Here is a 111,132-nt window from a genome sequence, read left to right as displayed (position 1 = left end):
GATTCATCTATTTTAGTGTCACTCTAGCCTCATCAGTTGTACATGGTGCCATAAGAGTCATATTCATCTCTGTCGACACCTTTGAGTCTACATGTTTCAAACACTCCTCCAAATCCTCCTTCCTTGGATTAGATTATTGATACACATTCTGAAAATATCTCTTAAAAGCTCTATAAATTTCCTTTTCCTTTTCCATTTTGGTTCCAATCTCATCTTGTACTTTCTTGATCCTATTTTGCTTTTACCTATGAGTAGCACATGCATGAAAATATCTTGAATTTTTATCTCCATGTTGATACCAATGTACGTTTGCCCTTTGTCTCCACAACTTACTCTCTTTTGCCAGTAATTCACCAACCTCCTTCTATAGAATTTTTTCTTCATTCACATTATGTTGTCCTTCATCATTCTATAATTCTTTTAGCACTGTAGTCTTCTCTCTTATCTTCTTTTCATCCTCTAAGACTTTAAATATGCACCACTTTGACAGCACTACCTAACTTCTTTTTAAACAGTTTTGAATCTCCTTCAAATTGATGCACTGCCCCTTATCTTTGCCCCACTATTCTTAAACCTTCTGCTTGCACACCTCTTCACTTCCTCAAGCCATTTCATATCTAAATATGCTTTGACTCGCATTACTTCCTCTATTACATTCTTGCTAGAAACTAATCAATAGTGGCCTATGATCTGAAGTCCTTGCTGCCATCACCTCTACATTTATCTTTTTTGAACATGTTGATCCATTCTACATTTGCAACCCCTCCATCTAGCCTCTCCTTAATGAAAGTTGAATCCCTTTTTATCTCACTTCACTATCCACAGTTGCACTAATATGGTGTCTAGAATATGAACAAATATTCACTCCTATATTAGACTTCGATAACAATGTTAATCCCCCACTCCTTCCCATTGAGTCCATTGCTAAACACCCGTGAAATTTCAATTTTCTTTTCATCCATTCCTACATCTTTGTCAATAATTTAGTTTTCGTAAGGAAAACTACATTGGGTCTCTTTTCCTCAAGCCCTCGACAGTTCCAACTTAATGTTTTCATGGCTCTTGGCGATGCTGCAAAGCAGCCACCACCAAGTCAACATTACTATCTTGATGTACCTCCACCAACCCCTTCTTATGTCTCTTTCCAGATTCCTCCCTATTCTCACCACTATCTTCATCCTCTAGTCCCCTTTTCTCACATAGTTGTATATCACTAGAGTCAGCCAACCCCCCATTACCCCTGGCCCTTCTCTTCCAATTTGCTTTTCTTTTCTAATTAGTACTTCTTTCTAGTTCTATACCTATTTGACTCATTGTTTCCTTCCCCACCACCTCATGCACCATACTGGAACTCTTGCCTGGTACTTGTTCCTCAACAAATTCTTTTTTCTTATCACTTGCATGAGCAGTTTTTGAATAACTGATACTTCCACATACAAAATTCGATAAAGCCACTGTCCCTAAACTTTCAATACCCACCTAATTATCAGCTTTTAACATCCTCTCCCCACTACCATCACCCCCTTTCATCCAACTCCCTCCTCCTCCTCCAATTTTCAGAATTTTCACCTGGATTAAACTTTGGAACTTGCTCAGATTTCCACAGTCATCTCCTCCCAAAATTAGGCTCAGCTCTCAACCACAAGCCATACTGCTAGTCATTATCAAGGTATCTTCCCAGACTTTGTTCCTTAAACTGGCAACCATCATTTTTATGTACAAGTGTTCCACACCCAAAACATAGCTTTGGTAATTTCTCATATTTAAAATGAATCCAAACTTTTTCATCTTTATCCCTTATTGTTCTTCCCCTTGCCACTACCTTCAATAAATCTAACTCTACTTTGACTCTAAGAAACTGTCCCCACTCTAAATCATTGTTATCCACATCCATCTCCACCACTTTTTCCACAGAATTCCCTATCCTCTCTGCATAATATTTATTCATAAGTGTTAATGGTAGATTATGAAATTGTACCCAAAACTCCTCTGTCAAACAACATCTTGCTTGGTTGTGTAAAACCATCGAACTCTTTTAATACAAGCAAATAATTTTCAAATAACCATGGCCTTCCTACCATAATCCTCATCTTATCAGCATGATTTGCAAAAGTAATCGTAAACATATTAACACCGCATTGCTTGAACACTGCAGGCTTTACTAATCCTCCATATTTTTGACATAGTTGCTACTATCACCTCTCTGTCAATTCCTCTTTCCATCCACAATTTTCCTATCAGACTACGATAACCAACCTCATTTACACCGTACTCTCCCTCTCCTTCCAGTTCCAAAACAGCAAACTCATCTTCATTAAGTTTCATCCCTCTTCATTTATCTTCCAATTCTTCCATCTCAATTCCACTCTATTTTTCTACAGAAATTTCCACAAAATTCTCACTCGAAAACTCTACCTCTACTTCCCAAGGGAACAGATTAGAGACTCTACGGCCTCCCACTGACTTAGCACTGCCTAAACTCGCAGGGCTTTTGACCTTAATATGATCTTTATTTAATTTAGTTAAAAAGAGCCTTTCATCCTTTAAGATTATATTATAAGGATGTTAATCATTATAAATATAAAAAGATTATATAAAAATAAGTAGATTTATGTGATGTGTTAAATTTATCTTAAGATAAAAATAATTTGACAATTTAATATATTATATCAAATTATTATAATCTAACCTATCATATTAAATTACGTTACTTTGTATTTTTCTCTTTACTAAACTATATATAAATCAGACGATTATTGGGTTAATTCCTGATGATAAATGCACAGATCAGGATAAGGTTGATATCTAAAAACTATTATATTATATAAAGAATCTTACAACTTTGTCAAATAAATTGACCTAATGAATTACGTACGTCCATATCTCGTCATGATCTGCATGGGTTGCGTGACCGTGTCCTTCCTCCGACCACCTGTCTCTGATCCTTCTCCCATCCAAACCGTCTCTCTGATTTTTAATTAATAATTATAATCGATTGCTACCATTCACCGGCCAACACCTCCAGTACTTCTATCTGTTCTGCACGTAGTACTGCTGCGTCTCCTCTTTCGCTTTAATTGCCATCATTGCTGGCTAACTCGTATCCAACTTTGCCACCTTCTTTGACTAGTTCAAAGTCCGGTACGTGTACGTATTATTTATAATAAATTATGCCTTTACACGGCCTACCGGTGCAGTACTGTTTAGGCCAGGGGTGAAGCATTTTCTTTCCTTCGTGCATGGTTGTTTAATTTCGTTGTAATTAATTATGAAAGACACTAATGGTGCTAACATGCAACGTGTAGTCTACGTATCATGTTAACTCTGGCAATACACCTTTATCATTGTCAACACAGAGAGAGAGAGATCATAAGACAAGAAGCGCCATGAGATAAAAATGCAACAAACAGAATAATTTCTTTTATTAATAAAACTTTATTTTACAGAGAATTTTACCAATTCAAACAGACCTCTGGCCCACCAAGCTGATAAACTTTTCCCATGCTCATCCATCATCTTTCAAGGCCACAACAATTGCACCGGCAACATCGACAACATATACAGATGAAGCCCATTCTGTTCTCAGCTTGCCCAACACATAGGTTTATCAGTAACCATTCTTTTGGTTTACACGAATTTTCGTAAGACTCTTGATCATTAATAAAGTTTAACTTGTTAAAAAAATAGTTTTACCTCTGGTAATTCTCTCAAAACAGCAGCTCTGCTGCAGCTTTAGCTTTAAGCAATCTAGATGGACAAGATGGAGATGCCCCTAAGCAAGAAACTTGAATGAATCTCATGATACCACCATGTTCTTTGGCAATCTGCACAAGTTACTAAAACAGAGAAAGAAAAAGATGGAAAATCTATGTCCCACAGAAAAAAGAAATATCATCAAACACCCAATATGCAAAAATTCTCTTACAAATCCACCATTCAGGTACAGATAGAAATAAGCATCATCATGCCTATTCTTTTTTCCTAAAGGTGGGGTCCTGCATGCCCCCAGCAGTGGAGGGATTTTTGGCTGATAATTTAACTGGTAATGCAACCTTTGACCCGGTTTCTGAATTTAATTTCCAGTTTCTACTAATTGCATCACTTTTAGAGCATATTAAGGCACTAATCCAGACCCTGTCACTAATAATTAGTCCCTATGAAGCTGCGCAAACATAAATGACACTCAACTTACTCGTAATTTATCCTGAAATTCTTGCGAATAGGTGTTGACATGTTAAAGAATCAAAGAAGCCAACATCACAAACTAGGGGTGTAGAACTTGGCCCGATTTTTTTTCCAGTCTGGAACCCAGAAATTTGGGCGGTTATCCGCCCAAATTGGACTCGGGCAAATAAGATGAGATGAAACTAAATCAGGTTATGTAACCGGATCTTATTAAAAAAAAAACACACAAAATTTTAATTTTTTTAAATTTCAAAATAAAAATAATATAAAAAATGATATTCTAAAGATATTATTTTAGTTTATATGGAACACATAAGGATCGATCGAACTTAAGTTTTGATATATCATTCCATAATTATATTATTCTAATTATAAAATTAAGAATTATTTTAAGCTTTTTTCTTCTCTTTTGGATTTAAAAGCAAAAAAGAAAAAGAAATGATGCATTTTTTCATTGTGCATGGAATGCGAACGACAAGATCAACATTAATATAAAAATCATGTATGCATGGTACATACTTACTACAATAATATTAATGGATGGAGAAGTTCAACATTAATGACATCTTGATATTATTGTGATGTATTATTATTTATTTTGTTTTTTGTAAATTGATGTGCATTGTGATGTAAAAAATAATGTAATATGTAGTATGCATGTATTGTGTGTTGATGTATTATTATTTATTTTGTATAAAACAAATAAAAAAACGTAAAGGCCTATAAAATAAACCTTTTGAATTGTTAAAAAGATTAAAAAAACCTTTTAAAAAGTGTATTAATTTTTTTTAAAGAAAATGGTATTAAACATGATATCCGAATTTAAAAAAAAAAAAAGTACTATAAAAACATTTTCAAAAGTTTTAAAATGTCTTTTTAAAAAAAAATAAAAAAAGATAATAAATCCGGATAACTATCCAGTTTTTAAAATCCGGATCAGATCCAGTTCTACCCCAACCACAGTACACAGATGGACTTGACTTGTTTGGCATGTACTCGTTGATCACACTTTGTTAATCCCTTTCGATGCAAAGTCCCAAAACTTTCATAAGATTAACATGTTACAGTTTTGCAATTAGTGTAACCTCATTCTTTAACTCCTGAAACTTGTGTTGAAGCTTTGAAAGTTTTTTCACTGCTATTTTCTATTTGTTAATTTGGCCACAAGCAGATCAGACAAAACCCAAAAAACCATCAGATCACAAAGCAAGTCAGATCACTAAAACAAAACAAAAAATATCAGATCACAAAGAAATCAGACAAAAACATTAAAAAAGAAAAAAGAAGAAAACATAGAGACGAGATATAAGAGAGGGTTCACATGATCTGAACCATTCATTTTGATCTTTGCCATCATTGCGAAGTGGTCACACCGACTCACTTCGTCCTTGCGCGGGCCTTACGTTGCCACATTACCATTAATTTCAAAAGATATCAACACACCATGAGAAACAAGTGTAGTTTTTGTGTTGGCAGCCATATGCCTGCTGTCATTATTGGAAGAAACCCTTCCACTGCTCTGAAAAATAATTATAAGGTCATGTTTGGTTCTAAGAAATGCATAGAATATTTGAGAATTTTGATTTTTTAAAAAAAGAAAATATGCATAGAATATTTTCGATTGATAACTAACTAACTCACTCGGACACGACCGTCAGGGCCGGCTCAATGGTAAGATCATTTAAGTCATTGCTTAAAACTTCATCCTATGTAATGCTCTTAAAAATAAAAATTAAGTTTTTTTTTAATTTTTTTTAGAAATAAAAATAAAAACCATTTCGTTAAATAAAATTTTAAATAATTTTTATAATTTTTAATATGTGCAAGGCCCATAATACTAAATTTAATTTTAATATACAATGATTTTTTTTAATAAGTACTACAATGAATTATTTATATTTTAAATAATTTTTTAAAATCTTGTTAAATTGAGACACAAAATCTATATTAAAGTCTCATTTTAAATTATTATAAATCTAAATTCACAAAAATTATATTTAAAAATTTTAAATAAAATCTTATTTTATTGTAAAGTTTAAAAATATTTTATATAATAATTTATATTTTATTATAATATAATTACAAATAATTCACTTAAATCTCAATCTATATTGAACCGCCCCTGACCACCACAACACCTCATCCATCCCGAGATAAGTCCATAACCTTTCATATCAAGCCGACAAAATATTCAAATTCTCTTCTGGAACACCCTCAATAACTATTTACCTTCTTTAAGTTGGAAAATCAACTTCTTTCTTCAACAGTTCGAGAGGACAGCATGAATAATGTTAATGTATTTGTCACTAAATGGGAGCTTTTCATATTAATTGGATGATCTCATCAACAGACCGACAGGACAGCTTTTCATATTAATTGGAGAACATAGATGCAAGTTGATGAGACTTGATTAAACTCGGAGCTGGGGACAGTACCGATATTGTAAATTGTAAACTCGGTATGTTAAAAAGGTGCGAGCTTTTCATCGATACACATTTCAATGCCCATCGATACACATTTCAATGCCCATCGGTCGATACACATTTCAATGCCCATAGATACACATAAATAATATTAGATTGGCCAGCAGTCCCAAGCAGTAGCACTATTAAAGTATTAATTATCTAATTAGTTAGGTCCATTTGGACAAGGTATTTTATTCTCTTCAAAGTCATCTATACATTTGAAAGAGTATAGTGACTTGGATTAGGCAGTATGTCTTGAAACAAAAAGATATGTTATTGTTTATTGTGTATTTTTTGAAAATTTTTTGATCAGTTGAAAGTCTAAGAAGTAACATATTGTATCTCAGTCATCTGATGAAGTAGAATACCAAGCGTTAGCACACACGAGTCGTGAGATAGTATGGTTGATCACATTGTTGAAGGACTTTAATATCATTCATACACAACCTGCACTTCTCTATTGTGATATTCTTTAGTGTGATAGTCAGTTAGCTATTCATCTCATCAGAAATCTCATTTTTCATAAAAGAACAAAACATATAAAGTTGGATTGTCATATTGTGCTAGAAAAGTTTTAACGGGAGTCGTTACACTTGTCCATGTATTTTCAAAGTATCAATTAGCAGATATTTTTACTAAGATATTATCAGCACATGTGTTACACTTTCTAATGTCCAGGATGGGCATTCTAAACATACATATCTTGAGGAGAGTCGAGAGAATTGAATTGACAAGAGAAGAGCACTGAGCTCCCCTACAACCTCAGAACAGAGTAACAGCCGGCCTGGTTTATTCTGGAAGGCAAGAGGACAACCTGCCATTACACGGCTACTGTGCAAGAATAAAATTAGTTAGAATCTTTTTGTTTTGGAAAATGATTTACCTACAACACCTTATACAACACATTGTACAACAATGTGTTGTATAAGGGGTATTATGGTAAAATCACCTTATAAAAATAAGGTGATTTTACCATAATACCCCTTATACAACACATTGTTGTACAATGTGTTGTATAAGGTGTTGTAAGTGTATCAGCACTCTTTTGTTTTTACATAGCCTTGTACTGTAGTTGATTAGATGAGCTGGCAGATACGTGTCATTCCTTTATTCTTTTTGTTTTTGTTTTTATATGAATGAGAATTGAAATTATCTTCCTTTAATCTCTTTCGATCCTGCTTCTTGAATTTTGTCTTAGCAAATTGTGGACCCTTCATATAATATAGAATCTGCAATTTTTCCAAATGATTAGATGCTCACTTCTTTTTGCAATACTGGGCCACGTTGGAAATATATATATATATATATATATATATATGTGCATCGATCCTTTACACTGACAAGGTAGAAAATGCGTTGCTGTTTATTAATAGTACTGTTAATTTCTGTCTGCATGAGGATATGTCATGATATCCAAGAACAAGTAGAATTACATACTAACAAATTAAGGCTTACAAAATGCACCACTAATTCTAACACAAGGGGGATCCGGAGGCAAGCTAGCTGCAGGCTCTTTTGGCAATTATATATTCTCTCGCTTCTTCATTAATGAAATCATCCCATATAAGTTTAGAAGGTGATCGATCGATCTGCTTTCGATATTGATTAATGGAGCTCTTCAAATATCTGCAGTACTGCATGACATCCGTCTGAACGTTCAGAAACTTTTCCAAATTGGAAAGCCGTACGTCTAGAGCTTGTGATGCACAAACTTTATTAATGTTCGTCGATCGTACAAATGCTGTCATCTTACGTCTTGCTTACTATATACTTATCTTTTGGTGTGTATAGTGAAATGAGATTAGATAACTCAACTCATCTCAGCTCATCTTAACTCATCTTACGTTTGTATTCACAACTCATCTCAGCTCATCTTAACTCATCTCATTATTATTCATTACTATTCAGCAACTTTAACTCACAAATCTTATTACTATTCATAACTCATCTCATTATTATTCACAATCCATCTCAACTCATCTCAAGTCATTTTCGAATCCAAACGTCTCAGTGCTCAACAAAGTTAAATTTTAGTCAAAGAATAGCTAAAGTGCAAACTAAAGTGCAACAATGGGCTCAATAAATGAATAGTAATTTTAACTTCAGATTATATCACTAGTCAAATTTGTTGAGCTAAAGGGATTGGTCAAATATTATTTTTCGATTAAAATATTATGTTTCCATTGCTTACTTCTCTCCCGCGCAAGTAAAAATGCATTATTTTCCACTGCTTGCTTCTCCCCCCAGGCCACCATGATAACTTTTTGAATATGAACTTTCAATATAATTTCTCTATATATATGTTGTATTAAAATTTTAACTACGATTCCCATTTTTGCAATACTTGCTAGCTCAACGAACACAATAGAATATACGCTAGAGGTAAAATTCCTATTAATTTTCCAAGTAAAAAAACTTAATAACTAAAATAAATAAAGAATATACACTAGAATTAAAATAAGAAAAATTTACAAGAATGAATTACAATTATAATTAAAATAAATAAACAGATCAAAATCAATATTTTAATAAAATAGTAAAGATTTGTTGAGCTTGTTATTTGATGTTGTTGAAAAGTGACTAGCTAAATTTTTAAAAGTTAAATTTTTTAGTCAAATTTTGGCCAAAATTTGTTAAGCCCATTACTAATGCTTTTAGATGGTTTTATATGAAAGTTGAATAAAATATTGTTATAAGATTATTTTTTAATATTATTATTATTTTATAATTTGAAAAAATTTAATTGTTTATTATATTTTGTGTGAGAATTTGTGAAAATTATAATGATAAAATGAGATGAAGATGAAACATTTTCACTATCCAAACAGGGCCTATATATCATACTTGATAAAGATCATGTTATTCTTCTTTATAATTCATTGTAAGCTAAAATAATAATAATAAAAAAAAATATATATATATATATATAGCCGTCGAGTAGACTCTATAAAAAATATATATTATTGATCAGTATTTAATTAATTAATACTCTTCTAATTTCAAACGAGTAATGCTACGGATCAGTCCCTATTCACGGCTTATTCGTCGCATACCTTACGCGTCACGATTTAACCACCGTTTTTTTTTTCTTTTTTCTGAAAACCCGTTTCTCTCTTACTCGTTTCCCCATCTCCTTCCCGTTTCTCTCTTCTCAGTCGTGTCCCCGTCGTAGCCCAGATCCGCCGTTGCCACCGATTCAGCCTCCCACCGCAGCCATCGACCACCACTGAGCACGTCCTCCTCCCCCAGCCTGATGCTCGTAGCATCTCTGCACTCACGCCCGTAGCCCAACCCCATGCACCCACGTCGCGACTCACATTCCACCAGTTACAGTTGCGTGTCGCTGCCTGCGAGCACGCCAGATGTCCACCCCTAGGCCATACCCTTCTTCTCCAACCCACACTGACTACCCACACCGATTATTTCTCTCTCCCTCACATATCCTTTCTCCCTCACAACCAAATCTGCACCATCGGCTGCCATCTCGACAGTCGATGGCATGTCAACAGTCGCCACCACCTCAACAGTCGATGCTCGAGAATAGGCGAGGGGGGAGGCCTTAGGCAGCACGGGTTTGGAAAGATAAAGTAAAAATAAAATTTGGAATGAGAGGAAGTGAGTTTTATTGGAGATATTTTTTATTACTTTATTATGATGTGTTTTGAATGATGGCAAACAGCTGATGCAATACTTTTTCCAGCCAATTAATTAGTACATGAACATCTTTGTCAAATAAATCGACCTAATGAATTACGTACGTCCATAGCTGCGAAAAGTTGGAGGCAGTAAACACAACATTAATTAATTGGATGAATAAAGTCCATGCAGCTAGCCGCCTCTCTCGTCATGATCTGCATAGGTTGCGTCGTGTCCTTCCTCCAATCACCTGTCTCTGATCCTTCTCCCATCCAAATCGCCTCTCGTTACCATTCAGTGCATTCACCGCCCAACTCCTCCAGTACTTCTGTTCTCCAAGTAGCACTGCTGCGTCTCCTCTTCCGGTTCCGCTGGCTAAGCTGTGTGAATGCATGCTAGCTAACTCGTATCCAACTTTGCCACTTTCTTTATGACCAGAAGTGCTAAACTCGCACAGGGCTCCTAACAGTGATTTTTATTTATTTATTATTAAAAAAATAATTTTTAAATAATGAAAAAGACACAAATATATGACAATAATATCACTTCTTAAAAAATGTAAAATATTTCTAACTTTTTAGTTTCTTTTAATTTTCTAGTTGAATTTCATATTTATAATTAATGCCAATAGGCCGCCCCTGAAGGGGCTTGGCCCTTCAAAATTTTTAAAATTTAATAAAATTTAAAAGATATTTCTATAAAAAATATTATATAAAAATTAATATTTAATCTTTCAAAATTATTTTTTTATAGAGCACTCTCATTGGATTAGCTAAAAGTTAAATCCAATGAGTATTTGGTTATTAAAGAGTAAAATATGCTCATATTGGAATAATCAAATTCCAAATAGAATTTGACTACAATGACTTTCAAAATTTTTTTCAAATTTAAAGATTATTGTACATACATCAAATATATATTTTATTAATTATTTCTCTCTTTCTTTCTATCACATATTTTATCACAATTAATATATTAATTTGACTTAGTGATATATTAATTTAATAAAAACATGATTATTAATTAACATATAATAAGTAAAATAGTAAAATATGATTAAATTAAATAAATTAATAATTAAATAAATTAAATATTTTTAAAATTATTAGTTATTAATGAATAAATATATAATTTAATGTGAAGATTTAATGTGAATAATTAAAACTAAATTCATCTTATATTATTTTATTATTATATAATAAAAAATAACTATTCTAATATAGAGATTTATGTAAATAAAATAATTAAAAATTAAATTTTTCATATATTCATCAAAATTATCCTTTAATTTTGACTAATCTAATGAGATTCCTCTTAACCTCACAAACCAGATTTTCTAATTCCGTCCGCTGCCTGTGAAACTTTTTTTTTAAATCGCCGCCCACACAAGAAACGATATTATCAACCACGTCACTATAAATAATTAAGAATCATGTGAGTAGTGATTAAGACAGACACAATATGAGATGATCGAGTTATAATAATATAAGGAAAAAGTCGTTTTTCTATGGTCCTTTTTTTTTTCTCTTTTTCCCTGACGTTAACGCTGGGAAAAGGAGAAGTCCGACCGCTCAGCTTTCAAGTATATGTTTAAATGTTGTATTGAATTGAATTAAAATGAGATAATAAAATATTATTTTTAATATTATTATTATTTTAAAATTTTAAAAAATTAAATTATTTATTATATTTTATAAAATAAATTAAGATGAGTTGAAGAAGTAAACGTAGAGAGAAAGTACGCTCCTAATTAGTAATTGGAATTACTGCCGTACGTCCGATTGTTCTTTTCACGTTCACAAAAACCAAATCCTTCAAATTCCGATGGTAACAGATCGTTAAAAGAATACTAATACCCCACCATACCACCATACACCTTAGCTTTGAATGTTATATATAATATGTATATGGCCAATGCGCAGGGGATCGCGCTGTACCATCCCGCTCCATCTTTTTTTTAGTTTTTTATTTTTTATGTAATGATTAGAGTATTGGTAATGGATTTGGCAATGTCCAAATTTAAATTTTAAAGTTCATTGAGATAAAATCTCTATATTGAAATAGTCAAAACTATATTTTTCTAATTTATGCTACAATAAATCTCCTCTCGTTATTGTTGGCGAGCTCATGTAGAATGTTCAAATAAATATTTTATGAGTATCCATTCAACTTCCCCTCTTTTTTTTTTCTCGTGTTTTTCATTTTCCTCGTATTTCTCTCGTCTCTTGTCTCTCGTCTCTAGGCTCTCGTCTTTCCCTCTCTCTCACCATTTCTTTTTCTGAAACCCTTCTCCCATTTCTCTCCCTCGCTCTGTCGCTCGTCTCTCTCTCTTCTCTCTGTCTACCATTTTTATTTTTTGAAACTCCTCTCCCTTGCTCATCTCTCCCTCTTCTCTCTTTCTCAATTGATTTTATCTCTGTTCCTGGGTCGATCTTCTACGGTTGTGCAATTTCCTCTCTCTCTATAGGCTTGGCTCAACAACGCAAAACTCTCTCTCGGTTTGGGTTGGTAAAACTACCGAAACTTTATTTGGGTAATTTTTGTATTGAGTATTTTGAGTATGAATTTATGAATTTCTGAAATGTGTATGAATTTGTTTGGGTAAGCTGGTTATTATCGTTGCTGATTTTTCTACAGTTTGTGTTATTGATTTTTCTGAAGTTTGTGTTGCTAATTTTTCTTCAGTTGTTTATTATCGCGTCCAGCCAAACCTCCTATCAGAGTCTTAGAGTTGAGCCCTCATATATATTTTTTTTGTTTTCTATTTTCAGTAACTACAATCATTTGTTTCTGATTTGTTATTTTTGGATTTGTTTGCTTTTCGTGTATAGCTATTTTCTCGTGTCTCACTCTGTTTAGTAGTCATTTTGGTGGTCGAAAAGCTCATTCGGTCTCTTGGTTTTCTTTACTTTGCACAGCTTTGGTTTCATAGGATAAATCCAAACTGACAGGATCTTTGACTACATGTGCTCCATTGCCTATTTGAAGGCAAATGGTTTCTGGTGGATAAGGGATTATGCAAATTGAGTTATTGTTTTCCAGTATAGTATTATATTATTATATTATTATTTTGATTAATCTAATGACTAGTCCAATGTGAATTCTCCTAACTAAAGATAAATGTTATAGCTAAAACTTGAAATTCTAGTTAAAATTTAGACTTGACATTGTCAATGCTCTTAAAAAAATATTATTTAATAATATTGTAATTTTAAAAAAATATATTTAAAAAATAATGCGAAAAAAATAAAGAAAATACTTTTAAAAATATTTTAAAAAAAAACAAATTTACAATATTATTAAATAATATTTTTTTAATCACTACATAAAAAAAAATTTAAAAAAATTAGAGCCAGATGTTTGAACGGAATCCCCAATAAATTCCTATAATTTTTTTATATATATATATATATATATAACACGAATAAATGTTATTAAATATTGAATTTTCTTTTATTGTATTAAATTACTTTGTTTGGCAAAAAAATTGACGTGCCAGGCTGCCAGCCTCCAATACAAAGGTTGGCACACATCACGAGCTGTGGTACAGTACTATGATGCAATGAATAGAAAACAAGTATTTTTTTTCATATATTTTTTTAATTATTATAAATATTTAAAAAAATAAAAAATTTATAATAATTTTAAAAAATATTTTCTTAATCATTAAAAAAAAAAATATCATTCAGATACAAATTAAGACCTAAAGCATTTTTCAGAAAACAAACGAAAGTACTTTCCGAATTTTAACGGAAACAAAACAGGGGGAATGTGTACGTCTTCTACATGCGGTTAGAAAAATAATATTTACAATAAAAAATACTTGGAAACAAGTTCGCATTGCAGTTAGAGAAATGATTAAGACAGTTGTATTATGCTTAAATATTGCGCGATTATTTTTTTTAAAAATAAATAGGTATGAGACTCATGTGAATTAAATAATAGATCTTATTTTTTTATAAAATAATTATATAATATTTATATACTTCATGATTATATTTAAAATTATTCGATTGGCAAGTAAGTTCATTAACCCCAGGCAGTAGCACTATTAAAGTATTAATTATCTGATTAATTAGGTCGATTTGGAAAATTAATATGCATATACAAATCCAGATGGGAAATAAATAAATAACTTAATTTAAAGATAAATTCTATTTATAGTCTTGAGTGAGAGATTGTATGTATAATCCTATTGATGAATAAAGATAAAAAGAAAAAAATTATTTTAAAAAATATATTATTATAATTTAAATTTTTTTAAAACATAATTATATGGACTTGTATGAATTGTTTTCATTTGAAAACTATATGTAAATTAACTCAAATTTAAATAGATTATTGCGTCCATTAATTCCTTAAATATATGTATATATTATTATATCTATTTATTGTTGAAGAAAAACACAACTCCGGAATCTCACGCATCCTTCAAACTTGAGATCGTGATATATGATTGAATTATTCGTATTCCGGTTTCTGGATGCAAAATGTTTGATGATTGATTCATGCCCACGGAACCATAAAAATGAGAGGTAAAAGCAGGTATTATTTATTTTCCGTTCATACTTTTCATTTATTAAAAAAAAAAAAAAAAAAAAAAAAGAGAGAGTAATTGTAGCATAACAGAACCACCTCTGGCATCTAATCGTGATCCAATTCAAATTTTGGTTCTGTCAAATCGTGTTAACGGGTCGTGTTCGTATCGTATTAATATATGTATATTATACTATATAAGTCAATCCAAACCCGACCCGTTAAGCTTATCGTGTCAAAATTTCAAACCCTAACACGACCCAATAACATAACGGGTCGTGTTGTGTCAACCCGTTTTGACCTATTTATGTAAATGGATTGAAACAAATCTAAAATTAACTTCTTTAATCTAGTTAAGTTTAACATAATTTTATATAAATGCTAAAATCATAATATCTATAAAAAAAATATAAAACTAACTACAAGTCTAAAATTACAATCTAAACAATAAAAATATCGAAATTAAAATCCTAACAATTTTATTTTTTAGATATACGGGTATAATTGTAGTTTTAACTTTCTTAACGGGTCATAACGGGTTGACCCATTATCAACCCGTTAAGCTATCGTGTCTTAACGGGTCAACCTGTTTTGACCCGAACCCATTAAAGGTAAACCCTAACCTACTTTTATCGTGTCGTGTTCGTCTTGAGTTAATGGGTCGTGTCACATATTGACACCCCTACTCTCACCTGATCATGCATGTCTACTATTACCATAATATATATTTTTTTGAAGTAAAAAGTATTATAGATATAAATAAATTATATTAAAATAAATTTATAAACTAACGCTACTTCGTATGATTAATTAAATTTATTTTATAAAAATAATTTTATAATTTAACGTATCATATCAAGTCATATTAATTTATAAATTTATTTTTATATAATCAATTTGTTGATAAAATATTTATCTTTCTTAATAAAGTAAAAGAGAATGGAAAGTTGCATATGTTATAACATAGTTTTGTCTGATGAGGTTTGGATTTATTAGATTATTGTTAAACTGAATTCTTAAAACACAATCAATATACGTGTTCATGTCCCATAACAAAAAACAAATTAGAAACATCTAGACAAATTAAGAGCATTGGTATTAGCTTTATTAAAAGCCTAATCAAATATAAAATATGATGAATTTCATCAAAAGAGAGTTGCATTAGATTAGTCAAAAAGATAAATGTGAAACTTTGAATTACAGTAAATGTATAAGTTTATTCAAATTTAAAGAGCTATTGTTCATTCATCAAATCTATTTTTTATCCACTTTGGTGTGTTTGGCAAGTGAGAGTACTACTATTCTTTACTTTATTATTACTTTTTACCTAATTTTCTACTATTCATTACTTTTTACCTACTTTTTACTACTATTTAATATTTTATTATTATTTTTTCATTACTTTTTCACTACTATTCACAAACATTCACAACACTTCTCAACACTTCTCACTATCCAAACGTACCTTCCAATAGTCATTTTTATTCATGTTTAATATCTAATTGTCTTGTAATAATAATATTAGAATCAAATTAAATTATTAATTAATATATAATTAGTGTAATTATAAAATATGAAAATAAAATAAAATATTATTATTAAAAAAATAATATTATATTATTATTTTGATGAATTAAATAACTAATTCAACGTAGAGTTATGGATAAAGAAATTTTAAATATATGAAAAATATGTGCTTTCTATCAAAATTTAAAAATAAATTTAATAAATCCAATATTAATGCTCTTAATTGTTGGTAGGTTAACATTCTTAATTAGATCAAATAAACCAAAATAAGATTAATGCAATATTAATTTATTAACGATTAAACCCACCTTCACCCCCACGCTCAACTTGCATGCAACAGCACGCACCAGTTACTGATCGACGGTGACACCGCCTCGTCATAGGAGCCCCACTCCCAGCCCCAGGGGATTTAATTAATTTATTTTTTTCTTTGAGAATTTAAATTATAAGAAATAATTCGTATAAATCTTAAATAAATAAATTCTATATAAGTTTCTGTAAAAAATTAGATTTTATTTTAAAAGAATGTAAAATGATTATTTTTTATTAGTGAGATCTATTATTTAACAAAATTCTCGTATAAAATTTATCTATTTATTTTTTTGAAAGGAAAATTTATTACTGTACTAGCATTACGGGGAGCTTTTTTTCATGGCCGTTAAAAAAAAAAACTGGAAAATATGGCCCATGCCTCCAGTCACGTGAGTCGTGCCGACTCGTGACCAAAATATTTTGATTCGGTCAGTGGACCAAGCAATAAGCCACTCAGAGATTGCCGCGTACGCAAGAACGTGCTGGCAGGCTCGTAAATTACGTAAAAGGACAAACAACATGTTGTAGACCCTACATATACAGTGAGTGTCTGGTGGAGGGAACGGCAGGCTTAAATACAAGCCTACGAGAGGTCTTAAAAGAGGCCGGCTTTTCATCGGCCAGCGTCTCCACTCAGAGAGAGAGAGAGAGAGAGAGAGAGATTCATTGAAGTTCAAGGGCTGGGCTTCTATATTTTCTCAGGTATTTCTTTTGTGCTTTCCCTGATGTTAATTAGTTTCTCTATTTGGTCAGGTTCGTGAAAGCTCGATTTGGTGTATTCACATTCTGTGCTTTCTAATTGAATATGAAAAATTTATTCGAATCGAAGCTCGATATCCTCCTTTTGTGGTGTGATTCGTTTAGATCTAGTCAGAAATTATCGGGTTTTGTTCCTAACTCTTCTCCATGTTTGAGATCTTTGCCTTTGTTTTTCCTTCCAAAGCGCGAGGTCTTAGTATTTAATTTCCAGCTTAAACTCGCGATTCCTGAGCCAAGAAATACTATGGTTTTGAGCTTAATCTAAGGATGCATACATTATCATATTATAATCGGAGACTGAAATCTTTTTCTTCTTCTCGATTTTGATTGGTGGGGAGAATCCTAATATGACGACGTAGGAACATTCTAGGTTCTTTCATCTTCTTCTTTTTTTAAACGCTTTGAACTTTCGTAGGTTGGATCTAAACTTGATCTTGCAAGACCTCATCCCATGTCGTAGACTCGTAGTTCCCAGCCTATTATGGCCATAGGTTTTGATTTTGATTTTCGATCTAACTGTTAATCTTTTTGTTTTGTAAATCTAAGTGTTCCTTTTTGGTTCAATTCCTCACTCGTCGAGCTTACTGCTTTATCAAATCTGATTATTAGCATTATAAATTGTCGGTTAGAAAAATTATATTGTCTCTAGAAAAATTATATTGTCTCCTTGTGCGATTACAAACTGCAATACTGTATCTTGATTCTTAATATCTGCTTTCATTACTTATGCTTACTGATTTGAAAGGTTTTTTTAGTGCATGAAAACGCGTTGCACTCACTCTGGCCCATTTATATTCGAATGAGTCTATTTTTGTCTGTTCTCTATTGGGTGATAGGAACATTGTCAACAAAGATGTCTTCTTCAACAGAAAAGCGTCGTGCCATAAAAATAGCATAATCGTTATTATTTATAAAAACTTTTTTGCTTTTATAACGAATATTCCGAAATTCTAGTACAATTATGCGAATAAAAGGCTCACAGCCACATAACTGTTTTGCTCGAGAAACAGGGGTATTATATTATATTAATGGTCAACAATGGATTACCACAAGGTGGGAATGATCCTAACTGTTTAGGTAAAGAAGGAAACCATCTGTAGCTCTCTTCATTCGTAAATCGCAATATTTCGGAAGTTCAGGCACCTGTTTTTTTCTTTGATGAGGTGGTAGACCATGGAGTAATCGACTCGTTGGTCTTGTTGAAATATCTATCTTTGATTTATTTTTAAATAAAAAAAGGTTTTGGTACGAAGAGTCTCATTGGAACTTCCAAGAGAAAAAGTGGTCCTAAGACTCGTCAATATTTAAGAGCTACCAACAATATGACGAATAATAGTGGAAGTAATAGCAAAAGAATAGAATAATAGATCATGGAGAAGATGACACTCGCTGTTTAATTAGATGTTTAGATTTTTCGGCGCACGGGATCAGATCTTTCCAATAAGTCAGTCGGTATTCGTGAGTCATTAAATGCACAATCAACTTCTGCTTGGCCCAGCACCCACACGTTATTGTACCGAGTCGTATACTAATATCCTTGCTGGACGAGTCGCTTTCCTAACTTTCGTTTCAAGAGTGCACTAATGATATTCTTGACCAAGTTATATTTTTATATAAGGAGTTGCTTTGGGCGTATGTACTCGTTTTTTCCCTTTGTTTTTTATTTCACGCGCGAGTTTGGTAGGTCAAATTATTGGAGTATAAAAACCGAGTGCATTTTATATCTATATTTTTCAGGTACGTTGAATGTTGGGTTTAATATTTGGTAGGAATTGTATTTGTATTTACTTTCTCATACGTCTTGGAAGCATGACCTGGGTTTTACTGTGTTTGGTGCTTGCTTACTCTAAAGTGACGTAACTTTGTGCACTATAACATCGTATATGTCGCGGGATTAATTGGGTGTTCTATGTATTACCTTGGTAAGGACTAAAGCCTTTTTCTCTCAAGGATGGAATCACTTCTCTAGTGGTGAACTAAACCCCTTTCGAATTTGACTATAAAAAGAAAGAGCAGTCCCTGCCAATTTCACTTGCTTTCTCCTGCTTTTGGACCCTACAATTCGGCTTTCTTTCTGGCAGTGAAAAGGAAGTCCACTACTGATGGTGTTTTCACTCTACTTTTGCTCTCTCTTTTTGCTTGAAAATGGTGAAAAATATTTGTTTGTTACTATTTTTCGTCGCATCCCATATATCTTCACATATTTGAGTTTTTCGCCCCCTTTTCCGTTTTCACGTGCTCATCGAAATAACAAGGGATACCAGAGATGTTGTCGTCTCCTTGTACATTTTTGTTCCTTGTTTTAAACTTTCCCGTAGAAAGCTTGATTGTCCTGGGATGAGGTAGGGGATATATCGTACTGCGATATCAATTCAACAGCTTGTGGAGTTGAGTACGTATTTAGGGGACCTGGAAAAATATTAGATGTAATTTGTACTGCTGTCAGGGGAGCAAGTCCGGATGGCTATTTCGTAGTGCATTGAGCTGGTTTAACCATTAAAAGATTGCAAAAGCCTTTTTATAACTATATATATATATTAAAAAAAAATTAGAATTTGCAATGAAATCAATGGAATTGCTCGTTGAACCTACATAACTATTTGGAAGTTGGATTTTTCAGTAGATTGTTGTAGAAACACAGTCCAAGATCATACACTACTCAGTAGTATCACGTTTTTGCAGGTTGGAAAAGCAATGGGTGCCGGTGGCCGAATGGTAGCTCCCCTAACTCCCAGTAAATCTGAATCTGGCAGTCTGAAGCGAGTTCCACACTCAAAGCCCCCATTTACCCTCAGCCAGGTCAAGAAAGCCGTCCCACCTCATTGTTTCCAGCGTTCTGTACTCCACTCATTCTCCTATGTTGTTTACGACTTCGCTATAACCTCTATCTTCTATTATATTGCTACCAATTACTTCCACCACCTTCCTCAACCACTCTCTTACCTTGCTTGGCCAATTTACTGGATTATTCAAGGTTGTGTCCTGACAGGCGTTTGGGTCATAGCTCATGAGTGTGGACACCATGCCTTCAGCGACTACCAGTTGCTTGATGACATAGTTGGTCTAATTCTCCACTCCTTTCTTCTTGTCCCTTACTTCTCCTGGAAGTATAGCCACGGCCGCCATCATTCTAACACGGGTTCCCTTGAGCGTGATGAGGTCTTCGTCCCTAAGAAAAAATCTAGTATCCCATGGTATTCCAAATACCTGAACAATCCACCAGGCCGGGTGGTCACACTAGCAATCACACTGACTCTAGGCTGGCCTCTCTACCTAACTCTTAATGTTTCAGGCAGGCCATATGATCGGTTTGCAAGCCACTATAACCCTTACGGCCCCATCTACACAGATCGCCAGAGATTCCAAATATACATTTCTGATGCTGGTGTTCTTGCTGTCTCTTATGGGCTCTACCGTCTTGCCATGGTGAAAGGACTTATATGGGTTATATGCATTTACGGAGTACCATTGCTGATCGTGAATGGGTTTTTGGTGCTGATCACGTTTCTGCAACACACTCACCCATCATTGCCCCATTATGATTCCTCCGAGTGGGACTGGTTGAGAGGAGCTTTGGCAACTGTTGACAGAGATTATGGAATCTTGAACAAGATTTTCCACAACATCACAGATACTCATGTGGCACACCATTTGTTCTCAACCATGCCGCATTATCATGCAATGGAAGCTACAAAGGCGATCAAGCCAATTTTGGGAGATTATTATCAGTTTGATGGCACACCGGTTTATAAAGCAATGTGGAGGGAGGCAAAGGAGTGTCTTTATGTTGAACCAGATGAAGGTGGGCAGAGCAAAGGTGTGTTCTGGTACAACAACAAGCTGTGATGATTGAAACTGGCAAAATGTTGGTTCGAGATTTTCAGATTCTTGTTAGAATATTAGTATTCCTGGCAGGGTAATTTTAAGTTGTTTACTCACTCCGAATTGGACCTCCAGTTCTACTTGTGCTTTCCAATAATTTTCTTGAGCCCTTGTCGTGGTAGAAACTAAAGACAAGACATTTTATGTTCTGATATGAGTATTGTTTCTCGATAAAAATTTGGCACATATTTAAATTTGTTATAAATCAATCAGGAGGAATTTTAGGGTTGGCATGCTAAACAGTTATTTGATGCTTATACGCTTAGTGGCCTTATGGCGACCTTCCATTTCAGCTATAGAAAGCATCTTCAAGCCCGACTTAGTTGGGATGAAAGTGCAACATTGAAGATGGAACTAAGTACTGTGGAAATACCAGTATCTAGCAAAGCCAATTTATCAAGCCTAGCTTGTTGCTAAAGTTGTTCTTACCATTTAGGGTCCATTTATTAACTGAATGGAGAAGATGGGGGCGGTCCAGGAAATTCCTGAAATTGAAATTATATATTTATATGACCCTACAAAAAGCCCAATTTCGGAAAGGAAAGCAACGCCGCTCCCCGGTCATGTTGTGAATTGGTCTCCTTTAGCCAAGCTGGCCCGATTTATTACTGTTATCGTTAACATTCAATAAGATTTTAAAGCCGGCCAGTTTGTGATATTATAATAAAGAGTAATTCTATATACAACTGTGAAGTGCGTAACCGTCGTGTAATCGCTTTGAAAAAGAGTGGGATCTACTATTAAAAAATTAATTTTTTTCATGTGGGTCTCATGTTTTATTCATCTTTTTCAAAACGATTACGCGGCAGTTACGTACTTCACAGTTGTAAGTATATTTTCTCTATAATAAATGGAGTATATAAAAGTGGTGAATGTTATATATATAGTACTGATGATTAGGTTTTCCCAAGTCGTGACAGACTGACAGTAGTTGTAGTACTGAATCATTATGTAGGTTTTTTTTTTCAAGAGTTTAATTTATTTCCCCTCAACTGATGATGATGATGATAAACATTAACCTCACGCAATTTTCTTGTTATATATAGTCTATTAATTCATAATTTAGTCATGGTGACATCATGTAATGATGGAGTACTACTGATCTTATAATTAAGACTCTTTTAGTTACATAAATTATCTAATCTCGTCTCATATAATCATTATAATTTTTTTAAACTCTCATACAAATTACAAAATATAATAAATAATTTATCTTTTTTAAATCTCAAAATAAAAAAAAATATATATTAAAAAAATTATATTCTAATAATATTTTATTCAACTTTCATTTCATTTCATCTTATCTGTATAACCAAACGAGACATAAATCTTACTAATCATCTAGAATATTTGACAAATTGGAGATGGCTCAACCCATATTTTAAAACATGTAAAGCAATATTGATCTCTCATCAGTTCATGTGATTTAGTTTAGGACCAAATGAAAACTCCAGTACTACTGGTTGTTTTTATTGTGCAATATATATATATATATATATATATATATATATATAAATATATCAAATTAAAAGGGTCGAACTAATAGTACTGATGAAGACGCTCAATTTGACCAATAAATTAAGGAAATGATAATATAGATAATTATGTTGATAATCAACCTCTCAACTATCATCTACTATAATTAATTACACTGATCATACTTAATTGCTGCCTCATTATGAACAAACATTTCTTTTTCTTTTGAACAATTATTGAGCATCCGATTTTCCTTGTCAATTTTTTTTTTATATGTTTGTTGAGGAATATATATATATATATATATATATGATAATTAGTAATGTAACATATTGGACAGCTGCTTGACCATATATATATCAATTCTGCTACAGGTACCCGCCTTCGGGTACCCGTTGCGAAATCACCGCAGTTTTATATTATTTAAAAAAAAAAAAATTAAGAGTTGAAGTCTGTAGAGGTGTATAACAGCAAAACGTACTGTTTTTACTGTACATCCATCTTCATCATTTTTGCGCTCTCAGAAACCAATTAAAGGCAAATTCAGCATTTGAGCTTCACAGTGAAACCAAGAACCACAAAAAACATGAAAATTGCAGGAATTAAATTGCAAATAACATTAGTAGGTATGAGAAATCATGAACCAAGTAAATCGCTAATTATATCAAAAGATTGAAATTAATTTCCTTAACATTTTCTTGGCAACCAAACACAACCAGAGTCAGTAATCAAAAAAATTAAGTTACTAAGAAATCAAGAGAACCACCGTATCCTACTTGACGATAAGGAGCTTCTAGGGTTTCTTGGGTGGCGATCTCGATAGGGCCAACGAATATGCAAGAGGGACCCTCAGCAAGGGCGTTGTTGCATGTGGGCTATCTCTGTTTTAGTCCCTTCGTCTTTCGTCTGGCAGCACGGCCGTGGGAAGCTTGGAGGTTTAAATGGTGCGAGGTGAATATTGGGGACCGAAGCGTTCTTCCATGGGTCATTCGCGAGTTCAATCATCTTCATCTGAAGCTCTGTTGATTTCGTTTCGTTAATCTTGATTTTAGACTCTTCGTGCCTCACCAACACTTGCAGTGGCTCATTTATTGTTGGATGTCTGTGACGAAGACAGAGGAGGGTCTATCAATTGAGCCGCAAATGAAACGCAGCATTTTTGGCATCCACGTGGAGGCCCGTGTACGCGGGGGTACACCTCCAGGGTGCAAATCGAGTTTTTCTATATATATAAGAAAAATATTTTAGACATAAAGAGATTACATAAAAGTAAATTTACAATGTGATACGTTAGATTGTAAAATTATTTTTATTATAAAGTAGATCTAATGAATCTTATGAAATCAAATCAGTTTATAAGTTTACTTTTGTGTAATATATTTGTGTATGTAGCAGTTCTCTATATATAATATATAATGCATGATGCCTTGGATGGATTAATATATATTATTTCACTGTTGCAATAAACTTTAAGGGAATTTGCTATAAGTATTTTATATATGTAAGAATTCCTTAATGCATGATCGCCCTTGCTTGTAATGTCAAGGTCCAATTCCCTTCTTCCACATCTCTAGCCATAGTATTTATCAATATCATCTGTCCCATGCAATATGCATGTACATGAGCATGCTATGGCTTTGGCAGAGAATAATCACTTCATAAACCGTAAATCCAAAAACCGATTCATGTTAGATCAGATCGTGATGGTAACGAATATTCCCGTTAACTTCCTTAATTGTTCATCAATTTTTCTTTTTTGATAAATAATTGTTCATCAAGATTTTGCGTGTTTTGGTTTATTGAAGTAAAAAAAAAAAAAAAAAGAACAGTTTAGCCTTTTTGGATGAGTATGATCCATATGTCTGACATGATGACATTCTGCTTTGTACAAATGAATAATTAGGACCACATGATATTGATTATGAAAACTACTGGCTACCAAAACATAATTATTAATGGTCTAATTAGAGTGTAACTCTTAATAAAAATTAGTAGAAAACTAATTAATTAAGATAGCGATGGTTTCAAAAGGTATGTTCAACTCTCTCTCTCTCTCTCTCTCTATATATATATATATATATGTGAACAACATGATGATAATCATGAGTGCATGATTGCAGTATAAAACAGGACGATCCTAATAGTTGGAGAACATAGGGTCTGTGAAATCACAAAAAAAAAAAAAAAAAAGCTCTTTCAACTAGAAGATAAATCTAAACTATAAAGGTTAGTACAACAGGCAATTAAGGTCTGTTTAGATATATAAATAGTTTCATTTTATCTCATTTCATATTATCATTATAATTTTGTTAAATTTTAAAATAATAATAATATTTTATTAAACTTTTTATTTTTATTTAAAATTATTTTATTTCATTTGACTATTCAAATTTCAAACGGGCCTAAATGAGATTAATTAATTTAAGGTTTTCATTGAGTAGGTCATGTACGTGCAACACATGATCATATATATATATATAGACCTGGGGTTTTGCAATGTATGCACGTTCATAATTCTCACTTCATGTTAATGTATGCATCCTTTGCTCATTTGATCTGTGCACGTACATGTTCAATGACATCTGAAGTACGCCATATAATTAGTGAAATTAAATCTGGGAAACTACATTAATCTCTTTTTGTTCATATAGAATAGTGTTAGTTTATTGAGTAATGTTATATGTACTTATACTTTTACTTATAAGACTCGTTCAATTAGTTTTTTTTTTTTTAAATTCAAATTTTGAATATTAAATTTAATCATTTTCAGCATATTAATAATTGATATATGACGAAATAAGTTTTTTTTGTAAAATTTTCTTAATTTATATTAGAGTTTTGCTACTCATCATCTCCCCTCACACCACACTATATATATTTTTTTAATTTTATTCTTCTTAAACTAATTGATTCATTATGTATACACCACATATTTAATAATAGAAAAAAATTATATATAGTATAATTTTTTTTTTTCATATCGAAGATGGGTATGAAGTGCTTGAAGTTAACCTGCGGATCACTACAAAAATTCATTTTAAAATTGTATCCAGCAATAAAGATATCATGAAAAAACAGAGAATGATCAAGTTCGAGACGAGGTATAAGTTGGATGCGAGTAAAACCCAGGCAAGATCCAGCTCATGGAAAAATGAAATATGGGAGAAAGAGAGACTAGTGAGAAGTGGGTGGAGGCTCTGCACCGATGCGGCCCACAAGAGGACTTGGAACCACGTCAATGGCAGCGTCTCCCCCCGCAACAGCAAGAACTTAGCTAGCATAGGTTAAAGCGTACGCACGCGCACGTCTCCACGTGGCGGTTACGATTCTCCTACGTAGTGGTACAGTACTGGCTACTACCAGTAAAAACTAATTAAAAATTATAAAGTGGGCCGGCACGAGGGTCTCGTGTGGGTGTGATGTCTTGGTTTTGCTGAGGCAAACACAAGGAAAATATAATACATGCGTGTGGTGTGGTGTGTGGGCCGGCGTCACATTATCTTTCTTGCATATGCTTTCACGTGGGCTTCCCCACCCCACTACGGTTATAACACAATCAGAACCGTACGATCTCTCTCTCTCTCTCTATCCACCACTACACCCATCATATACGAATCATCCAACGCTAGAAATTATGTGATTCTTATGTTTAATTTATTCATAAACATCTAGTATTTAATCATTTATAGATATATTTTTTTTTCTCCTAAAATGCAGAAGATTTGTTTGTTATGAAATACTTAGAAATTAAAGTGCATAAGATTATTTTGGGTTTATAAAAAAATGAAAAATTTTATTTATTGTCCTTTTTATTATTATCCTCTCAACATCTTTTGATGTGATATTAAAATGATAAGTCCACAAATGAAATATAATAAATAATTTCTAATCATTTAATATCATATCATGAGATAATGAAAATAATATAATAAAATAGATGGTGAATAGCATTACTTAAAAACTAATGACATCGATCCATAATACGCGTTAAATTCCCAACTTTTTATATAAATAGAACTTAAATAATAAAAATAAATAATCAAGGGTATCTTTGTTTCATTTATTTATTTTTTCAATAAATCAAATTCTCATCAAAGGAGCGATTGAGATCTTGATTTTGTTTAATGATAAATGATATTTGCACGTAAATATTATGCATTCTCTTTAAAAAAATAGATAAATTTTGATATTCACATAAAAAAAAATTATTTTTAACAACAAATTTCACTTTAAAAAAAAAACATAAAACTACTGTATATAACATTTCTCATATTATATATACATAATATATATATATATATAATATATGTTTGGTTTGTACCTCCCAACCTCTCTGTCTCCGCATCTTTCTGGATTCAGAAAGTCATTGATCTGCACAGCCCATAATGACTTTTTTTTATCTACCTCCCCTTGAGAATGACCAAGTACACCTTCTTTTGCAATCTCACGATATGCTAATAATATAAAGTAATTTTAATAAGTTGTTACTTTTGTTTATCCCTCATTCTTATACAATTTTGTTTTCCTAATTATTAATTTCAATGAAAAAATCTTTATTTTTTATATATGTTGTTATCATATAGGGGTACTTGTTAGTTTAAGCCTAATAAAGGCTGTCAAGTTTCGCCATTAATCAAGGTCGCTTTCATGCCATTAGATTCAAAATATACTCTTCCTAAAACTTAGCCACGTGGCTCTATATATGATTATTCAAAAAAGAGTAAATTAGATGCTATGAATGTCATGAACAGTTGTGATAATATTTTATTCGCAAATCATATGATAATAAAAATTGCCTTCATCTAAAATTAGAGATTGATATCTTAGAGATTGGAGGAAAATAAACATATCAAGTGAGTTTAATATATATATATATATATATATAGAATTTATATATTAAATCTCATCTCTTGAATAATATTAAATGCACTTAATTAAAATAAATTACATCAAAACATTTTAATCGATTCAACTATTAATGATTTGCCGTTGAAATTAAGGGAAAAAAAAAACCAGAGAATCTTTAGTAACTTAAAATATGAAACAAGAAAAGCGTTAGGACTCCTGCAGGTTGGGTCTGCAACGCGGATTACGTACGGCTGTCGTTTTGTGGAAGCCATGATTTCGGTTTGTGTTGGACCAACCACTCGCATGATTCGCATAGTTTGGTAGAGGTACTAAATAATATACAATACAAAATATGGTTATGGGACCAGACCACCCCTTCTATTTCATCCCACATTACAAACGCCCATGATTTTTCCCACCTCTTTGATTTAACCATTGTTTGTCTATGAAAATTACGATATTTTCGGTTTAGTTAATTAGGAATTAAGACAAGTGCTACAGTTATAAATATTTTTTATAAAAATAATCTTATAAATTGATATCACTTCACGTGATATGTTACATTTATTTTATAATAAAAATTATTTATGAAATCATTTCATTATGTTTTATTTTTTATTTTTTTAATAATCGATGGTAACAAATTCAAATATATTTAATTTCAAGCTACGTCACCATTGGGATGGATTTGATAGCTCAGAATATTTCATTAATGTTTGAGATCATCTGTATACTTTATGTGTTATCTTTTCAATTATTCTATTAGGGAAAATGAAAGCGCAGCTTGTACGTACAAATGGAAAAGGTCTACTCTTTAAGAGAAAAAGATGTGTTTGGGATGGTAGATTAATTGTATATATAAAGTATTAGAATCAGTAGCATTGAGTCATGATCATTATATACATTAACGCCCAATTTTGAGTTATGGTTTGTTGAAGGGTCTTATAAACAAATTAAAAGAAAGAAAGAAAAAAAAATATCAAAAGAAAGAGACACCAACAAGGAGTCCTTGTCAAGGACCTCTCAAATGAGCGGCCTCGTTAATTTGTTTTCGTATCATTTTCATCTCATCTAATATAATTATTATAATTTTTTAAAATTTTTTATACAAAATAGAATATATAAATCAACTTTTTCAAATTCTAATAATATTGTAACTTTTATTTTAATTTATCTTATCTGTAAAAATAAATGAGGCCAATTAACATATTGTAAACTTTTAGAGAGATGATCTAGACAACAAAGGGGCCTTTTGGACATTACAAGAAAGATTATATGCATTATTATGTTCATATATATATATATATATATATGTATATATATATCCTCCCCATCTAGGTCTCTCAATCTCTAGCTAATTAAACTGCATATTCATAGACAAAACATCCATTATAATTAGTATTTAATTCACAATAAGGGAATTGGGGGACCATTGAGTTCTGTTTACTTTATTGACTTACTTGCAATCTGCCAGACAAGGATTCATGATCTACTACTTGCTCCCAACAACAGATCAGAGCTCTTTTTCTTTTTTTTCTTATTTATTTATTTTTTGGCTTCGTTTAGTTGATGAATTGCTCTTAACTCATCTCAACTTATCATTATAACTTTTTAAAATTCCAACATAAAATATAATAAATAATTTAACTTTTTCAAATCCTAAAATAATAATAATATTGAAAAATAATATTCTAACAATATTTATCATTTCAACTCAACTCAACTCAACTCACTTCAACATTCAAACACAACCTTTGTCTCCATCTTTTAAAATTATCTCTGTATATTGTCCTTCCCTTAAGAGATTACTTCTCCACCCATGTATATATAAAAGCATTCCCTTCAAACAAACACACCAACTTCTCCGCACCTGATCTCTCTCTGTGATCAGAGTTTTCCATGGATTTGAAGGCAAAGAAACAAACTTGGACACCCTGTTCAACTTCACCTCCCCTAGCCATGTGCCATGATTCAAAGAAAATATCCAAGCCCAAGCCAAAGATACGCATAATTCACATATTTGCACCCGAAATTATCAAAACCGACGCAGCAAACTTCCGCGAGTTAGTGCAACGACTCACTGGAAAACCCACGGAAAAGGGCTGCAATAAGAAACCGAGAATTGCCCTGAGAGAAGAGTCAAGAAATGCTTCATCCGACAAGCCAGTGGCCAAACTGGAGCTCCGAGCTGGGTTTCGTGGTTTGGAGTCAAGGGAAAGAGTTAAGGATGAGGAAGGGATGTGGAATGGAGAGAATTCAGGTGGGTTCTTGGGCGGCTTTGCAGACTTGGAGGGTTTTATTCAAGAGCTTGGTGAATTCCCATTTCTTCCTTTGGATGCGTCACACATGCATGGCTTTGGAGAAGCTCAATTACTTGCCTAGATAGTGATCAAAGAAATCAAATGGTTTTTCTTTTATGGCCTTTTCTTCTTTTTCATTTGTTTATGATTAATGTTTGATCGTCAGAACTTTGTTTTGATGGTTTTAGCTAGATGGTTTAACAGTTTTATCTTTTATATTGTATCTCTTTTTCTACTTGATCATCTGAATCTTGATACTTCAAGATCTTTCTATGCTGTAAATAGAAGAGCTATACTTTCAGGATTCTCCTCTTGCAAAGAAATTGCACTTAATTCTACATGATTACATTTGGATGTAGTAATCGAAAAAATTTTCTCGACTTCCTTTCTTTGTTTAACGACTCCTTCGAAATTTTAGTTTGATGTATTAGGGTTTTGTTTCTTTCTTTTGGATGTGGCACTGGCTCGATCTTGTCTTGTCTGCGTGGGCTTCCCTCTCTCTCTCTCTCTCTCTCTCTGAACAGCATAAGAACGTGAAGAGTTTTATATAAATAAATATATTACTTTTCTTGCAGGACTTGATAAAATTTTCATTTATATGAATTTATTACTAAAGTCGTCTCTAGGTTGTTCTTATCCTGTCAAGACACAGACATCAAACTGAAACACAATTCATATGATTAACAAATTTCAGGCACATCTGCTAAGTTTAGCAAGCCCTATTGAGAACTTCCTATCTATGGGCTAAATGAGGTTTAAGTGGGCATAAGCAATCAGAATCACATGCACAGTACTGAGAATAGTTTTATCACTGCCATATTTTACAACGTTTAATCATGATCAGTTCACCTGATACTGTTGGTGTTTCAACAATGCATACAATTGGAGAAATGGATCAGTTCATTGAAAATAATATAAGATCTGGAAAGGGAGATCAGGTTGAATTACATGATGATTTCTGTGCATGTTATATTGGAAAACTGCAATGCTTTTTTCTGATCATTCATTAATTTTCACTGCCTAGACAATCTTAACATATTTACTACGCGTAATGCATGTAATGCAGGACCAAAATCTGAGTGATCTCTAATTAACTGCTAGGAGTAGTCATTTTTCGTAACACTTGCTCGCTCTTTGTGTGTACGTAAATGATTAGCGTGTACAAATCAACGCGAACAGATGGAGCTCGGATTTGATTTTTACAACTAATCTGCACGTTTCCCTTTCTCTATCTTTTGGTTGTAGTCATGTACGGATAGTAACAGATAACATGAACTAGAACTGGATCGATGAGCGCGTTCAGTACTTTGAGCTAGCCTCGGCGCTATAATTTGATGATAATTTTATAGACTAACAAATTAAAGGATAAAATAATGGGTTTGAGAGAGTTTGAGTCTTGGCAGCGTGTCAAATCATGTTAACACGCGGGTCGTATTTATATCGTATCAAAACATGTATATTATATTATACGGGTTAACCCGAATACGATTTGTTAAGCTTATCGTGTCAAAATCTCAAACTTTAATACGACCCATTAACATAACTTGTTGACACGACCCGACCCGTTAGTGAATATTACAAATAGATTAACACGATACGACTCAATCCGTTTTAACACATTTATATAAATTGGTTGAACATACCCGAAATTAATCTGTTTGACCTGATTAAGTTTAGCATAATTTTATATAAATGTTAAATTCATAATATCTATAAAAACTAACTATAAGTTTAAAATTACAATCTAAATAATAAAAATATCGAAATTAAAATCCCAACAATTTTACTTTTAGGTATAATGGTATAATTGTAACTTCAACTTTCTTAACGGATCATAATGGGTTATAACGGGTCAAAATAGGTTGACTTGTACTTATCAACCCGATCGTGTCTTAATGGGTCGCGTCAACCCGTTTTGACCAAATTTCGTTAAGACTAAACTCAAACCCGCTATTATCGTATTATATTCGTGTTGGGTTAACGGGTCATGTCATATATATATTGTTGCCCCTAAGTCTTGGATTGCAAGTTATCGATCTGGTGAAATTAATATCTTGTTTTTTATTTTAAAGAAAAACCCTAGCTTGCCATCAAGTTTAATATTAATAATTGACTTGAAAACATGGGCAAATGATCAAGTCAACATGTTTTGGTAAACTTTAATCACAAATTGCAATATTGATTACTTGGGCGGCGGTTGAATGGGATTAATTTGGCCATTACGTATATAATTAAAACTATAGATTAAGATGACATAATATTTTACAACTTTGGTGGCGTAATGTGTTGATTTCTCCAAAAACAAAACTTCAGCTTCACTTGGAAGCGGGAGAAAATGAAAATTAATGACTCCAGTAATAATTAGTGCTTGTTTTATATATATTATATGTCCTTACTCCTAAATAACAAAAAAATATAAAAAATATAAAATAAAATAGTCCCACATCTCGGGTTGAATCAACGAATTGTGAGTGGCATTAACAGATTATAAACTTTTAAGGAGATGATCACTTTTATTTCACTCTTATTTTTAGTGTATTCATTAATTTGCATTATTTATCAATCATTGAATTTGTTGTTTTGAAAAATACAGTTGATCTAACACTTAATAGTACATCAACACAATACGACGGACGTACGATAATGAGTGTTTTGTTTGAATATGGTACAAGTCTTATAAAAAAAATCTTATCGGATTCAAATGACAAATTCGCCGTCTTGCTGACCCATGGGAATGGGGTTTTGTCTTGAAGAGGTAAAAAAAAGGCATGGAAGACCAGAAAAAGAAGAAAAAAAAGGAACAAACAAGTATTAAATTGCCAAAGTAGAGCAATTTATTTTTGTCAAAGCAGCACGGCGCTTGTTAATCAAGCAAGTTCACACCCCACACAAGCAAGTTTGTTCACATTTACAAGGCACGACTAAAATGTTCGAAGCAGCTCACAGAGAGATTCTAAACTCATATAGGGTGATTGAAGTAGAGGAAATTTTCAGTTTTCATACATGTACAAATTCATAAGTCTCAAACTCCGTAAGGGATTCTGCCGAGGGATCGAGAAGGGGGTGCAACCAATCTTGTTAAAACTTCAGGCACTTCAGCTGTATCCCTTATTATCTGTGCAAAAAGAATTTAGATGGTCACAAAAATCAACAATTCTGGTACTAGTTGCTATATATTCCTACAAATCAGGTTAAAGGTTTTGACCAAACTCTCAAAGTCTTCATCATCATCCTTTCAAATGACAGTAACATAACAGGATATATATGGTGATTATATATGTTATTTCACTTGCCCATCAACTCGGTCACCCCTCTTCCCAACTACATCTAAAGGTTATGCACAGAGCCAAAAGTACTCTGCTAACAATCTTTTAGTTTTTATACCATTTCATACTGATTATTTACTGCAAATATCATCCTCTTTTACTTTCTGGGAAGTCAAGTTTGCAACCACTCGATGATGTAAGTAATTTGTAGATTCTTCTTACATTCTAACTGTCAGTCACAATTTATTCATGATCACTTTGCCCAAAGGTAGAGGTCATGCACATGTGCATGAAATACACACATGCATAGAACTCAAAGTGACCCTTAGGAAACTTTATAGATTACAGCCTTACAGGCATGAAATGTACAAGAAGAAATGTTAAAAGTGAAATAGTTTAATGGTGCTAATAGGATAAGGAATCAGCAATATGAAAGGTAGCAAGAGGTGAAAACGGAAAAAATAAGAACTAAAAAGACATTTTTTTAGAATTGACTTTTCCCAATCCTGCCAAAACAAAAGGCCCACCACTTTCCATCAGGATTGGTTCCATAATTCGGGTAGCTTGGTGCTTCCAAATACAACAAAAAACAAATGAAGCATTTTTACCAAAACTTTCCCCTGAAAAACATTTCCAGCTCGAGATCACCAATTAAAGCAAAGGTTATTTATAGATTATAACTCTAATCGCATCGATCAAGTCACACTAAAGGGATGTTTGGGAAATGAGATAAAATGAGAATTTTGTGAATAATAATAAGATGATTTATAAATAGTAATAAGATGGTTTGACTGTGTACATGGTACATGCCTATTTTATTCATATCAATAAAATTTATCTCTTACTTATAAAAAAAAAAAAAGTAATAAGATGGATTGTGAATAGTAGTGAAATAATTTGAGTTAAGTATTTTTTGTGTTTTGGAAAAGAGGAGAGAAAAAATTGAATAAAAAATATTATAAAGTTTAAATATTGTTATAATATTATTTTTTAATATTATTTTTGTTTTGGAATTTAAAAAAGTTGAATCGTTTTTTTACTTTTTTGTTTAGAAATTTGGGAAACTTGTAATGATTAAATTGAAAAAGTTGTAATGATTAAGTTGATCAAAAGCGTTTGTGTTTGAGTGATGTTTGAGAATGAAATGAGATGAGATGAGATGAGATGGGATGAGATAAAACTCATTCCCAAACATCCCCTAAAATTCGTGTTAAGAGTTAATACAGCAATTGAAGATGGCAGAGATTGATTTTGTATACATTGTTATATACGTCTGCAGCAGTATCAGTGAGACAAAATTTCAAGGATGACACATATAAATATTATTCAAACTAGTTCAAGGAGATTATGCTCAGTAAAAATACTTACAAGTATTTCATCATCAAGATAAGAAATCATAAATAGTCTCTGGAAAGATCCACCTGTATACAGGAAATCAAGAGCTCAGCATACAACTGAAAAAATACAGGTAAAATATGATAACTCTCACTGGATTCCATAAAAGTTTGAACTGTTACTTATCAAATTGACAAAAAAAGAAATTTGAACCATTATTTTCCATATATAACTCGTTTATGAATTTATATTTTTCCAATGAGGCATTTGCAGGGAGTACTTGCCCACTACAACAAAGAACGGCAAAGAAATTGAAACAGCATCACTCAATATGCACAAATCCTGAAGAAAATTGTTGAGAAGTTTTGGGTGAGGAGTGGGAGGGGTTTCAAGAGAGAATGTGTTTTCATACACAAACCCACACACCAAGGATGTATAACATTTCTACGTGAAAAACTCTGCGGCCCTCCGCAGGTTCTGACACCTCAGGCAGGTTTGCATGGTCAGTTGAACTCTTTATTTACAGCACCACCCAAGGTTAAGCGCAACGAGTGGGAAGATTTAAAAAATCAACGACACTTTTTTTTTGTCCCAGATCATGATCAGCTGCTTCAGTTTCCAATTAAAATGATAAAAGTTATACATAATAGAACACCAAATTAAGTTGATTTCCCAGGACAGATCTACCCATTGGATTGGTAGAAATTTATGATTTGGAGGTTCATTTGTTCAACCCAGTTAGAAAAGAAATTACTAAAAAAGACTTACTAAGAGGAATTGTTAGCCCAGTGGCAACGACATCTCAAATAGGAACAGGCAGTTGTTGCATCGTATTAACTGCCTGACCAAAAGCACCTCTTAGCTGTTCTGGTACTGTTTCTTCAATAAATGTCAGAGATTCCAGGATCCCTTCAACATATTCCTCTTTCATTCGAAGCGGTCCCTCCACGGATAACCTGGTGGATAGAATAAATTTGCTTTCTATCTGCATTTCACCAAAAAGCACTCCAGAATAAAAGCAAAAATGAGAAAACTAAAACGCGATGTAAAAGTCCACTGTGGCAAGCAATGATATGCCCACATTAACTCCTGTACACAAAGCTCTCAACAATTGCAAACACAAACAAGGGGAGTTGATAAAATGTACAAAAGAAATCATAAAAGTAGTGCCAAGCGCAGAGATCACTTGGAACAACAATCTGAAGAACACTGATTTCAATCAACAATAGACAACTTTGCACCACTTAAGCATATGATTATTTCTCTGCATTAAGCAAAAGGGCATTCCAAATGGGAAACTCCCATTCTTTCCAAACCAACCTTTTCAACCCAAAGAGCACAGAATATATCCTTTTAGACATTTTCTGGATACTGAATCGCAAATAAACTTCCATGCAAGAATACCATATTTATGCAATCATCTACAGTGAGGACATATAAATAGACATTTAAGTTACTACCGAGTTAAGTAATTTCATGTTCACTGTAATCTTTGCATATCCTTCCTTGATCGACACATCCATTCTTGACAAATTAGCCAAAGTTGAAGGAAATCTCCTACAACAATACAGACATCAAACCAAGGCTATTAGCCACCACTCAATTCGACCAAATTTAAATGAATAACGGAAGGCTTTTACCATCACTTCCAAAAAGGGGGTAAAGGTTGGAAATACTAGAAAACTGAATAATAAACAAAGTACTCACTGCGGCTACGATCCTGCGTACATTGTGCAATGCCAAAACAGGTGAAGACATTTTAGTTTGGAAAGGTAATTCAGATGGTGCGTTTTCTACTCATAGTGCATGGGACATTTTGAGAGTTCGGTCTCCCAAATTACAGTGGTCTAATTGGGTTTGGCACTCTTCCTTACCTCATAATATTTCTGTTATTATTTGGAAAGCTCTTAACTCCTCTTTAAGTGTTGATGACAGGTTGATTAAGGTGGGCATTCCTATAGTGTCCAAATGTGATTGTTGTGTGATTGGGCATTATGAAGATCAAAATCATGTTCTGGCTGGGGGGAATTTTTCTTGAGAGATATGGAAGAGGGCTGCCTTGCTTGTTAGTATGCCTTATTTTCCAATACAGAGTTGGTATGACATTTTTTTTTTTGATAAGTAAAATAAGTATATATTCATCCAAAAAGTGTCAATTATAAAGAAAAGTTCTGCTGCTCCCATCCTAACTAGGTGGGAACATTAGAAACTAGAAACTCATGAAACTCCATGCCATTAAAGTCCACAGCATGAGCCCAAGTACAAAGGGTCCTAAAAAATAACATTTTTAGCTCTGCTATTGATCTCTCTGTCTTCAAAAATCCTCTCATTGCGCTCCTGCCATAAGCACCACAAAATACAGTTTGGGATCATCTTCCAAACCGCTTTAATCTGTCTCATTCCTCGAATTGAAGTCCAACAGGCCAAAGCATCCATCACAGTTTCTGGCATCACCCATGCTAGATCTATTCTGTTAAACACCGCATCCCAAATAGTCCTGGCTACCTCGCAATGTAAAAGTAAATGATCCACCGATTCACCCCCTCTTTTACACATACAACACCAGTCTGCTATGATTATGTTTCGTCTTCTCAGATTATCCGTAGTAAGAATCTTCCCCAAAGCCGCTGTCCACACAAAGAAAGAAGCTTTGAGAGGAGCCTTATTGCACCAGAGCTTTCTCCAAGGAAATTGACTGTCAGGCACTTGTGTGAGTACCTTGTAAAAGGAGCTAACAGTGAAGACTCCTTTCCTTGTTGGACACCACCACAAATCATCTGTATGCTGGGTATTTGGGCGACAAGAGTATAAAAGGCTATAAAAGTCTATAAAACTCCCCATCTCCCAATCCTGTGCTGCCCTGAAGAAATTGATATTCCAAATGATGTTTCTACCTTCAACTTCCATTACCTCCGCCACCATGGCATCTTTAGCATTTGCAATCTCAAAAAGTGTAGGAAAACTGTCTTGTAGAGTACAATTGGTACACCAAACATCCTTCCAAAATCTGATCTTTGAACCTGTACCCAATTGCAATCTTGTATGTTGATGAAAAACCACCCATCCTCTTCTAATGTGTTTCCATAATCCCATTCCAGCGGCCCCTCGCACCTCTCTAGTACACCAACCCCCCTCGAGACCACCGTATTTGTTCTCAATCACAATCTTCCATAAGGCATCCGGTTCCTTGTTATACCGCCACAACCATTTGCCAAGTAGTGCCCGATTAAACATCCTCAGATTTCTAATACCCAATCCTCCATTGGAGATTGGACGACATACAATTTCCCACTTGACTAAATGGAATTTGAACTCTTCACCTAGGCCCCCCCACAAAAAATCTCTTTGTATCTTCTCAAGACGTCCCGCTACGCTGGCCGGTATAGGGAATAAGGATAAGAAATAAGTTGGTAGATTGGAAAGCGTACTTTTAATAAGCGTGATCCTGCCCCCTTTTGACAAATACATTCTCTTCCAACCTGCTAATCTTCTCTCTACTTTTTCAATCACAGTATCCCAAATAGAAAGCGCCCTCGGGGCTATACCCAGAGGTAATCCCAAATAGTTCATAGGGAGAGACCCTATCTTACAACCCATTATACCAGCTATTACCCTTAAATTCTGAACTTCTCCAATAGGCACCAACTCAGATTTGTCATAATTCACTTTTAAACCAGACACTGCTTCAAAACAAAGCAACAATGCCCTCACAGCCCTCAACTGTTCTGTCTCGGCATCACACATAATAAGCGTATCATCTGCAAACAGTAAATGAGAGATGGTGGTGGTACCCCTACTCGGCGATCCAATCTGAAAACCACTCATATTACCATTAGTCACTAAGGCTGAGATCATCCTGCTTAGTGCCTCCATAACAATAACAAAGAGTAAAGGAGATAATGGATCCCCTTGTCTCAAGCCACGCGAACTCGGGAAGAAACCCTCTGGACTGCCGTTGATTAACACAGAGAATCTTGCCGTAGAGATATACCATCTGATCCATGACCTCCATTTGTTTCCAAATCCGCACCTACCCAGTAGATATAGAAGGAAATCCCAATTCACATGATCATATGCCTTCTCCATATCTAACTTGCACATAAGCCCTGGGCTACCAGTCTTCACACGACTGTCCAGACATTCATTAGCAATTAGAGCCGCATCAAGTATTTGTCTACCCTTTACAAAGGCATTTTGGGGCTTAGTGACGATCTGTCCCAAGACCCCACTCAGACGATTAGCAAGTACTTTAGCAATGATCTTGTACGTACCATTCACTAGACTGATAGGCCGAAAATCGGAGATCTCAGAAGCCCCTACCTTTTTAGGGATTAAAGCAAGGAAAGTGGTGTTGAGGCTTTTCTCAAATTTGCCAATCGAGAAAAGCTCCTGAAACACCTTCATAAGATCTCCCTTTATCACCTCCCAACATTCTTGGTAAAAACCCATGGAGAAACCATCAGGACCGGGTGCCTTATCTTTAGCCATTTTCTTTATTACATCATAGACCTCTACCTCTTCGAATGCCCTTTCCATCCTTTCAACTTCCTCCAACTCTATATTACCAAAAACCAATCCATTCAAAGTCGGCCTCCACCCCACCTGTTCAGTTAGAAGCACCTCAAAGAAATTTACCACATGGTCTTTTATTGCTTCTTCTTCTCTACACTCGACCCCTTCAATTTTCAGCATCTCAATGTTATTATTTCTTCTATGAGAATTTGCAATTTTATGGAAGAACTTTGTGTTCCGATCCCCTTCCTTTAACCAAAGGGCTCTCGATTTCTGGCGCCACGACATCTCTTCTTGTAGAATTATCCTCTCAAGATCTACAGCCAAACTAGATTTATGAATTTGTTCCTCCTCAGTAAGTGGTCTCCCTTCTTGAAGTCTTTCTAACTCCTGTATTTCCTCCCACTTTGAATTTTTATTGTCTTCTACATTGCCAAAAGTATGTTGGTTCCACACCTTTAGATCTCTTTTTAACTCTTTCAATTTGCCTGCAAAAATGTAGCTAGGTGTACCTTCAAGATGATACGAACTCCACCATTGTTTGACCCTATCCACGAAACCTTCAGACTTCAACCACATATTCTCAAACTTAAAATACCTTTTACCACTACGAATGCCTCTACAATCAAGCAAAATTGGCCAATGATCTGATGCTAGGCGTGCCAAACGAGTTTGCCAGATATCAGGAAAATGACTTTCAAACTCAGGTGAAATTAAGAAACGGTCCAATCGGGACCAAGACTGATTATTTGACCAAGTTGCTCCACCCCCAACAAGTGGAAGGTCAATCAAATTCAAGTCAAAAATACACTCCGAGAACTCCAAACTTGCTGGTCTCAATCTTCTACTTCCAGAACATTCACTTTGAAAACGAACCACATTGAAATCCCCTCCAATGCACCAAGGGAGCTCCCACCAACTATACACCCCTACAAGCTCATCCCACAACATGCTTCTGTCTGAATCTAGATTAGGCCCATATACCCCCGCAAATGCCCACGAAAAACCATCTGAAACACATTTGAATGCACACGCTATCAAAAAACTCCCTATATATTCCTCCACTTTCTCCACCACTCTCTTGTCCCACATCACCACCATTCCTCCCGATGCCCCTGAAGAGGCCAAATAAACCCAATCTACATATATGTTGCTCCATAAACTCCTCACAATCTTCCTGTTGATCATTTTCAGTTTTGTCTCCTGTAAGCACACAATATCCGCTTTCCACTCACGAATTAAATGTCTAATCCGAAGACGTTTCTCTACCACATTGAGGCCCCGAACATTCCAAGAAACAATCTTAGGCTTCATTGAGAAATATTCAGCCCCTTCCCTTTTGCCCTATTCCTACTCGAACCACCTTCCGAATTCATCGACCACATCAATCTTTTCAATTCTCGGCTTTTCTTCGATTCCCCCTTCTTATTTTGGCGGTGACCAGCTTCCATAGCAGTTAACAAAGCTATGAACTGCTCCTCAAACCCATCACAATCTATCCCTACCACATTTCGAATTTCTTTTGCTTTGTGTATCACCCAATCTGAAACTTGGTCTGGAAAATAATAGTTCAGTGGGATTGGATTCCCCACTCTGTTATCCTGAAAGCTACCCCCTACCGAAAGCTCCTCAGATCCGCAAGCCTCAGGGATGAATAGTTCGTCCTCCACGGAGTGCATAAAATCATCCGAATCATTCTCCTCCTCATCCACCTCAAACTCCTCCAAATGTCTCACTGAGAGGTCCACCTGAGTCGAGAAACCCCCGCCTCCCTTCGTCGGCGGTATCTGACCCACGTGAGGTGGAGAAAGTCGATCCTCGAAACCCACCATCGTCTGTTGCGCGAAGAGCACCGGCGTCGCTTCATCGGCGACAACTGCCACCGTCGGCACTGTCTGTGTAACCGTCGGCTGACCCAGCGCCGTCGATTGACTATCCGGCACAAACCCGAGGCTGCTCAGCTCAGGTGAGAGCCTGCTAGGGCTCGTGGACGAAACGGGTTTCTCAAACCCGAATCTGCTAGGGCTCGAGGGCGGCTCTGACCCGAGTCCTGCATTCCTGGGCTGGGCCGGCCCAGGCCCAAGTACCTGCTGACCAGAAAGCCTAGAGGGCCCTGCCCCATCAGCCCGAGTGATTACGGGCGGGCTGCTAAGATTGGATTTGGGCCGCGTCGGCCCACTCTTTTTTCTCCACACAGCCCAGCCCTTACATTTTTTTGTTTTCAACTGGGCCTTATTCATAGGATAGCCCGGCCCATGAACCTTCTCCTTCCCTTTTAAAACCACCGTCTCCTCCATTGCGTTAATTGACCCGGCAAAGTTCACTATTGAAGCCATATCTCTCTGCAGTGAATGCATCAGTCCCCGCAAATCCGCCAAGTCCTTTCTGACTTCCCACGTCTCCTGACACAGCGTATGGCACGACATACACTTAGGATGCAGCGTTCCTTCCCTCTGCCATGGCCTTTGTCCTCTACCCGTAGCTCTCGCACCTTCTTCACGCAGGTTCCCACCGCCATCTCGCCTGTTCGCACCACCCTGCCGCTCACGCACGTTCGCACCACCCTGCCGCTGGTTGATATTCACGGACAACGCCTCCTTATACGACCAATCTTTATGTCTCAATGCCCCACTACCGAGGTTCCGGCCCCCTCCTCCATACACGCCAACCCTTATCGAGCCATCCGCACCTTTCTCTTTCAGCTTCTCCCTCATCTTCCTCCATCCCCCTCCGTTAACACCCTCAGGAATGCAAATGACATTTCTCCTCCCTCCCTGATTATACTCGGATAATTCAAGAAATCTCCCTCGCCTGTTAACACAACGTTGTGCTATAAGACTAGAGAAACCATTCCGAGTTGCCGAATAAACCTCCTTCTTCCCCTTGCTCAAGCACTCCTCCAGTACCTTCACAAGCCACTGATTTGAAGAGTACCCCAACTCCACCGAGTACTCTGTTTTCCAACTTCTCTCTGTAACTCGCACAGCACCCTCTCTAAGTTTTAACACGATGAAACATTTGTACTCAATCACAACTTCATCATACTGCCCCATCATAAACTTATAACTTACTCAAGCAAGCATTCTTTCCATATCTATGAATTAATATCGTGAGAAGAGATGAATTATGATGTAGTAGTTCTTCTGTTGGCTCTGCACTTAAAATACTATGGAGGTAAAAAAAGATAACAACCTGGCCAATTCTCAAGTTTTGGAAATGTCCAGATGGTTTCATAAGGCATCTAGACATTCTCAATTTGGTCAGATTTTGGGTGTACTGCCTATTATTATCACTTGGAGATTGTGGATTAGAAGATGTAAATGTCGCATGGAGGGTCTTCAAGATTCTACCAACTCTGTTTGGAGAGATATTCTGTTCTGGATAGGGAAAGTAGGAGAAAAAATGAAAGCTAGTACCTTTCTATCTCAAGATGATGAGATGATTTTGCATAGTCTTCATATTCCAATAAAAAGGCCTAAAATGAAACCTCATTGCAGTGTCAAATGGTTAAAACCTTTGAGAGGTCGAGTGAAACTTAATGTGGATGGTAGTTCCTTAGGGAATCCGGGTCAAGCCGAAGCTGGTGGGGTTATTAGAGATGATAAAGGCAATTTGATTAGAGGTTTTTCCGAACATTTAGTCTTGGGTAAGAATAATTATGCTGAGGGGATGGGGCTCCTTCTTGGGCTGCGACTTGTGCATAATCTGGGTATAACTCATGTTGACATTGAATTAGATTCTCTAACTATTGTTCGTTGGGTTCAAAAATCACATTGCGGACTTTGGTACTTCGAAGATTTCTGGGAAGAAATTCTTGGCTTTCTTGAAGATTTGAACTACTCTATCTCCCACGTATTTAGACAAGGTAATGCGCCAGCTGATTTTTTGGCAAGGATGGGTGCTGAAGGTACTAGTGCGACATGGAATAATTTTACTCAGCTTCCTCATTTATTGAAAGGCATGTTGAAGATTGACAAGTTGGGCCTCCCGTATTTAAGATCTGGCTAATCTTTTGTTTCCAAAATAAGGTAACATTTGATTTATATGTTTTATATTCTTATATTCATTTGCATATGCTGTGGTTTTGCAGGTTGTATTGGTTTCCGGTCCTTGCTTGTTTGATTTGATTGTAATTTTGGACAGTTTGTTTGGTGTTAGGAAGTATTAGATTTTGAGGTCTGGGTTTTGAGCTTTTGTTCTATTTGTATCCCCCAGGCTTCTTGATGTAATCACGGTTTTCCTCCGCCACAAGTAAGGGCAATCAATAAAATTGGGATACCGTCCTCTTTCTAGAAAAAAAAAAAAAACAAAGTACTCACTCAAATAGAAATCTAGCAGCAGATAATCCAGCACTTCCAGACCCAAACCACTCCAAATTCCATCTACCTTCTAGAAAGGGCGATCTGGATAGCTGAGGAAACAAGTTAGCATCTCATACTATGTATATAGATATGCAAATTCTTTGCTTGAATAGGCACCTACGTAGTTGGTCTGGGCATCGGATTGAGCCGCTCCAAGCCAGTTATCCTCTCATTCACATCGATGCGCTCTATATCCGTTGTCTTACCAGTTACTAAACCCTCAAAACCACCAGAATCTTTAAACTGGAAGCATGACCCCACAAACAAATACCAAAGAGATTGAGCTTGGGAATTTGCAAAATGCCATAATTTTCCGTATGAATCAAATCAGAAAATTATAAAATTATACCTATCAAAAGCGCGGAGACGGACATAGAAGCTATGAATACACATAAAGCTTACAATTCTTGCTCTTCCACATATCTTTGACTTAAAACAAGAAGAAACAACCAATAAAAGGTTTAAGTTCGATATGTATCAGGTCAAATAAATGAAACTAAGGACCAAGACAACCGAAGAAATGAAAATTACATAACATGCCAAAAACTTTGTACTTCTCATTTCAAATATTTTCCCAGCAACCAAGCAGAATCATAAAACTAAAAGCTTGTCTCTACTGAGTGAATTACAAATAAAACTTACAATAATTGACTTAAGCATCGGATTGAAGAACTAAAGTAAACTATAGCAAATAAGGGAACCAATTTGAACAAGCAAAAATCAAATCATGCGAAAATAGAGTATAATATAAAATAAAACGTTATTTTATAAATAGGAACAAAAAAGTGACACTCACAGCGAGAAGAAGGGATTCTTTAGCGGAAAGCCTCTCCATTTCCTTAGCGTAAGCTGCCGGAGTTCCCTGTACGGCCTGCTGAACCATTGCTCTGAAGGACTTCCTGCCAATGCTCCGGAAACGTACAATTTCCGATGAGACCCCGGCGACCTAGCGAGGGAGACAAGTGGAGTACCTGTGGCTGGGGTAGAGAAAAACTGAGACGAGCATTGGTGACACGAGCGGATTGCGGAGATTGAGGGGAGCGAGCCTTGTACGGACGCCATTGAAGGATGAGAGCTATAGCGGGAAACTCAAGGTCTGGAGAGTGGACTCAGTGGAGACCAGTGAAGAGGAAAATGGTAACCGGTGGGTGAAGGAAGGAAGAGAGAGAGAGGGACGGGACCGGACGACGTCGGTCCCAAGGTATGTTTCGTTTTGGCTAAAACAATAGTTAGGACAGGAGAAACGATGGAGATGCGGGGTATCGAACCCCGTGCCTCTCGCATGCAAAGCGAGCGCTCTACCGTTTGAGCTACATCCCCAACCTGCTTGAGATGGCTTTAGTTTTATTAATTCTATTTATTAGTTTACACTTGGGGAAAAAATTTTATTTACTGGTGACTGGTGAGTGAAATTCGGTGGTGCTTCTCTTTTCCCGCCATGGAAGTCGACTCAGAGAAGAATCTTCAGAGAGAACAATCTACCTCCTATACCTCCCTGGTAACTACTCTCTTTCTCTTCCGTATTCATTAATTTTTAACTCTTGCATCTCACTAGCACTTTCCCCTTTCAATAGAAAAAAATTATCAATAAACTTGTACTCTTGCCATTTTCCAACTCTCAATAAATTCTTAAATCTCCTGATGCATATAGAGGTTTTTTTTTGTCTCTCAGAACCCTAACGCCATAGACTTTCTGCAATTTGATGACGGTTTTGACATCTGTTTGATTCTTCTTTTTTTTTCGTGATTTTGACTTTGGCATTCTTGACTGCAGGATAAGAACTTTGAGATTCAGAAGGAGACGTACAGGGGCCAGCAGTAGAGCCAGATTTACTTTGCTCGTCTCCATTTGATGCGAACCCTCCTCCATAGAAAGGTATAATAATTTTATATATTTGAACACTCATTACATGTACAGATGCTTAGATTTATAAAGTATAAAGTTGCTGCAATAAACAATTACAATAAGTGCAGGAGATATGCCAGCTGGCGCTATTCAGAGAAGATCGTATCACAGGAGCGGAGGATGCTTAATCTTGGTGTTTGATTGTCGGTCATGACCGAGGTGTTGACTCGAGCCAGATTCCGTTATCTCTGTAGACTGTTGCTTGATTTACGTTATTACTCCATCCCCTCGTTCCCCATTGGAAACCCCATTTACCAGGTAACTTTTGCTTTTAAATCTTTGGGGGTATTTATTAACCTTTTCTGCAATCAAATTTGGTCCCTGGAATCTTCATTCATTTTGGTATTCTGTATTTTCGTCAGTTCTAAATTTGAGTACTGTTATTCTCTGTTTTTTTTTTCTTTTTTTGAGAAAAACAGAACTTCCCCTCTTCCATCCAAATTTGCTCATCTTCTTGCAATAAAACTAGTTTTGCAAGTTGATGTGCAGCACCATTTGCTTCTCTGTAAGTGAATAAAATCTGCCATCCAGACCTTTCCATCAGCATTGATCGAGCATCATACACCAAAGCCCATAATCTGTACAAAATTCTTCATCACTATTAGTAGCCTTTACTATAACCTGAGAGTCACCTTCAAATTCTACCCTCGCAAACCCCAGTTCTGCACAGACCTCCATTGCCTTCCTCAGGGCTAAACCCTCTGCTACAACAGGTTTCATTAAATATCCCAAATTTTTGCACACACAGACCCTTATAGCCCCTAATTCATCCCTTATAATTATGCTCAAACCTGTCTGCTTCTGCTGCAAGCTTACTGATGCATCCCAATTGGCTTTGAGGCATCTGTTACTTGGTCTTTTCCATCTTAATTCACTTCTAGCAGTAACCCCTTCAACTTGCTGAGTACCCTCTTGAATTTGTGATTGTATGAAAAGATCCCTATCTGAATCAGCAGCCTTTATCACCTGGTGTGGCCTCTCGAAATCTTTTCCAAAGACTACATAATTCCTCCTAATCCATATCCTTTACCAAAATAAAACAAGAGAGCTGTGTAGCTTCCATAGCTCTTCTTAAATCACCTTTCTTGATATGGCACCTAGTGTGATATGGCACCAATATGTGGTTTATTAAATTTAGTGCTACGTGGTTTATTAAAAAGAAAATTCAAAATATATTCAAAATAAAAGGGCGTAAAAAAACACAAGAAAATGAAGATTCAAATCTTAGGTTCCTCTCCATTTTTGTATTTTTATTTTTGTATTTTTGTATTTTTTTAATAAACACGTGCCACCACATGAGGGTTATCTGAACTGTAAGTTTTAATTGCCAAAGTATCATTATTCTTTAAATTTTCAGCTCACTCGTGTACATTATTAATTCGACTTAGGTTTTAGATGTTCCTCACAAAGTGAAATCCAGGGTTTGGGGACTTTGTAATGCTGTGTTGGTAAACTCAGTGGGTTTTGTTAGTTACACGATATTTTGTAGGGACGTATGGAATTTGAGAATGGCGGATTTATAACTGAAAAGTTATTTACAACCAGGGTTTTGGGGTATTAGGAAATCAAAATCTTGGCACCCACTTTTTGCTTATTCATCCCTTCTTTGATAAGGTTTCATCTCATTTCATCTTATCTTAACATTCAAATACTACTAAAAACTTATCAAAAAAAAATACTACTAAAACATATACACTTTTCAATTTCTCTTTCATACATTTTCATCTAATTATTATAATTTTTTCAAACTTCTATAGAAAATACAAAAGATAAAAAGTTCAACGTTCTCAAATTACAAAACAAAAATAATATTAAAAAATAATATTTTAACTTTATAATATTTTTATTTAATTTTTTTTTTCTCTTATTTCTCAAAACTCAATAAAAATTTTAACTCAAACTATTTCACTATTATTTACAAACTATCTCACTACCATTTAGAGATTGTTCATCTCATTTCATTTCATGTGACCATCCAAATGAGGCCTCAAATTCACCGGTTTACGGTGGCTATATTTTATTGGTTGAGAATTGAGGCCATGGATTTACCGTTCATTTTGTGGGGCATCTCGAATGCCTAGTTTAGGTTTTTATCATAAATTTCACAACCTAAGAATTGCTTGTTTGTTTGTTAGGTCTAAACAAGGTACTATTAATTAGATAAATAGAGTTCGGTGGAGTAATTTAGAGATTTGTTGGGTTTGCAGTTTGCACAGTTTGCAATTGGATTGGAAGAAGGCAAGGAATGCATCCTAGCTGGAACCCTGAACAAGCACATGAAACTCAAACCTTGTGTCCTGGATGAGTACTCCGAGGAGGTATTGTCAATTGTGATCGACTATGAATGACTTTATTTATCTGTCCTTTTCTTTAGTCATATTTGGTTTTCATGATTGAGATTGGAGTTTTAGAAGGAATAGCTTTTCATTGCAATCTACAGAGATCTGCGACTCGACTTCTCAAGCCTCATAATTTTATGCACCCAGATGATAAGCTGGTTTTAGAAGAAAATAGTGGAAGAGTTAAGCTTGCTGGGAATGTGCCCTTAGCATCTGTATATGTAACAAGTTTGTTTCATGATAAACATATCATACCGTCGGAAGAAAATTCGTTTTCAGAATCTGATCGTAGTAAACTAGTTTTTTTGAAGCTATTGGGAAATTTTCTTTTGTCAATGAGTTGCTCATGTTTTTTCGAGCCAGTGTGATTTCAGTCATCTTTAGTTGCATTACAGTTTGTCATTCTAGCAATTTAGTCCACCTTTAGGTGGAGATATTCTATGGGGGCTTAATCTATTAAGTTCATTACTCCTTTTAAATGTTCCTTATTTCTAGCATGATGAATGCAGCTTTTGTTGTGATGTTCTTTTTTTTGTTCTTTTTTTATACAGGGGGTGGGGGATTCGAACCTGATTGTCCTTTGGATACCAGATCAGATCTTATGCCATTGGTCCAAAGGACCTTGGCTTGTTGAGCTGTTCTTTCAAATCATAATATAAGTCTAATTGGTCTTTGTAGTACAATTGATTGGATAGTTTTCATCAAAGTATGTGAAATTTATGTGCGGAATTAGCAGGGAACGATCAACTCTCTTATTCTTATTCTTCTCAGCTTTGCCTAAAATTTGAGTTGTGGTTGGTCTGTCTTGTATTTTTTTTCCCAGAAGTACAACTTGGTATAAACCATTATCTGTATAAAGCATGTTTATTGGCATTGACATGGTGCGCATGATAGGCATTGTTGTTGCTTTGCATGGAAAGGAAACTGACGCTGGCGACATTTTGTTTCAAGATGTCCTAGAGGCTGGCCTACCACCTCAGATAGAGCTTCCCCTTAAATCAAGTATGATCTGGTTTACCTTCATTTTTACTTCTGGATGCCAGAAAAACGGTCGACCATGAAAATATGTCAAAGGGGGCTCGACCGTGGAAATGTAATAGTTGTAAGTTTATCATTTTTCTCAAACTTATAGGAGCCTTGAAGTTCATTGACAAGTTATTTAATGATAGTGATATGAATTCAATGTTTTTCTATCCAATTTTCCAATTTGACACGACTAAAGGTTCTCAGACTTTTGAAAGCGGCTAACTTACGCCTCATTTGTTTTCGTAGATGAGATAAGATGAGTTAAGGTAAAAGTTGAAAGTTGAATAAAATATTATTAGAATATATTTTTTTAATATTATTTTTGTTTTAGAATTTAAAAAAGTTGTAATGATTAGATGAGATGAAATAAAAATGATTGTAAAAACAAACTCCCGAGAAAATAACCATGGTTGTAACATAGGATACATCAATGCCTTTTGTCCCCAAGTATATTATAAATTAATGTTCAAAGAACTCTTTCGTTGATGTTGGGTGCGGATGCATACATTTTCCTTACCAATTCTTAATACTCAAAGCATTGGACTCTCATGGTGCTTCAATTGTTCAACCTCGATTGATATTCTTTTTTTTTTATTATTAATTTTTTTTTAAAAAAGTAGTTTTCAGTTAATAATGTAAGGTATAATTAAATGTTTATACATGAAAAGACGAACAGATGGCTTTCAAACAATAAATTAAAAATGATATCCCAAACCCATATAAAAAATATGGTGGCCGAGATTCGAACCAGATCCAATTTGTATGCCACTTACCACACTAGGCGGCACCAACATGTGTCATCAATGATATTGGGTGGCAATTTGCCCATCTTATCTAATTCGAATACGTTTATTTCCCTATCAGCGTCTGACGTGCCTAACATCATTGACCTATTAGGCACCTTTGCTTTCTCCAACGGCTATATTTTTGCCTTGGCATTATTCAAATCATTATTTGCCTTCCCCAACGGTCCATTTTTCATGTAATAAGACACAAACCCAACGTATTATTGGCCCTCCCCCATATATTTATGCATTTCATTTTCACATCCCTGACTGAACTCATACATATTTTTCTCTCTTTTTCGATAATGGACTCCTCTAGCCCCGCCAAGGTTCAACATGTGAACAAGAAGTCCTCCGATGAACTGCTCAGAAAGTTTGCCGAACTGGATTCGGATTCCGCTGAAGAGGCACCGGGAAGGAAAGAGTTGAGGGTGTCAAAGCCCCGGAAAAGGAGCAGGAGAACGAGAATGAGAGAAGGTGATCAGTGTGAGAGCCCATCAAATGGTAGTACGAGCTTACTAGAGAGGAGGTCGCTTCTTCCTCTGGCAGTGAAAAGGAGGTCAGCATTGCTTCGGCAACTTGGGATTGGGAGGTCATCCTTCAGGGCAAGGGATAACAAATCCATCTTGGGGAGAATTGAGAAGGTGAGCTTATTAATTGCTTGTATTACCCTTCAAATGCGCTGTTTTCTTTTTATAAAAAAAAAATACTGCTATGTTTCAAATCTTACATATACAATTATATGTATATATATACATTTCTGTTGATATCATACATCTTTTTTTCTTCATTCTTATTCTTCTCTAATGGGTTACCTATGGAAAAATGTGTGCAGACATGGCATAAAACCGTAGAAGGGGCCTCAAAAGTTTTTATGGAGAAGCATTACCACCGGCATAAGCGTTTGATAAATGACATTGTTTAGATTGAGCTTGAGCTCTCTCTTACTTGGGATTTTAAAGCTTTTCGATGTGCCATTACTGCCTTTAGATGGGAAGGGGAAATGCTAGTACGCCATTTGTACATTGGCATTAAATTTCATATCTTGTATTTGTAAGTATATTAGTATTCATTTCACCAAACCAATAAGGAATAAATCAAGACGATTCAGTTCTCACCCGCTCTCTCTCTCTAACACGCCTGTGAATATTGAGATGATAAATGGGCATCCATCTTTACAGTACGTTGTCCAGTTGTACTCGGAGCTCTAAAGTAAAAAAAAAAAAAAAGGACAATTTGTTGGCATGGAGCACAGTTGCGTATATAGTAGAAAGATTTGCAGAATAAGCCAATAATTCACAAGCAAAAAGTAGTACTCTTTGCCCGGAAACCAGGGTGAATCGAAACAGAGAGTAACAAAAACTGAAGTATGCTATGAAGTATGAACTTATGCACAAGATATCACGCGTTATTTACATTTTGAAGTTTTTAAATGGGTTGGAACTTTCCCCTATCTTCCTTAAAATGGATTTCTGTTTAGAATTTTACAATAATATGGATAAGAGAAGTTCGAGTAGTTAGGCCCAGGTATTATTGAAAGAGTTGTACTATACAGAAGTCTCATACTCCTACATACTATATAAAAATATGTAATTTTATTTTTTTATTCTTATATGATATGAAATATGAGGGTAAAAAAATAAAATTATATATTTTTAAGTGGTGTGTAAGGTGTGAAGCTTATGTCTAGAATTTTTCATATTGAAATACTAAAGAGAAGCTTGAACCATTTGGAGACATTAGGCATGGTTGAAAATTGAAATATAGGTTGATTAATGATACCCGCACAATACAACATTTCACAACATATTTTAAAATATGACACTGATTTTTCTGGTGAGCAGTTGTTCGTATGATATTAACGAGATCAGAGCCGTCGAATTTAATGGGTTGGCAGCAACAAAAATGATAAATGCTAACTGTACAATTTGGTACTCTCTTTGGGAAGAGATGAGAAGATGTAGGTAAGCTGAAGGGGTGAAAACAATAAATGGGGGGGGCTTTTGTGAATGTGCAAGCACAAGAAAAAGTTGATTCACAGGTCGCATGTGTGTTTCGCCCGTTGGACGAAAACAACATACCTCTAACACAACTATTACTCATCCTGCTTTTTCCTTCTAGACAACAGAGTTGTGTCAATTTGTAAGCCACACTTACTCAACTCTCACACGTGTCCTTTGCCCACATTATAGTTCATCTTACAACACCAGATGGGTGCAGCTGCATTGGAGCAACATATATAATCTGGCAAGCATATGCACCAGATGCAAACTCTTTACATAATTGCAGATGCATTTTCATCGCGTCTTCCTTCTTTTAAATAAAATAATATTTTTTAATATACAAGGGTCCATAGCTCAGTGGTAGAGCATTTGACTGCAGATCAAGAGGTCACCGGTTCGAACCCGGTTGGGCCCTCTAGTAAAAGGTAAATGTCTTTTTTTTTTATTTTTTTTAAATATTTGTGGGGCCAAGATGAATGGAAGCGGGTCCTACATCCACTAATCTCGGCTGAATATAACAAATTAGAATTGGAATAATAAAAAAATGATTTTAGGACCAAAAGGTGTAATGAAATGAAATAATACTCCCTGTTGGCTTTTGTTAACAAACGGATTTTCCCAAGAAAAATTAATATACTCTGCTAATTAGCATCTCTCTCTCTCTCTCTCTCCTCACACGCTTTTTGTCAACTTTCCCTTCTCCTCCAACCCACCTATCATTTCCTCTTACTATTTCCTTTCCCCTCTCTGTAAAACCCCTCTCTCTAGCCGGAAACCAGAATTTCCAACTTTTTCCTCTCTCACAAAGACACTCTGCACACGCAGATTCCTTCATCCATTACCACACGCACTCTTTCTCTTCACTCTGATCCCCAAACCAACCTCTTTCCTCTCCCGTGCAACCCACCATCACATTTTCTTCACCCTCTCTCATCAAATTTGCTATCTTTGATTTCACTGCCTCTCTCTCTCTCTCTCTCTCTACTTTGATCCATCACTCACTCTTCAGTAACCTCTTCCATAATTTAAAGAAGAAAACGGGGGGCGATAAATATATACTGGGTCTCTCGCATCTTCCTTAAATTTCTTACTTTTTGCTACACAAAGTCATACCTTTCTGGTTCTTCTGCAAAACGATTTGTTTTTTCACTTCTGAATTCTCCGCGCCTTGCTTGTGAGGGAAATGAGGGATGTTCTCGTGGCTGGCAAGGATGGCGTCGGCGTGTTGGAAGCCAGTAAGGCGGTATGCCCGTATGAACAAGGATGATATTAATGACGTTGATTCTATGCTCGGTGACTCGCTCCTCTGGTGTCGAGACCTCGAGAAGCACTCCTTAGGCGAGTTCTCCTTCGCCGTGGTCCAGGCCAATGAGGTCATCGAGGATCATAGCCAGGTTGAGACCGGCCAAAACGCCACCTTTGTCGGCGTTTACGACGGCCATGGCGGCCCCGAAGCGTCTCGCTTTATCCGAGACCATCTTTTTCTTCATCTACTCAGTGAGTCTTTGAGTTCCTCCTGAGTTTCATTCTTTTGTTTGGTTTATTGGTCTGTTTCGGTGACAGTATATCTTTGCTGGGTGGTATGTTGGTAATCTGAGTAAGTTATTTAGCCTTGAACTAATTTGCAGGATGAATCTTCATGTTTGTTATTTTATATATATTCTAATTTTTGTTGGCAGATCAATGAGTTTTCTATTGGGTTAAATGGTTTTGGTAGTAATTTTTACTAAAGCTAATGTATGTAGTTTACGGCGAATTTGTTGTGTTTGTTTCTCTTCCTGCTTGGTGTGTGATTCATGGTGGTTGAGTTTATCAAAGATTGGGTTTCGTTGTATCAATGTTGACTGGAGTCGAATATTTAGGTTTTTGGGGTTTCGTATGAATTGTGCATAAATTTTTAATTGGTTTTCCAATTTTGTGAAATTGGGACGATCTCAATTTTGTTGTAGATTTATTTTAGTACATTGAGGGTACTTGGAATTTAATGCTGATAACCCTTGATGCTTGGTTCACTTGGATAAAAGGTAGTTTGATTCAAAAGTTATTGAAAATTCACAAGTCACCTATTGATGAATCTAGAAAATAGGGCTGTGATTCCAGTACTGAAATCCAACTTCCATGCAAACTAATGCAGTTATAGACTTGGAAAAGTGGGTTGAATGCAGAAAGTGATGAATACAGCAGTTTCGAACCCCTTGTGAACATTTCTCTTTGTTGTTCGGTACATATGAGAACCAAAAAGAACTGGAGAAAATTAAAGGAACCAAAGAAAAATCTTTTACTGATAAAAGAAGGAACGAAAAGAAAATGCTTAGCTGGCATGTTATTCTATCTTCCCAGACTTTACGGGAGAAAAACTGGCAGTGTTTTTTTCTCATCCAAGTAATCGGTCTGGCATTTGTGTATCTATGCTTCTAGTCAAGAGTTTCAATGTTATTGAGGGCTTTGGTTTTTCCTATTTGAAAATTATTGGTTTTCTGAATAACAGGCTGTTTATATTAAGATAGGGTTACACTTGACTCTGGCTTTGGGAAAAATAAAATGAATATTTTGACTTCAAGGAATATGAGGTCTACATCATGCTTTTATAATTGTTTGACTATTGGATCTGGATTTTTATGGTTTACAATGTTGTAAGTGCTGGATTTTCATCTTGTTCTTGGTATAGTTGTACTGATGATGGTTAGTGCTATTTTCCTCCACCTGGTATTATTTTAATGAAAAAAAATATGAAGTGGATTTCATGTAAATTTAGTCAGAAGTTATGTTAAAGCAGGCAGTTAGATATGTTCCTATGTTCTTTAGGTTGCATTATTGCTTATTTCTTTCTTACTCCATGTGTCACCCTTTATTTCTTTATTGATTTTAGGTAGTTTTGAATCTCAAGTGGTGAATCTGATCTTTTGTTCTACAGGACTTGCTCAAGAAAATGGAACCATATCTGAAGATGTCCTCCGGAGTGCTTTCTCTGCAACTGAGGATGGGTTCCTTGGTCTTGTTCGTAGGACATGGGGAATAAAACCACTAATTGCTGCAATTGGTTCTTGTTGCCTGGTTGGGGTGATCTGGAGAGGAACATTATATGTTGCCAACTTGGGTGATTCTCGAGCTGTTATTGGTTCTTTAGGTAGATCTAATAAGATAATTGCTGAGCAATTGACCAGGGATCACAATGCAAGTATGGAGGAAGTTAGACAAGAACTCAGGTCCAGGCATCCAGATGATTCACATGTTGTAGTCATGAAGCATGGAGTCTGGCGTATCAAAGGCATCATTCAGGTTGGCTCTTACTTTAGTGGTTATCTTCTTCTGTGATTTCTTTTTGCCCCAAATAGTGTACGTTCCTAATTGTTTTTGAAGATATGTTCTCGAAAAGATTCCCGTTTCTCTAAATTGATTGCACTTCTGAATTTTTTAAGTCATTAGATATGTCTTTGTACCTAAATACATTTATATGCCTCCATTGCACACATATATGTGCTTGTGGATGAACATTCACACAAACCCCCCACAGAATTAAGACTTTTTATTGACTGGGGCACATGGCCTCATCATGGGGCACTCATGGTATATCTTTCATCTCTGGTGATGCAGTTTTATGGAAACCTTAGGCACTTAAGTCATTAGTTCAAATTGATCACAAATTGAACAGGCTTACAGAAAAAATCTTCTTACCCAATTATAGTTTTCTGCTTTCCATGGGTTTTAGAAAACTTATTGTTAGGTTTTTATTGCTATCGTTAGTCTCTTTATTTTTGAATAAATAATTCATAGTATTAATATATTTTCTGAGACATTTGTACATACATGGATAGTTTTTAAGATTTTCTGAATTTGAAGGTTAGTCCAAATGGATGCTGTGGTTATTGGAACCTTCAACAAATTCAAAGATCTTGTGGGAGTAGGTTGATTTTTTTGGTGCTCTATAACCTAATTTTAATTGCATGTAAGATTATTATTATTATTATTATTATTTTATCTTGTTTAAAATGTCACAGAAGCTATGTGACCTTTTTCTTGAATAGTCAAGTCCATGCATAGAGATATTTGTACCAACTTATGTCTTTGATTAGCTCTCATTTTTTAAATTTTGTGCCTGCTACACTGATCAGCGACAATTACTTTGGTTGTAACTATTTAACTTGCATTGGTCTCAGGTATCTAGATCTATAGGTGATGCATACTTGAAGAGGCCAGAGTTTTCTCTCGATCCTTCATTTCCGCGATTCCACCTTTCTGAACCTATCCGTCGACCTGTGCTGACATCTGAACCATCTGTATGTACAAGAGTTTTACAACCCAAAGACAAATTTCTCATATTTGCATCCGATGGACTTTGGGAACACATAACAAATCAGGAAGCTGCTGATATTGTGCATAATAACCCTCGATCTGTATGTTTTTTCTTTTATTGCACCTCTTTCGTCATACTTAGCCCTTTCTATTTGAGACGGTAATTTTCGCCCCTTTATTTGTTTTCCTGTAATATCAGGGAATCGCAAGGAGACTTCTCAAAGCAGCTTTAAACGCAGCAGCTAGGAAAAGGGAGATGAGATATGATGATCTCAAAAAGGTTGAAAAGGGGGTCAGGCGGTTCTTTCACGATGATATTACAGTTGTCGTTATCTTCATAGACCATGAGTTGCTGGGTAAGAAAATATCTGTACCAGAGCTGTCAGTAAAAGGCTTCATTGACACGGTTGGTCCATCAAATTTCAATATTCTTCAGGGATTGATGTGAGTGCTTGGTCCATTATCTTAAATAAGTACCAGGCAACTTGAATGGCTCAGTCTGGTACAAGAAGATGGGTTCATAAAGCCTTTTAATTGTTCATTCAACGTTTTTTGCAACGCCATAATCATTTCTTTGAGTCTTCACTTTGTCCTTTTCAAGTTTCTTCTACAAGCAAAGTTGGAACCTGTTTTTCCATAAGATATGCAACCTTTCGATGGTCCTTGTAAGGAAATCTAGGGATTTTTTTTTTCTTTTTTTTTGGAGTTTCTTATGTTGGGGGTCTGTATACACTCAGACGTTGTGCAATTATACAGTTTGTTTGAATAAATTTGTTGTTATTGAACATTGCTTTAATTGAATGAGTTTGGTAAATGTTGTACATGTCTTGATATTGGAGCGAACTGGGATGTCGTTTTGCATTACAAGAAATTAATGTACACCTGTTTTGTTTTTACAAACACTACCGTTTATTAGAACATATGTAATTCAGGATTCAACTCGAGAGAAAGTTGGTTTTTCTTTAAATTTTATCATTCTCGATCATATCAATTGATACGTGATTAGAGACGACAAAATTTAAAATGAATAATTGTATTGCTCGTCCAGTTCTGTCTATTACCTTAAAAATTATTATTGAAAAAAAATTAGACAACTTTTTTTTCTCCAACTTTAGATTAAAAATTGAATAAAATATTGTTAGAATATATTTTTTAAATATAATTTTTGTTTTGAAATTTAAAAATGTTGAATTATTTATTTTATTTTATATAAATTTAAGAAAATTATAATAATTAGATGAGATGAATTGTGAAAACAAACCCACAAAACTAGCACTCGTGATGGACAAAAAAACCCAGACTCTTTTTCTCGTTTGCAAGTGTTATTTTCCCACTAACATCTTCAACCTCGCAAAAAAGTTTTGCACATGTGACGCGAGGCGCAACTGAACTCACCGTTACGAAAGTGACTGCAAAGGTAAAAACATCGAGTGTCGTGTTAGCTCGTGATAACGTTCAAGTGCTATTTCTTCAACTACCACAATGTCCTGGCGAGAAAGAAACGAAATTAAACGACACTTTCTCAGTCAAATTTTCCCCGTGAGCTCTCTTCTTCTCAGGACTTTTCCCTTAGCAAAGTTTCTATTAAGAACATCTTCGTTCGTTCTTTCAATTCTCTCCTTAAATCTTTCGTCCATATGCAACTCTACCTTTGATGCCATGCAACATGAAGACACCTACACCGGGTTGGCGCATGAAATACTAGGATACGTTCATGGTCAATGCTTATGCAAAACAGAAGCGAGATACAGAGCCTTCATATTCGTTGGTGTTTCGCAGATTGGCATACTGATCATGAAGAGATGAGTATTCGTACCGAGAGGATTAGTATTCAAGTAGTTGATGTGGAAATTTACGCACTTCCCATCATGTAAAAAACTGAAGTTCTTGTGTTTGTAGCAGTAGATATCCATCTATGTAGGCTACAACTACGACAATATGTAAACACCAATCGTTCATTCGTGTTGCAGAAAACAGAGCACACAAAAAAAAAGAGGATGAGATTATAATTAATCAAAATAATCCTTCAAATAAATTATAACAAAAAAGAATTTCTGCTTCACCCCAAACCAAATCAGTAACAATACACAACCCTTCTACCACGAAGTAGTTACGAAAAAAATTGAATCTTAAACTCAATTTGCTTGTCTCCATGTTCACCGCCCCAGAATAACAAAAGAAAAAACATAGAGAAACAAACATGAATGGAAAATAGGAAAGAAATAAAAATAAGGAAGTCTGCAACCACTTGATTGGAAGCTTCTCTGTAACCCAAAATGTATCGTATAATTTCTTTGCCCACCTCTTTCTTTGCATGATTAAAAGCATTTCCTGTGAACAATTGATGGCCCAGATTCGTCATACTCTGCCTTTGCAATCCACATCTGCACCAAGAAGAAGGGATTTTTTTCAGTCAGAAATGCTTGAATTACCATCTAAACAATATATCTTTTTTCTTTCTTTAAAAAGAAAATGACCATCCGAACAATGGTTATGTTATTACCATCAATATAATTTTTTTCATGCATAAATGATCGTGTTGGTACGCAAAGCAACACACAGGTGAGCACAAATGCACAGTACCTGTTGGAAGGTGCTGAGAGATGCCAAGATGGAGCCTCCAATCCAGACACTGTACTTCCTCTCTGGTGGTGCCACCACTTTAATTTTCATGCTACTTGGAGCTAATGCTGTAATCTCCTTGCTCATCCTATCAGCAATGCCCGGGAACATGGTGGAACCACCACTGAGAACAATATTGCCATAGAGATCCTTCCTAATATCAACGTCGCACTTCATGATAGAATTGTATGTGGTTTCATGGATGCCAGCAGCCTCCATTCCGATCATGGATGGCTGGAAGAGTACTTCAGGACAGCGGAATCTTTCAGCACCAATGGTGATCACCTGCCCATCAGGTAGCTCATAGCTCTTCTCCACTGCTGAGCTGGTCTTTGCTGTCTCAAGCTCTTGTTCATAGTCAAGAGCAATATAGGCTAGCTTCTCCTTCATGTCCCTTACAATTTCCCGCTCAGCAGTAGTGGTGAAAGAGTAACCACGCTCGGTCAAGATTTTCATAAGGGCATCTGTGAGATCACGGCCTGCCAGGTCCAACCGCAGGATGGCATGTGGGAGGGCATAGCCCTCATAGATAGGAACTGTGTGACTCACACCATCCCCTGAGTCCAGAACAATACCTAAAAGACAACAAGCACAATGTAAAATATATGAACACATAGTATCACCTACAGTGCAAGAGATCATCTCTACGAACTAAGAGTTCTTGAAGGGCACTATCACTTGGTTCCCCAGAATTTCTTTGTAGACACACATTTGGTTGAATTGTGTGAAAGTAATATAACCTCACCCAGTATGTATTAACTGGCTGAGTAAAAAGCCAGAAGAGCAACTTCTGACATAGAAGTGCTGACGATCAGAAATTATGCCCCAACATTGTGATGAACATAACTTGTTTCTCAAATCAATTCCAGGAACATGTTTCACGTCATGAAGGGAAAACTCTTGTGTGTTTTGAATTTATCAGACATTAGAATCTAATGAAATTCATGATAATGTATTGCCTGTACCAAGAGTTTCTTGAGACTTTGTTTCTAAACTTTCAGTGTCATGTATCAAATCAAACAAATTAACAGAACATATGAATAATTGATAATTACTCACCAGTTGTACGACCGCTAGCATAAAGGGAAAGGACGGCCTGAATAGCAACATACATTGCTGGAGTATTGAAGGTCTCAAACATAATCTGAGTCATTTTCTCACGATTGGCCTTGGGGTTGAGAGGCGCTTCTGTGAGGAGAACTGGATGCTCTTCTGGAGCCACACGAAGCTCATTGTAGAAGGTGTGATGCCAGATCTTCTCCATGTCATCCCAATTGCTAACAATCCCATGCTCAATTGGGTATTTCAAAGTCAGAATACCTCTCTTAGACTGAGCCTCATCCCCAACATAGGCATCCTTTTGGCCCATACCAACCATCACACCAGTGTGACGTGGGCGACCTACAATACTAGGGAACACAGCCCTTGGAGCATCATCTCCAGCAAATCCAGCCTGAAAATATCAGATCCGTCAATGCAATTAGAATCTAGGTCTGAAACTAGACAGAAACCAAAACCGAACCAAAACAAAATGGTGAACACTACGGTAGATATTGGATTAGTACCTTGACCATTCCAGTTCCATTGTCACAGACAAGAGGCTGAATATCCTCAGTTTCTGCCATTTCCTATTGCCTGTTCCATAAAAACCAGACCATTACAAATCATAACTATGCATAGCACAGCATATCACGAGCAATTTGATTCACCATTATATGACATCCATATCATTCAACCCAAGCAAAATGCATGCAAATGTTTGATGCCAATTCATGGTAATAGCCAGTTTGTCTAATCCTTGACTCCCACATTCTCAATTCAAAATAATATATATATATATATGCCATTTCGACAACATAAGCCTATCCATTGCTCAGCCATTATAACTTAATTATACCAGAAAGCAACCGCTCTCGCACGCATATTTGAAAGTATACAGGACATCTACAATCTTTATAACTGCCAATTTGCGAAAAAAGAAAAAACTTAACCTATGATCTAAAATATACTAGCTAACAATGGCAACTGTTGCATAATGTAAACAATTTTTCGATATGATCAAAGCATCTACAAAAATTAGAACATTGAGAGGAAGACAACAAAATCCAATGCCCTCAATAATCAAAACCCACCATGGATCCAACGCACGCACATTAATCTATGAAGTGAATTTCAATTCATCCATGATCTGAATGTAGCCATCACTTCTTACTTCTTAGTTAAAACAATAAACAAAAAATGCAGCAACATTGTCAAGAATCATGCACAAAAATAGATAAAAAAAAAAGCATAGTATCTGGAACATCAAACGATCGTCACTCGTCAGCGTTCTCTGTGAACGTTTGAAAATGCTAATCAGATACGAGAAAGCAGGCACCTTTGAGATGAAATTCTCTCCTTTTGTTTTGGTTTCTTTCTGCGTCTCTCTCCGTTCGAGGGACTGTTGTTTTGAGAGGCTCAGGTACCCGCCCTCTTGTTTAAAAACGAGTAAAGCTCGTGCAAATGAAATTCAGCTTAAATGAACCCCAAATGCGCTATCGCAAGATCCTGGCCATTGTTTTGGAATATCAGATCGGACGGACCCCATTACGAGTCACGTTCGTAGTGGAAACAGCTGGCTCGCTTTCGGTTGCTTTGTGAAGACGGATATACCCACCTGGCATTCGTGGAAATGGCCCCCCACTCCCTACGTCTGACCAAAGGGGCAAATCAGTAAAGCATGTGCCTGGTTGTCCTAAAAAGTAAAAACCTTTGAACCGTCTGTTTCTTGACATTTTATTTATTTTTTTAACCAGTATTTTTTAAGTAGTTTGCCTAATTGATGGTATATGTACATTTTTTTTTATTATAAAATATCATGATAGTAAAATTATTTATCTAAATATTAATTTATAATAATATAAAAGTTTTTAATTTAATGAAAGTACAATGTTTCCTTATTTTGAAATTTAGTTGTTTTATTTTTATTTTTTATTAATAGAGCATATTGCACTTATTACAGCATAAGTTGAAAATGGGACAGCAAATTCACAAATTATAAAATGGTTGATTTGGTTATACAAAATTAAATTATCTCATTTCATTTCATCTCATATAATTATTACAATTTTCATAAACTCTTATACAAAATATAATAAATAATTTAAATTTTAAAAATTTTAAAATAAAAATAATATTATGATAATGTTTTATTTAATTTTTAAAAAAATATTTTATCTGAATTATGTAACCAAACGAAGCATAAACCAAATGATATATTATTCAACCAATAAGTTCAAGAAACAAAATTTAATTATACTCTTACATGGTAATATTTTTCCTTAAATTATTCGTGGAAAGAGTATTAATTTTTAAAATCCAGTAATTTGATTTTTAGGACTTTTTTAAACGTGTACGTTTATCAGAAAGCTATATTCATATTAAATTCCACAAATACCACTCGCATTCGTGAGATTATACATTTGGGATACAGTCGGTAAATGATACAAAGAAAGGGACAGAACCGTCCAGGTGGTGGGCCCCCGCCGAAAAGTTGATTGTTATTATTATTTAATTTTTGGCTGGCTTTTTAGCGTAAAAGGAATGTCAGGGCTAAGTTAGGTGCGAGTAATGATACAGATGTCGTTTGGGTTGCAACAAACGGAGCAAATGCCAACTCAGCATTCCGTTTCCAACCGTCCAGAGTTCATGTCGGGCGTGTTCGTTCAGGTCCTCAGGACCCCAGGGTGCAGTAACATGCACTGACATCTGTCCATTCCAACTAGTCTTTCGAGTTTCGACGCCTATATCGCTTCATTGTTGACCGATAGAACCGGTCAATTATGTAACGGTGCACCCGCGAGGACTCATAACGTGTCATGCATAACTGCCAAGAAGCATGCAACGTGGTCACCCATGGAATCCTGTTTAAATTAATTTTACCCATTAATTATATAATAACAAATCTTAGCATTGTTATAAAAAACAAATACTATATATTTTCATGAAAAAATATATTGGAGAAATTCCGCATTTGCCCTATATTAACTATAAAGAGGTTTACTTTAAAAAAAAAAAAAACTACAAAGAGGTTTGGTTTTGACTTGGATTGAGCTCAAGTCTTAGGATCGCCACTCTTTAATTTGATGATTTTATCTTTAATAATTTGTTATATATAGTGACAACCTATGGCGTGTTTGTTAGATTGGACTACATATGTCTGATTAAGGATATTATATTAATTAAATATTTGAAAATGAAAATATTATATATAATTCACAACATGAAAAGAAAAGGTTAAAAAATAAAGGGTCTTGTCGACCTGTAAGATATCGTGCTTGCATAATTTTATGACCTACGTACCTACCACTATCTTTTTAGGTTGCACGATCACAACTTGAGATCTTCTACTTAATTTCCATTTTTTAAAAGTTGGTAATTACTATATATAGTTTTAACTAGATATACAAATTTTGGACATTCAGTTTGAAAAATAAAATATGTAGTCCGTTATTAAAAAATAAATTTTTTCATGTATATCAGTTTAAATAAATTTGTCCAAAATTTTTTTTTTAAAAATGTTCACAGCTTACCTACCTTAAATTTATACAAATAATATTCATTTATATAATATAGTTGTAGTACGTGAACAAATAACATAATATCAAAACCATTTATATTGAGGTCTGATGGTTCTTTGCATTCTAAAATTCAATATCACAAATATATATATTTATTTTTAATGCCCCATGATTTAATATAATAAGGCCGAAACGGTGGCTAGCTGGTTTCACAAATTCACATGCTGATCTCTTCCTACATAATTTGTAACACTACTTAATTAAATTAAAGAAAATTTTATAGAAATTAAGTACTAAGTAGGTACTGATCATATTGCATGAGTTGGCCAGCCGGCTTTAACTAATTAATTAGAATTGAAAGGGGTAGTAAACCATAATGATTAAGAGAACAATAAATGGAATCTAGTTGGAACATTATCTTTAATTAATTTGCTGGTTCGACGGTGAGAATATTTCGCTTTTGCCAGCTCGCTCGTGCTTATCACATCAACAAATTAATTTGGTCCCGCACGAACGCAAAAAAGGCAACTTTCTTTCTTAGTATGATCATGTCGACCCCGACCGGCGGGGATTCAGGATTTACTTTAATTCTAATTAGCTACATTAATTAATAAGTTCCATATATATATATATATAAATATATGTTAATGTACTTTAATTCTCTCCAATTATTTTACCTCCCGTTTTGGTTTGAAACTTGAATATTGTACGTAGGTAGTAGATCAGTATGCGTTCGGCGGTTGGTCCGTAAGCTTTATTTCATTTGGGCTAAACTTACCGGCCACATTAAGCAATCCAATTTCAGGGTGTCATCTGTTGGGCTTTCAGTTCCAATATCCAAGATAGTACCGGACCGGCCTGCTGGACCTTGTCGTCTCAACACGTGCAATAAAGACTATTATCAGGCCTAATCCGCTGCAAACATTTGATATAGGTTTCAAAATCATCTCATAAGAGACTTGCGGCATTGTAATTAGGAGAAGTAATATGTGACTCGATCCGTTAATTTAATAAAAATATAACACGATAAAAAAGGGTTAAGATTTAGTCTTAACGGGTTTGAGTCAAAATGGGTTAACCTGTTAAGACACGATTGCTTAACAAGTTGATAACGGGTCAATCCGTTTTTAACCTTTTTTTTATTGTTTGAATTGTAATTTTGGATTTGTAGTTAATTTTATATTTTTTACAGATATTGTGATTTTAACATTTATATAAAATTATGCTAAACTTAACCATATCAAATGGCTTAATTTTGGGTCTGTTCAATCCATTTACATAAACAGATCAAAACAGGTTGACACGACATGACCCGTTATATTAATGAGTCGCGTTAGACTTTGAGATTTTGACACGATAAATTTAACGAATCGGATTAGAGTTGACTTATATAATATAATATATATCTTGATACAATACGAACACGAATCGTTAACACGAATTGACACTCTCCATTGTAATTAATATTTTTGTAATTTCAATTTTTGAAGAAATAAATTCGTACAATTAATTTTCCAGCAATTTCATTGACCAATTAAATTATAATGTATAGGCGCCGATTATGTATGCTGAAGTGGAAGGGTTTGATAGGGTCACGAGGGTTACCTAAATCAAATTGGGTGTGAAGATCAGATCAAATCATTATTTCTCATCCAATTTCTCTAGAGATCAAAGTCTTTCAACCAATCATTCAGTTAGAGAACCAGTCCGTACAAACACACACACAGCGGACACAATGTCCTGAGTTGTCTGAGTTAACACGGGATTCCAATTCCTCCGTAGTATCAATTTCTTCAATTTTATGTGGAGCATCGGTTTAGCAGTATCGTATACCAGTGACCACTATCCAAACCCAGCATCGTTCTCAACGCTCCGAATCTTCTTTTTTTTTTTTTTTTTTTTCTCTCTGTTCTATTTTTCGGTTCAATCTTTGGAGAAATTTTGTGGGGAGATAGAATAATATGCTCAAAGCTACACAGATACTGGGTTCTTGTGCATCTGGGTTAGTTTGGAAACCCCGTTGCAGTGGCGGGCTCTCCTTCATTTCCGTCCCCACTAAACCATTATCGTATTCTTCATCTTCAAGAAGAGTAACCGGCACAAATTCTTCGTTTTTGCCCAAGTTTCCAGCTCGCGGGACTCGTTGTCTGCGGCCATTTCATGCGCCCTCAACTCGTTCCGAGTCAAACCCAGATGGCGGTTCCGCTTCATCGATCGCAGTTCAGCCTTCAGCAGTGAGTTTTTCTGGTAGCACGTTTCTTTCTATTTGACGGGCTCGATTGAGTTTTTCTTTTCTCCGTGCTCGTTAATTTTATTGGCTTTTGAGTCTTATCGGGAATGCGAAATTTTTGGTTAGAGAGATTGAGTATCATTATGATTCTTTTTATTGATGTACATGATCAGATTCTTTCGTTTTTCTGTTTCCACTATCGAATATTTTGATGCAATGTTTGTTGGTTTATTTTTTTCGATTTCTGTATAAAGAGAATGAAGGATTGGTGATGAAGTCGAATATTCGTGGTTAAGTTATATGGTTTTGTCTCATTTGATAGCATGTATGGGGAGTAAAAATCTCATGCATGTAGAAAAAGGCGGCTCCCACGGTCTTGATCTCTCCTTAACTTTGATAGAGGGAGATGGAGGTAAGAATTGAAATTCTTTTGCTCGTTGGTAGGAACTTTTCTGGTTAGTTCTCGATGGCATAGTCTTTAATATGTCTGATGATTGCGGGTGTGTTTCTAGGTGTGAGTTTTTCCTTTTTACTCTTGAACTTTGGACAGAGTTCTGTGGCCAAACTATCTAAATTTTCAGTTTTTCTTCTTTGACACATCATCTACAGATATATTAAGCTTTTCTATGAAAGCTGTGCTGTAAAAGTTCTCAAAATATGAAAAACCAAAATCTCAGATTTTTCTCGCAATATGTCTATTGAATTCCCTTTCAGATAGTTATTCTCTCCCATTCTCATTCTATCTGTTTCAATTATGCAGGGAAATGTTCGCAAGATCAACTTCTGTCAGTCGTGTGGTGGCCCAACAAAGCATGAGATACCTGATGGAGAGGAGAAGATGAGAGCTATCTGCACAGTTTGTGGGAAAATTGCCTATCAGAACCCAAAAATGGTAATACTCTACGAATATGGTTTGTATGGGGATGAAATTTTCTTTTGATTTGTGCAAGTCAAAATCTAGAAATAAACAGTGTAGGGTGGCAGCTCCCTCACCCACCCTGCACCCCTCCACCTCGCATCCTCATTGTATGGGGTGGAGGTGAGGGTTCCTCTCTCCACACTGCATCTGCGTCACCTCCATAATGCAGGGTAGATGGGGAACCCTCTCCTCTCCACCTCTTGCACTCCCATATGACCATGGGAGGGGGGTCCTCCTTCCATCATACGCCTCCACTGTGCGAGGTGGAGGGACCTAGAGCAGGAGGGAGGGGAGAACCCTCTCCTCCACCCCATTCCCACGTGTTGATCACTACTTGGTTGCATGCTGTGTGTCTCTATCACGAGGTAAGTTGCTTACCTGGCAATGCTTCATCTAAGATTTTTTACAGAAATATGACGTAATGGCCAATTATAAAAATGGGAGGAACTGAGGAAGTCGTTCTTTGGTTTTTTTTTTTCCTTTTTTGGAATTAAGGTATTGCCTTTTATTTCATGAAAATCCAGGGTCTAATTTTCTATTTTCCTTAATATCAGTATAACTGATGTGAAAAAAAAAAGACCACTGATAGTTGAGTTTGAAATTGGAATAAGAACTGCTGTATGCATGGAATTTTTGGTTGGCAAAGTTTAGCTGCTAATGCATTTGTCATCTGTTTGGCGTTATTTTTATTTGTGCTACAAATGCAAAAACTAAATTACCTTCTTCTCATTACGGGTTCATTTCGCTTAATAATTGGTCAAATCGATACTTGTAGGTCGTGGGCTGCCTCATTGAGCATGATAATAAGGTCCTACTTTGCAAGCGGAAGATTCAACCATCTTATGGTCTTTGGTATTTATGTAAACATATTTTTTCTTGTTCTTCACAATCATTTCCTGAATGAAAGAAAAAATATGCAAAACACAATTGGGGCCCCTGGCACTTTTATTTTTTTGGTTCTGATGAAGGTTGCTTCAACTATTGTTTTTAATTCACCATAATCTTAATGTGGTGATTGGGTGTTTTTTAATAGGACTCTTCCAGCTGGTTACATGGAAATTGGGGAGTCTGGTGCAGAAGGGGCAATCAGGGAAACCTGGGAAGAAGCAAATGCTGAAGTGGAAGTGCTTTCTCCTTTTGCCCAACTGGATATTCCTCTTATTGGCCAAGTGAGAGAGAAACTTTTTTATCTACTTCATTTTTATTTTCTGTCCACTTGCTGAACATGCTTGCATAATTCATTATCCCTGGTTTTTAGCAGACTTACATAATCTTCTTAGCGAAGCTCAAGAAACTGCAGTTCTCACCAGGTCCAGAATCATCCGAATGCCAGCTTTTTGCCCTTGATGATATACCTTTTAATTCCTTGGCATTTTCATCGATGTTTGTAACCTTGAATTTGGTATGGATCAGTTTTGAACCATAAAACTGTATCATCGTTGTCAGATTCCATATAGACATGAATTCTATGTTGTGGGGTCACATTTATCTTTTGGCTGCAGTATATTCAAGATGTCAAGACTGGAAAACCAAAGTTCCACTATGGTACAATCAACAAGAGGTATGTTCATCTTATAGTGGGGAGACGTCTAGATTTTGGGAAATTATTAACTCTCATACCTTAACTGCATAATATGGTCCCAAAGATAATGTTACACTGTTATATGTTTGGTGAAAATCAACATAAAATGCAACTCATATATGTGCTATTAGATCATGCCTACTGAGCATTATCATGGGATCTTCTTTGTTTAAAATAAAGCTTAAGGCTCTCCCTATCCATTTTTAGTTGCATTTTCTCTCTGCCTTTGGCAGCTGATGGGCAGAGCTGAAACATTACATTGTCGAAGTAAAGATTTCACGCTCCCAGTAAAGATTTCAAGCAGAGCCGTTTTGGTTGCTTCCTTAGTCCTTATAAATAGGGTTGTACAATCAGCTTCTTATAGTGGCAATGGAAAGAACCTAGTATCTGTGATATATTATTTCTTCCTACACACCAACCACTAAAATAGTTTAAACTAATGTATATAATTCAGTTCAAGGTCTTGAATGATGTTTTATATATTTTACATGATTACAGATCACATTTTTTCCAACCCCTTCCCTCTCTCCCAAGTTATTTTACTGGAATATGATTCTTTGCTAATGGATGTTCTCAGGCCTGGCACAAGTCCTTCTGATATTCATGCCTTCACTCTTGATTACCATCTTCAGTGCTGACAAGACGGTGAGGCCCTTGTGATTTCATGAAGTGGAAAAACAAATGAACATAACATATTCAACAGCTGGATTTGAAATGCTTTTAGTTTCTAGACATTGCTTCCTGTATGTCATGACTGATGTTTGAGGTCATTAACTAATGCATCGATGTGTTCTTTATAATGAATTTGCAGGTGGGGGCCTTAAGAGAGTTTTGAATTTGACAAGGTAACAAAAAATTATGATACATTGCACTTTCCTGCCCAAAGTATAAGATTTATTTTTTCAAGGTTCTCTCTGAACGATTCGAGTGATACACGATGATGACGGTCTCAATATCTTGTCAAAAATTATTTTTTAACATTATGTACTTAGCCTGTGATCATAGAAAAAAGAGAAATGCTTTGGCCACAAAAGAATTTCACAAAAGTAAATCCACAAACTGACGTGACTTGATGTGGTATGTCAGATTGTAAGGTTACTTTATTGTAAAGTAGATTTAATGTATCACATCAAATCGCGTCAGTTTGTGAATTAACTTTTATAAAATTTATTTGTAGCTGTAGCACTTCTCTAGAAAAATGAGAGGAAAAAAAGAATGAATGTGAAAAATTTAAGATTAGTGTTTCATTGAGGTTGCATGAGGGCAATCAAGATAAGTTATAGGTGATGATTGGAATGTTTTACAGCAGCATCAAACTGTTATTTTACCTCACTGTGGATAGTACAATTAATATCAGAGTTTATTCAATATGCCTCGCTGTGGAAATTGTTTTTCTTCATTTCAATTTTTTTTTTTTTGCAATTCTCCTATAATCAATCTCTCATCTGTCTGGACTTCTATGATTTGATGTTTTGCTGGTTGCAGGACCAGGTAAGTTAGCAGAAAAGGTTGCCCCGCCAGGTTAGTTGAAAATGGGAACCAAGAGCAATTGAACACATTGATCAAGTTGGGAAATGTTTCTACCTAAAATCCCATAGAGCCACCACTGTTTCTTCGGATACTCTGAAATCTATGCATCTCATCCGAATTCAGAAACAGACCCAGAAACCCCTTCTACTCTTTGTACCACATCTGTGTCATCTAGGTTGATCTGCCTCGCAATTTGAGGTGGTGAAAATTCAGGATATTTCTGAGAGAACGCAAATCTATGTGATTGAGCTGGCTGATTGCCTTGTGTTTCCGGGGAAGATTCAAATTATTATTGGAATAGCCTCCAATGGAAATTCGAAGAGAAAATTAGAATATACTCCTTTTCTGGGTAAGTAATGAATGGAATGTTTTACAACAACATTAAACTGTTATTTTCCTCCTGATATTTTACAAATGAGTCAGTCAGTTATTGTTCTTAGGGGAGTGGATTTTTGCTGGGGTCTGGTTGGGTTGCGTTTGACCTCTCAAGTCTAAAGTGAATTCGTTTATCACTCTGTTCTCTCTGTGTGAATTTTAATCCGGTGGTCGTTACCTTGTTCCCGACGATCCAACCAAATTTAGTCTTTAGACCCCTTTGGGTCGCTCTGTCTGATTGCAGGAACAACATATGAAAATCGTTTAGATGGTGATGGATTAATGAGCTCACGTCAAGGGATACCCTTATTAATGCATAATAAATCCTATTATGTTCGAAACCATGATACTAGTTATTTTAGATTTTATCTTCTCCAATCACATACGTTGATATAACACATTTTAAGTGGTATCAAATCTTCTGTGATACATTTACTTAAAATGTGTCAATGATAAAACATTTACTTAGGGTGAAGGATAGATGGTTCAAAAGCCAGAAGCCAATGTAAAAGTCGCATATTTAAACCTTGTATCCTGTTCGTAATCGAAGTCTACTTCAAATTTTCTAACACGTGATCGATAAAAACACTAGATTTACATATCTACGACAAGACATGCAGGAGCACAAATATTCTAACAAGTACAACCAAGTTACCAACAACAAGAAGATATCCATCTGTCTGGCATTCTCCAATGACCACTCAAAGGTTACTTAACTGTTTCTTGAGTAAGGTTCCACAAACAATCATCCCATGGGTGGATGTTGAATTTGCATTGAGTGCATTCTATGGCCACGCCATCGAAAGGTACATCACACGCGTCACACGGAGGGAAGTATTTACTCCTTTGCACAATAGTTAGAGGATGTGGGTGTTGTTCATTCGTATAACTGCTTCCAAATTTAATATACGGGTATTCTCCAAGAACGCAGTGGGGATGAACAGCAAAGTCACAATCTTCACAGTAATAGAACCAGTGATTTGGATCTCTTTCTTCTTCACAAATTTGACAATAATATTCTCCAGAGTCATCTTCAGCAGTGTAGGTGAGCTTGAGGGGATGCGTATCGTATTTATGTGTAACTTCGAGCGGAAGAGTTGCACATTTAAAACCCAAGGTGAAGCTGCAATCCGTGCATACAAATACGCGGTGGGCATCATTATAATCACAAGCATTGCATTCTTCATCAGAATTTATAGCGAGGAAGAGGGGGTGTTGGTGACCTTCATGTTTAAGGCATTCTGGCATTGAACTACAATGAACGTCAAGGTTGTACTGACATTCATCACATCTATAGGTAAAGCCATGGCGATAATGCTTGCAAGCATTACAATAGAACATGCCATCAATGGAAGGTGCCCGTGAGTGAAAGGTGAGCACATGCCGATGGAGTAGGTGTCGCTTCTTTTTGGGTAACTCAGTACATCTTTTATGGATAAATAACTTACATTGTTGGCAACTGTAAAATGGTGCCGAGATTAATTGCATGCATCCCTCACAAAGCTCATCATCCTTGAGCTCCTCTTCATTGAAGTTCAAGCTGTGATGATGACTGAAATGTTGCATCTCTCTAGCTCCTTCACCATCTCTTAGGTTGACAAAATCAATGGAATTGTTCGAAAACGAGTTGAAATCTGCAGTACTCGAGTAGTCCGCGATTCTATCTTCAAACAAAGTGTCAGTTGCACAGTTCAAGTGGGCAAGATAACTGCATCTTTGGCAATAATAAGCTGCATACTTTATGTTCACCTTTTTGTAACAAAGTTTACAGAATATGTTGTGGTCCTCCTTGACTTGATGAAGAGAATAAGTCAGAGTGAGCGAGTGATCATGTCCTGTAATTTTTATGGTACGAGGGAATTCAGTACATTCATAGTGAACCAAGAGTCGACAGATGTTGCATAGGTAGGCAATATCCTTGCGTTCCACGCCACAAGCTTCACAGGCGAATTGGATTTGGTTCAAAATGGGGACGAATGCGTGTTGATGACATTTGTCAGGACAAATTTGCCAACGAGAGGCACACTTAATGTCAAGATCGAAATTGCACCAGTCACAACGATAATAGAAGTATCTGCCGCAAAATCTCCGGCAAGCATCACAACGACTACTCGCCGAAGGTGCTTGGAGGATAAGGGCATCGTTTGGATGCAAGGGATGTTGTATCTCGCGAGGTAGCTGCGTGCACGATTGATGCAGAAGGAAATTGCATTCAGAGCATTTGTAGGCGGGACCCAATATCGGTTCATTACATCCCGAGCAGATAATATCCTTCTTACCTTCATTTTTCACTTCTTCTATGAAGATCAATGGATGCCTGTGACTGAAATGTTTGAGATCCATCTCCTTCAAGATCTCTCTCTCTTTACACGCTCACAACTGAGAGATGTTTGGTAATCCGTTTCCAGATTGCGGTTAGTTTTTCAAGCATCAGTAAAATATGTAATTACTGATAGAAAAGAAAAGAAAATTATTCTATTAGCTCCTCGATCAATTAAAAATGGGGAAAAGGCCAAACAAATCTCAAGGAGTCAAAGACCAAAGCGTACGCTCACTTTGGGAGGACCAAGACCTCATTTCAAGTGTTGAATAAGAAAAGAAAATTCTTTAAATAAAAGCGTTCGCGTGAACACAAATGAAAGAAATTGCCATGTGATTTGCTATATACAATTACTTTTATTAATGTAATTAACCAAAAAGTTATTTTATATTAAAAAAATAATACAGTCAATTACATTAATAAAGTATAAGGCCAATTACATTAACAAAAAAATTTTATTTTACAAAAAGTATGCAAAAATAATTACACATAAAGTTTTTAAATTACTATTCAAACACAAATATTTTTTAATTTCAAAATTTTAACTTTTTCATCAAATTATTACAACTTTCCTAAACTTCCAAACAAAATACAAAAAATAATTCAACTTTATCAAATTTCAAAACAAAAATTATATTCTAACTATCTTTTAATTTTGTAATTTTTGTAGTCAGTTTTTTTCTCTCGTTTTCCAAAATTTTTTAAAAATCTTAACTTGAAACATTTTACTATTATTTACAAATTATCTTACTTCTATTCACAAATTTTTCATCTCATATCATCTATATAACTAAACGAGGCATAAATCATTCTTTTGATTTTTTATTTCGAATTTAATAATATATTTAGATATATTTTTCATTCCTACTCTTTCTTCAAAACTAGCTGAGTAATTTTACTCATCATTTTAATTTTCATCATTCCATGATGTGACATTAAATGATTAGAGACTATTTATTATATTTTACTTGTGAACCTATTATCTAATGTCACATCATAGAATGAGAGGATGATGAGAAAATAGATGATGAATAAATTTTTTCAAACTAGAAACAATATCATAAAAATTAAATTTTCTTATTTTTGTTAATGAGAGGGAGATTATATTTTTAAATAATATTAAATAGTCATTTTCACTAAACATTTAACTAATTTTTATTAACAAACACACATTTTAGTGCTATGTACGATTTCAATTTTCTAATAATTATATATTTCTAATTTTCTTATTTAGAATTTAGAATTTAATTATATGTTTAAATTTCGTACTTAATTTCTAAAATTTAACCGTTACAAAATATTCCTATTATAAAATGAGAAATTTGACAACAAGTTGTATTATTCTTAAAAAAGTAATAATTTTGAAAATATTATTAGAAACATTATTAGAAAATAGTTATATTATTCTGAAAATATTATCGTAACTGTAAAAAAATAATTTAAATTTTTGTTTAAAATATTTGCTAGAGAGTAAGGCATTGTTTGTTTTCACGAATGAGATATGATGAGTTGAGATTAAAATTAAAAGTTAAATAAAATATTATTATAATATAATTTTTTAATGTTATTTTTGTTTTAGGATTAAAAAAATGAATTGTTTATTTTATTTTGTGTAAAAATTTGATAAAATTATAATAATTACATAAGATGAAATGTATTAAGAAAAGAAGAGTTATAAAAATAAAGAAGACATAATAATTCAAAACAGAGGAAAAATATAAAAGAGTAAGTAGTTAATATTGTAAAGGTATGTGAGAGAAAAATAATAATAAAAAGAATAGAAAAATATTATTTTAATAAAATTGATAAAAAAAAATAGAAGGAGAGGTTAGAGATTTTGAAAACATGAATAAAATTTAAGAGAAAGTTAAAAAAAAAATAAAAATATTTACTCGGATGTGGATGGTCTCCCTCTTAGATTTAGATACAATCCTCTCTTCGGATGATTAATTCGCAGATAATTAATTAACACTAATCTCATAGATACTGTCGTTGATGAGATGAATAAAAAGAGACACGTGGCATCTGCCTAACAAATTTAAAAGCATAGGATAACGTACCTGTGTGGAATTATCTATGAGCTGCTGAGGGAGCAGCGAGTCTGTTGCCGAGAGAGGGAGAGGGAGAGGGAGCGAGGGCGAGGCTCCCGGCGAGCAAACTGGCAGGGATGAACCCTCGATTTGCAGAAGTATTTTCCTCTCTCTCTGTGATTTTTTTTTTTTTTTTTGGGACAATTACGCAACGAACTCGACAACAACCTGGGGACGAGCAATTAATTTATAGTACCTGTTGCTTGACTTTCTAGCCAAGTCATTGTAAAAATTTATATTAAAAGTAGTTTGTTTGTATAATTTTTTTCAATTCATCTTGTCTCAAAACATTCTTATTGATTTGGCCAAATAAAAAAATTAGTTAAATTTTACATAATTAATGTAAAACCATCCCATATTAAATTGAACAAATCTAAAATAATTTAGATTTTTATTATAGTGATTGACTAAAGATGAATAACTATAATTGATTTACTAAATATTAGAACATTAATTTCTCACTCTAAACAAACATTAAAATATTAGTTTATCACTCCAAGTAAAAATACAATTTGATTTGTAATTAAAAAATTTAGATAGAAATTTAGATAATTTTAATCAAATATTTTTTATTATTAGCATTAAATGATTTTTGAAAATATGATTTTTGAATATTAATGTAATTAGAATATAATTATTATTAACATTTAATTGGTAGAGCTACAAAATATTATAAAAATAAATTAAATAAAAAAATATTAAATTAATAATGTTTTATTATTATATAGAGAGTGAATGGATAATCTAATGTGAAGATTGAATTTAAAAGGAATAGGCAAATGCAAAAAAGTGTAATATTAGCTAAATTTTGAAGATATATTTGACTAAACCAATGAAGATGCTCTCATCTAATTATTATAATTTTTCTAAATTTTCATACAAAATAAAATTAACAATTTAATTTTTTCAGATATCAAAATAAAAATAATATTAAAAAATATATTTTAATAATATTTTATTTATTTTTTAATTTTAATCTCAATGCATTAGAAAACAAACGAGATCTGAACGATTTAATTTTACTGTAAAATAGAATTTGTTAGAGTCAATTGCCTCTATGCTACCTGAATGTGAAACTCAATAAATTTCTACCTTGCGGAGTATGATTTGAGGAGGTGAAAATTTAGAATGTCCATGAAAAAAAAGCATTTCTTTGAAATTGAAGTCGTCGATTGAAATTTGTCAACGTGAACAACAGTTCAAAAGTGTAGAGGAAATTGTGGAGCTCAATAACAAACTAAACCGTAGCTGTCAACTGGAGGAAAATAAGGAGGAGAATTAGGAGGACAATCGATCCATCTTCTGCTATTCTCTAAATTTTGAAAATATATTTTGTTGTTAGTTTTATCTAGAAATGATCTTTTTGTTGTTATTTAAATTTTGTAATATCTAAAAGATAGCTACTCTGTTGTACTAATACTCTATAAAGAGTTATCTGTGTATGATGTTTTCATATCATCGAAAAATATCAATTCAAGAACTAGAACAATTCCATCATCCTCTATTTCGTATTCTTCTTTACTTCTATCACTTCAATTATCTTACATGGTATTATTTTGAGCCACAAAAAGACTCATCATGTCTTCCTCTCCTTCTTCGTCCACTAGTACTGATACTCGTTCTTCTTCTATCACTGCTATTACTCCACTCTCCAATATTGTTTCAATCAAATTGACTGTTGAAAATTAGTGCCCTATTTTCGTGGCCAAGATTTGTATGGATACCTTATGGTACTTCCAAAATTCCTCCCCAAACTATTACTTCTTTGCAACATGATACGAGTACAACCACTCAAATTCCAAATCCTGCACATTCTCAATGGGTGCGACAGGACAATCTCATCTTAAGTATTCTCATGTCTTCCATGATTGAGGGTGTCTTAGCCCAGGTTGTCTCTAATGCCACCTCTCATGAGGTTTGGCATGCTCTTGCAACAAATTTCTCTTCGCAATCCAGAGCTCGTACCATCCAAGTTCGGACTCAACTTGCCAATGCCAAGAAAGGCAATCAATCTGCCAATGATTATTTTCTATCCATCAAAAAATTAGCTAATGAACTTGCTATGGCTGCCCAACCTCTCAAGTGTGACGATGTCATTTCTTATGTTCTTGCTGGCCTTGGACACGAATATGACAGCTTCATGTCCTCCATCTATACTCACACTGATAATGTCACACTTGAGGAGGTATATTCTCTGCTCATTGTTACTGAGGCTACGTTTGGGTAGCAAAGTTTTCTCAACACTCTTCAAGTATTCTCGTACTTATGAAAATACTTCACATGCCAAACAACTTAAAATACTCTCAATGGGACCCACAAACTCACTTCAATCTCTACTCATAACTATTCACAAACATTATATAATATTTATCACTATTATATATATAAATAAAAAATAAAATCACTATAATATTTATTACTATTATATATAAATAAAATCATCATTAAAAAAAATCAATCATTGATGGGATCCACACATTTTTCAATTATCTATCCAAAAGTCAACAACTCAACATACTTCATACATCCAAACAACTCAAAATACTCTCAATGGGACCCACAAACCCACTTCAATCTCTACTCATAACTATTCACAAACATTCTCAACACTTCTCAGATATTCTCACTACCCAAACGTAGCCTGAATCTCGTCTCAATCATCATCATCTTTCTACTCCTACACCACTTGCTGAAGCAAATGTTGTCCAGAAACAATCGCAACACTTCAATAATAGAGGGCGAAGTAACTCTCGTGGTAGAGGTCGCCATAATAATTCTCGGGGAGGGGGGTACTTACTCCTATAATCGCAATGACACAAATAATTATTCTCCAGTTGTGTGTCAAGTTTGTGGAAAACCTGACCATTCCGCTCGCAAGTGCTACCATCGTTTCGATCTCACATATAAGGATTCTCCTCGATCTCAGAATAAACAAGCCTTGGTTGCAGCCAATAATGGCGGCTGAGAGAATGACTGACATGCGGACACAGGTGCCACTCACCATATCACACATGATATGGCCAATCTGAACCTCAAAAGTGATGACTATGATGGTACAGACCAACTTTAGGTTGGTAATGGTCAATGTTTGCGTATCTCTAAAATGGGCTCCATTGAACGAAGACATAGACAAATTGTGGTGATAAGACTTAGTATGTTATCACATTCGAATTTACCTCTAAATTACTAGGAAGATGCCTTTTATACTTCAACTTATTTAATTAATCGTCTTCCCACACCCATTTTCCGCACTTTGTCCCCTTATCAAATAATCTATAAATGAGTCCTTGATTTTTCTTTTTTACGAATCTTAAAATGTGCATGTTGGCCTAATCTTAGACCTTATAACAAACATAAATTGCATTTCCGAAGCAAATCATGTGTTTTCATTGGCTATAGTGTTAATCACCATGGGTACAAGTGTCTTGACTTATCAACTGGTTGCGTTTATGTCTCGCGTCATGTCATCTTTGATGAACATTTGTTTTCTTATCAGAAGATTTACTCACCCCCATCATCTTCAATTTTAAATTCTTTTCACACATGTAACCTTGCCTTTAAATCTCAAAATACCATCTTCTGCCAGAATTATTGATATACAATCTGTGACCTTACCACCTGAAAATAATATTACTGTGCCTCAAGTATTTCACTCTGCAGGAACCGATGAAGAAGCACCTGTCAAGCCTGCTGATTCTACCTCCCTACCAGTCATCATTGCTACTGATCCATCTCTCTCTTCAAGCATACTAGAAGTTGTACCTCAACAAACTTCAGATCCTACTGCTCCACAACAAAACACCAGCACACATGTCATGGTAACTAGATCAAACAACAATATTTTAAAACCAAAATCCACCTCTGATGGCTTTGTGAGGTACCCACTTTCGAAAGCATTACTCTCTTGAGTATGCTGATGTAGAACCATCATGTTATAGTGATGCAGTAAAATCACCACACTAGCGTGCAGCCATGAATACTGAGTTTGATGCCCTTTTACACAATGGCACATGGTTATTAATTGTACCACCTCCAAAGGCTAACATTGTTGGCTGCCACTAGATATACAAAATTAAAAAGCATGCCGATGGTACCATAGAGCGCTATAAGGAAAGGTTGGTTGCCAAAGGTTTTCATCAGCAAGAATGTGTGGATTTTAAAGAAACCTTTAGCCCTGTTGTCAAGCATGCTACAATTTGTATTGTCTTGTCCATGTCTGTCTCTTTTAATTGGCAAGCTACGCAAGTTGATGTCCAAAATGTTTTTTTGTATGGAAAATTGGAAGAAAAAGTATATATGGCACAACCTCAAGGTTACGTTCATTCACAATATCCTCATCATCTTTACAGGTTGCATAAGTCATTATATGGCCTGAAACAAGCTCTGAGAGCTTTGTTCTCTCATCTAACTGATAAATTACGAGAACTACAATTTCATTCAAGCAAGGCCGACACTTCTCTATTTATTTGGCGCAAGTATGGTACTCTGGTCGTGATTCTTATTTACGTTGATGATATTATCATCACCAGAAATTCTAGTCAAGCCATACAACATGTAATTCAGTCCTTACACTTTGACTTTGCAGTTAAAGAACTTGGTGATCTTAGCTATTTTTTAGGGGTGGAAGTTTTGCGCTCAAGAGAAGGTATGTATTTAACTCAACGTAAGTATGTGGCGGATCTTCTAAAACACACTCACATGGTAGAAGCTAAGCCGTGCACAAGTCCTATGTCAACTAGCTGTCAACTTTCTGCAATTGAGGGTGCTAAATTTTTAGATCCTTATCTCTATAGACAAGTTGTTGGAAGCCTACAATATTTAGCTTTCACCAAACTTGATCTTGTTTTTTCAGTACACAAAGTAAATAAATTTATGCATAACCTGTTGGAACCACACTGGCAGGCTGTGAAAAGAATTTTATGTTATCTAAAACATACCATATCAAAGGGGTTTGTTCCTCAGCAAGTCATCTAATTTCGCAGTTCAAGCGTTTTCAGATTCCGATTGGGTAGCTGATCGAGATGATCATCGATCAATAGGTGCATATTGCATTTTTATGGGCAACATTCTTATTTCCTGGAGGTGCAAGCAACAATTCACAGTTGCCCATAATAGTACCGAAGCTGAATATAAGTCCCTTGCGAATACAACTTTAGAACTATAATGGTTGCAATCGATTTTATATGAAATTGGTCTTAAAATTCCAAAATCACCCGTGTTGTGGTGTGACAAAATGGAGCCACATAGTTGGCTGCCAATCCTCTATTTCATGCTCGCACAAAGCACATTGAGATTGATTTCCATTATGTGCGTGATCAAGTTCAAAGAAAGCAGCTTATTATTCAGTTTATATCAAGTAAAGATCAACTTGCTGATTCATTAACAAAGCCAGTGTCTCGTTGCAAGTTTCAAACCATATTGGCCAATCTGAATGTTCGAACACTACCCCTCAGATTGAGGGGGCGTGTAGAGGAAATTGTGGAGCTCAATAACAAACCAGACCGTAGCTGTCAACTGGAGGAAAATAAAGAGAATTAGGAGGACAACCGATCCATCTTCTGCTATTCTTTCAATTTTGAAAATATATTCTGTTGTTAGTTTTATCTAGAAATGATTTTCTTGTAGTTATTTAAATTTTGTAATATCTAGAAGATAGCTACTATGTTGTACTAATACTCTATAAAGAGTTATCCGTGTATGATATTTTCATATCATCGAAAAATATAAATTCAAGAATTGGAACAAATCTATCATCCTCTGTTTCGCATTCTTCTTTACTTCTATCACTTCAATTATCTTACAAGAAGTGATTGATCCAGGTTAAAGACACCCCACTTATAAGGCCCACTAACATAGGGAATAATATCCAAAGCCCACTTTCAAGAATATACACTTCACCACTCGATAGTTAACTAGCTAGACAACTTTTACTCTTTACAATCTACCATATTATATCAATTGCGTCAATATTTACTAATTTTTATGCTAAAATATTTCTCCAACAGATATAATAAGATCTGTAAATGATGTTTTCATTCGTTACTATTACAGTATTACAGCAGTAATGTTTTTGTATTGAAGGCATGCACTCGTACTCATCCAATCTACAGGTACGCTCTTCAGCCACTCAATAATACACAACCAAATGCAGAATCAGCATCAACCCCACATGCACGAAATCATCATACTCGACCATTTTGTCGTTTCCTATAGTAAAACGACAGGGTCATTGCATTCAGAATTGAACATCAAATTGACCTACTATGACCTTGTTTTTCTTACATGAAAACTTGGGACCTATTTACAAGACAGAAATAACAGAGTGGCCAGGGTGGGTGTTCGTTGGATGATAGTGCCTTCATAGTAGAGAACAAGGGGATTCCAGAAATTCAGGATAAGTTTGAGCAGGAAAGGGAGATGTATTATGGCGGCCATTGAGGCATGCCAGGTGATGAATGACAATGAGTTTGTGGAGATTGTTGAAAGGAGTATGGTGAGTCTAAAGCTTGGCATGATTCATCTCCCAGCGAGTTGTGTGAATGGACTGAGTTGGCTTCCAATAAGAGAGACATCATCCGCGTCCTGTTTGAATGATGGGGGCATGGCAGGCCACACAAAAGCAGGTCTTTCATTAGGCACCGGTGGCAAAGGCGCTTCCCCTATGATTACCTGCAAAACTATTTTCATGGAGGGTCTGTGATGTGGATTTGGATGGCAGCAAGCCAACCCCAATACAAGCATCCGCTTCATTCCTTCCTCGTCAAATTTCCCGTCCAATCTGGGATCAACTGCATCAAGGATCCCTTCTCTCTTGTGAAGTTCCCATAGCCAATACACGATGCCGTTGTTGTAATCATTGTCCTCATTCTGTTTTCCAGGCTTTCTTCCACAGACAACTTCTAGGACAAGAACACCAAATGCATAAATATCTGTTTCAACAGTTGCTCTACCAACAAGAAAAGTTTCTGGAGCCATATAACCCGGCGTTCCTGCAATTTCTTTTGTTGTGTGGTGAGTTTTTCCGCTTTGTTGAACGGTGCGTGCGAGTCCGAAATCTCCCAGCCTTGCATTGAAGTCCGAGTCTAACATTATGTTGCTGGGTTTTATGTCGCGATGCAGCACTCTCTTTGCACATCCATTATGAAGATAATCCAGCGCTTGAGCTACCCCATATATTATGATGTGCCTTTTCTCCCAGCTGAGATTTTGTTCCCCCATGCCTAAATTCTCATCACCATATATGAACTTGTCCAGGCTACCATTTGGCATGAACTCGTACACAAGGAGGAGCTCACGCCTTTCATAGCACCATCCAATCAATTTCACAAGATTTTTGTGATGGAGGCTACCGATGGTTGTGACTTCTGCTATAAATTCTTGCTTACCTTGACTCGAATCCTTTGAGACTCTCTTGACAGCTACCTCCAGCTTATTTGCCAAGAATCCCTTGTAGACTGTTCCAAAGCCTCCTTTTCCGAGCTTGTTTCTCGGGTTAAAGTTGCCTGTTGCTTTTCTCAGATCTTTTAGTTTGAATTTCCGTGGACCCACAGAGGACCCTTCGATCTGGTCTTCGATCCTTGGATATGCATCTTCTGGTCGCTCTCGGCGTTTTCTTTGCAAATACAAGTAAACCAAAATCCCAATCAAGAGCAGTACTACTACTGCCGGAACTGTGATCCAGACCCATAACCGCTCCTGATTTTCATCGCCAATATCTTCCATTGAGAATTCCCATGATCTTATGCAGTTCAGTTCAGTGTAAATACCTGTTGAAGCAGAGAACCCCACAGAAACCCTCTCTGGAAGATGGTCAGAGAGATTAAGAGGCAGGGAAATTACTGGCTTGAGCTCTCCCGTCGCATTACTGATGGAAACAACGATGTATTTGGTTTTGCCATCATACTCAACCCGTGCCCTTACATTAGAATTTGAAGAAAGATCGACTCCATAGCCCGTTAAAGATACTTGTTCGATCGAGTAGATGCTGTTCACATCCAAGCCAACGTGGTTTTCATCGAGATCTTCTGGATAGCTCTTTCTGGTGTCAAATTCAACGGCTACCACTTCAGCTTGAGATGATCCATTTGTAGTCGCGTTTACGATCCCAAGCCATTGCCCTTGGCTGGCCTCTGGAAGAGTGGTATCTGCAGTTAATATAAAGGCCAAGCCTTCACCGCCTGGAGATGTCACTGGATTTATTCTAAGCACAAACGTGGTGTTGAAAGATGCCGTGACACCTTTGCTCTTGCTCCACAATCTGAATGGCTTCTTGTAAAAGACACGTCCGGAAAAATTTGCGAGATTCTCTCCAATAACATCAGGTGTAACTTGGATAGAATCTAAGAAAAGACGTGAGTGTTTGCTCAGAATGAGTTCTTTATCGGTTTCAACAGGAAAGCTTGAAAAATTAAAGCACCCTACTTGTGTAAGAGCTCCACACAGGAGGATTGCTAGAAAAAGGGACTCTACTACCTGAGAAAACTTCTTTCTACCCATGGAAAATCGATACAGAATGGTCTTAGCTCTTGACAGATCGGTTGTGGTTTTGCAATTTCTGCCGAGATTAGACACGTACGGATTGATCAGAAAAACGAAAGCAAAATCTGGTATTTTATGGAAGACATTATAAACAGAGAAACCGAAGATATTTCCCAGCAATTTCTGCAATTCGAATATAATATTTCTATTCAACAGCGGCGGCGTATCATTTGCTTTTTTTTTTTTCCTTAAAAGGTGGTGGAACGGGAACAAGTCCTTTCTTTGAGGGTTTACTGTACGGAAAATTTGAAAAAAAATAAATTCCAACAGCAAAAATACAAGCGTTTCAAAGTAAGAGAAATAAAATAAAATAAAAAATTGCACAATATTCATTAATGGCAGTATAATTTTGTTGACTATTTAATATTAATGTTCAATAATTAATATTGGAACCTAGCAAGCTAGCTCCATCTTTGATATAATCTTATCTATTAAAAATAATTAATGTTCAACATGGATATTATAACCTTTTTTTTTATTATTTTTTTGGATAAAATAGAGCTCAGATTTCTAGAAAGTCCAAGAAGAACAAGTCCTGTTCTTTCTTTTTTATTTATTTATTTGTTTTTTCCCTCTCAACATATGTGGGCTTGTGTTATAACTTATATTATAACTGCCCACTATGTATTATTATATTTACATATAAAAACAACTAAAAAGACAGTAATTAGGTTACGTGGGAACTTTGTGATTGGTCATAGTTGTCGATCGTCTGGTTTGACGGAATCAACGAGGAAAATTATATTAATATCGTCGTCAACCCACCTTATCATTACATTAATTTGAAAGGGGAGCACTATGTATGACAAAATAAGAAGAACGGCCAGCTAAAATTTTCTGTCCATTTGAATTCTAATCCATATCAATATACATATATACATATATATATATATATATATACACACACACACCCCTCCAGACAGGGGGCGGAACTAGAAATAATTCTAATTTGAAGGGGAAGTTATAAAAAGAAAGATTTGGAGAGGGAAAAAAATCATTTTTACATAATTGAACTGATAAAAAAACACTTACAAATTAATTTTTTTAAGAATTTTGAAAATTTTGCCTAAAGACTTCGGATGCCTCGAGACAATCTCTGAAAAAGATTGTTTTTTACATGATTAAATCGCCTATATATAGTTCAAGATCGTTGAATATGATCCTGCATCTAGATTAATGGGCCGGAGAATGGACAGAATATCGATTACGAGTCAATATTCCCAACAAAAAGCCAAGTCTTTTTTGGATGGTTATATATCTTGTGCTATTCAATTGGAATAATTTGCACATGATGCGCGAGAAACCAGAGCGTATGCAAACAAAAGAGAAGAGAAAAATACCAAATGGCGACAGATATTATAGGGTCTTGTTCTAAGAAACTTCGCCGAAATTAACAGGAGGGTGATCAATGCATGCTTGCAAGTTAGGCGCGCGCCATCAATCAAGAACTAACAAACAGCAGTGGTGGTACTGTACGTGATCCAACCCAAGGAATCAATTAAGGACCAAAATGATGTTAGAATAGTACTCTTGGACTATCCATTTGTAAAATATTATGGTTTCCACTAATAATTTATGTCATGATCACTTGCCAGATCAGTGGTTAACATTTTCAAAGATTCTCTAATTTTATTTTATTTTTGTACACTTTCTGTAGATAATATTAACATAATTCTTATATTTCAGTTTAGCATAAAAGGCGAGCAAAAAGGCTTTGTTGAGCTACTTTTATGCCTAGCTAGCATGCACGGAAATGATTTAACGCTAGTCATTGAGAGCAGAATGGACATATTTATGGACTAAAATTGGCCCATAAAGTTGCATTGTTCGATAAAACAAATAGAAACTCAATTAAGAGAAGTGCTATATGCCAAACGTACACAACTCTAAAAGCAACAAGAAAAACACATGACAAAGAAAGTAGAGCAAGATGGTATTATCCTGGTTAAGATATAACGTTTGTTTTTCTTTTTTCCTGTTGTCCCATACATGCCTTGTTCTTGATATTTCCATTAAGGGGATCATGAAAAGAACGCACATATATACTATGTCATGTCAAGGCGAAATTGCAGATCTTAGTACTCCAGGCATCACAGCGATCGAGTAGAGAACCCAGTAATTGGATCGAGGCAGCTTTGAATTAATGGAGAATGAGAGGTTCGCTTGCATGTGATGGTGCCTGGAGCTAGCTAGCGGTCCGTCTCGATGGGTGACTCACGGTTATATTGTTGGCTACGTTGGGATCGAAACGTCAAGATGCACGGTAAGTACTGATGAATTTGAAAGGAAAATTATATACACAACATTATTATCCCATTATATATGTACGATGTGACACATGATTTATCATCAAGGATCATCTAATAGTAATAAATATATCATATCGTACCTAGTGAATATGTAAGATAAAAGTTGAATGAGAATGTTTTGCATGTATAGCATTACCCATTTTAAAATCATATGCCATGTAACGCGGTTTGGATATATATAAACAATGTAACGCGGTTTGGATCCATTAAATCGGTTGAAGTTGACAAATTATAATAAAGGTAACAGTTGCATATACTATATTAATGTATGCATTTAATATTTGTCAAACGTGCGACATCAAGGGCACCACATGATGCAACTAAAAAGAATACGATTATAATAATTATATTGGGCGATTTAATACTATTACACTACCAGAGTCTCCATGTACATGCAACCTGCTGAAGTTTCATTCATTCCTATTTTATAATCAATTAATAACACATTAAGCTCGATCGCTCGCTCTACGGCCTGCACTCCGCCCACTTGTCTCTCCGTAAATTGAGGCCAGAAAACCAATTAGGTATCTTCTAAGTTCCAATTCCCTCTCAAATTGATATAAAAACCATCCATGCATGGATTTCTATGTATTCATAGCTAGGAATCCGTAATCAGACAGCGGTAATGGATAAAACCATCCGTCCAATCCACCCTTGAGGTTAATTGTAGGTGATATTACGGTTTAATCTCAAACTCGCATATTTCATTATTGGTGGATAAATATATATATATATATATATATTTTTTAAGGTAGAACAAACTCTATTAATTCACAACGAGATATTAGAACTTTGACACATACAAAATACAAGTCAATTACTATTTTTAAGACTCTCCAATACACAAATTTCTTTGTGATTGACATAGTCTAGTCCATTGATGTAACTTTCTATAAACAAACCGTATGAGAGATGACACTCTATTCCAAGACAGATTTAACAAATCTCACATTCCGTCTTAAGACAGAATTAAACAACTCCACACTCTGTCTAAGACGGAGTAGAGGACACACTCTATGGACAAAAATCTAAAAGACTATGTATTTTTTTTATTTTAACATAAAACAAAAGAAATAACATAAAACATAAAAGATACATGGAAAAATAGCGAATTACAACTTGGAAAATTGTAGATCTGCATTTTCAACCGTAGAGAAAATAAAAAATGGAAACACCAAGACTGTGGTGGCCCGGGACATGTGCCACTCTGGAAGTACGGCGGAACGTTAGGTCTGAAGAAACCGATGACCATGGTCCCAAAAAAGTCGCACGTGGAGGAAATAGAGCTCCCCTTGTAGTGACGCATGGATGTCACACGCGCACTTTGAGTCGCACATGTAGTTCATGCGCCGTTCTGTTTGACGAGATTTTTCGTCTTTCTAAAAGATTGACGCATTGAGAATCTTACAGTGAGGTGCGTGGTGATTGACTGGTTTCGAGAACAATATATTTTGCCCTACTACAAATGAAAAAACAAATGAAATAAAATTAAAATTAAAATTAAAAAACTAGAGAGGAGAGGAGAGAGAGGGAGGGAGGAGCCTAACCCAATAGCCACTTATATATGACTCTTATACCAAGATTATTACAAATAAATGAATCGAAGTCTAAAATAATAATAAATAAAAAATACCAGTCAGAAAGCAGAAATAAAAAACTCTTGGAAACAAGATTGGATTTTACCTCTCATACAAAACCGGATTCCGGCAATATCAAGTTATACCTTTAGTCACAGCCACTCCAGGTGAGAGCGACCCGTCTAAGGTTGGACTGGTGCAACAGATTCTTTCTCCACAAACAAGCAATCCATAACCTTTATGTACTTTCATATAGATTATCTCATAACTTAACATGGATTGTTGCTTACAGAACTTTTGCAGGCTGGTTTAAGCAACTAGCAGCCCAGCCGGGGTACAACCAGCGCTTAGTAAGCGGCGGCAACAGCCCGGCTGGAGCAATGAAGCTTACCCTTATCGTTATGAAAAGGAGAAAGGGAGTTTCCGATCGATGTTTCGTGGAGAAAGAAGCAGCGCGCATGCAGCAGATATAACTGCTTGATCCCAAGACGAGTTGCTCTCACCCAGCGTAGAGATGATGACGAACGTCTTATCGTCTAGCAAAGGATAGGAAGAATATAGCTAGGCTGATTTTCTCAAAGCCCCGTCCTTTCAAAGTTCAGAAATGAATGGAACAAAGCCAAGCCTCAGTAGTATATTTTATATATATATATATATATATATATAATAGGAATAAATATAAATTGAAGTTATTATTAGAAACATATATTTTATATACATGATGTGGTATCATCTAGACCACATATTTCTCTAAGTGAGTGTTGAGAACAATCAACTAGAAGCAACTACGCAGTGAGTATAAAGTGTACACTGTTATAATGACTTTTCTCTAACATTAGTCTATATATATATATATATATATATATATATATCTAATTAAGATCAAGACTATGTTCACGATTTACATTAGCTTTAGCTCACAATTGTATAATGTAGTTATAATTTATGGAGGATGTGACATATTGTACTATTATATGTATGTATGTATGCAGGCCTTTAAGCTTAATTATGTAAAACTTCAACTATTTCGATGGCGAGTAATTCTACATACAATCATAAAGTGCATAAACGTCGCGTAACCGTTTTGAAAAATAGTGGGATCCACTATTAAAAAATTAATTTTTTTAATATGAGTCCCATGTTTTATTCACTTTTTTTAAAACGATTACGCGACGGTTGCACAATTCACGATTATAAATATATTTTCTCTTCGATGGCATGATATATTTCTTTCATAAATTAAAGACAAAGCTAGCTGCACACACGGCCTCCAACTAGGTAGGTGTCATGAGAACCAAAGATAAAAAAGATTGATGCGTATCAATGCCGCAATAATTAGTATATATATCCTCATGTACAATGGATAAATTATTATTAGGCTATTACCATGAGTAATGTTAGATACTCTTTTAAAATGTGCAAGTTTTATCCGTTTAGATTCAGAGTTGATATCAATATATCTCATTTCATCTTATTTAATCATTACAATTTTTCTAAATTCTCAAATAAAATATAATAAACAATTCAATATTTTCAAATCTTAAAACAATAATAATATTAAAAAATAATATTCTAACAATATTTTAATCAACTTTTAATTTTCATCTCAACTCACTATCCAATTAAACCTCACCTTACTCTCTTTAAAAAAAAGTGGAGTCCTCATTAAAAAAAAAAAAAAAAAATCTTTATGTAGATCTCAAATTTATCTATTTTTTTCAAAGAAAGTCATACGCGAGATTTGCATACCATAAAACTGTAAATATAATTTCTCTTATAGATATTGTGCATTCTCTTGTCCCATCTCTCAAGTTATTGGCGGGTTTCGTTGAAAATCATACCTCGTTATTATTCAATATGTTTGTCAATATTTTTTACACATATTTGATTATTTTAACAATTTGAAGAAATTCTATTGGATAATATTAGCCAATAGAGTTTTTCTCTCTCTTTTTTTTTTTTTGGGGAAATTTTTACACATTTGTACCATATTTTATACGTTTTATAGATAAGTTCGATACTTGGAGCAAATATGAGTGTCATATCCTGAAGAAGACCGGTGACTTTGGCTGCTTACACATAGGAGGAAGAAAGGGATATTTGCGGTTGAGGAATGTTACACAACCTCCCATCCTTCACACACTATCTTTTTTTAAAAATTTAATATTTTTTAATATTTTTTTTTAATTTTTTTTTGAATTTATTCTTTTTAAACTAATTCAATTTTTTTATTTATTATTTATATATTAAATATTTGATAAAAAAATAATAAAAATTAAAAAAAATATGATGTATAAAAATTATATGAATAATAGGAAGTTGTGCAGATTTTTTGTTTGCGGTTAATCAAAGCGGCAAGGCGATAATAACCGGTTGAATTGGGCCAAAATAAATCGCTACCCTCGTCCCCACCATGCGAGCAACTTGCTACGCCTAGGGTCACACTCATATCAATGGGCTAGGATTTCAACCCATTTTATTGGCCCAAATGGCAACAGGTTGTAATTGGGCCGACAAAAAAACATTAGCACATATTTAAATGTTTGTGACAAATACGTAATTGATGTTAAAATAATTTTAGATAATTTATTAATAGTAATAAATAATAATAATAAAATAATAAATAATTTGTGAAGAATAGTAAATAGTAGGGAAGTAACACACAGCATTAACCCAGCATTTTTGAGAAAATATAAATGTTTTAAACTAATTAGGTTTGTAAAGAGTTGAGTTGAATTGTGAATAATAGTATTTTGTTGGTTCTATTGAGATGAATTTAACTTCTTTAGGTTGAAATGTATGAAGTAGGCTGAGATGAGTTTAACTTTTTTACGAGAAGTTAAAAAAGTAATATATCCCATCAATTATTAATTTGAGATGAATTGAGTTTGATTCAACAACCGAACACAATTTTATTAGAGTTACCAAACTATGCGAGAGGTTAGGTTCTTCTCCCTTATTGGCTGCAACTTCGATCAATTTGATCGAGAATGGACCTAATTCCCCATGTTACAGTTTTGCAAACTGATTCATGACGTTGTAAATTGTAATATCTTCTGGTAAATAATTCAAATATAAATTAATCATGATCATAACTACTATAAAATCATCATGTGGTTAATTATACTAACAGGCCATGATATGCATGATTGTGAAGATCATTTGTCGGAACTAAGTCATTCTTAATCTTTAATTTCAAGAGACTAATTAATATACCACTAATTAGTCTTTTTAATCACATGTTAAATAATCCTTGTTTGAAGTACTATTCTAACATTGACTAGTCCTTGATCACCACCACTAATTAATTATGGTTTAACCAACTTATATTAAATGATCGAACAATTAGTTTAATATATATTTAATTTCTCTTCTGATCTCTAGTTTCTGAGCAGTGGATTAAAGAAAGAAAGAAAGGAAAAGAAAAAGAGATGATGCTTTAGAATTTTGTAAAGAAAAAAGACATGTGAAAGATCGATTATATATAGATAATGATCATCAGAAGTAGTACTCAATGAATGGAACTGCATGCATATATAAACCATATATATATATATATATATATATATATATATATGCATGTGGGCCAGAAAGGACGGCAAGATCGAATTTATCTAACTACTACATGATATCAGTAATTAAATGAAGGTTTGCTGTGAGCCAAAAACAAACAAACAGCTAATGGACAATGAAAGCAAGCTCCACTAATTATTCTAATCATACTTTAATGTTACCCTTTTGGCATTTGCAATGTCTGACTAAAATAGGTTAGCTCTTGGTACATTGCGCTCACACTAGATTTCGATCTGTCATGCCTACAAAGCTCTCTACACTACAATAAATTAAAGGGGTTTAATTCTGGTGGCCAAAATCCTTTGCGGCAAATAAGACTTGGTCACAAAAAAGGAATTTTTTAATTATATATTGCCATATTTTCGTTACCACGAGTGATAAATCGTCACAAATAAGATTTTTTTTCCTATAAAAATTGGCAAGAGACGCAGTAATTACTATAATAAGTTCGATAATGAGACGACAACCTTAAGCTAGCTACATGTATATATATGCTAATTTCTATATCATAAACCTAGCTATCACTATATATATATATATATATATATATTATATATATATAGATGGGCCATATTATACGTACGTTCCGTAATAGACCAGAGTACTGGACTTGAAGAGATCATTGGCATGCAGCCCTTAGATATAATATGATAACAAAACTTCGTCTTCTCTCAAAGATCTGGCTCAGCGAATTGGAAATAATAAATGGCGGCGCGCATTATATATATATCGATAATAAACATGCGAGTTGCTCATTACCTTGAATATATATATATTGGAGTACTCGATGATCAATCTACACTTCCTGTACTTTCATGCCTTCATGATCGATCAGTACTCAAATACCATATATATATATATTATATATATATGACGACCGACCCTCACCTTTGTTTATTTCATCCTATATATATATCATGTTAATTAAGCCTTCAGTGTGATATCGACCTGAACTGCTCGCTTCTGATTCTAATCGTGTGTCAATTACTATATACTCATTAATTTCCAGCCAACTCCTGGGATCCCATGTAGGCACAGAACCCAGCTTTGTTAGCTAATGTCGAAACGGCACCCCTCCTCAACAGACCAGTACTACTAGTACAACACGAATAAATGATTGTCCAGTTCGGATTCCGATCGACCGACAGATTAAATTCCATTTTTTCACAGCAAAAAATATTTAACGCGTGCATTCAAAACCCGAAATTAAACCCAGTTGATTTGTGGACTTGGATTCACATGATATATATAGATCTGATGATCATCAGCCTATATATTGATCATGATCAAGCTGATTGTTTATCCTCCTGGTCTTTTGTATGTCCTGCTTCAAGGATTACTGGCCAATTTGTAAACAAACAGACAGCAGGCTAGCTGTGAGTTGTATAATAAGGATCGATCGATGTCGGCTGGGCAACTTCTATGTATTTATTTCATGTAGACCATTAAATCCGAAGCCAATATTTAATTGTTACCAATGGTTTCCTCGTCATCTTCGTTTTCGCTAACAATATTCGCGCTTATGTATCTTCTGTGTTGTTTTTACTTTTTAAAAGAAAGAAAAAGAACCAGAAACATTTCATACACATGATTAATATCTGACCACTCTACATAGAAAGGACGATTAATTTCACAAAATGATCAAATACCAAATAATAATTAAAAGGGTATCTGGATCCAGTCGACCAAGCTGCAGCTGGAGTCTCAAAGGATGATTCCCACCCCCCCCCCCATATTAAGGAAATTGTATTTACATTTCATGACCCACCGTTATAAAACTTCATATGATCTGATCCTTACTGGAATCCATACAAGCAATTAATAAGACAGCTTTTCAGCCTCAGACTCCATCTAGGGCCAAAGTTGAATCAATTATCAAATGATTGTGATTTTCGTCATCATCATCATCATCTTAACAGGTTTCATGGATGTCATATGCCTGTGCAGTGCACCAGCCTGTAAGATCGTCTTTCCATGGCTGCCATTTTCTAATTAATTGATTGTTGTACCGAGCTTCTTTCTGCCGGCCGCGGATAATATTGCTTAATTAGCTGATCTATATCAAATTGCAGAGGCGTAAAAGTACTGTAAAAGAAGGTGGTCTTTATATAAAAAGGAAAAGAGAAAACCTAGGAAGTTAAAACCTATAATTCAGCCTTGTAACTGTACGTGTTAAAACAAAAAAACAAAAACAAAAAAGTTTTTTTATCGGTTCAATACCCGTTTGGCAGGCCGTCTAGCCCCACGATCGAGATTGAATTAATTATGTATCTGAGTGGGGGCAAGGTTGGACAGGATAACGAACTGTACTCGGGCCCTTTAGTCTTTGCATATACGCCACGAAGACATTGGCCTTGCAACCCCGCGCGTTGGAAAGCCTAACCAACCAGAACATAGCTTGGTGAATCGAATGATGATCAAGAACAAGATATTAATACATATGCTTTATAGATACCGCCATGCCTAACTATATATACAATACATATATATATATATATAGTTAAACCAGAAAAAGAAAACTCAACACTGTTTTTTAGCCATATGGAAGCTAGCTAGTAGAGGGAACTGGGACAAATTAAGTGGTTAAAAGGATCATCATGTACGGACTCATTTCTACGTACCCAAAATCAGTTCCAATATATATATATATATATATATATATATATATATATATATATATATATCTCATGTGTGTGTGTGTGTGTGTGTGGTTCATGTCTTTTCCTTCTTGACCAGACATCACGAATAGTATTTGGTTGATCAGTATATTATAATCCACATATCAAATATAATATATAATTAATGCTGTCTAAAACTAAAAAGAAAGTTAAGCAATTAGCAAACATTTACTTCACATATATATATATATATGGGATAGTCAGACTTAATTAAGTACTGCTCGTGCAGATCTTACTATAATGAAAGTGATTTCTACCTGACTGTGAGATTCCGAAACCATGCATATTCGGGGTAGGGGGGAAAGCATGGTCTCCTAATATGTGGAAGAGGTTTTGGCCACTGTCTCCATCCTTAGGGTCTCCATCCCGAAAGAATCTCATTGTCATATTTAATTATTCAGTGGAATCAAACCACCAAAAAAGAGAAAACATATTGGCTTCATAATACAATAGTCCTTCTAAACTAGGAATTAGAAGAGAGCAAAACATATATTTTGTTAAAAAGTTATCTAATTAAGAAAAGACTTATGTAGGACATGAAAGTCATTGTTGTAGGTCAAGGAGGCGGGCGGGCGCATGTACAGCATGCTGCATAGACAGGCCAGTGACCATATATCCGTCTGCTTGCTACGAGCCTAACATCCATGGAACGATCGAGAAAACAGAAGACATATATATATATATAGTTAGATGAGTGACACTGGCACATGATCATGTATATAGTACTTTTCTCTTTAATTTTCTTTTTTTCCACCTTAAGAAAAGGTACATGGACTTTCCTGAATGCATGTTGGGCGATTGAGCCAAAAACAACTGCAATTACATATCTTTGAATTTGTGATATTCAAAAAAAAAAAGACTTTTAGCTGTCAATTCCCCCAAAGCCTACCCCATCAGTAGCAGTACTAGTGTTCCTACATATTGCGCTCCATGACAAGCATTGTTGACATTTACCGAGGGTGTCTTTAGGGCGGACAGTTAGACAACAGGTGGGGTTAAAAGTAAGAAGCTGTTAATGATCAAGCTCTTATAAATTACTATCGATAACCATTCAATAGTCATAGACAATAAATTTGAAAGGCATATAATAAAACACCACTTTGTTCAAATTTGGATGGGATCGTAGTAGATTTTCTTAGCCCTTACTCCACTCCACATGATGATGATGATGATGATGATGATGATGATGATGATGATGAATTAGCTAGCTAGGGACGACAGTCTCATTTAGTGGTCAAACTTAATTGACGCTTAATTATTATATATATAAAATTGTGCCAGAAGCAATATATGCTAGCTGCATGGAGGTAGCTTAATTACCTAGCTAGCTAGGGCTCGGAAGGGAAGGGAAGGGAAGGGCATTATAATTATTATTCCTGATCCTTAAACCAAACTGCATGCGATAACATATATATATTTATATATATATGATGAGTACTTACGTATTCGATCGATCGGCTTAATTGGTAATTATATATATATATATATATATATATATATATGCGTGTCATTAATTTGCCATGGTCAACCTTAACCAAGCTTAGCTTGATATTAGAACATATTATTTTTGTGCTTTTTAGTAGTTAGTGCCATACCCGCTGCATGCATGGGGTCTACATGACTCGCTTTTCAGACGTCTGCTTATTGGAGGTGAACTTGATTGATTATGCGTTTCATAAGATATTTTTTTTTCACTCATACAACTAATTACTTTTTGAAGATCAAACTTCCCTAGCTAGCTGCAAGCCTGCAAGTATATATTATATATTATATATTATATATTATATATTATATATTAATGCGTGTTCGATCGTTTTCCTCAAATTAAGCTGTCTCAAATGCCACAAACTTCCACTTTATTAATTTCCGGTATTTACGCAATTAATTTCTCCAATTAATTATATAGACTAGTGCTGAAACTTTGGAGCATTATATATGAGTACTCTTATGAAAAATCAAAACATCCAATTAATTCTACGCGCGTAGACGTCCCTAACTCTGACAAAAATGTTATATATCGACAAGGATCTTTCAACTAAACATGATCAGGTGTCCGAAGATTCAAAATTGGTGAGCAAATGAACTCGCTAGCCAGCTAGCTAGCTAATTCTATATATGACAATTCCAAGTGGTCGTAGTGAAGATATATAATGGATGAAGAACATAATTAGCCATTAAAATAACGCTGGCGCTGACTGATTTGAAGAGTCTTTAACATGAATCTTATAAGCTGATTGATTTCATGGGATTGTTAATTTTGAAGTTTTAACGTCTGATTTTGAGTAAACAACATTTATCTATATATATATATATATATATATATATAGATTAATCTAAATTAAAGGTACTGCGCGCAGTAGTACGCGCGGTGGTCCTAAATAAATATACTTTTCGTGCTAACTTGGATGCATGAGGCTGGTAGAGGAATTTAACGACGTGTACAGCTGGCCGAACCATATCTATATATATATATATATGCAAGTCGATCAATTAATATTGCTAGAGATATAGAGAGAGGAAATTAAGTGGTATAAGTTTCACTCATTTTTTTTCATAAAGTACCATTTTGTCCATGATTTGATCATTTCCTGATGAAATTGGGCAATGATTTGATCATTTGTCTGTCTATGTCGACATGACTTTGTATAGTTTTTATTTCTAATACATATATATATATACATGATCATCGTGCCTAGCTAGCTATAACGAAAATTTATACGAATTTGTAGTGCGTAGTACGTAGTTGTTAATTTCTAAGATCAGAGTACGTTGTAGCTAGCTAGCTTGTCCATTTTTATGCTTAAGTAAGTAATACTACTTAATCTATTTATTATTATATATAATTAGTAGAAAAATGTGATATTTGGTAAAAATACTGATATTTGAATTAATATATATTTGATGATTTAATTTTAGCCAGAATTATGGACCGTTTTTAATATTAAATGGACGTCAAACCAATAATCATATTGCAGTTCATACCCCACCCAACCTATGGACAAAGGGGAAACCAACTTTTTTGCCAACTGTCGGCCTCAAGGTGCTTTCTGTTTTCTACTAGTTAAAAATGGCTCCAGTTCATTTGTTTTTACCCTTACAAAAAGGAGAATATATATATATCTATCCAAATTAAATGCGCGCTTTAATTAGGGTCTGTGTATAAATATATTAATTTTTTATCATTTCATAAAAATTCTACGAATTATCTTCAAACTGGATGATCAAGTGATCGATTAATAATTAAATGGAGCTTAATTTCTCAACTTATTTTCTATGGGATTAATCTATATATATGATATATCCTTTCATATTTATATATGGAGAAGTACTTGAATTTTGGCATTTGCGGACCGGCGGGCAATACCTTCTAGTTCTATATATATATGTATATGATCTAAGGCCTACTGATGATTGTTCTATCATCATAAAACCTTTGAAATTAAGCTTCTATATAACTGTCATGAATGGCTCTTTTCAAACTATATATATTCGATTTATTATTCAAAGATACAAAATTCAATATATATATATATAGTTACCTATGATCATCATAATCTATATATATATATATATATATATATATATATGATATTGCAGGTAGCTGCTAGCTTAAAAGACGTATATAATTAGATCAGTACTTGAGAACCATTTCTTCGATCGAAAGAAAATCTAGCTAGCTAGGACAATATTAAGCTGCAAAATATATAAATTCCCATGTACTTCTTAATTTGATATTAAACAAAAGATCATCGAACTAATTAACGAAAAGATTTCAAGGGAAAAAAAGAAACTGATAATAACTAAAAGCATTAATTAATATTCGTTATTTCATTAAAACTATCAAACGCACACGGATGTTGAAAGCAGTTACACCAGTACTAGCTTGCGTAACATAACGTCAAACCTGAACCTCCATTGTGTTTTTATGGCTTTCGATCGACACGCAATAATCCTCGCAGGTTTTGCCTTCAGAGAGTACGTATACGTACGTACTTTGCCTTACTACTGATGATCATGATGATTATCAGCCATAACATTATTCCCGTTGTTTGTTTCGCCGAGCAAGCTGCTTATGGAACGCGCTTTCACCATCCCAAGCTTCATCCTTTTCTTCGTGACCATCAATGGTTTCTTCTCATCTTCATGACCGTCATCATCTCCATCATTATCTGACACAGAATCTTTTGGTTTGTTTTCCTGTAACGACGACGAAGGTGCCGAAAGTACTGGCTCCGACTCATGATCCATTTTCGGAGCAGTATTATTCCCAGCCAAGGATCGGCTTCGAACGCTTGCCATGCTCCTTAGCCTTCCCTTTCCCAAGTGATGCTCACATAGAGAGTAGCCCACGAGGGTCTGTTGGCAGCATCTCCATCCTCTCCCATTAACACGACTGCACCTCGATCCCTCCATAAGTGCACCACCTCTACCCCTCTTTTTTGCACTGGTATTCTCAGGCGCCTCCTTTGTTTCCTTCTCTTCTCCGTCGTCGTATTGTTGTGCACATTTCTTGTTCATCTTCGTCTTCATCTTAGTCTTGATCATCTTCTTGTCTTTCTCCATTATCGCGTCTTCGTTCGCTCTTCTTTCAAAGGTACTTCTTCTCTTCTTTGGTGGGAATGCTTTCTCTCCTTCACACCATTTCCCAGGTGCTATAATATTGCAGCCAAACAACCACCAACAGCACTACATTCATGAAATACCTTTTAACGGTATAAATTCTATGGCTAATTTGCTTTAGTAAATACCCTTAATTACCTTGATGGGAAGTACTTGATTCTGGAAGAACCCCAGTAACAGTTTCTGCACCCAGGATGCCTCCCCTCCTAAAAGCAAACCAGACCCAGGAGTTGCACAACCACATACATAAAATTTACAGCCCAAGGAAGAACCAAACAAAACCCCCCCAAAAAAAAGTGCAATATGGAGCAAGATGTATTGTAGCTGGGACCAGCAAACCCATGCTAACGTGCACCGCATGGGCATTTTAGCCAGCCGAGATAGAGATAAAAAAGAGCTAGCTAGATTAGATTAGATTAGATGGGAAGGTATGGTGGCTAGCCCAAAGCTGATATAAAAACACCTTAAAACAGTATTTCCACTTACAGTATTTTATTTTTCTTTCTTATTTTTTTTTCTAAAAAATTTCTTATGGGTAAAATCGAGTTATGGGTCTCCGTCTTTTCACCTTTTTTACTACAAGATTTCATGAAAGATGGGAAGAACATGGGTTAGCTTTTTCCGCTTCCTTTCTTACCTGATATCATTACCCTTCTCTCGCTCGCCCCTTCTCTCATCTTCCCCTCGCAATAACGCCTGCAAAATCACAACAAATATATAATCCACTCACACATGCTTGTCCCTAATGTGCCCCCTCTATCTATACAAATCCGGCATCTGGAAAATCCTCTTTAGGGCACATTGAACCAAAGTGCACCCCAAAACACACATAAAACCAACAGCAGTAAAAATTAATGATATGAGATTGTTTCACTGACCGAGAAATCTTTCTTCTTATTCCCCTGGTGTGTCCCACCAGCATCACCCGAGCAATCCAGGCCAGTACTGCTTCCTCCTCCGATCGGTGAGAGAAGTTGATTGGGTTGATCGGACGGCGGTTTATCAAAGTGGTCATCTCTATCGCCTTGTGGGGTGAGATTTCCAAGTGGGTTTGAGGCTTTTGGGTGCGTGGCATCGTGGAGTTGGAGTTGCACCACCGGAGACCGGTTGAGGAGGGGATCTGAGAGAGGAACCGGAGAGAGAGACGAGAGAGGCAAGGGAACCTGCCTTTTACGGATCCTCATCGGTGCAAAGATAAGATTTTGATCTCTCTATCTCAAACCAAGAGATTTTTTGGATGGCTAAGAAAGAAAGACCACTCACGCACTCAGACCCAGAAGTGATCTTTCAGGTCAGATTTCACAGATGAGAAAGAGAGAAAGAGAGAGAGTGCAAGACCATATACTACTACTACAACCCCAAAGACCAAGAAAAATTTTGGTGCTTTTTAATAATCTTGGTTCTCTTTCTCTCTCTAACTTTTATTTGTTGCACCAATTGCACCACAGAAAGGGGGACGCATACGTTTCTAGGAGAGAGATAGGGGAGGAACGTGCACGTGTGGAGGGTGAGGTTTTAGGGGGACGATGGCACGTGTGAGGGGACTGGGGTATAGGTGACTGGTTCAGTAGGTAGCAGGTGAGAGAGGGGTAAGAGGGAATCGGGACGAAGAAGGGGACAGGGTACGAACGAGGATGCCAGGGTGGAAGGTGGGAAGAGGAATACAAAATGATGGGGGAGTTGGGTAGTTTTATCGTTTCTACTTTTAAGAAGGGGTCCCATCCACCACTCCCCCCGCCCCCCTTCCAACCTCTGGCTCTCTTTGTTACAACAACCCATATATACATACACGATTACACATATGGCTCTCCTAATTCTCTTCTGTTCATCAGACAGCTCCTTTGCCAGGACGATGATCTGCTCCTACTCCTATTCTCCCCTTCTCAATTAGCAAGCAATGCCTAGTATTTATTCCAGAATGTTTGTCCGAGTGATAAGATGGTTTTGTAGATTTCTTAACCCATTAATATTTTCTATAGCTAAATGATGATCAATGGAAAAAGAATATCTCAAATTGTTCGATGATTTCAAGTAGAACAGAGATAAGAGTAATTATTTGTATTATCTAAATATATAGAAACATTCATTTCTCTCCATAAAAAGTCTAATAAGAAGAATGTAGTAATTCTTTATAAAGTTAAAGATGAGTTTATTCTTAAACCATGTAGGATTTCTCAATATGTCCTCTCGTGTGTGGATCGGTATTTCTAGTATCATCATCATGGATAGGTCGCAATAGCTTATCATCAGTCATAGATTAACCTAATGATCTGATATCATATAAAAATATTCATTTCTCCCCATAAAAAGTCTAATTGGAGGAATGAGCTAACTCATTATAAATGTTTGAATGATGTTGTTTCTAAGGCATGTGGAACTTCTCAATAAAATAGACAAGTTTCATGCAAGTCCTTATAAAAAATTTAGACTCGAATTTCTTAAAAAAATGTAAAAAAATACTATTCTTTATTAGTATAACTATTTTTTTTTTAAAAGATTTGTATGAGACTTGTTTATTTAAAACTTGTATTTAACATTACTCGTTTGATAAATATTATAAGATTCATTAATTTATATAGTTTTTTCAAATCAAATGAGATCATAGCTCCACATAATTACTTGCCATTTTAAAATATCACGTCTAAATAATGGATATTTATATGATGAACGGTGACTTCGTAGAAGCAACTAATGCTGACTAGATAACATGATGATCTAGACCATTTAAGTTGGGAAAAAGTAGCTGGAATTTAACCATTTCTACATGGTATGATATTAAAGAATTATAGAAGACTTCTGTTCAATTTTTTGTGGTTATGTCATAAATGGAATGGAGATTATTATGCCAGTGAATGACTTCATCTGTTCATCATGGGTTCTAAACTCATGATCATTTGTCTTTGAAATACTGGTTTTGGTTTTTCTTTATGAGAAAATGGGGATTTTTACTACTGATTGCTTGATCAAATAAAATTTATTCTAATGAAGGTTAACATAAAAATTAATTTAGTTATGTCGATTATAAATCAAATTTTGAAAAATATTAATACGTAGATTAGAACAAGTTTGGAGAGTGAGATGATATGAGAATTTTATGAATAGTACTAAGATAATTTGTGAATAGCTGCGAGATAGTTTGAGTTAGGCTGCGTTTGAATGATGAATGAGCTCAGTTCTTTATGATTAGTAGTGAGTTGAGTAGTATAGATAATTATGTGGGGCTCAAAAAAATTGAGTTTAAAGTGTGTTTAGATGTTAAAATGAATTTAGTATTTTTTATGGGAAGTTGAAAAATGTTGTGAGTCTCACGTATAAAGATGTGTTAGGTTGAAAAACGTATGGGTCCTGCGTGTAAGAAAGTTTTGAGTTGAGATGAATTTAGTAATTTGAGAATTGAGTGTTTGGATGTTATATTCAACTTAAAATTAGATTGGACTCAGCTGAGTCTTACAACCAAGCGCAACCTTAATGTTTTATGAGATTTTGGAAAATGAGAGGAAAAAATTAAATAAAAATATTCTAAAGTTAAAATATTATTATAATATAATTTTTTTAATATTTTTTTTAATTGAAAAAATTGAATTACTTTTTATTTTTTGTTTGAAATTTTGAAAAAGTTGTAATTATTAGTTTAAAAGTATTTATATTTTAGCGATATTTAAAAATAAAATGAAATTAAATGAGATGAGAATTTTTAGATAAAAACTTTTTCCAAACAAGCCTTTTAAGGGTACGTTTGGATAGTAAGAAGTGTTGAGAATGTTTGTGAATAGTAGTGAAAAATTAATAATAAAATATTAAATAGTAATAAAAAGTTGGTGAAAAGTAATAAATAGTAAAAAAGTAGATAAAAAATAATAATAAAGTAAAAAATAATAGTAAGAATACTTCAAGTACTCCAACCGGCACACACTGAAAGTGATAAATTAAGGTGGGACTTTTGGTATTTAGGCAATATCATTACTCGCCTAAACAGGATTTGTTTTCTAGAGACAGAAGGCCCAAGTTCAAAGTCCAACTAGTTTTTCTGGAGATTTATCTCAGCCCAACTTTCTGGCCGGCCTCCATGACTATATCACCAACTCTAAACGAGCTAGCATTTCTATTTCGATGAAACGCTGTATTTGTCTGCTGGGCGGGTACTATCGACGTTCCTATTCCCAAATTCAAAAGGCATAATTGGGCAGAGCTTCTCTTATTTGCTGGAAAAGGGCAGGAAAAAAAAAAAAACATCTCTGCAGCGATCTAATTTGAAATCCAACGTATAACTACAATTTGATTGATGAACTTCTAGCCAGGAGTAGTACTACAATATGGTGCAGGATTCTCGCGAGAACACACATACTGCATTGCCAAGTGTCACCTACAATTTGATTGATGAACTTCTAGCCAGGAGTAGTACTAATCAGTCAGTCAGGTATCGAGAATCGGATCTTTCCTGCAGATCAGAGGGAGGAGTTGTTTCTCGACTCATTTGCTCAGTCGGGTCCTCACCAATCATGCGCGCGCGCACGTTCCAATTATAGATCTTCTTATCGATCGGTTGCGATTCATAAATCCTCTATCTCTTGACATGATCACATGCATATTAATATGCATGCATGGTGTTGTAATATTATATGCCAGCCAGCTTGATGCACAGACTCTCAATTCCGGCGGGCCCCCGACCAAGCAAGTACATGTAGGGCTGTACACAAACCGGCCGGACCGACCGCCGCCGACTCAGACCGACCGCCGGAGCTCGGAACCGGCCGAAACCGGCAGGGAACCGGTCGGCCGTCGGTGATAAATCATCAAAACCGGCGTCGGCCGGTTCGGTCACGGTTTGAACCAACCAAAAACCGAAAAACCGGCCGACGCCGTATATATATATATTTTTTGAATATATTCATTTGATAAACGACGCCGTTTCACTTAAATAAGTGAAACGACGTCGTTTTTATTTTTTAAAGTTAGAAAAAAAATTAAAGGGAACGGCGCCGTTTGGCTTATGCCAAACGGCGCCGTTCCAACTAGGGCATATTGTCCCCGAGCTGGCCCTCCCCGAGTCCCCAGGTCCATTTCAGCATTTCTCTGTTCTCAACTTCTCATCTCTAATCCTCTCCGCCTCGGCGCCTCCCTCAGTCGAGTCAGTCCCTCTCTCAGACTCAGACTCTCATTGAGTCATTCCGAATCCGAGTCCCTCTCTCAGACTCTCATTGAGTCATTCCGAATCCGAGTCCCGACGATTTCAGCAATCGGATTCGGCGCCGTTTCAGTGACTCAGTCCGTGAGTCCATGACGCCGCATCGCCGTCCACGCCTCCAGCCACTCACGGCTCAACGACGCACGACGCCCAGCGGTCCACCGTCCATTGTTGTTTTTAGGTATGATTTTGTTTTTTATTTATTTATTTAATAGTATTTTGTGAGATTTTATTTAGAACCCGAGAGACTCAGTATATATCATTTCTGATTTGGTATTTCAATCTAGGGTTAGGGATTGTGTTTGCTTTGTTTGAGATGATTGAAATAGTGAATATCATTTTGAGGAAGAATTGTGGTGATTTTTTTCGGCAGTGTGCAATTTATTCACGGATTGATGTAATTTTGTTGAAAAAAAAATAATTTGTGATGTTTATTGAAAGTAAAATTTATGATGTGTTTATGTTATAAATAATTTGTGATGTTTATTGAAAGTAAAATAATTTGTGAGATTTATGAGCGATCTAAAATGTAGATTAGAATCTTAGATTTGTGATGTTTGCCACGTTGCAAACTAGCTGCTGTGTAATTATCAATTGTGGTGATTTTTTGTTCTTTCTTGTTTTTACATGTTAGATGGATTCTTCATCAAGTCCAATTGATCTTGATTCGAACTCTCAAATACCAAAACCCCCGACTTCAAGTGGCCCTAATAGTAGTAATTGTCCACTTCCTAAGAAACGGAAGGGGAAGGATCCGTCAATTGTTTGGGATCATTTTACAAAAGTTGAGGGTTGTTCCGTAGATGATCCTAAGGCCAAGTGCAATTATTGTGGCAAGATATACGCTTGCCACTCGAAGAGGAACGGAACTTCAACTATGCAAAACCATCTACCTTCATGTCCCAAAAATCCTCATAAGCGTGGGCCTTTAGATAAATACCAAACAACATTGGCGGGTGAGGTATCCTCGGAGGGGTTTGGAGAGAGTGATAATTCTTTAAGAAATCTTGTAACTCATAAATATAGTGAGGAGGCTGTGAGGATGGCGCTTGCGGAGATGGTAATTCTCGATGAATTACCATTTAGAATTGTTGAAGGGCAAGGATTTAAGAAGATGGTTTGGTTGCTTGAACCTAGATTTAAAGTGCCATGTCGAGTGACGGTTGCAAGAGATTGTATGAAACTATTTACATCTGAACAAGCCAAACTTAAAAAGTTATTCAAAGATGGGGGAATGAGGATTTCATTAACTACCGATACGTGGACATCGGTACAAAATCTTAATTATATGTGTCTAACTGCCCATTTTATTGATAGTGATTGGAAATTACAGAAGAAAATTATAAATTTTTGTTTAATCCCTAATCATCGAGGGGATACCATTGGAAAATATGTTGAATCGTGCCTCCTTCATTGGGGCATTGATAAGATATTTACTGTTACTGTTGATAATGCTAGCTCAAATGATACTGCAATTGCATATTTGAGACATTTTTTGACGGAGAATATGTTGCAAGGGAAGTATATGCACATGAGATGTTGTGCTCATATTCTGAATCTTGTCGTGAATGAGGGTCTTAAGGAGTGTGATGATGCCATTACAATGGTTAGAAATGCGGTTAGATATGTTCGCTCCTCCCCTGCAAGATTAGACAAGTTTAAGAGATGTGCAGAAAAGGAAAAAATTGATTGTAAAAAAATGTTGTGCCTTGATGTACAAACCCGATGGAATTCAACTTACATGATGTTGGAGGCTGCTGAGAAATTTGAAAAGGCTTTTAGGCGAATGGAGAGTGAGGACTACAATTTTCTTTCTTACTTTAAGGATGGAAACATTGGGCCTCCTAGAGCTGACGAGTGGGAGACAGTGCGGGTTTTTGTGAAATTTTTGAAGATGTTTTATGATGCTACTTGTCGATTTTCTGGTTCTTTACATGTCACGGCAAACACAAGTTTTTTGGAGATTTGTAGGCTCCAAAAAGAGTTGGTTAGACTGTGTGAGAGTCAGAATACTTGTTTGATGAGCATGGCCATAAGCATGAGAATGAAATTTGATAAGTATTGGGGTTCATTGGATAGATTGAATTTGTTGTTGTTGATTGCAGTTCTCCTTGATCCACGTAGTAAGTTGGGGCTTCTTACTTTTCACTTGAAAAAAATTTATGATCACAATTGGGCTGAAGATTTATTGTCGAGGGTGAGACAATTATTATCAGACATGTATGAGGAGTATAATGCTACGTTCGGTTCTTTCTCGAGTAGCAGAGAACATGTTTCCCCTCCGTCATCTGCACCTCCAGATGATGTTGAAGACAATCTTGAGTCACAACTTTTTTATGAGTGGTTGCAAGCATCGACTGCCTCTGGATCTACATCTACCAAAACTGAGATTGATCGGTATTTATCAAATGCTTGTGAGGCATTCAGTCAATCTTTTGATTTGTTGAATTGGTGGAAAGTGAATGAGCCTAACTATCCTATACTTGCGAGAATTGCACGAGACGTGTTAGCCATGCCTGTTTCCACGGTTGCATCAGAGTCCGCATTTAGTACGGGAGGTCGGGTACTTGATCCTTTTCGGAGTTCCTTGGCTCCAAGAACTGTTGAGGCACTTATTTGTACTCAGAATTGGTTGCGACATCCGTCAACGCCAATTGATATTCGAGACTCTATGGATAATGTTGAGAGCTTTGTAGTAGAATCTGGTAATGTGTTTTTAACTTTTTCTCATTCAATTCCATATTCATTTATTTTTATTATTTAATTTAATTTGTTTTCATTATCCTAATTTATTAATATTGATAATTTGATTATTTGGTGTTTTCTTATAGAGTTAGGAGCATCATACATCACAACTATTGATGATTGAAGAGTCGAAGACTGCAGACTAAAGAATGAAGATTTTTTGGGTTTTATTTAAAAACAATTGTTATTTGTTGCATAAGACAATTTAATTTTGTTTGTAATGTGTATTAAACAATAACATCTAGTGGAGTTTTTTTATTTATCTAGTAATTAATAATTTAGTAATTAATAATAAGACTATAAAATATAAGTAGTACATATGTAGTAGTTATTAGTTAATAGTTATTAGTTACTAATAATATATGCTTGGCATGAATAAAAACAAATTGTTTAAATTAATTAATTTTAAAAATTCTGCAAAAAAAAGTCTTTGTTGTAGATGATTTTGAATAACAAAATGAGCTTAAAAAGAGGTTGAATTGGGTCTTAAAATGGCCCAAACAGTGCCCAAACCGGCCCAAACACAGTGGCCCAAACCGGCCCAAATCCGAACCGACCGTGAACCGGCCGGTAACCGAACCAGTCGGTTTCCATACTATTTCGGTCGGGTTCGGCCGGTTTTGATACCCCTCTCAAACCGACCGGTCGGTCTCGGTTTGGGCCCAAAACCGAACCGACTGGTCGGTTTTTCAGCCCTAAGTACATGACCGCAAGGAAACCATGCAAGTACGTGCCTTTCTAATCCCTACAACGTCCTCATTAATGCAGCAGGCAGAAAACTGATGATCTCGCCTAGTTCGTTTGGTAACAAATATGACAGCATGAAAGACTTGCTCAAAGTTGCGGCACTCCCACTCAACGATGGTGGAACTCGAGCAGCCAATACGGGTCCGGCCCATGGTGAAGGGAAAAACTAAGTCCTTGATCCCTATATGTGTAGTACCCTGATCTATTACGACAGGTCGTGCTCTCCAGTTTTGCAAATGTTTTGGCATTTGACCTTAACGTTAAGAAGATCAGATCAGAATTAAGGAGTAGGAGTCGACCTAGCTAGCTGATGATCTCTACTTTTTAGTTCGTCGGGCGGAGATCAGGCTACTTTAGGTGGTTTGCCATCAGTTTTTAGGTTAATGCCTGAGAATTAAGGATGTATTTGGGAAACGGCATTTTGGGATGAGAATGGTGCTGCTGCGGTTATCATCATGTATCTGAAAGAAGTGTTTACTAATTGGATGCTGGTCCTAAAAGGGAACGTTAATGCATTCATTGGTGGATGTTAATTCGTACCTATATTTATTGTTCCGTTTGCCACCTACCTATCACAACAAAGAATTAACCCCACAAATGTGGACCCAAAAATTTATGCTAAAAGAGTTGTCCAAAATTACTCCAAATTCAATCCCCAAATCCGTTAGAAGTGTTAATGCCAAAAAACAAATAAGAATGGAAAAAAGAGTCATTCATGGCCACGAAAGTGGCTCACGAGCTCAATGAATCGGTCTGACACCCATGATGGTGGTGACGGGGGTGTGATATGGTGTCTATAGATACATCCATTGCAGTGAATAAAAAAAAATTATTGAAAATGTAAATAGAGAATGAGACACGCAGATCTACTTGGTTCGACATAAGACTTACGTCTATAGGTCGTTTGTAGGAAAAATTCATTATAATATAAGTATTTGTCAGTCGCTCATCATCTCTCATTCATTTTTATACAATAGAGGATGATGACCCCTTTTTCTTGAGGAGATAATCTCTCTAGAGCTCTCTTTTTCTCTGACACCCTGTATTTTCTTTTTGTCTTGTCCTATTTCTCTATTTTCTCATTTGCCTTCTGATGATGGTTCTTTGATGGGCTAGGCCTGATATTCTTACCCCCAATAAAATGTAACAAAACAAGCAAGCACACTTAAAAAGAAAATTATATGCACTATACTATTATCTGATCACTTTCATCCTATTATGTGAGATGTGATATATTTATCTCTATTGGATGATTCTAATTTATTGGATAATTTTTTATTATTTAATAATGATAAATATGTCACATCTTATATAATATGATAAAAATGAATTGAAAGTATAATATATAACATTACTCTACTTAAAAAGATCATTAATGTTATACGTATATAAGGAATTGAAAATGTTTGTTCTTAAAAATGAAGTTTACATAAAGACGTTTATAAATTGATTTGGTTTAGTACGATGTATTAGATTATATAATCTTTTTAAACAATCCATACGATAACTTCAACAGTAATGATGACACATGAATTGTGTGCCAATTATGAATATTTAATTAGAGGAAAAACGTGTGGCCGGAGAACAAAGTGAGCAACATGACATGCCAGATCCCTCCCAATTTATTATTTTGTATTTCTAGTCATATCATGACAACTCTCCTTCCATCCATTGAATGGCTAGCTGTCTTGGTCGATCGTCATAGGATACCTCCAGTAGTGGGTAGCATCATATTCTATTTTGCAAGATAATATTGTTTCGTAACAATTAAAAGCCTAGCAATGTATAAATGATCGATGAAGATTAGTTCAGGATAGTCATGAGTTCTCAGTTTTAAGATTTATCAATTTTGATACTACTGCATGCATTACTTAAAAAAGAAAAATATTATTATACCTCCTAGACGTGATACAATAATATGGTTCCACGTGACTTATTCAAAACACCAACATAAAATAATATGAAGAATCTAGGATTTAGTACTCTTTCTTTTTTTCGAGTTTTCAAACCCTTTTTTGTTTTGAATATATATTTTTAAATTCTTTTTAATAAATTACATGGTATCGCGTTAGATACTGTGTCAATAAAATAAAGTGAATAGTATAAATTAATAGGCATATAGCATTACTCTACTTAAAACTCTATTAATAGTGTTAATGATACAATTTTAAAATTAATCCTAAATTAAATAAAGAAATTCTATTTGCAGTCTTTAAGTAGAGACTACATATACAGACACATTATTAAATGAGAGAAAATATCATTTTAAGAGGAATAATTTTATAATTTTAAAAAATTTTAAAATTAAAATAACTTAAATTTACATTACAATTTCTAAATAGAGACTGTATCTAACATAACGTCATAATATTACTTTAGAATTCATTTTTGTGGGACCATCCTATTTATTGTCAGTCCAATAATATTTATCATTCAGACAATCTCAATCGTTTTAAAAAAGTAATTATGCATCCATCATTTAAATATCGATCAACGTAGATACTGCACAGCGCTAGATCAGAAAGAGAGAGATTTTTTTTTTCTATCCTTTTTTAGGATCTCTTCTTAAACGGCTAATGTTATTAGAGCTATCCCAATATATTTAATTTTGTTTCGTACCGGCCGACTAGTTGGTACAAAGAAGGGTCGAGTTTCATATGGGTTAGAATATTGATCGTATTAACTTGTACCAGTCGGTACTGGCCGATATCTTAGATTTCGATTGATATTTTGGATTTCAGCTTTTAATTTTTTTTTTCATTTTTTTCTTATGTTTTGACCCTTAATTCAAATCAGACTATTTATAATTTATATATATAATTTATTCATATATATACTATTCCAAAATAGTATCCGAAACGGTACCGATATTGAAATATCTCATTTCAATGCCTCAATCGAAACAGTCACCGAAACGGTATTCAAAACATTAATCCGGATGTTGTTTATAATATTTTTTCATGAGGTTAATTTATATTAATATACATTATGGAATTTTCTATTTTTTCTCTCTAAAGAAAAAGAAAGGTCAATAACATCAAAAGGCAATTGGGACAGTTGAAGTTGTGCTTGAATTTTTTATCTTATTAATTTCTAATCCGGGCCTCCATGAAGTCGATCGATTTGACCAGGTGTCGACGACCCACCTGGTCAAATTGATGTCCGTCGGGCTTTACAATATTGGTCTCTCAGAGGTTGAAAGAAAAAACAAGCATTAGGTGTTTTCTGCAATCGGTGTTATGTTGAGGTTGTAATATCTGTAGTCTTGATGATCATTTGGGTCCTCTCCTAGTCCAGTAAATGATAAAGAGATAAAGCATGAATGAAAAGCTGGCTGCAAAGCTAAATTAATAGGGTTGTGGAGAATAAAATATACGGCCCCTGGCTAGAACCTAACCCATGGGCCAGGAAAGTAGTGTTAAGAGAGTGGTGTAGGAGAGAAGAAGGGGTATGGAGCATGCAGAAGTCAGGAAGTTAGAAAGGAAGTGCGAAAAGGAGGAGTCCAGACACGCAAAGACACTTAGACACGCAAAGGAGATCAGTCACCTCATGGCAGGCTAGCGTGTGCAGTGAAGGGTCAGACACGCAACTACCAACAGTTGCAGGAAGAGGATCATATAAAAGGAGATGCCCAAACAACTTCAACTCTCTCTCTCTCGATTAGATCTTTTTCTTCTTCTTCAGCAACCTCTCGAGGAAGATAGCGTCTCAAATAGAAAGAGTTCCAACTTACTCTGTACAGTGAGATACGAGGGACCATGAGTAAATGTAAACAAATATATTATAGTGAAAACTCTCCTCCCTAAACCCCCGTGGATGTAGGCCTAGTGTCGAACTACGTAAATATTTATATACGTCTCTCTTTACTTTCTCTACACTTATGTTCTATCCACTGCCATGGAAGTACGCATTGCCACCGTATAACTGCACTAGAATACTGTTGGGGGCTACAAATAATACCGATCAAGGCCCAGTCAACTCAGTGGACTGGGAATAACTTTTTTTCTCCTTCCAACATGTTGTGCAATTTTTTCAACATCAACAATGGCACCACCTGTAGGATTCATTTCACTTTGTAAGCCGAAGGTGGGAGAATGGCGATTTTCTGGTGGGTGAATAAATTTCGAATGATGAATGAAGCTTCCTCCAAATAAGTACTCACAGTTTTCCTAATCATATTTTTATTAATGATGCTATTATAAAAATCGAGCAAGTAAACTCTTATTCGCCCATGCAGTTGATAATAATGTACGCTTAGGTGCCCGCACATGACACTTGCAGCTCAAGTGACCGGGCCGCTCATCTTCCCGACTCAGGGGGTGTAATTTACGCTCGAGACATAAGCACAATAAAAAACAGCAGCACAAACACAGGAGGCGGGCATTGTGCACTTAAGTTGGTTGGGCTTGGACAATGCCCACTTGTAGGCCCTCCTCTACTCCTCTGCTCAGGGCTTGGGGCTCACCCCACGGGCTCTCCCAACGAGCTCTCCCTAATGGGCTCACCCAGTGAGCTCTCCCCAGCAGCCTTTCCTAGTTGGCTCACCCAGCAGATTCTCCCTAGCGAGGTCACCCAACTGGCTCTCCCGGCGGTCTCACCCAACTAGCCCTCCCCGGTGGACTCTCCCAACGAGCTCACCTGTCAGACTCCCACAGCTGGCAAGCATGGGTTCCCCTCAACTGACAACTCCATGTTTATCTCTCTCAAAACTTATGTAAATTTTGTTTCTACTAACAAAGTTAGTTCATGTGGCTCGGAACGACAAATGTTGGCAATATAGGCCATTCGGGCATCGCTCGGGCATCCCAATACAGCTCCATCGGAGCAAATCACTAGGCACTAATGCTAGTCTTCTCTGCATGGACAAGCATCTTCATCAGACAAGTTGAGTCTCTTGACTCGCCACGAAGTAAGGTTTGCCCCATCACAACCTCACCTGAGCACAAGTCCCTTGACTTATTGGCCCTTCGTGCTACGACATGCTACAAGCAAGGTCCTTTGGCTGGCCACGACGCATTGGCTAAAGGCCAAAACCTCGAGGTTTGTCCGAACAACAGCCAGTCAGAACACAAATTCCATGACTTGCCAACCTTCATGCTAGGTTATTGACCGTCATCCATTGGCTCCCAGAGCCAAAGTCCGCGAACTCTGCCCAAATAATAGCTAGTCAGAACAGAAGTC

The 111,132-nt window shown here is 35.3% G+C and overlaps 11 protein-coding genes, 2 long non-coding RNA genes and 2 other non-coding genes across 20 annotated transcripts; 7 read left to right on the top strand and 8 right to left on the bottom strand.

The window, feature by feature from the left end:
- Nucleotides 1-3,476: 3,476 nt before the first annotated feature.
- Nucleotides 3,477-4,011, bottom strand: LOC108979698. Its single transcript, XR_001994256.2, has 3 exons — nucleotides 3,926-4,011; nucleotides 3,694-3,824; nucleotides 3,477-3,576 (listed from the first exon to the last, which is right to left on the bottom strand). It is a non-coding gene; the product is annotated as an uncharacterized LOC108979698 (long non-coding RNA).
- A 13,209-nt stretch (nucleotides 4,012-17,220) lies between these two features.
- LOC109011954 (delta(12)-fatty-acid desaturase FAD2) lies at nucleotides 17,221-21,535 on the top strand. The gene is made up of 2 exons (XM_018993367.2): nucleotides 17,221-17,363; nucleotides 20,103-21,535. Exon 2 carries the CDS (start codon nucleotides 20,115-20,117, stop codon nucleotides 21,264-21,266), a length of 1,152 nt encoding a protein of 383 aa, XP_018848912.2. The 5' UTR covers nucleotides 17,221-17,363; nucleotides 20,103-20,114; the 3' UTR covers nucleotides 21,267-21,535.
- A 7,932-nt stretch (nucleotides 21,536-29,467) lies between these two features.
- LOC109011970 (VQ motif-containing protein 17) lies at nucleotides 29,468-30,193 on the top strand. The gene has a single exon (XM_018993389.2). The coding sequence runs from the start codon at nucleotides 29,526-29,528 to the stop codon at nucleotides 30,006-30,008; it is 483 nt and encodes a 160-aa protein (XP_018848934.1). The 5' UTR covers nucleotides 29,468-29,525; the 3' UTR covers nucleotides 30,009-30,193.
- Nucleotides 30,194-32,757: 2,564 nt separating this feature from the next.
- On the bottom strand, nucleotides 32,758-44,488 carry LOC109011953 (probable plastid-lipid-associated protein 13, chloroplastic). The gene is given in 9 exon segments (XM_035689011.1): nucleotides 32,758-32,980; nucleotides 32,982-33,041; nucleotides 34,561-34,613; nucleotides 35,296-35,512; nucleotides 35,988-36,084; nucleotides 43,359-43,442; nucleotides 43,522-43,643; nucleotides 44,197-44,321; nucleotides 44,324-44,488. Coding segments are annotated over 9 exon segments (954 nt in total). The 5' UTR covers nucleotides 44,463-44,488; the 3' UTR covers nucleotides 32,758-32,923.
- A 159-nt stretch (nucleotides 44,489-44,647) lies between these two features.
- On the bottom strand, nucleotides 44,648-44,720 carry TRNAA-UGC. Its single transcript has one exon. It is a non-coding gene; the product is annotated as a tRNA-Ala (tRNA).
- Nucleotides 44,721-44,816: 96 nt separating this feature from the next.
- LOC109011965 (DNA polymerase delta small subunit) lies at nucleotides 44,817-48,834 on the top strand. Of its 4 annotated transcripts, none has more exons than XR_004801218.1 (5): nucleotides 44,817-44,898; nucleotides 45,175-45,276; nucleotides 45,375-45,564; nucleotides 47,514-47,624; nucleotides 48,197-48,834. XR_004801218.1 is itself a non-coding variant. In XM_018993381.2 (5 exons), exons 3-5 carry the CDS (start codon nucleotides 45,457-45,459, stop codon nucleotides 48,011-48,013), a joined length of 486 nt encoding a protein of 161 aa, XP_018848926.1. In that variant the 5' UTR covers nucleotides 44,820-44,898; nucleotides 45,175-45,276; nucleotides 45,375-45,456; the 3' UTR covers nucleotides 48,014-48,177. The 4 variants fall into 4 exon arrangements, 2 of the variants coding, with proteins under 2 accessions (XP_018848926.1, XP_018848927.1); XR_001999399.2 differs by having other exon boundaries at nucleotides 44,820-44,898; nucleotides 48,540-48,765; XM_018993381.2 differs by lacking the exon at nucleotides 48,197-48,834 and adding an exon at nucleotides 47,747-48,177 and having other exon boundaries at nucleotides 44,820-44,898.
- Nucleotides 48,835-49,692: 858 nt separating this feature from the next.
- LOC109011963 lies at nucleotides 49,693-50,592 on the top strand. Its single transcript, XM_018993378.2, has 2 exons — nucleotides 49,693-50,100; nucleotides 50,292-50,592. Exons 1-2 carry the CDS (start codon nucleotides 49,702-49,704, stop codon nucleotides 50,379-50,381), a joined length of 489 nt encoding a protein of 162 aa, XP_018848923.1. The 5' UTR covers nucleotides 49,693-49,701; the 3' UTR covers nucleotides 50,382-50,592.
- Nucleotides 50,593-51,802: 1,210 nt separating this feature from the next.
- On the top strand, nucleotides 51,803-51,874 carry TRNAC-GCA. Its single transcript has one exon. It is a non-coding gene; the product is annotated as a tRNA-Cys (tRNA).
- Nucleotides 51,875-51,955: 81 nt separating this feature from the next.
- On the top strand, nucleotides 51,956-56,566 carry LOC109011952 (probable protein phosphatase 2C 68). Its single transcript, XM_018993365.2, has 4 exons — nucleotides 51,956-52,956; nucleotides 54,374-54,738; nucleotides 55,617-55,853; nucleotides 55,952-56,566. Exons 1-4 carry the CDS (start codon nucleotides 52,650-52,652, stop codon nucleotides 56,198-56,200), a joined length of 1,158 nt encoding a protein of 385 aa, XP_018848910.1. The 5' UTR covers nucleotides 51,956-52,649; the 3' UTR covers nucleotides 56,201-56,566.
- Nucleotides 56,567-57,761: 1,195 nt separating this feature from the next.
- On the bottom strand, nucleotides 57,762-60,862 carry LOC109011951 (actin-like). The gene is made up of 5 exons (XM_018993364.2): nucleotides 60,752-60,862; nucleotides 59,940-60,009; nucleotides 59,434-59,827; nucleotides 58,336-58,949; nucleotides 57,762-58,136 (listed from the first exon to the last, which is right to left on the bottom strand). The coding sequence occupies exons 2-5, from the start codon at nucleotides 59,997-59,999 to the stop codon at nucleotides 58,071-58,073; spliced, it is 1,134 nt and encodes a 377-aa protein (XP_018848909.1). The 5' UTR covers nucleotides 60,000-60,009; nucleotides 60,752-60,862; the 3' UTR covers nucleotides 57,762-58,070.
- Nucleotides 60,863-64,566: 3,704 nt separating this feature from the next.
- Nucleotides 64,567-69,575, top strand: LOC109011950 (nudix hydrolase 23, chloroplastic). The gene is made up of 9 exons (XM_018993363.2): nucleotides 64,567-65,167; nucleotides 65,924-66,055; nucleotides 66,858-66,934; nucleotides 67,116-67,251; nucleotides 67,344-67,484; nucleotides 67,585-67,643; nucleotides 68,242-68,309; nucleotides 68,476-68,509; nucleotides 69,150-69,575. Exons 1-7 carry the CDS (start codon nucleotides 64,895-64,897, stop codon nucleotides 68,300-68,302), a joined length of 879 nt encoding a protein of 292 aa, XP_018848908.1. The 5' UTR covers nucleotides 64,567-64,894; the 3' UTR covers nucleotides 68,303-68,309; nucleotides 68,476-68,509; nucleotides 69,150-69,575.
- Nucleotides 69,576-70,047: 472 nt separating this feature from the next.
- LOC109011949 lies at nucleotides 70,048-74,159 on the bottom strand. The gene is made up of 2 exons (XM_018993359.2): nucleotides 73,950-74,159; nucleotides 70,048-71,948 (listed from the first exon to the last, which is right to left on the bottom strand). The coding sequence occupies exon 2, from the start codon at nucleotides 71,910-71,912 to the stop codon at nucleotides 70,278-70,280; it is 1,635 nt and encodes a 544-aa protein (XP_018848904.1). The 5' UTR covers nucleotides 71,913-71,948; nucleotides 73,950-74,159; the 3' UTR covers nucleotides 70,048-70,277.
- Nucleotides 74,160-80,192: 6,033 nt separating this feature from the next.
- On the bottom strand, nucleotides 80,193-82,657 carry LOC109011948 (probable L-type lectin-domain containing receptor kinase S.5). The gene has a single exon (XM_018993358.2). The coding sequence runs from the start codon at nucleotides 82,473-82,475 to the stop codon at nucleotides 80,496-80,498; it is 1,980 nt and encodes a 659-aa protein (XP_018848903.1). The 5' UTR covers nucleotides 82,476-82,657; the 3' UTR covers nucleotides 80,193-80,495.
- Nucleotides 82,658-85,633: 2,976 nt separating this feature from the next.
- LOC109011947 lies at nucleotides 85,634-87,021 on the bottom strand. Its single transcript, XR_001999397.2, has 2 exons — nucleotides 86,510-87,021; nucleotides 85,634-86,285 (listed from the first exon to the last, which is right to left on the bottom strand). It is a non-coding gene; the product is annotated as an uncharacterized LOC109011947 (long non-coding RNA).
- A 9,327-nt stretch (nucleotides 87,022-96,348) lies between these two features.
- Nucleotides 96,349-98,754, bottom strand: LOC109011945. Of its 3 annotated transcripts, none has more exons than XM_018993355.2 (4): nucleotides 98,153-98,754; nucleotides 97,912-97,970; nucleotides 97,413-97,480; nucleotides 96,349-97,306 (listed from the first exon to the last, which is right to left on the bottom strand). In XM_018993355.2, the coding sequence occupies exons 1-4, from the start codon at nucleotides 98,456-98,458 to the stop codon at nucleotides 96,657-96,659; spliced, it is 1,083 nt and encodes a 360-aa protein (XP_018848900.1). In that variant the 5' UTR covers nucleotides 98,459-98,754; the 3' UTR covers nucleotides 96,349-96,656. The 3 variants fall into 3 exon arrangements, with proteins under 3 accessions (XP_018848900.1, XP_018848902.1, XP_018848901.1); XM_018993357.2 differs by having other exon boundaries at nucleotides 96,349-97,340; nucleotides 98,153-98,281; XM_018993356.2 differs by having other exon boundaries at nucleotides 96,349-97,340; nucleotides 97,413-97,970; nucleotides 98,153-98,217.
- Between the last annotated feature and the right edge of the window lie 12,378 nt (nucleotides 98,755-111,132).

Source organism: Juglans regia, chromosome 3 (assembly GCF_001411555.2).
Source record: "Juglans regia cultivar Chandler chromosome 3, Walnut 2.0, whole genome shotgun sequence".
Lineage (NCBI taxonomy): Eukaryota > Viridiplantae > Streptophyta > Magnoliopsida > Fagales > Juglandaceae > Juglans > Juglans regia.
The sequence above is the reverse complement of the archived record's forward strand: the minus strand, read 5'-3'. Positions and strand labels throughout refer to the sequence as shown.

Excerpts from the sequence above, each read along its gene's own strand:
- LOC109011954 (XM_018993367.2), top strand. The coding sequence starts at position 20,115 with ATGGGTGCCGGTGGCCGAATGGTAGCTCCCCTAACTCCCAGTAAATCT.
- LOC109011970 (XM_018993389.2), top strand. The coding sequence starts at position 29,526 with ATGGATTTGAAGGCAAAGAAACAAACTTGGACACCCTGTTCAACTTCA.
- LOC109011965 (XM_018993381.2), top strand. The coding sequence starts at position 45,457 with ATGACCGAGGTGTTGACTCGAGCCAGATTCCGTTATCTCTGTAGACTG. Across the intron at positions 45,565-47,513 it reads TTGGAAACCCCATTTACCAG|TTTGCACAGTTTGCAATTGG; the intron begins GTAACTTTTGCT and ends TTGGGTTTGCAG. Across the intron at positions 47,625-47,746 it reads TGGATGAGTACTCCGAGGAG|AGATCTGCGACTCGACTTCT; the intron begins GTATTGTCAATT and ends TGCAATCTACAG.
- LOC109011963 (XM_018993378.2), top strand. The coding sequence starts at position 49,702 with ATGCATTTCATTTTCACATCCCTGACTGAACTCATACATATTTTTCTC. Across the intron at positions 50,101-50,291 it reads TCTTGGGGAGAATTGAGAAG|ACATGGCATAAAACCGTAGA; the intron begins GTGAGCTTATTA and ends AAATGTGTGCAG.
- LOC109011952 (XM_018993365.2), top strand. The coding sequence starts at position 52,650 with ATGTTCTCGTGGCTGGCAAGGATGGCGTCGGCGTGTTGGAAGCCAGTA. Across the intron at positions 52,957-54,373 it reads TCTTTTTCTTCATCTACTCA|GACTTGCTCAAGAAAATGGA; the intron begins GTGAGTCTTTGA and ends TTTGTTCTACAG. Across the intron at positions 55,854-55,951 it reads TGCATAATAACCCTCGATCT|GGAATCGCAAGGAGACTTCT; the intron begins GTATGTTTTTTC and ends CTGTAATATCAG.
- LOC109011951 (XM_018993364.2), bottom strand. The coding sequence starts at position 59,999 with ATGGCAGAAACTGAGGATATTCAGCCTCTTGTCTGTGACAATGGAACT. Across the intron at positions 59,828-59,939 it reads ATGGAACTGGAATGGTCAAG|GCTGGATTTGCTGGAGATGA; the intron begins GTACTAATCCAA and ends TGATATTTTCAG. Across the intron at positions 58,137-58,335 it reads CTCTCAGCACCTTCCAACAG|ATGTGGATTGCAAAGGCAGA; the intron begins GTACTGTGCATT and ends TTCTTGGTGCAG.
- LOC109011950 (XM_018993363.2), top strand. The coding sequence starts at position 64,895 with ATGCTCAAAGCTACACAGATACTGGGTTCTTGTGCATCTGGGTTAGTT. Across the intron at positions 66,935-67,115 it reads CAACCATCTTATGGTCTTTG|GACTCTTCCAGCTGGTTACA; the intron begins GTATTTATGTAA and ends GTTTTTTAATAG. Across the intron at positions 67,252-67,343 it reads ATATTCCTCTTATTGGCCAA|ACTTACATAATCTTCTTAGC; the intron begins GTGAGAGAGAAA and ends GGTTTTTAGCAG.
- LOC109011949 (XM_018993359.2), bottom strand. The coding sequence starts at position 71,912 with ATGGATCTCAAACATTTCAGTCACAGGCATCCATTGATCTTCATAGAA.
- LOC109011948 (XM_018993358.2), bottom strand. The coding sequence starts at position 82,475 with ATGGGTAGAAAGAAGTTTTCTCAGGTAGTAGAGTCCCTTTTTCTAGCA.
- LOC109011945 (XM_018993355.2), bottom strand. The coding sequence starts at position 98,458 with ATGAGGATCCGTAAAAGGCAGGTTCCCTTGCCTCTCTCGTCTCTCTCT. Across the intron at positions 97,971-98,152 it reads ATAAGAAGAAAGATTTCTCG|GCGTTATTGCGAGGGGAAGA; the intron begins GTCAGTGAAACA and ends GTGATTTTGCAG. Across the intron at positions 97,307-97,412 it reads ATCAAGTACTTCCCATCAAG|CACCTGGGAAATGGTGTGAA; the intron begins GTAATTAAGGGT and ends GCAATATTATAG.